General features: G+C 52.9%; 6 protein-coding genes and 1 non-coding gene across 19 annotated transcripts; 3 read left to right on the forward strand and 4 right to left on the reverse strand.

Annotated features, from left to right (window-relative positions):
- The first annotated feature begins 5,807 nt into the window (after positions 1-5,807).
- ABCA3 (ATP binding cassette subfamily A member 3) lies at positions 5,808-38,961 on the forward strand. Its single transcript, XM_041404316.1, has 31 exons — positions 5,808-5,876; positions 10,684-10,782; positions 13,570-13,834; positions 14,455-14,582; positions 14,675-14,840; positions 16,818-17,077; positions 17,753-17,869; positions 18,390-18,510; positions 19,342-19,515; positions 20,120-20,301; positions 21,446-21,592; positions 21,918-22,047; positions 22,792-22,946; positions 23,700-23,855; positions 24,146-24,356; positions 24,645-24,795; positions 25,763-25,861; positions 26,022-26,214; positions 27,049-27,352; positions 27,847-28,120; positions 28,997-29,201; positions 29,656-29,875; positions 30,116-30,274; positions 30,731-30,903; positions 31,182-31,316; positions 31,434-31,628; positions 33,857-34,044; positions 34,210-34,380; positions 34,774-34,961; positions 35,068-35,141; positions 36,306-38,961. Exons 2-31 carry the CDS (start codon positions 10,729-10,731, stop codon positions 36,435-36,437), a joined length of 5,127 nt encoding a protein of 1,708 aa, XP_041260250.1. The 5' UTR covers positions 5,808-5,876; positions 10,684-10,728; the 3' UTR covers positions 36,438-38,961.
- A 637-nt stretch (positions 38,962-39,598) lies between these two features.
- Positions 39,599-43,203, reverse strand: MCRIP2 (MAPK regulated corepressor interacting protein 2). The gene is made up of 5 exons (XM_041404305.1): positions 43,044-43,203; positions 42,884-42,965; positions 41,159-41,286; positions 40,841-40,942; positions 39,599-40,044 (listed from the first exon to the last, which is right to left on the reverse strand). Exons 1-5 carry the CDS (start codon positions 43,093-43,095, stop codon positions 39,974-39,976), a joined length of 435 nt encoding a protein of 144 aa, XP_041260239.1. The 5' UTR covers positions 43,096-43,203; the 3' UTR covers positions 39,599-39,973.
- A 1,113-nt stretch (positions 43,204-44,316) lies between these two features.
- METTL26 (methyltransferase like 26) lies at positions 44,317-47,743 on the forward strand. Of its 7 annotated transcripts, none has more exons than XM_041406105.1 (7): positions 44,323-44,570; positions 44,750-45,043; positions 46,193-46,355; positions 46,444-46,483; positions 46,832-46,967; positions 47,153-47,231; positions 47,296-47,743. In XM_041406105.1, the coding sequence occupies exons 2-7, from the start codon at positions 44,853-44,855 to the stop codon at positions 47,341-47,343; spliced, it is 657 nt and encodes a 218-aa protein (XP_041262039.1). In that variant the 5' UTR covers positions 44,323-44,570; positions 44,750-44,852; the 3' UTR covers positions 47,344-47,743. The 7 variants fall into 7 exon arrangements, with proteins under 7 accessions (XP_041262021.1, XP_041262035.1, XP_041262039.1 ...); XM_041406112.1 differs by having other exon boundaries at positions 44,327-44,570; positions 46,900-46,967; XM_041406087.1 differs by having other exon boundaries at positions 44,317-44,570; positions 47,153-47,743.
- On the forward strand, positions 44,678-44,748 carry TRNAG-CCC. The gene has a single exon. It is a non-coding gene; the product is annotated as a tRNA-Gly (tRNA).
- A 186-nt stretch (positions 47,744-47,929) lies between the features above and the next one.
- Positions 47,930-50,714, reverse strand: WFIKKN1 (WAP, follistatin/kazal, immunoglobulin, kunitz and netrin domain containing 1). The gene is made up of 2 exons (XM_041407981.1): positions 50,490-50,714; positions 47,930-49,665 (listed from the first exon to the last, which is right to left on the reverse strand). Exons 1-2 carry the CDS (start codon positions 50,712-50,714, stop codon positions 48,175-48,177), a joined length of 1,716 nt encoding a protein of 571 aa, XP_041263915.1. The 3' UTR covers positions 47,930-48,174.
- Positions 50,715-53,814: 3,100 nt separating this feature from the next.
- On the reverse strand, positions 53,815-90,766 carry RAB40C (RAB40C, member RAS oncogene family). The gene is made up of 6 exons (XM_041407393.1): positions 90,267-90,766; positions 72,134-72,194; positions 69,418-69,478; positions 59,159-59,236; positions 58,539-58,761; positions 53,815-56,735 (listed from the first exon to the last, which is right to left on the reverse strand). The coding sequence occupies exons 1-6, from the start codon at positions 90,418-90,420 to the stop codon at positions 56,455-56,457; spliced, it is 858 nt and encodes a 285-aa protein (XP_041263327.1). The 5' UTR covers positions 90,421-90,766; the 3' UTR covers positions 53,815-56,454.
- A 4,010-nt stretch (positions 90,767-94,776) lies between these two features.
- On the reverse strand, positions 94,777-132,560 carry PIGQ (phosphatidylinositol glycan anchor biosynthesis class Q). 7 transcript variants are annotated; one of them, XM_041406048.1, is made up of 12 exons: positions 132,381-132,560; positions 128,632-129,322; positions 122,924-123,055; positions 121,234-121,354; positions 114,730-114,856; positions 113,436-113,589; positions 110,750-110,861; positions 108,638-108,718; positions 107,561-107,675; positions 103,481-103,542; positions 100,059-100,227; positions 99,091-99,222 (listed from the first exon to the last, which is right to left on the reverse strand). In XM_041406048.1, exons 2-11 carry the CDS (start codon positions 129,294-129,296, stop codon positions 100,087-100,089), a joined length of 1,710 nt encoding a protein of 569 aa, XP_041261982.1. In that variant the 5' UTR covers positions 129,297-129,322; positions 132,381-132,560; the 3' UTR covers positions 99,091-99,222; positions 100,059-100,086. The 7 variants fall into 7 exon arrangements, 6 of the variants coding, with proteins under 6 accessions (XP_041261973.1, XP_041261982.1, XP_041261966.1 ...); XM_041406032.1 differs by having other exon boundaries at positions 100,059-100,246; XR_005952804.1 differs by lacking the exons at positions 99,091-99,222; positions 100,059-100,227 and adding exons at positions 100,256-100,363; positions 102,980-103,178.
- Between the last annotated feature and the right edge of the window lie 5,958 nt (positions 132,561-138,518).

A 138,518-nucleotide genomic window follows, 5' to 3' on the forward strand; every position in this document is an offset into this window, starting at 1 on the left:
GGAAAGGCAGACAGAAAATAGTGGGAAAAGGCAATTCTTTAAGATGTATTTCAAGAGCCACCAAGCCAGCATCAGAGAAGAGAAACTTCCATCCTACTTAGTGCGGTATTGAAAGTAATAATTAGCAATAAAAAAGAAACCCATAATAAATAGATGAAAAGGGAAATAATTAACAAATTTCTCCATTTCATAACTGATAATTTGCATCAACAGGGCAATGTGGGTGCCTGCAGTCACTCCGTAGGGGATTGTGTCTGCAGCACTGCACCTTTTGCCTGGTCTCAGCAGGAATTTGCTCTCTCTTTCCTACCTCGAGCATTGAAAACCAATCTGGATTTTGGGCTGCAGAGGGCTCTGGCTCCTGGAGAGCCTCTGGAGAGCAGGACAGAGCAGATATCGAGGTCACCTTTGGTTCTTTGAATCTTCCAGCTCTCAAGTCCTTGGGTGAGGTGCCAGGGCCTCACCACCCTTACAGGGAAGGATTTACCTCTGGATAATTCCCTGTTGCACTGCCCGCCCATCTCACCCATTAGCCATTATTTAAAACCCCTCCCAGGGTTTCATTCCAAGGGTTTGCACCCCAGTTTTGTTCTCCTTTAACCAGAGCTCATCTGTCATGGAGATGCTACCTCTATCCCCCAAGTTTCTCTTGAAAACTGAAATTTCTCTTGTAAGCTGAAATTTACCCCCATACTCAGCAACCTGCAGCACTGCCTGCCCTATTCCAGCTTCCTCGAAAGCAGTGGGTTAGGTGAATTTTTAACTCTCCCTTGTTCTCAGAAGAGGGAAAAGTATAAATTTTTAGGAAAAAACCTGTCTTCCTGTGGCTTTTGCGTGTTGAGGATGGCCTGACAGAGTCACAGAATATCTGAGTTGAAAGGGACCCACAAGGATCATTGAGTCCAACTGCAAGTCTGTGCTGCTGTGCCCTCTGGGAAAGTGCAGACAGCTGGGGTGGCAACAGAAAGATCCTTGTCTCCCCCCTGCAGGAGTTTCCTTTGTGCCAGCTCAGTTATGTCTCCCTTATCTCACCCTTGGCTTCCCAGCACACTGCCAGCAGCCCAAACACATGACTTATCGGATTTAGGTGCTGGCAGAGATCTTTGAGCTTGACAGAATGCCCAAAGCTGCCAGTTCTTCAACCTCTTAATGAAATGAGGCTGTTCCTTTTCATTTACACACCTCTTGGATCCTGAAGTGATGCCTCTTGAGAAGCCATGCTAGAGTCCTGGGAGAGGCCTTGGAACCCTTTCAGCTCCAAATTGTCAGGTCCAATCCAGCAGCTTTAAGAGGTCTTGGCTGTTGGCACACCCATGGGAATTGGCCCTGGGGACAGCAGCTGCCTCTCTGGGCTGAAGGGACAACCAGGCTGCCTTAGGGCAGTGCAGGCAGAGCCTGCCCATGTGTCCATGGCCTCTCCATGCTGCCTCTTCAGCTCCCACCTCAGCGGGAGGCTCACCCAGGCACAGAGGAGCAATGGTTGCTGAAATTCCCAGCCATGTCTCCTCCAATGCTGGTGGTGCTCCGGGGTCTGTCAAGGGCCTGGAGCTCTGTAACCCCCAGCAGGGACACAGGGACACCCTGGGGACACTTTGCTGGAGACTGGTGTGGATAGAGACTGTGCCAGCTCCCTGCAGAGAACTGCCAGGGAAATCACACTTGAGGAGAAGAGGGATTGGGAAGAGCAGCAGGTATTCTGGAAAGCCTCCTCCTGTGTCATCCTTCCCAGCCCATGGAGATTTTCCTGTGTCTGAGCACTCCGAGGGGAGTCTGTTTCGCTGTGCATCTTCTCAGCACTTAAAGCGCAAAGCGATACACCAAGAGACTCCAACCTGGCAGCCAAGACTGGGGGGCTGCAAGCTGGCATGCCTTGGGGTGAAAGGGAATAGGGGCCCCACCCTTGGGGAAAAGAAGCCCAAGACATCTGGTCCTTGGCAAGTGTGGGGGCACCAAGAGAAAGTATTAGATCCACTCATCCTCTTTAATCGGAACCACCATCCTGGCATTTTACTCCTGGGCAATGACACTCCAGGGTAAAAGTGCCAGTCTCAGGGCTGCACCATGCAGCACTGCAGCAAAGTTAAGGATGGGAAGAAATGAGGACAAGATGGAAAACGCTCTCAACAGAAGTGGGTGTGTCTTTCCTTGCACCACAACTCCTGGGATATGTCCAGGGAAGGCCTTGCTGCATGTCCCTGAGCCACCAGCTGCTCTGGAGGAAGGTGCCACTGGGCATCATGGGGTGTGTGCCCTGCTCATGCTCCTTCCTCCCACACAGGGAGCAGCAGGATGCTGGGATGGAGGACAAGGAGCAATGCAGATGTGGTCACACAAGGACAGTGGTAGTGAATCCCTTGCCTGGATACTGCCCAGGATGGCAGGGCCATGAGGGTAGCAGAGGAACTGAAAGAGGAATTACTTAACCAAGTTCTTCTTCCCAACATCTGCATTTGGCTGCTGGCTGAGAGATGAGGAGCCAGAGCACCCTGTGCCAGGCCCACGCTGGCATGGCTGCCCTGGGCACTCACTGACACACACCCCCCCAACCTGTCCTGCATTTTGGGTGTTGTTTGGACAGGGAAGGGAAGGTCCTTGATGGACAGAGATAAAATTATTTCATAAGCCAGCCAGCGCCTTTAACACAGGTTAAACCCTGAAACCATCTATGGGGTGAGCAGGGCTGGGGTTTCCGAACCCAGGTGGTCTGAAACAGCAGGATGGACCTCCCCACTGCTCCTGACAGGATGGCCCCTCTGGCTGCCCCTTGGGAATAACACCATGGGAAATGGGGGTGACAACAGCCAACAAGGAAAGGTGGCGGAGAACAGCTTGAGCTGTGATCTCAGGGTCACAGGTGCCAGCAGCAGGAGCAGGGTTGACAAGTTTGGCACAGGGGCTGGTTCTTCCTTCCAAGGGCTCATGTGAGAGGTCAGACAGGGACATTCACCAGGGAAGTGCTTCCCCACTGCCTAATCCCTGCTGTCCCTGCTGCCTGATCCTGTATTTTTTTGGGTTTCTCCCATGTTCCTGCTGACTCTCCTGCACACTCCCAGCCCTGGGTGTGAGCTGAGTCACTGCAATGCCACTGCACCTTATTGCAACATCTCCTGTCTTCTGTTCTAGGCGCCATGAGGAGCCTGTAAATACTTTCTTTGGCAAGATTTTTGTTTTGATCTAATGGCTCTGCTTCCTTCAAAGGCAGGCACGGAGAGGCACTGCGTGAGGCAACAGAGAAGGTCACGGGGAGAACTGAGGCAGCTGTAATTGGGGAGGATCAAACCCAGGCTTGAGTAGGGGTGTGGACAGGTGGCTCAGCCCAGGCTGGCATCAGGCTCTGGCGTGTCACTGCAGGCAATGACTGTCCCAGATCCTCCCCAGGCCCACAGTTACCTGTGACTACTCAGCTGGCTGCTGGCATCACCTGAGACAGGGCCAGTGGCCCCGTAATGATGAAGATGCTGGGCAAGACCACACCATTCCTGAGGTGGCCACAGCAGGATGCCATGCAGAAGGGTGACACACAATGGGGGAAAGCAAACAGGGAGAGGACGAGCCCTCAGGCAGGCCATGCTTGGAGGGAAGGCACATACCATCCCCATGCCTGGCCAGCCTGCATCATCTCAAAACACCCGTGTGGCCCCGCTGAGGGATAACAACTCTGAGCCAGGCAGCTCCTTCCTGCCTCTGAGCACTGTAATGAGCTTTGCTGTGTGCTGCTAAGGGCGTCAGTGTGAGCAGGGAAGCTTTGCTGTGGTCTGGTGGCTGCTCAGTCACCCATGGAGACAGCTTCAGTTCCTCTGGTGTCTGTGTAACCAGCTGGGGGAGGGCAGGAGCAGGGCTCCCAGCTGCAGCTCTCAAGATGGGCACTGGGTCCAGGCCTCTCCCAGTGCAGCCCAGCAGGAGATGGGATCTGGGCACACGCCAGACAGTCAGAACTTCAACTGTAAGCACCCCATCTGGGGCCAGACCACAGCTTTAACTTGCTCCAGGTGCCTTGGGGAGCCGAAATTCAGCTCTGGCCATCACCAGGATCAAAGGCACCAAGGTGGAGAGTGGGGTCTCCCAGCTCAGGGGGTCCCAGCAGTGCAGTCACGAGTGCCACTCTCTGTTTGGCCTCATCTTAACACCAATACTGCTGAATCCTGCTCCCATACCCAGACACCTTTACCCTTGCCCTGGTTCTCAGTTCATTTCCTCCTCTCCCAAGGCCAGGCACGGTCCAGAAAGTGGCTACAAATCCCCGAGATCAGAGAGGAACACAGTTTCCAAAGCAGTCATAGTCAAAGCCATCATTGTAGCAGTCAGCTACATGGAGACACCAAAAATTATAGAATCATAGAATTACAGAATCATTTAGGTTGAAAAAGTTCTTTAAGATCAAGTCCACCTGTTCCTCCAGCACTGCGAAGGCCACCACTAAAACATGTCCCCAAGTACCACATCTACATGATTTTTGAACACTTATAGGGACTCCACACTTCTCTCAGCAGCCTGTTCTGATAGCTGAATTCCTTCTCTTTATCATGTGGAAAAAGGCAGTGGCTGGGGGCTGCCCTGCTTCCTGCCTGTGATAGCCTGGGGCGGGTTGGGTTCACTGGGGCACCCCAAATCCGCCCCAGCAGTCACAGCACCCAAGCTACCCCATGTTCTTTGTTCAGTAGAGCTGCCTCAAGCCATGACTGTCCTTGTCCCCACCGCAGTCCCCTTTCCCCACCCTTCTCTTCCTCCTCCCTCTCCTCCCTCTGCCCACACTGTGCAAACTTTCCCCGCTTTGGTGTTCTCAGCAGCAGCACCTTCTCCTGCCAACTTGGCAGCCAGGGGGCAGGACGGGCAGGGCAGAGAGACACCAGCAAGCGTGACCACCGCCGGCACTTTCATCCTTATCTGGAGCATTCCACCTGACCCCTGGAGTGGCCCGGGAGTGTCGCATTCCCACGCACGGGAGTTGGCACCTGCTTCCAAAAACCAGGGCAGGGCCCGGTGCGGAGCGCTGCTGTTCGGGAGCGGGGTGGACGGACAGACGGACATGGCAGACTGACCGCATATGCCCATGCAGGGACGGACTGACCCCGCACCGGGAACCACCACGGCTGCTCACAGCCACTGCCCCCCACAGTGCCTGTGAGCTCCTATCACATACACACGGGACCCCTTGCACACACACAGAGATCCCCCCCACACACACAGCACCCTACACACACACAAACACACACACAGAGCCCCTACACACACACAAATACACGCACACAGAGCCCCTATACACATACACACACACAGCCCTATACACATGACACTTGGACACTCGGGCGTCCAAGTGGGCACATGTGAATTTGTGTTGTGTCCCACACCTGGCACGCGTGCAATGCCCAGTGCATGTGCACACGGCTGTGGAACACCCAGGTGTGCACTCACACTGGCATGGGTGCACACACAGTCACAGCCACACCCACCTGGCACGCGTGCAATGCCTGGGGCACGCACAGGTGCACAGTGCCCTGCGCGCACACACACCGGTGCATGTAATGCCCAGCGGGGTGTGGGCACACACTGAGAGTTCACACCCAGAGGGATGTGTACACACACACACACACACACACACACACACACACACACACACACACACACACACACACCTCACAGGTTCCCAGTACTACACACGGGCCACGCACACACAGGATGGCACACACATAAATGACCGCAAACAGTGGCACACGTGTGTGTGCGCGTGTGTACGTACACACACTCTCCCTTCCTCACCTTCTCCGGTCCCGCCCCTCTCCGGTCCCGCCTCTGGCGCGTGCGCGGTGCCGCGGTCCCGCGGTGGGCGCGGGCGGGGCCGGACGGAACCGGAGCCGCAGCCGGAGCCGCCCGGCCCGGTGAGTGAGCGCGGGGGCGATGGGTGCAGGAACCGGCGCCAGCATGGCGTGGCTGACGAGCATCGGGGGGTGATGGTAGCAGTAGCGGGGGGTCGGGCCGGACGGGGGATGCGTGGAGCCGCGGCCTCATGTCCACTCGGCGGGGCGGCCCCGCCCGGAGCTGCGGCAGCGCCGGGGCCCTTGGCCGGCTCCTTCCGCTGCCGCCTCCGCGCTCCGGCGCGGCTCGGGCTCGTTGCCGGCGGTGGCTCCTGCGCGGGTCGCGTCCCCCGTAGGCTGCGGCGGATGGAGGCGGCTCCGCCGGGGATGCTCGGCCGCGCTCGGGGGGCTGCGCCTGGCTGGGAACCGCCGGCATCCCGGGGGAGCTCCGGCCACCCCTCCCTGCCGGGGAACGCACACGGCGCTGCGGGGACCGAGGGGGCATCTGCCGGCCCCTCTCCGCTCCGTGGCCCTCGCTCGGTATGAGAAAGTCTCTTACGCCAAGACAGATCTTGATGGGCTGGAGCGTGTCGAGGAAAGGGAACGGATCTGGGGAAGGGTCTGGAGCACAACTCTAATGAGGAGCAGCTGGGGGGGCTCAGCCTGAAGAAAAGGAGGTTCAGGAGAGATCTTCTTAGTCCACAACTTCCTGGCAGGAGGGTGCAGCCGGGTGGGGGTCGGACTCTGCTCCATGGGAACAAGTGATGGAACAAGAGAAAACAGCTTCAGGTTGTGCCATGGCAAGTTTTGGTTAGATATTGGGAAAATTTCTCCATGGAAAGGGTGGTCAGACACTGGAACAGGCTGCCCAGGACGATGGTGGCATCCCTATCCCTGGAAATATTTATAACCAAGTAGAAGCAGAAGGGATCTCCCTGTCCTCTGCTCGCAGCTGCCCGGGTGGCCTATCCTGCCCAGCCACTGAGAACTGTGGGGCAGGACCAGGGTCTATGAGAAACCCATGTGTTGGGCTCCAGACCTTGTTCTTGCTAAATTCATGAGGCCAGTGAGTTTGCAGAGTTTGTCATTTTATGAGCAATGGCAAACCAGCGATGTTTTTAAGGCAAAGGGGTTGACCAGCTCTTGCAGCAGTTTTATCCCCCTTCTCCTGCTGCTGCCCCAGCACAAAGGCAGTTATAGATGCAACCATGGAGCCTGTCAGACTCCCTATGCCCACCAACCCACTCCCACTGCAGGGTAGCAGCTGGGCACAAGCCAACCCCTCATTCTGCAAACAGGATCCAGCCTCAGATTTCTTCTTTATTTCAAGGCCTGAAGTTCCTGTCTGGGTCAAACCCATACTCACATATCTGTCAGAGACTGGGTGTTGGGTTTGTAGAGGGCTGTGAGGTCACTGGTCCCTGCAGCACCCAGCACCCCACCGGCCTTACAGCCTCTTAGAAAGTTTTATTACTGTTTGCACAACCAAGGTGAGGTTTTTATGGTCTCGCTCTATTGTGACTCTCAGATCTCTGTGAACACTGAGAAGGTGAAAACACCCCAGCAACGAGAGCTGTGTGTCACTGAACACTCATGGCTGGTCTGGTGGCTGCTGGCCCTGGTTGCCCTTTGCAGGACCTGGGGCTTTCTGGACGCACCCGCCTCGGAAATCACTCGCTCTTCCTGTAAACAGTGGCCATAAAAAGTCCTTGCCCTGCTATGGCTGATTAATTTCCAGCACAGACAGTGTGGGGAGCAAAGAGGAATTTCCTGCTCACTGACAGTGTGGAAAGTACCCAGCGACTGACAGCCCTTGCCAGGTGTGTGATGCCACCACCCCGGCACAGCCGCGGAGGTGCGGGCACCTGGCAGCTCATCCTGTAGGGGTGACACGGTGTCTCTGTCAACCAGCAGGAAGAAACGCCGGATTTATATTAAAAAAGGCAACGTCTGCCATTTGCAGGGCTGGTTTCTATGGGAACGGGACATCAGAAGAGCAGAAATGCGCTGTGTGCTCTAAAATAACTGCAAGCTCCCGGGAGCACGTGGCCTTTGCTCGGCCCTTTCCGCTGAGGCAGTGGCCGGGCACAGCCACCTCCCGGCGACGAGGCGGTGTGGAAGTGGGTCAGGAAGTGGGATGCTGTGGCCTTGATCCCTGCCGATCTGCAGCCTGTCCTCATCTAAATCCACTGGCAGAGCAGCTCTGGTCCAGGCTGGCAGCTGGTGCCACCACGTTATCTGGCACAGCTTGACTGCGGCGGGGGCTGGTGGGGACCAGGTGGTGAGGACCAGTCTCATATCCACTCATGCAGGCTGCTGGCAGGCAGGAGTGTCTCCTTCCTCACTGACCTCCCTGAGGATGGCCAGGGTGTGTCCACACTCATGGATTCAGGAGACCCTTCCTCCTGCTGTGGTCAGATGCAGAGAGCAGGGAGAGGAACTGGGTTGCTCTCCCAGAAGTTGATGGTGGTCACCTCTCTCTCCTCCCATATCTTTGGCCCTGCCTCTTGGTGGGAAATTCAGTCTTATCTTGTAGTGCTTGAGGTCAGGTGGAAGCATCTCTGGAGGGGACAACCCAGTGTGCTGCCCCGCAAGGCACCTTGTTGCCTCCAAGGTCATCATCCACCTGTGGCACTCAGCTCTCCCTTACTGCCAAAGATGGGCCCAGACATGGACCTGGGCCCTGCCTGAGATGCCTCTGATCATGGACATCTCAGGGCTGATCCAGGAAAACAGGTTTTCTCTCCTGGGTAGGAAAGAAAATCGTGCTTTGGATACCAGAGCCTGGAAAACCATTTTTGCTCTCAAATCCACTAAGAACTTTTGTAACTTAGCTTCTTCCTCCTCTCATCTCCAGCAAGCGAAAGGTCCAGAACGAGTTTTCTTGGAACACTTAAAAACTTGGAAAATATTTGCTGGCAATAATGGAGTTTTCAGTCTTTGTATAGTGTTTGTGTTACCCAAGAGCTGCTTGACATTTTCCCAGCAGCGGCTGTAAGACCCGTGAGGGCGGTCGGGGGGGCAGCTTGAGTTCGAGGGTGCGGCAGGGAGAGCGGGATTTGGGATCTCTGTGAGGGCAGCAGCTGCTCCTGCCTGGCCTGCAGCATTCATCCTCTTCAAAGTGAGCCACAACTTTGATTCCCTTGGTTTGCTCTACATTCGTTCAAGGGGGCGTATGACAAAGGTTTCTGCTTGGGAGTGGGGGTCTTATTTGGGGGTGCTTCAGATGCTGCTGTGTGGTGTGTGTGGGGGCCTGGGGGCTTGCTGAGCGATCCTGTGGCACAGCCTGGACTGTTCTGCTTGGCCGCATGTGGACCAGAGGTCAGCTGGAGACATGGCACTTCGTGAGGCGCTTGAAGGTGCCTTTGCCAAGTCCCCATTGCTATTCCTTTCCTGCTTGCTCTGGATGGGGGCTCTGATGGACTTTTTGGGGCTGAAGCTAAGATCTCTTCTGTTTTTTCCTGCCTGGAGAAAGATCCTTGAACACAGGTGTCCCTGCTGTTGTGGGAATCTGTCTTCTGTGCATGGAGTGGCAAAGAGCTGGTGGGTTTTTTGTGCTCTGAGAACACATCTGAGTTTAGCATTGGGGTTGGGAAGGTGTTTGCAAAGCCAGGAGAAGGCTCCTGGTTTAGGGTTGGGGCTGGAAGGTGTGTGCCAGGGCAGGAGAAGGCTCCTGGGTTTAGCGTTGGGGCTGGAAGGTGTGTGCCAAGGCTCCTGGAGAGCTCGAGGAGCTGGTGGCAGAGAGCAGGTGAGGCAGGTGGGTGTTGTTGCCGTGCCCTGTGTGTGTCTCAGGTTGCTGTTGCTGCAGCTCTGTTGCCACTGGAGCTGTGCTCGCTGTGTGCATTCACCAGCCCGGGAGCCGAGGTTGGCAGGCTGGGTCAGCAACCTCCTCTCCTCTCACTGGGGCACCCTGAAACCCCTGCTGAGCTTGCTGGGTGCCAGCTGCGTCCACAGAGCTGATACCATCCCAACCGGGGCTGGAGAACGTGCTGTGGGGCATCTGCCAGGACATTGCTCATGGGTTGTGTGCCCATCCGTGTCCCCGTGGCAGCTTTCACTGCTGCCAGGCTTTGGAGCACAGGCTTGGAGCTGGCCCTGCAGCTGCCCACTGTGATCCTGTCAGGATTTGCCATGCTCGGAGGCTGGCACTGCTTGGTGGGGGCTGCCCAGAGACCGGCAGTGCGGGCAGAAGCCTCTGCTGGTGCCAGGGCTGTCCCTTCCTTCTCTGTGCTGCTCTGCAAGCCCAAAATCCCAGCCAGTGTCCTGGTGGGATAGCAGTGCTCCATCAGGAAATGCCACTGCAAATGGAGACACAAACAACGTGAAGGGATGGCGGATGCTTCCCGAGAGGGGGAGGAGGCAGCGGGGGATCATTCTCAAGCACCGACCTTCCCTTGTTCTTCCCTTGCCCTTTTCTCATCTTTGCCTCTCCCAGCAGAGTTTCTGCTGGGAAAGCACCCAGTGTTGCAGAACCAACCCTTCACACGGCAGGAGGTGGAGGCACAACTTGGAATCTCCACCCATCCCAAAATAATAGGTTGCCAGGAGTTTGACAGCCTTCCTGGGGCGGGTGTTTGTGGTTCTGTAACCCTGTGCTCCTGCAGCTTGAGGAAAGCTGTTGCTGCCTGCTGCTGGGAAGGACCCGGGTACTGAAACAGCAGCTTCCATCTCTGGGAGCAGCCATGCCAGGAATCAGGGGCTCTTGCTCTTAGGAGAGGGAGCACAATGGTTATTTTTGGGGTCAAGCCAGCTGCTGTGGCTCCAGGCTGGGAGCAGAGAGCTGCCCTGGGCTGTGTGAGCTGCCCTGGCCTGTGTGGCCTGTGGGATGCTCCCCTCCTGCTGCCCGCCTCCACCAGCTGGCACTCACGGCTCTCTCCTCTCTCTCCTCCAGGGTCCTGTGGAGCATTGGTGGTGTTGGGCCCCTTCTGATGGGAGGATGGTTGTGCTCAGGCAGTTTAGGCTGCTGCTCTGGAAGAACTACATCCTGCAGGTAGGCTGGCACTGCACCCGGGGATTGCTTCTGGCACTGCTAAATGGGGGTACATCAGAGATTGCCCAGCCTCTGGCTTCATCAGGAAACCTCCCACGTGGACACAGGGCATCTCCAGGAGGAAAACTGGGTTATTTGTGCACATGGTGTCTTTTGTGCTGCACTGTGTGGCCTTATGGGCTGTGCTCTGTACTCAGTTTCTTTGTCCCCAGCCTCTCCAGCCTGCCCTCTGGCAGTGAGCTCAGCTCTCTCCTCCTGGGACCGGGTAACCCACACCCCATCCATGTGACAGTGGGGGTTTTTGAGCTGTCTCATTGCATAGCCTCCTCTGGAAGTCCCGGTGCCTTCACAACCCACTGGAGCCCTGGGGTTCTTTTCCTCAATTGTTTTCTACCACTCTCAGGAGCAGCTTTTAGGGGTCTTAAAAATATTAAACCACTGCCAGCCCACCTCCCATCATGGTAGCTGGATCGTACTGAGGGATTTGGGGACCTCAGGGCCAGCAGGTCCCACCTGGTGCTGGCCCAGACCACAGCCCCTTTAAGTGTTCCTGGGTGGATTCTGTGGCTCTGCTGGGACCTGGAGCCAGCCCTGGCAGTGTCTGGGAAGAGGAGGGAGTAGGGATGGCTGCAGCCTGGCTTTACGCTTTCAGTTACCCGCCTGCAGCTCAGCACAGTGTTGCTGTAAAAATAAACCAGAGGAAGAGGGAAGTGCTGGCTGCACCCGGCCTTCCTGCAGGCACAGAACAGGGAACTGGGCTCGAGGGGACTAAAGGGACTGGCAGCAGGGCTGATTTGCAGCCAGGAGCATCCCCCATCCCTTCTGCAGGGGAAGAGTGTTGTTTTCTGGGTGTGCTCCAGGCTGGGGACACATCCCAGTGTGTTTTCCAAGGCCACAAGCTGACTCAGGTCTACTGTGCCGGGATACAGCCAGAAGTCCTGTTCCTGATAAGAAACAGAGCTCCCAAGTCACCCCCAGCCCGCTGAGAGGACAGATGCTGGCACATGTGGCTCTCCAGAGCTGCTTGGGCCAGGCAGAGGTGGTGATTGTGGATGAGTTATCCCTTGTCACCTCTGGAATACAGTGCTTGAATGACTTCTGCTGCAGAGCTGGTGAATGTGTGTGAGCCTGTGAGTTCAGGGAGGCAGAGCTGTTCTGAAGGCAGCCCAGGAGACAAGGGAGAGCTTTAGTGTAATAGTAAATCAGTGGGAGGCAGCTGGGCTGCCAGGGCTGCATTATAAATCCATCAGCCATCTGCAGCATTCACTTTTATGAGCGTGGCATTGGGAAAGCTCCTTTTTCCCTGCCTGCCCAAAGCTTCTGCCTCCTGCCTATGCTGCTGGGGCTGGTTGTGGCTGGAGCAGACTGTTCCTCCCAACAAGAGGTGTTTTGGGCTTTGACAGTGGGTGCTGAGAGCCAGGGTAATGATAGTCCCCTTACAAACTGTCCAAGATCCCATTCACCCTGGCTCCTGCAGGGCTTCTCCCTTCCCAGGATGTCCAGGCTGCACTCAGGGCTCCCTACCTGCCCCACTGGAGACTCTGCCCACCTGAGCCTTTGCAGTTGCAGTTGCTAAGACAGTAGTTGCTAAGACAGCAAAGTTGTGAGACTTAAGCACTTGGTGCTCCTCTTTCCAGCCTGGCAAAGGGAGAGGGTGCAAAATCCCCATGTCTTGTGAAGCCCAAATTAGCCAGACGCCTCAGAAAAGGTTAATGCTGCTGCTTCTCCTCCAGGCACATGCTCTGAGCAGCCATTAACCCCTGTGGCCAGGGACATCTCTGAGCTGTCACTGCTGTGGCTGAGGCTGAGTGTGCTGTGTTGCTCTTGAGCCTGGCCTGGGGTGAAGGCAGCTGTAGGAGAAAATCATAGAATTCCAAAATGGTTTGGATAGGAAGGGACCATCCATCCCACTGCCCTGCCATGGGCAGAGACATCTTCCACTAGACCAGGTTGCTCAGATGACCACAGTTCCCCCTGGACACCAGTTTGAAATGCTGATTGATCGGGTTGGATGCTAATGAACCTGTGTTGATGGGGGTGTTACTAGCTAGGAGGCATTGTGCAGGAGAGATAGCCCTGGGGGAATTGATGGATGAAGGTCCAGAGTGCAGGGCTTGAGTTCATACTCCAGCTTCTTGAATATCAATTAAAAAAAAAAAAGAGCCACTGTGGGTAGTGCAGTAGTGGCTTGGGTATGCCCATGGGTGTGCTTGCCATGCTGTAGTCCTGTAGCCAGAGGCTCTGCTGGGCCCCATCCTGGGATGCAGATCCTATGTCCAGCTGCCTGAAGCAACTCAGCTCCAGGAGGAAAAGTTGCTGGTTCAGGCAGTGTTGCTGCACGTGGCAGAGCCCCAGGGCACAGGGAAGGAGCAAACCACAAGCCACGGTCATTCAACGCAGGTGGTGAGGAAGGCTCTGATGGAGGCTGGTTTGAGCTGGAGCAGTGCTTAGGATAGGGGACTCCTTGGCTGGAGCGTCCTGAAGGATGTGGGAACCAGCACAGTGTCATTCCTGGCCTCTGGAAAAACCCAGGTTGTGAAACCTTGTGGAATGCAAGAATGCTATTGCTCCTTGGTGTTCTCATGCCCTGAACCTTGTGACTGTGCTCATCTACCTTCAGTGTTTGCATCTTCTTTTTTATCTCTTGAGAGAGTGTACTATATATTGATAAGTATCTGTGTACAGGTACATACTTCTGGCAGATATCTAGATGTCTGTGCAATATACAGGTACATAATGTATTTTATATCCTTACCCCCTGTTTGTAATTGTCCCCCTGGCGTGCAGAAGCGGCAGATCCTGGTGACGCTGATCGAGGTGTGCCTGCCGCTGCTCTTCGCCGCCATCCTGATCGCTCTGCGGCACCGCGTGCACTCCGTCAGCCACCCCAACGCCACCCTGTACCCCACCCAGTCTGTGGATGACCTGCCCAGCTTCTTCTCCTCCCAGCACGCCAGCAACCCCTGGGAGCTGGCCTATGTCCCTTCCAACAGCAGCGCTGTCCGGAGCATCGCCGAGGCGGTGGAGAGAGCTCTGCCCATCAACATCAGAGGTGAGCAGGGCTGGGGTGAGCAGGCTCTTCCACCCCAGAAATGGGTGGGATCTTTACTCTGGGCAGCCTAGTCCAGTGGAAGGTGTCCCTGACCATGGCAGGGTCTTGGAACTGGATGGTCTTTCATGTCCCTTCCAGCCCAAGCCATTCTGTAACTGATTCTGAATCCTCATGCTCCTGGAACACCATTTTTTTCTGAACTTCAAGGCTACAGTTTGATGGGTTTTGGGTTTTTTCAGTAAAATGACAGGATATGGGATTGCTTTTTGGTCTCTTTTTATTGCAGTTTCCATCTAGAAAAATATCACCCTAAAACAGTTAAATAAGGTGGCAGCGCTTCCCTGTGAAAGAGTATTTTTGGAAATCTTTCGGCACAGAAAATTTTAGCACTTGGTGTTCAAAGCTGTTAGGATTTTCTGTGGGAAAGCTGACTCCTGCTCTCAAGGAGGAGGAATGTCTGCATGCCCAGGATACGGGGCAGCATCCTGTGTAATTCCCCCGTGTCTGACAGCAGGCACGCCGCATCCCTCCTGTCCTGGGCCCAGCGATGCTCCTGGGGATGGCCGAGCAGCAGTGCATGCTGTGCCCTATCCCTGCATCTCCCTGTTTCTCCTCCACAGCCCAGGGCTTCCCCTCGGAGCGGGACTTCGAGGAGTACGTCAGGCTGGACAACCGCTCGGGCGGCGTCCTGGCCGCCGTCGTGTTCCGGCACCGCTTCCCGCACAGCTCGGCCCCGCTGCCCCTCCAGGTGAGCCGGGGGAAGGTGGGACAGCATCCCCCACCCAGGTGTCACCCTGCTGTCACCGCCATCTGTCCCACCCCGCTCTGAACTCCCTGCAGGTGGAGTATGAGCTGCGCTTCAAGTACAGCCCGAGGAATGCCCCGCGGAGCGAGCAGACGGGGCTGAACCCCAACCTGGACCGGGACTGGCACACCAGTTACCTCTTCCCGCTCTTCCAGCTGCCCGGGCCCCGCGAGGCCAAGTTTGCTGATGGGGGCACACCAGGTGAGCACGGCCCAGGACGTGGGGTCACCTTCCTACAGCACCTGGCAGGCTCTCAGCTCTTTAAGAAATAGGTTCATTTAAAAGAAATTATTAAATTCAGTTAATTATAATGAAGTATTGGTTTTTATTTATATCAGCATTAAATTTATATCTGTGTGAACAATTAAGTATTTGTTTGTTATAAGTATATATTTATTTTCTATAAATACAAGCAATTAAATATATATATTAACATGTTAAAATTTACATATAAATCTTTATGAATATATAAATAGTTAAATGGTTATGCTTTTCTATAGATGTTTATATTCAGTTTTGTGCGTATATAAACAATTTAAAAAATAATGACACATTTTAAAATTAATGTTAAAATACAAATTAATTATTTAATATAGAGCTTCTTAATATTTGTTAATGTATTAATTATAGATAGTCAGTTATTATTTGTATCTTAATATGTCTTTATTTTGTTGAGTTATTATTTATTGCTTAGATTTAATTAAACTATATTTGCAATTTTGTTATATTCATTATAGCTATCCTTTATTTAAATTTTATCCTGTGACTTCATGGGCACTGCTTGGCCTCTGGGCACCTCTGCTGAGCAGGGTTGGATAAGAATAAATTTTAATGTGCATGAATCATTTTAAAATTTAATTTTTTTCCCATTTCAATGTTTAATGGAAATTTTATATCGCTATCCAAACTGCCCCGTGTTTATTGTACTGCTTAAGTACTTGAAAAGTAAATAGAGCAGTTCTATGGTTTGTGGTGTTTAAGAGCAGCCAAACCACTGGCAGAGCATGAGCCAGCAGGGACATTATTGGAGCTGGTGCTGGCTTAGGACTGGATTTTTGGGAGCTCCTCCTGTGGTGGCAAAGGGAATATTTCCCTCATTGGGATTTCTCCCTGTGTATTTGATTGCAGTGTCCAGGGAGAGTGAGGGCAAGGAAGTGGGCAAACAGGTTTTGCTCAGAATGTGTAAATAAAGCAGAGCCCCAGAGTGTTTGCTCAGTACATAAGTTAATATCAAACAAAGTTCCCAATCTCATAATTCCTCTGTTATCTTCTCTCTCTGTGGATCATTTTAGCTGACTGACTTTCAAAATGTTAATTTGGGGTTTTGTAAGAGAATTTAAGTTCCTGTTCAGGTAACATTTGGCAGCAATTCTACTTAAAAATAAACTATTTTAAGTTTATTTTGTTATCTAAAGCTGTGTCAAGAGAGGTTTACATTGGATATTAGGAAAAAGCTCTTCCCCCAGAGGGTGCTGGGCACTGCCCAGGCTCCCCAGGGAATGGGCACAGCCCCGAGGCTGCCAGAGCTCCAGGAGTGTTTGGACAGTGCTGCCAGGGATGCCCAGGGTGGGATTGTTGGGGTGTCTGTGTAGGGCCAGGAGTTGGACTCATGATCCTTGTGTGTCCCTTCCCACTTGGGAGATGCTGTTGGGAAATTAAAGTATTTGCAGTGTTTTCTAATGCACAAAAGTTTAAGCCAGACGTGTGAGTCACAGGATATACTTTTCCTCACTGCAACCTGTGTAGTATTGTTTATTCTTCTGTTTTAAAAAGAAAAAGGGGAGAAACACAAGCTCAGTGACTTGTGGTGGTTGATGATGACAGAGAATCTCCCCATTACAAAGTCACAGGCATACTGCAAGACAGGAACCATGAACAGAGTTTTCCTGGCAGCTCCTTCCAAATGATGGTTATGCAAGATCCTGGTTTGGTCTAGTGGAAGGTTACTCTGACCATGGCAAGATGTGGAGCAAGATAAGCTTTAAGGTCCTTTCCGAGCCAAACCAGCAATTCCATGAATTTGCTGTGGTATTGATCCTTCCCCAGTCCCCTGTGTCACAGTGATGGTTATATTGCTTTTCCTCTGCACTCCAGTTTTAGTCCCTGTTCCTCTTCCCATGCAATCCTTCCCTCCAAACCCCAGCCCCCTCTATTCCCAGTGTGGTTCTTGCTGTGCAGGTTATCTCCGGGAAGGATTCCTGGCGGTGCAGCATGCAGTGGACAGGGCCATCATGCAGTACCACGCCGGTGCCAGCTCTGCCAGCCTGCTGGAGAACATCACCGTGGTGGTGCAGCGCTTCCCCTTCCCGGCCTACGTCAACGACCTCTTCCTCCTGGCCATCCAGAACCAGCTGCCCCTGCTGCTCATGCTCAGCTTCACCTACACCTCGCTCAACATCGTCCGTGCCGTTGTTCACGAGAAAGAGAAGAAGCTGAAGGTGAGAGATGGGATGTGCTCCCCTCCCTCTGCAGCTTTTCCCAATGGATGATGTCTTTAGATTAGGAACAAAATCCCTGCTGGGTGTAGAGCCAGTGAGGGGGGGATGGCAGCGGATTAGCAAGCCCCAGGGAAGAATGTTGCTAATCCTGCTGCCATGGGGAGGCTGGGCTCTCCTTGCAGTGCAACCCAGGGTGCTGGACCACAGGGATGGTGTTTCTCCTGAGCTGGGAGAGAGGGCAACATGTCTGGGTTCCAGAGTTTGTGGATTCAAGAGTTCAGCCTGTTTGAAGGAAGGTTTTTGTCTTTGCATGTAGAGCCCCACTGTGTGTGTGCTGTGGGGGCGGCTGGAGCTCGGCCACATGGTTACAACAGCAGGGCTTGGCTTCCTCCAGGCGTTGGCTGTCGTGCCCTGTGCTGGGTGGCCCCGGTGGCACCACTGGCACTCTGCTCTGGGTTTGGGCTCAGCTCAGCTCTCTGGGAACTCCTGCAGTGGTGGCAGCCCTTGTTTGGGGAGGTGGAGCCATGCAATGCTGGTGGCTGTGCAGGACCACTCTGGTGGTACCGGGGCTGCCACCTCATTGCTTGTGCCACAAGGCAAAGCCACCTGTGCCTTGCCCTGGCTGTGCCCGGGGAGTGTGGGTGCAGCTGTGGGTCACACCGTGAACTCCCACAGGAGTACATGCACATGATGGGCCTCAGCAACTGGTTGCACTGGAGCGCCTGGTTCCTCATGTTCTTCCTCTTCCTCCTGGTGTCCGTGTTCTTCGTCACCGTGCTCTTCTGTGTCAAGGTGAGCGTCTGTCCCTAGGCCACGAACTCTGTGCTGGCAAGGGAGAGGGATAGCAGGGCCACTCTGCCATGGGACTGTCCTGGTGTCCCAGGGCTCCTCCAAAGACTGGAGTCTGGGTTTCCCAGACTGAAATGGGCAGTGCTGCCCCACAGTTGCATCCATGGCAGGGGTGACTCCCCGCAGAGGGAGGTGGGGATTGGAGCTCCAGGGACACTGCATGCAGAGCAGGACCACCCTGCTCCCCCAGCAGCTGGAGGGCCTTGAGCTCTCCCCTCCACATGTGCCCGCAGCAGGGGAAGCAGGAGGGGAATGTCTAGGTGTTGGCCAGGGTGTTCCCTGCCCCTTAGACCCTGCACCACACAAGGGCAATCTGTATTTCCTCCCTCTGGAGTGGTCTTAGAGTTTCTGGGTGTCCTCACCCATCTGAGTTTGTCTCCAGCACTTGGAGAACATCAGGTCTGTTCTGCTAAAGCTGCAGCTGGCTCCAGCAGCTCTGGGCTTCACAAGATTTTCTTGGCAGGTGAGCGAACAGGGAGCGGTGCTCACCAACAGTGACCCCACCCTGGTGTTCACCTTCCTCGCCATCTTCTCCATCTCCTCCATCTCCTTCAACTTCATGGTGAGCACCTTCTTCTCACGAGGTGAGTCCCCCTGTGCTGCCTCCTTTTGTTACTGACCACTTTGACTTGTGCAGGGGGCAATTCTTCCCTTTGGCTGCATTTTCCACACAGTGTGTGGAAAGGGATGTGGGTACTTTTGCTTCCCAAACCAGAGCAGGTCCAAGGGCTGGAGCCCCTCTGCTCTGGAGCCAGGCTGGCAGAGCTGGGGGTGCTCACCTGGAGAGGAGAAGGCTCCAGGGACACCTCAGAGCCTCTTCGAGGGCCTAAAGGGGCTCCAGGAGAGCTGGAGAGGGACTGGGGACAAGGCATGGAGGGACAGGACCCAGGGAATGGCTTCCCACTGCCAGAGAGCAGGGAAGGAAGGGATATTGGGGAGGAATTGTTCCCTGGCAGGGTGGGCAGGCCCTGGCACAGGGTGCCCAGAGAAGCTGTGGCTGCCCCTGGATCCCTGGCAGTGTTCAAGACCAAGTTGGATGGGGTTTGGAGCAAACTGGAATAGTGGAAGGTGTCCTTCCCATGGCAGGGGGTGGGACAGGGTGGTCTTTAATGTCCCTTCCAACTCAGACCATTCCCTGGTACTATGACCAGCTCCTGTCTTAGGGCCTCATCTGGCTGGCTTGACCCCAGATTCTGCTCTGGGGTAGGCAGAAGGCTTCTGCAGCTGCCCACTATGGGGTTGGGGTTGGGGTCAGGTTCCTGCCTTGCTGTGGGATGTGGGCATGTCCTTGTCCTGCCCCCATATAATCATGCTTTGTCCACAAATCTGGAACATCCCTGGATGGGAAGCTGGTGAGGAGTGCTGGGTGGCATCACCCTGACTTTTTCCCCTCCTGTTTTGCCCTGTGCTGACAGCAAATGTCGCAGCTGCTGCTGGAGGCTTCCTCTACTTCTTCTCCTACATCCCCTACTTCTTCATCTCGCCCCGCTATGACCTCATGTCCCACAGCCAGAAGCTGGCATCCTGCCTCATCTCCAACGTGGCCATGGCCATGGGGGCACAACTCATCGGCATGTTTGAAGGGAAAGGTGAGCAGGGCCATCTGCTCCTGGGGAGAGGAGCATTCCCTTCCTGTCAGCCTGATTTTGTGGTGGGGTGGGACTGGCTTGGTGGAGAGACATTGGAGAGAAGAAACAATTTCCTTCTTACTACAGCTGCTTACTCCCATACCAGGGCTCTCTGAAGTTGTGCCTGTGCCCCTGGGCTGTGCAAAGTGCCATCCTCACTTTAATTACCAAAGGAATTCTGTTCTAATGGATGGGAACCATTGCATTTCCTCCTTCACAATATATCTTTAATGTCTTTAATTTAAAAGAGTCTGTTGTTGCTTCCATGCAGAGCCATGCATTTACTAGGCATGGCAGTAGCTCAGTGGCTGTAGTGATTGGAGGGGTGATGCTGGAGAGTGGATCGTTTCTTCCCAGGCAGTGGCAGAGAATGCCATGGAAGGAGCATGGTGGGGTGGGCAGCCTCGAGGGGTGAGTGCCTCTTTTCCCTCCATCTGCAGAGGATTCATAGAGCGGTGCAGGTGCTCCTGGTTAGAGAGCTGGCAGAGGGGATGCTCTCTGCCAGTCCTAGAGAAGATGGTCCTCCTGGGGATGCAGAGGTAGCAGTGTCCCGTGTGCCTTGCAGGGACTGGCATCCAGTGGAAGGACCTCATGAAGCCTGTCAGCGTGGATGACAACTTCACCTTGGCCCAGGTGCTGGGGATGCTGCTCCTGGACTCGGTGCTGTATGGCGTGGTGGCCTGGTACGTGGAGGCCGTGTTCCCCGGGGAGTACGGTGTGCCACAGCCCTGGTACTTCTTCCTCACGGTGAGCACTGCTTACACCCCTCCCTGGGCTCGAGGTGCATCACCTGGGACAGTCACCACTTCTGTGCTGTGCAGTAGGCCAGTCTGATGGACGAGGGTGGCACCATCTGGCCTCCAAAATCACAGGGCCTGCAGCATGTCCTCACTAAAGGCTGATGCACCTGTAGATGAAGGTTGTCTTGGCTTTAAAGCTCTCTCCCAGCACTTCCTGGCATGCAGGGTGTTGCTGTCTCCAGGCCCAAGCAAAGGCATTGGAGAGAAACCCCAGGTGGGAGCAACCAGATCCAGCTATTTGACACCCCTGAGCGTTCCCATGCAGGTGGGCATGGGTGACCTGTGTCCCGCTGCCAGCCGCCGTGTGCCAGGGATGGGTGACAACTGTCGCCACATCAGCTGAGCCACCCTCACTCTGCCAAGCCAAACACTTGGCATCACCCTCAGCAGCTGCAGCTGCGGAGGGCACTGCGGCTGCATGGCTGCAGAGAGAATATGTTGTGTTTGGGTACTGGAGATGGATCCTTTGTTATTTGATAGAGAGGCTTTTCCTTCTCCTGTCCAAATTCCTCATCCCAGAGTGGTTTCACTCCAGCATCTCACTCCCTCTTGCAGTCAGACCAAGGAAACAGAGATGCCGCCATTGACAAAAGCTGATTTTGCATCCAGGAGTTATTGAGTTGTTATTCCCCCCGGGATTTAAGGTCCCAAACATTCAGTTTCATTCCTAGAGAGCCATGTCAAAGGGGCTGTAACTGCAGCAGCTGGACCCTAGGCTGTATTTAGTGTTTCTCAGGGGTTTTGGAGGGGGTGATCATCCGTGGGCTCTCCTGGGCAGGATGATTCTGCCTGAGTGATTTTACTTCTCAGTGGAATTTTTCCCATGGAGATGAAGATGGGGAAAAGCTGCTGTGTAATCACAGGCAGTCCTGCTGTAAGGGAGAGATGGGGGAAGGCAGGAGGGCAGGAGGATCTGTTTCATTGTGTCAGCCCTGCCTGCTGAAGATGTTCTGGTTGGTAATTCCCAGGCCAAGGAGAGCGGTCTGGGAGATCCTGGGGAGGTGTCTGTGGGAGGAGGAGGGTGGCCAAGGCTGGGATGAAGAGATGGGCTCTGCCTGTGCCTGATTTCTGTCTCTCCCTTCCTCCTTCAGCCCTCGTACTGGTGCGGGCGGCCCAGGACTGTTGTGGGGAAAGAGAAAGAGGAGGAGGAGGACCCCGAGAAAGCCCTGAAGAGTCAGTACATTGAGGAGGAACCAGCCGACCTCGTGTCAGGCATCAAAATAAAGCACCTGTCCAAGGTACTGACTGCCCAGCAGGGCACAAACACACCACAATGTTGGTTTTGTACAGTCTGCTGCCTGCAGGCAGCTTCTGTATCCTAGTGCTGCCCTGGGGCTGGATATGGCTCTTCCCCAGAGCTGGTTGCATTTGTGGTGGGATGAAGTGCTGCGTCCTTAGAGGTGCAGTGACATTTGTATTTAACTTGTTGACGTCTGAGTTTAACCTGAATTAGACCTGTTGTCTCCTGGTAACACCCTGTGAGCATCCCAGGCTTTGCCTGCTGGGTGGGGCTGAGGCACTTGCCTGTGGTGCAGCACCAACTCATGGACTTGATCTCTGCAGGTCTTCAAAGTGGGAAACAAGACAAAAGAGGCAGTGAAAGACTTGACAGTGAACATGTATGAAGGGCAGATCACTGTCCTGTTGGGACACAACGGTGCTGGGAAGACCACCACTCTGTCCATGCTCACAGGTAGGAGTCTCCTGCTGCAGGAACTGATGGCTTTACCCTCAAAGAAGAGCCAGACCCCGTCTCTGAGGGCGTGGAGGGGTTTTTGATCTTCCTTGGAGCACCTTCAGTTTCCTGAGCCATTGGCTAGGAGTGCCATGTTAGTGAGAGGGAGATGGAAGGAGCATGGGGGATCCCTGCTCAACCCTCCACAGGAGTGGGATCAGCCAGTGGGTGAAATGACAGACAGGTTTTGTGCTGGAGAGCTGTGAGAAGAGACTACACCTGCTGTAGGATTGCTCTCTGTAGGCTTTGCCATGATAACGCAGATAGGGTGGAACTGGTGTTTGTCATTCTTGATCTGCTGGGCTCCAGGATGCCTATTTTGGCACGATGGACACAGTGACCTTTGGTGGTCCTCTTCTGTTCTCTATTGCTCTGAGCTGCTCCTGGCAACTCAGGGGGCTCACAGAACCTTCCTGGACCTCTGCCCTGGCCCTGCCTGGCTCTCTGTACAGCTCAGAACCATGTTTGACCTGCCTTTTCCTCTCCTTTCTGCACTGTTGGCCCAGTTCCCACCTGTGGGTGCCCTGCAGCCCGTCCTGCGGGCAGGAGGAAGCTGTTGTACCCCAGCCTGAGCATGAGACAGGCTTGCTCTGTTTTTTGGAGAAAGCTGGCAGGGGGGGGATGCTCATCAGGACTCTCCACATTTCCACTGGCTCTTTGCCACTGGGGTCACCCTGAGCATCTGTGTTCCCCTCCCCACAGGTCTGCACTCCCCGACGGGCGGGCAGGCCTACATCAATGGCTACGAGATCTCCCAGGACATGGTCCTGATCCGCCGCAGCCTGGGGCTGTGTCCCCAGCACGACGTCCTCTTCGACAACATGACAGTGGAAGAGCACCTCCACTTCTATGCAGGGGTGAGCCTGGCACCGAGCAAGGGGACAGCCTGGGGGAGGCACCTGGGCTCCTGGAGGTGGGGAAGTGTGGTGAGATATATCAAGTGGGTCCAAAAATGGTCAGAGGGTGGTACACCTCTGCTCTGTAGCCAGGCTGGGAGAGCTGGGGGTGTTCACCTAGGGAAGAGAAGGCTCCAGGGTGACCTTGGAGCCTCTTGCAGTGACTATAGGGGTTCCAGGGGAGGGATTTTGGACAAGGGCCTGGAATGACAAGACAACGGGGAATGGTTTCACATTGAGAGAGAGCAGGGTTAAATGGGATATACAGAAGAAATTCTTCCCTGTGAGGGTGCTGAGGCCCTGGCACAGGTTACCCAGAGAAGCTGTGGCTGCCGCTGGATCCCTGGAAGTGTCCAAGGCCAGGCTGGACAGGGCTTGGAGCACCCTGGGCTAGTGGAAGGTGTCCCTGCTCATGGCAGGGCAGTTGGCCTAAATGATCTTAAAGGACCCTTCCAACCCGAACTATTCTGTGATTCCATAAGCAGAACAGCCCTTGCATCCTCTTCCCACCTCATCTGCAGGCTGGTGGAGGAGTGGAGGGTCTCAGGCAGCACAGCTCCATGGAACACCCCCGCCAGCTGTGCCAGCTCTTGCAGGCGTGGGCAGGAGTCCATCCCTGCTTCCCCACTTTCCTGTCTGTGTGTGGAGCAGGGAGTGTGGTGGGGTTTGGCAGCCCTGCAGGTGGGCTCATCCCTCCCTTCCCCTGTCTGGCAGCTGAAGGGATACCCAGCCTCCAAGTGTCCTGAGGAGATCAACCACATCCTGAGGATCCTCAGCCTGGAGGACAAGCGCCGCTCCCTGACCAAGGCTCTCTCTGGGGGCATGAAGCGCAAGCTGTCCATCGGCATCGCCCTCATCGGGGACTCCAAGGCAGGTGGTTTTGCTGGCTCACCTCTCACCTGGGGCCAATGCTGGTCCTTGGGGTGGCTCTGAGGCTGTTCCTCATCTGCAGTGAGCCAATGGGAGAAGCAAGGACAGTGGGGAGTGGGCAGGAGCGCTCCCACTCTGAGGGTCACGCCCTGAGGCTCTGCTGTCTCATAGGTGCTCCCTAAGGTCATTGCTGTGAGGCCAAGGCTCCTCCTGGGCCCTGAGGTTGTCCCCTCCTGTGCTGCTGGGCCTCCCCCAACCCTTTCTGACCTGCTCCCCTCTCCTGAGTGCAGGTGGTGATGCTGGATGAGCCGACGTCGGGGATGGACCCAGCGTCCCGCAGAGCCACGTGGGATCTTCTGCAGCAGCAGAGGAGCAACAGAACCATCCTGCTGACCACTCACTTCATGGACGAGGCAGACCTGCTGGGGGACCGCATAGCCATCATGGCCAAGGGCGAGCTGCAGTGCTGCGGCTCCTCGCTCTTCCTCAAGCGCAAATACGGTACGGGAGCAGAGCAGGCTGTGCTCTGTGTCTTCTCCTTGCCAGGGAGGAGCAGGAGGGGTAGAGAGAGCAGGGAGGGGATCCATTGCTCCTTGCCTGATGGCTGGTTGCTCCCCATCCTGCTATTCAGCCTCTCCTGGGGCCCATCCCCACATTTGCTCTTGCATCGTGTCCAGTGCAAAGCGGTGCCTGTGCATCCCTCTCTGTTCCAGGCCCCTGCGCAGGCTGGACTGGGCTGGGCTGGGCTGGGATTGACCCTCCTCTCCCTTCTCTGGTGGCTCCCCGCAGGGGCAGGATATCACATGGTGATGGTGAAGGAGCCCTACTGCAACCTGGGGGAGATCTCCCGCCTCATCTGCCAGTACGTGCCCAATGCCACTATGGAGAGCAATGCTGGGGCAGAGCTGTCCTTCATCCTGCCCAAGGAGAGCACACACAGGTAATGGCATTGTCCTCTGCTGTCCCTCCCTGGGGGGGTCCCCTTGTCTTCACACACTGTCTCACAGGCTTGCTGGAAAGGGGAGCTGCTCCCTGCATCAGCATTGCTCATGGAAAATGGGATTCAGTTCCTCCTGTAGTGCTGAGGGTGGCACACACGAGGCAGGATGTTCTGGCTCTGAAATCAGATCTATGGACCCAGGAGGTCAGGGGAGCTGATTGTCTCCTTCTGCCCTGTTCTCGTGAGACCCCTCCTGCAGTGCTCCCTCCTGGTCTGGAGGTACCAGCAGGAGGATGTGGAGCTCCTGGAACAAGTACAGGGAGGCCACAGAGGCACTCCAAGGACTGGAGCCTCTTTGTTTTGGAGCCAGGCTGGGAGAGCTGGGGGTGCTCACCTGGAGAAGAGAAGGCTCCAGAGAGAGCTCAGAGCCCCTTCCAGAGCCTAAAGGGGCTCCAGGAGAGCTGGAGAGGGACTGGGGACAAGGCATGGAGGGACAGGACAAGGGGAATGACTTCCCACTGGCAGAGAGCAGGGATGGAAGGGATATTGGGAAGGAATTGTTCTCTGGCAGGGTGGGCAGGCCCTGGCACAGGGTGCCTAGAGCAGCTGTGGCTGCCCCTGGATCCCTGGCAGTGTCCAAGGCCCAGCTGGATGGGGCTTGGAGCAGCCTGGGGCAGTGGAAGGTGTCCCTGCCCATGGTAGGGGGTGGAATGAGATGGTCAGTAAGGTCCATTCCAAACTCAAACCCCTTTGTGTTTCCATGATTCTGTGATAGCTGAGGCAAGAACAAACAGCCAGTGGAGCCCAAAATCTGCCCTTGTGGACAGGGGTGTACTCAATGCCACAGGTCGCCCTGGGGTTGGATGCAAGACTCCAGCCAGCTGCAGGACTGATGCCCAAAGGGTCTTTACCCCTGAGTGCCCCCTCCCACGAGTGTCGGTGTCTGACGTCTCTCTTCTCCGCTCAGGTTTGAGGCCCTGTTCACGGAGCTGGAGCAGAGGCGGGAGGAGCTGGGCATCGCCAGCTACGGCGCCTCGGTCACCACCATGGAGGAGGTGTTCCTCAGGTAGGTGGAGGGGTGACCAGTGCCCGTGTGCTTTGGTGATGTCCAGCACAGCCCTCTGGGACACTTGTTGGCTTTGGTCTCTTGGCTTTGGCTTCCCCAGCTCAGAAGAGCTGTATCCTGCCTGGATCTGTTTCATCACCCGCTTTTCCTCCTGGCACAGGGTTGGGAAGCTTGTGGACTCCAGCATGGATATCCAGGCCATCCAGCTGCCTGCTCTGCAGTACCAGCATGAGAGACGCTCCAACGACTGGGCCATGGATGACTCCAGCAGCTTGAGTGGCATGACGGACATGACAGATGACAGCGGGGCGCTCATTACCGAAGACTGCTCCAGCATCAAGCTCAACACCGGGGTGAGTGCTGGGGGGTCGGCGCAGCAGGAGCAGGGAGAGGACATGTGAAGGGAGGGGCTTGAAGTAGGGTTACCAGGTGGAGCCTCCCCCAGGATTGCTCTTGTTGCATGTGGTTTGGAACATCGAATTGAAAGTTCAAGTTGGAATCTGCATTGTTAGGACAAATGATTTTTAGGGTTGGTAGGGTTACTCTTCATGTTAATCTTGGGATCTGAGTTGCTCTTCAAGGTGATCTACTGTGGTTTTCCACCTGCTGTTTTTCCATCATTGGGGTTTTGCAGAAGGAAGATGAGAAAATCCATCTTCCTTTCCTCACTGGGCTTGTGTTCCAGTTCCCTGGCAGCCCTTCATGCCCCGCTGCTCAGTGCCTGTGATCAATATCGCTTGTCTTCTCAAGGGCACGTCTCAAAGGCAGAGGGGGAGGAGGATGTTGTTGGGTTTGAAAAGCACAGAAGGTGTTTGCAGGGGCTGGGCTGGGCACTTGCAGGTGCTCACCCGGTTGCTCTGGCTGACACCTGACACTACAGTAATCCTGTTTGGGAGCCTCAGCTGCTGGGAGGTGGAGGAAGGTAAAGGTCATGGCTAAAGCTGCTTTTAACACCTGAGATCTCAAAGTGACTGTGACTTGTTCAGAAGCCATGGAGTTGGATGAGCTGGAGCTGGGCAGCTGCCCTGCTAATCCCTTTATAGGCTGAGCTGGAGAGCAGGCTCTGCTGCGGGCTGGCAGGTGCATAAAGGATGGCGGTGGTTTGGGGTCATCTTCCACATCAGCTGCGTGGGGTGACGTGTCCACAGCTGGCAGGGCTCTCCATGACCCAGCCTCTCCCCTCGCAGTTCTACCTGTGCTGCCAGCAGTTCTACGCCATGTTCATGAAGCGGGCCATGTACAGCTGGCGCAACTGGAAGATGGTGGCAGCGCAGTTCCTCGTGCCTCTGATCTTCACTGCCTTTGCCCTCATCGTGGCCAAGACCTTCCCGGGCCCGCGGGACTCGTCCCAGCTGCGGCTGACGCTGGAGCCCTACGGCCAGACCATCGTGCCTTTCTCGGTGTCGGGCGCCGCGGGGCTGCCGCAGAGGCTGGCGGAGCAGTACACAGAGCTGCTGGATGCCCAGCATCAGTCGCCACTGGAGGTGCTGGGTGAGGGCTCAGGGAGCACTCCTGGAGCAGGTGGTACCTGGTGGGATGTCCAAAGGTCCACTGGTGTGGGTGGTTTAGGTCCCAGCTGCGGCGTATCTGATGCTTTTCTTTCCTACGTGGGAGTGTCACATCATTGGCAGGACCTCTCCTCACCTGAGCAGAGCTGTCTTCTCCATAACCCCATGTTTGTGGCCACTGGAACAGGCTCCCCAGGGAATGGTCACAGCCCCAGTGCTCCCAGAGCTCAAGGAGCTTTGGACAACGCTCTCAGGCACATGGTGGCATTGTTGCCACCATGCCCTATGCAGGGCCAGAAGTTGGACTCGATGATCTTTGTGGGTCCTTTCCAACTCAGGAGATTCTATGGATCTGTGTTTCTGTGATCAGGACTAGGGTGGGCCACCAGGGCTGAGTCTGCTTGGGGTCTTTTCCAGTTGGCCTCAGTTAGCAGTGGTGTGATGGAGCCCGCCCGTAACAGCGGTGGTGTTTGGCAGGTGGGCTGGAGGAGTACCTCATCTCCCGAGCCTCCGAGGAAGGAGGAGCCTTCAACGAGCACTACATTGCAGCTGCCTCCTTCGAGGGCGCGGGGAACCGCACGCTGGTCACGGCGCTCTTCAACAACCAGGCCTACCACTCCCCGGCCACCGCCCTCATGCTGGCTGACAACGCCGTCCTCAGGGTGCTGGCAGGCCCCAACGCCTCCATCACCATCACCAACTACCCCCAGCCCCGCAACATCACCGAGAAGGCCAAGGACCAGCTCATGGAGTACGTGTGGTGATGGCACAGGACTCGCTTTCCTGCTAGGGCTCCCGTGGGTGCAGGTTGGCTTGGTTGTGCTGGGGTCAGTGGAGAAGCCAGGCTGGAGCTTCTCCAACTCAAATGTAGCTGTGATTGCACTCAGGGGAGCAAAGCTGTGGAGCTGAGCCTGGCAGCCACATCACCTCAGGCACATCTCAGGGGCTGGCTCTTCCCATCAAGATACTGGCTGGGGTTAGTTTTTCTCAGGTGCTCATAGTAGGGGAGGCCGTGTGGCCATGCTATTCACAAAACCCCACATCCGGGGCCTCTGAACCTCACCTAGAACCACCCCCTAGGGGGGCCATGTCTGGGACCTCACCAAGGCAGCATGGAGGTCTGTGGTGTGCAGGGTGGGCTGTGCCTGGGATATGATTGTCTCCCTTGAGTGTTTCTTCAGCATGTTGGCAAAGCGTAGCCTCTTAAGGAAGCCCAGTGTGGGTGTACTGGCCACAGCTTTCTCAGGAGTGGCAGCAGAGGGGCAGGTGCTGATCTCTGCTCTCGGTGACCAGAGACAGGACCTGAAGGAATGGCTGAAGCTGTGTCAGGGGAGGGTTAGGCTGGAAATTAAGAAAAGGTTCTTCCCCCAGAGGGTGCTGGGCACTGCCCAGGCTCCCCAGGGAATGGGCATGGCCCCAAGGCTGCCAGAGCTCCAGAAGTATTTGTACAACACTCTCAGGGATGCCCAGAGATGTTGGGGTGTCGGTGCAGAGCCAGGAGCTGGACTGGGTGATCCCTGTGGGTCCCATCTAACAGACTGTTCTATGATTCTATGCTGTCCCTGTGTAGCCTCAACATTGGTTTGCTGAGGTGTTTGTGCCCTAACGTGTCCCCCTGTCCCCACAGAGGCCAGACTGGGTTTGCCATTGCTATCAACCTGCTCTATGGGATGGCCTCGCTCGCCAGCACCTTCGCGCTGCTGCTGGTCAGCGAACGCGCCATCAAGGCCAAGCACGTCCAGTTCGTCAGCGGCGTTTACGTGGTCAACTTCTGGCTTTCTGCCCTGCTCTGGGACATCATCAACTTCCTCATCCCTTGTGCTCTCATGTTGGTGAGTCACCCCTGGCACCTCAGTGCCTCAGTGTTGGTGGGAGTGCTGAGTGCTGCTCCTCTGGAGTGTGTTTGGGTGCAGGGAGAAGGACAAGGCCACTGTCAATGTCTGTGTAGAAAGGACCAGCAAGAAAGCTGTCCCTTGGTCCTGCTGGGAGCTGGACCGTGGCCAGCCAGCTGGGCCAGTGTCCTCTGGCAGCTGACCACTTAGCTGTTGGGACTAGAAAATGTTAAATCCATGGGATCTCAGAGAGGAATTCCCCACATCTGCCCTTCTGCATCCCAGTCTGCAGAAAGAGCCTCCCCTGGGGACAGCCATGGGCTGCTGGTAGGACCCATCCATGAGGGGCTGTCTGGGTCAGTGAAGTGCTGATATTACCCTGGGCCACTGGGACAAGGAGACATTGCCTGAGGTCAAGCCAAATGTGCCTTCTCCCCACACTGCTGTGCCCCAGGTGATATTCCAAGCCTTCAACGTGCAAGCCTTCACCCAAGACAGCCATCTTGTTGATGTGATGCTGATCTTCCTCCTTTATGGCTGGGCCATCATCCCCCTCATGTACCTCCTCAGCTTCTTCTTCTCGGTGGCAGCCACAGCCTACACCCGTCTGACCATCTTCAACATCCTCTCCGGCACCGCCACCTTCCTCGCCGTCACCATCATGAGCATCCCAGGTAGGTCCCTGCCCTTTGTACCTTCCCAGCCGTCACCAACAAGGTCCAGCCCCCAGGAGGCTCTCTGACCCCAGGGCTGGTCCCACAATAGCCATAAAACACTACAACGGTCCATTCTCACCCATTAAATGCGACAAAATATGTTTGGTTTCCCTCTAAACTTCAGGGTTTTTCAGGTGTCGGGGTATTTTCTCGCAAACCAGCACTCTCTAATTCATTGATCCATCTGTTCTCTTTCAGAGCTGGGACTGGTGGACCTCTCCAAAACCCTGGATAAAGTTTTTCTCGTCTTACCCAATTACTGCTTGGGCCAGTGCATCAGTGACTTCTACCAGAACTACGAGTTCATTCAGTTCTGCACCTCCTCTGTTGAAGCCATCTTCATCTGCAAGGCCTTCAGTGAGTCTCTGCGTCCTCACCTGGCCACCCCCCACAGCATCACTGGGGGGTTGTGTGGGGTGGATGGTGGAACTGGGCAGTGTCATGGGCAGTAGCTGCAGGTACCATTTTAGAGCAAAAACTGGGCAGCATTTTAGGACATACATAGGAAAAAGTTCCTTAACTGGATCACCTTACTCATGATTTGGAGCTAGGGGAAGTTTCACAGATGAGTAAAGAAGTGCCAATCCCAAGACTGGAGTCCTCTGACTTCCTCCACTGGGCATCTTCTGCCAGATCCCCTCCAGACCCAAATCCTCCTGTGGGGAGCATTGGAAAGAGCTGTGGGCAGGGAGCTAGTGTGGGGTGAAGATAAGCCTGGCAAAGCTTTGGGTTCACAGCTTCCTCTGGAGTTTATCTGCCCCTCCCCAAAATGTGGATTGATCCTGGAGTTGATTTTGTTCCATCTTTCCTCAGATATCAGTTATCAGATGAACTACTTTTCCTGGGAGACCCCTGGGATTGGGCGGTACCTGACCTCCTTGGCCATCCAGGGTTTCTCCTTCCTCTTCCTCCTCTTCCTGATTGAGACAAACCTTCTCTGGAGACTGAGAACTCTGGTCTGTGGCATCTGCAGGCGGCGGAAATGGGTGAGTGAAGCACGTGGGAGGGAGCTGTGCCCTCCAAGCCCAGCCCAGGAGTCCCTGTGAGCTGGAGACGCCCTCATCACCTAAATCATCTTCCCACGGAGCATCCCTGGAGCTTGGAGGAGCCAATCCTGTTAAGTGTATGGATTGGCAAAGGGAGTGAGGCATCTCCAGAGATAGTTGATGGAAGGGATGGATCCTGTTAGGGTTGGGGACACTGGGGGAACCCATTCATCCCCCAGCAGCCAGGTGACACAGCGTATGTCTCCCCCTGTGTTCAGGTGGCCCTGCTGAACAGGGTGTCTGTGCTGCCAGAGGACAGGGACGTGGCAGATGAGAGGAAGAAGGTTTTGGAGTCACCACCAGAACTGCTGTCATCTCTCAGCAGCCCTCTGGTCATCAAGGAGCTCACCAAGGTGAGGCTGAGCATCCTGCTGCCATCTGAGCCGTGTCCGCTCGGGGCCGGCAAAGCCACCGCCTGCCTTGCCGTGCCATCGGGCAGTGACGTGTGGCTCGTGTGTGGTCTCCTCCAGGTCTACGACAGCCGGGAGTCCCTGCTGGCAGTGGACAGGATCTCCTTGGCCGTCAGCAAAGGGGAATGCTTTGGTCTCCTTGGCTTCAACGGAGCAGGCAAAACCACCACCTTCAAGATGCTGACGGGTGATGAGAGCATCACATCGGGGGACGCCTTTGTGGATGGCCACAGCATTCTGGCCAACATCAAGAAGGTACCCAAGGCTGCGGGTTGAGGGTGGTGTTGCAGACCATCCTGTGTTTGGCTGGGCTGAGCCACCTTGCAGGTGCCCCCAGGAGGACATGGCTGCAGTTCCAGAGGCATAGACAATATCCCAGGGACATTGTGTCCTTGGCTGGGTCAGCTCTCCGTTTTCTGGCCATGTGGAAGCAGTCTCCTCTCCACTGAGATTACAGATGTGATACAAAATGGAGGCCAAACCTGGTGAGGGTAGCAAACCCTTCATCAAAGGGTTTTACCTCCATAGTTGGAAATGTGGAAAATATTTAAGAGGACGGTCTCTAAAATGAGTGTATCAAACCTTTGCAGACCTCTGCTAGGGGTCTCCTTGCTGGGAATTGCCCACTCCCTTTGGAAGAGGAAGAGATGAGCAGGGGTTAGGCTTTTCGTCCAGTCCTTCCTCTACCACTGTCCCAGATTTCACAGAATATTCTGATTTGGAAGGGACTCACAAGGACCATCAAGTCCAACTTTTAAGTGAATGGGGATCCCAGACAAGGTCAGACATGAAGAACATTCCTTGAGAGCATGCCCCAGGGTGAGTGAAGCACGTGGGAGGGAGCTGTGCCCTCCAAGCCCAGCCCAGGAGTCCCTGTGAGCTGGAGACGCCCTCATCACCTAAATCATCTTCCCAGGGAGCATCCCTGGAGCTTGGAGGAGCCAATCCTGTTAAGTGTATGGATTGGCAAAGGGAGTGAGGCATCTCCAGAGATAGTTGATGGAAGGGATGGATCCTGTTAGGGTTGGGGACACTGGGGGAACCCATTCATCCCCCAGCAGCCAGGTGACACAGCGTATGTCTCCCCCTGTGTTCAGGTGGCCCTGCTGAACAGGGTGTCTGTGCTGCCAGAGGACAGGGACGTGGCAGATGAGAGGAAGAAGGTTTTGGAGTCACCACCAGAACTGCTGTCATCTCTCAGCAGCCCTCTGGTCATCAAGGAGCTCACCAAGGTGAGGCTGAGCATCCTGCTGCCATCTGAGCCGTGTCCGCTCGGGGCCGGCAAAGCCACCGCCTGCCTTGCCGTGCCATCGGGCAGTGACGTGTGGCTCGTGTGTGGTCTCCTCCAGGTCTACGACAGCCGGGAGTCCCTGCTGGCAGTGGACAGGATCTCCTTGGCCGTCAGCAAAGGGGAATGCTTTGGTCTCCTTGGCTTCAACGGAGCAGGCAAAACCACCACCTTCAAGATGCTGACGGGTGATGAGAGCATCACATCGGGGGACGCCTTTGTGGATGGCCACAGCATTCTGGCCAACATCAAGAAGGTACCCAAGGCTGCGGGTTGAGGGTGGTGTTGCAGACCATCCTGTGTTTGGCTGGGCTGAGCCACCTTGCAGGTGCCCCCAGGAGGACATGGCTGCAGTTCCAGAGGCATAGACAATATCCCAGGGACATTGTGTCCTTGGCTGGGTCAGCTCTCCGTTTTCTGGCCATGTGGAAGCAGTCTCCTCTCCACTGAGATTACAGATGTGATACAAAATGGAGGCCAAACCTGGTGAGGGTAGCAAACCCTTCATCAAAGGGTTTTACCTCCATAGTTGGAAATGTGGAAAATATTTAAGAGGACGGTCTCTAAAATGAGTGTATCAAACCTTTGCAGACCTCTGCTAGGGGTCTCCTTGCTGGGAATTGCCCACTCCCTTTGGAAGAGGAAGAGATGAGCAGGGGTTAGGCTTTTCGTCCAGTCCTTCCTCTACCACTGTCCCAGATTTCACAGAATATTCTGATTTGGAAGGGACTCACAAGGACCATCAAGTCCAACTTTTAAGTGAATGGGGATCCCAGACAAGGTCAGACATGAAGAACATTCCTTGAGAGCATGCCCCAAAATTGCTTCCTTCCCTGAAACTGCCTTCTCTCATGCTCTTGTCCCTGGAAGTGAGCAGGACATGGGGGAGGTACAAGCCCTCCAGCTCTTTCCTTCTCCTGAGAGCCTGGGAACCCCAAAACAGTCCCTCACAGTGAGGAACCAGCTTGGCAGAGGCATTGTGAGCCCACCCAGCTGCCGTGCAGAGACACATCTGTCCGTTCCTGTCAGCCCAGCTGCTCCAGGGTGCATTGCCCTCTGATTCCACCCGTGGTTTCAGAGCTGCCATCACTGAGCAAAACCTCAGAGAGGAGCAGCAGGGCCTGTGGGTGCGCAGGCACCTCCGGCTCAGAGACCTGCCCGTGGGCTGATTGCCGTGCGCTCCTCTCGGCCCAAGGTGCAGCAGCGGATCGGGTACTGCCCGCAGTTCGACGCCCTCCTGGAGCACATGACGGGCCGCGAGACGCTGAGCATGTACGCGCGGCTGCGCGGCATCCCCGAGCGCTACATCGGCAGCTGCGTGGAGAACATGCTGCGGGGGCTGCTCCTGGAGCCGCACGCCGACAAGCTCGTCAGGACCTACAGGTGAGAGCAGACGTGGGCAAAGCGCTGCCTCTCCTCTCGCGCGGTGCTCTCTGCGCTCGTATTGGCTCTCCGGCCCCGTTCCTCGCTCCCGTTTTCAGCTGAAGGTGGAACTTGATGATCTCGCTGGTCGTTTCCAACATTGATGATTCTGTGATTCCTCTGCAGCGGTGGGAACAAGCGGAAGCTGAGTGCTGGCATTGCCCTCATTGGTGGCCCCCCAGTGATCTTCCTGGACGAGCCCTCCACCGGCATGGACCCCGTGGCCCGACGCTTGCTGTGGGACGCAGTGACACGGACACGAGAGTGTGGCAAATCCATCATCTTCACCTCCCACAGGTGACACTTGGCTGGGCAGGGTTTGGCATGAGAGATCAGGGAGAGTGGTGGGATCCAAGGGATGGGACACACCTCCAGGGCCTGGTGGGTGGGCATGCACCACCTGCAGCCAGTGGCTGGCTTTACCCAAATCTCCCTCCTCAAAGAGTCCAGAGAGAAGGGAACACACCTCCAGCTGCTTCCCAGAAGCTTCTGCTTGTGTCCTGGTGCTTACATGCCCAGAGAAGCTGTGGCTGCCCCATCTCTGGGGGCGTGCTGGACTGGGTTTGGAGCACCCTGTTCTAGTGGAAGGTGTCCCTGCCCATGGCAGGGGGTGGAACGAGATGAGCTTTAAGGTTCCTTCGAACCCAAACCATCCTGGGATTTTCTGAATGAGTCCTCTCCTTCCTGCAGCATGGAGGAGTGCGAGGCGTTGTGCACACGACTAGCCATCATGGTGAACGGGCAGTTCAAGTGCTTGGGCAGCCCCCAGCACCTCAAAAGCAAGTTTGGTAGTGGATACACCTTGCTGGCCAAAACCCGGAGTGAGGAGGAGGGTGAGCTGCAGGCCTTCAAGGCCTTCGTGGAGAAGACTTTCCCAGGTACCGTGAGCTGCTGGAGTGGTTGCCCCCAGAGCAGGGGCAGGGTGCTGGGTGTGAACTTCAGCACCTTCCCTAACACAGAGCCTCTCCCTGCTCGATTCCCCAGGCAGTGTCCTGAAGCACGAGCACCAGGGCATGGTGCATTACCACTTAACCAACAAGAACCTCAGCTGGGCACAGGTAGGGGGGCACTGGGAACCCTTCTCCTGCCCCTTCCCGTGTTCCTGGTGCTTTGCTTTCGGTGGTGCATCCTCCCTGCGCTGCGTTGCGCTGTGGGAACGTGGCATGGGTGGGCAGGACTTCCCCGTGCTGACACCTCCCTGCTCCTGCCCCTCAGCCCCAGGAACCCCCTGGCAGTGCTTCAGTGTGGTCCCCCCGGGGTCCTGAGGGCTCCTAGCCCAGGGACACTGATAAAAACCCACAGTACAGATACAGTATGTAACCCTCTGCATACAGTATACAGAGTTATGTATAGAGTGTACCTTGTATTTCTCTCTGTATATACTGTCTATATGTACATTATCTGTATATAAATACATGTATACTATAGAGATTTTCAAAGTATACAGATAGTTTTCATATGCAGTATCTAAGTATATATATACATATATATATGTATATCTGTATATTGCATGCACTGGATGTAGTGTCTATCATATACTGTGTATTATATATATACAATATGTATACTCAATAGGGTATTGGTAATACTCTATACGTATATAGTCTGGAGTATATACTCTATACCAAGTATGCAGTTTAGTCTGTAGAGTATATATAGAGAGAGTACACAGTATACAAATTATATTAGAACTATGTATAGGATTATGTAAAAACTAGAAGAGAGTGAGTTTATAAATATGTATATTATATGTAGCTCAATATAAAAATGATGTGTATAATCATATACACATCATAGTTACGTATAGTGTATATAGTATCCTCAGTGTTATTTCTATATTATATAAATATTTTTATGTATAAAGTGTTAGGAGAAACCTTGGGCAGGAATGCAAACCCAGATGTGTATATATATATATAAATACATATATAGACATATATATATGTATGTATTTATATATATGTATGCATTTATCACTTACAGATGTGTAAAACAATCATATCCATAGCATATGTTTTTAAATGGTGTCAGATACTCCTGGCTTCCTCCCGCTCTCCTGCCAGGGAAGGTGTCATTTTCCTGGGTCTCCCCAGAGAAAAAAGCTTTCTCTGCTTTCCCTGTCACGGCGGGGTGTTCTCTGTCACAGCCCGGGGCTCCCCTGCGGTCCCAGGAGTCTCCCCATGCCGAGCCACGCTGCCTCATGTCCCTGCCCTCCCTTGCAGGTCTTTGGGGCCCTGGAGAAAGCCAAAGAGAAGTATCGCTTGGAGGACTACTCGGTGAGCCAGATCTCCCTGGAGCAGGTCTTCATGAGCTTCACTCGCTTCCAGCACTACACAGAGGACAGAGGGAAATGAGCCCCCCAGCGCCCTTGGTCACGGACTGGCCCTCAGCCTATACATAGTATATATAGAGACAGTAATTTATATATCGGAGTGTCTTAAATACTGTATCAATGTAAACCTTTCCAGAGGGGTGAGAGGATGGCAGCACTCCTGCCGCTGGCGTGCGTGGGTGTGCGTGTGTGTGTGCATGTGACACTGCCACTCTCCAGCCTTCTTCCATCCATACAGCAAAAAAAAATCCACCCAAAAAGCCGGGAGAGCCTGGATGGGTGGAGAGGGGCGTTGCACTCGGGCTGGCAGAGGAGGGGCAGGATCCCCTCTGCTCCCCTCTTCCCTGCCCGTCGCTCACACCCAGTGGGACGCTGCCCGTGCTCCTCACCCGCATGTCCCTGTCTTGTTTGGTGGTTGCTCATGGTTTAGCAGGAGGCTGTCACATAGCTCAGATCCAAACCTTCCTTGGGGCAGCAGGATGTGCTGGGATAGCCCCTGGGAGCACTTTGTGTCTAGCCACGGGGGCACAGCTCAGCTCCTGTCTGGCACCTGCCTGGCATGGGAAAGAGGAGGCTCTGTCTCCTTTAAGTGCTAGAGAAAACTGTCTCCTCCTGCCTGCTTGCCAAGCCTGGCCCGAGGAGCTGGCTCTGGCCCCAGCTGTGCAAGGGAAACTGTGGTGCCAGGAGCTGGCACTGGGTGAGAGGTAGCAATGGAGCAATGCCCAGAGCTCGGCCCCAGGAACAGCACGTGATGGGCACGGCTGGGGAGCCAGAGCTGGAGGCAGTGAGGGGCGCCCAGGGACGCTGCAGGGACGGGTGAGAGGTGCCACAAGGTCCCTGGGGACGCTGTGGGTTGAGTGAGAGGTGCTGCAGGGTCTCAGCTGTGCTCTGTAGGACGGGTATGAAGTGTCACAGGGTGCCCAGGGATGCTGCTGGCCTCAGTGTTGTGCCCACGCAGGCGTTCTGCCAGCAGCACGGCCCCGCACTGTGCAGTGCAGCCACAGGACCCGTTCGAAGCCAGCGATGCCCTCGCTGTGCCCGTGTCCTGCTGAGCTCACCTCTTTACACCCCACACAGCTCCAACCTGACCGTATCTGTCCTGCATTCCCCTCCTCATGCCCTCTGCCCCTCACCAGGCTGTGCCAGCAGCAGGCAGGGAGCAAAAGCCCTGTCCTGCCCCTGCCTGGCTCCAGGATGCTGCTGGGCACCAGCATTGCCCAGTCTTGCCTGGGCCCAGTTGGGGGAGGCAACTCCTTTTGGGAGTTTCCCAGTGACTGGGTTGGGGTTTTTTTTTTGTTTGTTTGTTGGAAATCTGTGTTGATTCTTGTCTGTCCTTAACTAGTCCCTGTGTCACCTGGGGCAGCCCCTTGGGAGCTGCCCCATGATCAATGCAGAGCTATTTGCACTATAGTACTACACACAATTGCACATAATTAATATTTATGGCAAGGGGGGGCTGATTCCCTCCCAGTGATTGCATTGTCAGGGGTTGGGTTGTATTTTTGGGTTGGGTTTTCATTTTTTTCCTTGTGACTGACTCATTTATTCCTGTTCCATTTCTCCCTTTGCCTAATGTTGTTGTTCAGAACAATGGTGCATCATGTTACTAAGAATTTCCCTGGATCTTAAAGATGTGTGTTTTTCTTAGTCAGCAGCCAGCAGGTGAATGGCCTGCTTAGACACCCTGGAGTCCTTCGGAGTTGCTGGCAGGGAGGGATTGCGCCCTGGGAGCATCCTGGCGGGCAGCAGAACCAGCCACTGCCAGGGCACCGTGCAGGGGGGAATCACAGCAGCAGTGACTTTCCCAGGGAGGGAAGAAAAAGGGAGGATGCTTTTTTCTGGGAGGGTAGCTGAAGTGCTGAAACTCCCAGTAACTGTTTTCTGGAAAGGGAAGTACAGCAGGAGGTAGTAGATCCTCACAGGCTTTTCCTGGGAGGGGGAACAGTGGGAATGTGGAGGTTTCAGGGGGTGAGATGCAAAATTGCCACAGGCTTTCCCAAAATCTCACTTCCTGGTCAAACCACGACACAGTGGCCTGAGCACAGCAGCAACAGTCCATGTCCTGTTGCCTCTGGTGCCCCTGCAAGGCTTGGTGCTGGGTGGGGACATGGAGGCAGCGTAACCCACACTGCCCGTGATGCCATGGCAGAGCTGCTGCGAGAGCCCATGGCAAGAATGGCAGCCCCTGGCCCCAGCCCTCCATCACTCTGGGGCCACCCTGGCCTAAGTGAAGGAAGTGTTATGGAAGCAGCATTTCCCTGTCCCAGGGGGCTGTAACACCCTGCCTGTCAGCAAGGCAGGCACTGTGGGCTGTGCATGGTGCTGCTCCTGATTTCAGTCACAGCCACAGTGCCAGGTGTGCCCGCTGGGCAGGGAGCAGGGCCAGGAGTGCTCCGTGGGCAGGTGCCAGGGGCACAGCTGTGCTGGCACTGCTCAGGCCTCCCAGGTGGGAGAAGCAACACAGCTCCTGGGCAGCTTCTACTCCCCCCTGGCTGCAGTGTGGTTGTTCCCACCATAGGAATAATAAAGATGATTTTTTTTTCCAGTGGGTGTTTCCTGGCCTCCTTTGGATTCAGACTATTCACCCTGTGCTGGCCTCCTGCTCTCTGCTTGGGGAGAAGGACATGGGGGTAGAGGGGTGTCCTACAAAACCAGAACTAGAAAAGGTCAGTCTGGCTTGGAAAAGCCCATCAGCTGAGGAGTTTTTTTTGTAAAAGCAGAAGTTGGGGTCCCTATTCTTTTTACCTCAGGCAGCCACAACTATCATCTCTCAGCTCTCCCAAACAACCACAGCTGAGGGGGAGACCTCGAGCCTTTTGGCCTCCATGGCAGTGGGCAGCTGGCCCTGGCACTCCCATCCCTGCAGCTTTGCCCACCTACATGCTGCAGCCCAGCTCTGGAGCACAGCCAGGGTGCTCAGCCCCCCTTGCAGATGCCCATATGCCCCACCCCCCCAATCCCAAACATCACCTAAGACAGCACCAGCCCCTGGCTGATCCCCGGGAGATGAGGCAGCATTGGAGCAAGGATGCAGCTGCAAGGAAGAGGAGCTCCAAGCCCTTGAATCCACAGAAACCAGGTTCCCACTGAGCCACGAGTCAGCTGGGAGCATCCCCTCTCCAGGGGACATGATGCTGCAGCCCCTGCTTCCCCTCTTCCCTGTCCCACAAGCGCATCTCCACGGGCAGTTTCAGCGCTTTATTGTCTGGCGGTCCTGCTACAGCACCCCCCTGTCCTCCCGTGGCTGCGGGGGGAGCCGCTCCCTCGTCCCCAGCGTGGCACCGCAGTGTCCCTGGAGCTGGAGGCTGCAGGAGCTGCAGCAGTCCGAGAACTGGCACTTAAGGAATCCTGGCTGGGGCTGCACGCTGCTCCTCGGCCGGGCACGGGGAGGGCGCGTGGCCGGGCATGGCTGTGGTCCGGTGCCTCTGGGCTGGCTCGCTCCACTTTGGGCCTCTTTTAAAAACGTGGTTCAAAAACGCCACCGACGCTGGGCTGCCACCAGGTGCTCGCAGCTTCGTTTTTCTTACAAAGAAACCAAACGCAACCTTTTCTTCCCTTTTATGAGCCGTTCTCGATTTTGGCCAGAAATTGCTGTGCCCACCACTCCTCCAGGTCGATAGGAACAAAGTCTGTACAAGAAGGGAGGGAGAGAAGGGACCGGCTGGAGCAGGAGCAGAGCTCTGGGTGCTCCCTTCCAAACCCCAGAAAAAATAACCATGGAATCACAGAATATCCTGAGCTAGAAGAGACCCACAGAGATCATCCAGTCCAGCTCCTGGCTGTGCACAGACACCCCAACAATCCCACCCTGGGTCTGACAGCTTTGTCCAAACGCTCCTGGAGCTCTGGCAGCCTCGGGCCATGCCCATTCCCTGGGGTGCCTGTTCAGTGCCCCAGCGCCCTCTGGGGGGAAGAACCTTTCCCTGGTCTCCAATCTAATGACACCCCCAAGTCTCCTCCATCCTTGTGCCATGTCCTCAAAAGGCCAGACTGGGTCTACGGGGACATTCTCTTCCTTGACATTCTCTTCCTGCAGGCTGCTGACTCCAGGTGCCACCAGACAAGTGTTGTCCCCAAGCCCAATCTGTCCTGCTGGCCCCAGGAGAAGCGGGTTCCCACGGGCGGCTCCTCTCTCTCCAGCATGATGCTGAATCCCCTGATGGCAGGAGAAGGCCTGAATCCCAGAGGAGTCAGCAGCACAGTGGGCCATCCAAGGGATGCAGTGGGACATCCTCTCCCCCCAGCACCCCCAGAGTGACCTCAGCACCAGGACAGACCCAACCAGCCCCTCTGGCACATCCAGCACTGGAATCCTCCTCCTCCTCCTTCCACCACAGCCCTGTTCAGGTGCAGGCCGAGCCCACAGCCACTCACTGCACCCCGAGCCTGATGCACCCCGAAGTGTCACAACCACTGCCCACTTACTTTTGAGTCCGGGGTTGGGGGTTTTCTCCACGTACTGCACGGGGCCGCAGGCGCTCTCCCCGCTCCGGCTGCCGTCCAGCTGCTGCTCTACCTGCTGCCAGGCTGGGGAGGGGGAACGAGCGCTGGGTGGGTTTGGGACGGGGTTTCCAGGGTGGGGGGCTGCTGGACAGGAGCAGGAAGCGGAGCAAAGGAGGGCAAGTCCCCAGGCTGAGGATTCCTTGCCTGCCACCGATGTCCCCAGCATGGTGTAGGTGCTGGGGAGGGGCTCCATCTGCTCCAGCTCCCCTGGGTGCTGTCCCAGGGACCCTCTGCCCTCACCTTCATAGACAAAGCGGACGTTCTCCTCGTGGGCCAGGGTGTAACATTCTTCAGGGGATGAGACCTGCTGCAGCAGCAGTGGGGGCCTCTTGCCATTCACTCTGTTGAAGACGAGTTTCTGCGCTGGGCTGTGGAGGGAGGGAAACAAGGGGCGGGGGGGTGAGGGCACAGGCAGCTCTGCTCACCCCAGCAAGAACTGGGGCAGTTCAGGTGTCCTGGGCTGCCCCACGGTGCACACGCTTGCCCACAGCTGCAGTCACCCAGCCCCGTCCCCAAGGAACTGGGATGGAAAGGGACCCAGCCCCCAGGGACAGGGGATTCTGACACAGGAGGGGTGCAAGGGGAGCTCCCTGGGGAAAAGCACCAGCTGCCCATCTCCTACCCATCCTCCAATCTAGCACCAAGTGCAGTCCCCAAGATAAAAAATCTGCCATCAAAATTGCAGGAATATCAGGAAATGGAAGTGAAATCCAGTAAGGTACTGGACAGGGGATGTGCCATCCTCTGCACATCAAGCACCCAGGTTCACTGGAACAGCTCTGGCCCCAGCATGGGGCACACAAGGTGCCCCGGGACTGGGATGTTATGCTCTGAAAAGTGGGAGGCTTCCTCAGAGCTGGGATCCCCTCCAGGGAAGGGCACTTCAACCACTCCCTGCCTGGATGCAGCAACATCCACCAGAGCTAAAGGCAAGACTTAGGACGAGATCTGGGAGCATGTTCAATGCAAACTCCAGTATTTCGGCTTTTCTACCCAGCTCTAGGGCAGGACACGTTTGCAACAGCCACGTTCCTCACGGGGCAAAGTCTAAGGGGCCCTAGGAGTGGGTTTGGAGGGCAGGAAAGACTGGGAGCAGGCAGCTCCTGCAGATCTGCAGGCAGGGGCTGGGGAGGGCAGTGACCCTCCAGACCCCACAGCCAGGGGCACTGGGCAGGCAGGAGGAGGGCAAGTGTGGCAGAAGCCACTCCAGTGAATTCCAGGGATCCTGGGAAGGAGAGAAACTGGGTGGCTAGGGGGGAGCTCATCCCTTTCTTGGAGCTGGAGAGGACGTGCAGAACCAGTGGGGTCCCACTACCCTGCCTTGGGTAGCAGCCCTCCAGTCGAGAAAGGGTCTCCCTAGGGATCCCATCACCACCTCCCAGCCCCTGGAATACTCCACAGCACCCCGCCAACAGCTCCAGGTATTGCTGCGGGACACTGGAATTCACCAGGAAGTGTCACCCCGGCTTCTGGGGCAGAGGGGAACAGCAGCTCCGCGTGGGCTCCGCGGCCCCCGCGGGTGCGCGGCGCGGCCAAGGCGGGCGGGACCGGCGCTGGCCCCGCCGCCCGGTTCGTGCAATCGGGGCCGTCCGCGGAGGGGCTGGGCAAGCCCGGCCCCGGCTCTGGCCCGCACCGGGACCCCCCCCGCACTCCCTCCTTGGCGTGACCCCACCGCTCCCACTCCCCACGGTTTTTGGGGATGTCCCGTGGGAAGGAGGAGGGGCAGCCACTCCGGCGTGTCCCCGAGCCGGGGCGGCCCACGGCACGCGTGCACAGAGCTCCGCGGGACGCGTGCGGGCACAAGCACCGCTGAGACCCCCGGGGCGAGCGGCACCGAGCGGAGACCCCGGCTCCCCCTCCCGCGTCCCGCCAGGCGGCCCAGCCGTCCCGTTCCCCTTCCCAAGGTCACGCCCGGCCGCCCCAGGGCCGGTCCCCTTCCCAAGGTCACGGCGGCGCGAGGCTCACCTGGCGGGGGGCCACTGCCCGGGCTGGGGTCGCCCCCGCAGCTCGCCCAGTTTGCTGCTCTCCACCGCCTGCTGCGTGGGACCTGCGGGGAGCGCGGGGCGTCAGGGGGCGGCGAGGGCGGCACGGAGCCCCGCGCCCCCGGCCCCGCGCCCCCCGATACCTGTGCGGCGCTGCGTGGCGAGCTTGCTGGGGCCGCGCGTCAGCGTGTACATCCTGCGGGCCCCGGCCCACGGCCCCGCCGCCCCTCTCGAGTGCCGCAAGTGCCCCTCGCCGGGGCCTTAGGCGGGCAGGGCCGGGCGGCCCCCCCAGCTCCGACACGCCCCCGCGCTTAAAGGGAACGCGCGGACGGCGGGGGGGACGCGCGGAGACAGCGCCCAGCCGCTCGGGGGGCGCGGGGGACACGAGCGGGACAGGTCGGGGGGACACGTGGGAGGCCTGCCGGGACACATGCGACACATATGTGCTGTGCGAACAGACATGTCTGGGTTGTGGGGACACATAGGGGACACGCACGGGATACATCGGGGGCGCGCCTGGGGATTAATGGGGACACTCGGAATGCAGGAACACACGCTGGAGACAAGCAGGGCACATGCTGGGAGCACATGTGGGACTTTCATGGGACACAGAGCGGACATGTGGGACGTGGGAGACACGGGACTCGCACAGTACACACAGAATGCACAGAAGGGACATTGGACCGTGCGGGGCTGAAGTAGGGGAGAGGGCACAGCAGGCACGTGGGACACAAGATGTCACAGGCGCGCAGGGGACACGGCAGTCACGGGAAACTTAGAGGCGACCTGCACGGGGACATTCAGGAGACAGGACACTGGAGCCACGGCACACACAGGGGACAGATAGGGGTCATTCCTGGGACACAGAGGACCCAGGCAGGGGAAAATGAAGGGGTGCAGAGGCAGGGGCTGAGGTGCCACCCCCACGGGGACAGCGCTGTGAACAGCCCTGAGCTGCACATTCCATGGGCCAGCGCAGGGAGCCGGGGTGGACAGCCGCGTCCCGGCCAGCACGGTGACCTTCGGAGTGGGAGGTCCCGCTGAGGTGTCCCCACGTGGCAGGAGGTGCAGACCCAGGACACGACCCCGAGCCGGTCCCCGGCTACCCCCCTGTGTCCACCGGCCGCCCCTGCGGCTGGCGACAGCACCCAGAGTTTTGGGGAGAGATCCAGTGACAAACGCACTGAGGTCTTTGGGAGGCTCCAGGGGCTGCAAAGCCACCCCACGAGGGTGACCTTTGCCTTTCCGCCACGTTGCCCCGGTAGTGGCTAAGGAGGGAGGGCTGTAGGAGGGTACCTCCCATAAAAGCCCAGCAGCGCCTGACTGCAATGGGTGGACCTTTTGCGGGTGTGCATCCACTGCTGTCACCCCCACCCCTGTTACTGTGCCTAAATACAACCCAGAGCCACGGGATGTCACCACTGGTTGTCACCCGCCCTGTAACGTGCTGGAGGCTGTGCCTCAGTTTCCCCCGGACTTGCCAGGGGTTTCTAAGCGCCTGTTGGCGCATCCCTGAGCTTTTCCATGCTCGGAAGGGTTGAACCCCTAATCCTCGTGCTCCAGATGGATTCCTCCGGACCTCCATCACCAGCGACAGCTGTCGAGGAAAGGGCCCCCGTTTTCCTGAGGTGTCCGCGCAAAGCTTCATGTGCCCCTTTTAGGGGGTGCCGGTGCGTGGCGGGGGAGCGGCAGCACTGGGACCGGGGGTGGGTGGCGGGGGGGGTCGGTCCCCGCGGGCGGTAGGTGTGAGGGGTGCCGGGGATGCGGCCTACCAGGCGCGCCGCTGGTGTAGTGGTATCATGCAAGATTCCCATTCTTGCGACCCGGGTTCGATTCCCGGGCGGCGCAGTTTCTTTTTTTCCCTCCCCTCCGCTTTTTCGCTCCGCGCCGTGCCGAGCTCCACCCGCGGCGCGGGGCGGTCCCGGCGGTGCTGGGAGCTGTAGTTCCCCGCCATGGAGGTCCCGGCGGCCGCGGAGCGGAACAAGGGCCCGATCCTGGCGGTGCTGCGGGAGTACGCGGCGCCGGGCGCGCTGCGGGTGCTGGAGGTGGGCGCGGGCGCGGGGCTCCACGCAGCGCACTTCGCGCGGGCGCTGCCGCAGGCGCGCTGGCAGCCCTCGGACATCGACCCCCGGGCGCTGCGCAGGTGAGCGGGGCCGGGGGTCCCGGGGGGACGGGGGACTCCGGTGGACCCCGGGGGCACGGCCTGCAGCCCCCTCCCACGGGCCCATGGACACGCAGCCCCGGTTCCCTGCTCCCCGTTTTATTTTTTTCTTCATTTAGATTATTTCCTTTGGGGATTTTGGGAAAACCGCAGTATCCAACTCTCCTGCAGCCCTGCAGTGCTTTGCTCCCTCCAAGAAAGCCCCAATATCCACCTTCTGGATGAACTGGATATGTATTTTTTCCCAGAAAAGACCCACTCAACAGTGGGCCCATGCTCCACAATTTTTTTCTTTTTTCAGGAAAAAACCCAATAGCCAAGTCTCCAGCAGTCCAGGCTTCCCCAGTCAGTACTGTATTCTTTCCAGGAAAACCCCAATATCCTTCTCTCAGATGAGCTTAATGTGTATTTTTTCCCAGCAAAACCCCCCTTGGGACAGCCCAGGCTCTCTGGCTTGATGTTTTATTTTTTCCAGGCAAACCACAATATTCAAATCTTGCCCAGCCCAGGCTCCCCAGGCCAATACTCACTATATTTTTTTTCAATAAATCCCCAATATCCAACTCCCAAATAACCATGCTCCCCAGCTCAGGACTTTATTTTTCCCAGAAAACTCCCAAAATCCAGCTTTCCACCACAGAAAAAAAAAAAATAATAAGCCTGGTGGGGATGTGCTGAAAGCAGCCCCTGTCCAGGAGGAGTTTTGTGCTGCCCACCCAGCAGCACCCACCATCTTGGGTAAAAATAATCTCCAGGCTGGCAGGCTGCAGGAGCTGAGACCTAGGTGGTGAATGTGCCAAAAAGGGTGTAAATAACACAAAAATCAGGAGGTGCTGGTGCAATGGTGCCAGTGGGGTTCCCCACAAGGGGAGAGTGCTCCAAAACTGGGGAGGTTTGGCCCTGAGGCCTCTGCATCCACATGCTGCTGGTTGTCCAGGTGCTTCCAGTTCTGCATCTGGCAGCTGGAAGCAAAGGGCTGGGCAAGGAGCCCCCAGGCTGTGCTGCACCACATCCCTTTGTGGGTGTTTTTCCACTTCTGGGAGTCCACGCAGGGCTTTGTCCCTGCCTGCCGCAGCTGCTGGGGGTGCAGGGGGACCCGTCTGGGCTTGAGCTGGGGTTTGGTGCCCACAGCATCGCTGCCTTCGTGGAGGCCACGGGGGTGCCCAACCTGCTGCCCCCCATCCTGCTGGACGTGTCACAGGGCTGGGAGAGCTGGGGGGACACCCAGCCCGCCACCCTGGACCTCCTCGTCAGCATCAACATGATGCACATCGCAGAGCTGCGGTGCACCCAGGTGAGCAGCCTCGACAGCCCCTGTCCCCTGCCAGGGCCGAGGGGGGCTCTGGCCCCGTGACCCGCTCCCCTCCTCTCTCGTTCCTCAGGGCCTCTTCAAGGGTGCCGGGGTGCTGCTCAAGCCTGGAGGTGTGCTCTTCACCTATGGGGTGGGTCACCTGTCCTGCTGCAGGAGCATCCTGGGGGGTGCAGGGTGTCAGAGCAGATACTGGGGGCAGTGGGAGGGCAGCTCCAGCCATGGCTTAGGGAGGGAGCTGGGAAATGCAGGGGCTTGGCTTTTGGGGGGTCTCTGCCTTTTGGGGCACACGCTGAGCCCTGAAAGGGGCGGTTTTGGAGGAGACAGATCCTGTCCTCCCTCACCTTATCCAAAGCAGGGTCTGGGGGTGCCTGCAGAGGGTGACAGGACTCACAGTGGGTGACAGGACTCCTTGGGGGCCGTGTCTCTTCCCACTTGGCTTCTCTGCTTCGTGGGGACAGCAGCCCGTGGAAAGGGGGCTGGGGTGCACAGGGTGGCTCCTGCCTGCAGCTCCAGCTGTGTCCCACAGCCCTACGCCGTGGATGGCCAGATCAGCCCCCAGAGCAACGTGGACTTCGACCGCAGCCTGAGGCAGAGGTAGGAGGGGGCTGGGGCGCTCAGGCTCCTGGGGGCCCATCCTGTCCTCTCTGTCCCGCCCCTGCAGCTGCAGGAAGCTCCCTCCCAGCGTGGTCCTTCAAGATAAGCCAGGCCTGAGGGCAGCCCCCCGGGGACGGGGCTGCTTTGGGTGTCCCCGTGGGTGACCCACGCCTCCCTCCCCGCAGAAATCCCGCCTGGGGGCTGCGGGACACGGCGCTGCTGCGGGAGCTGGCCGAGGCCAACGGGCTGTGCCTGGAGAGGATGGTAGGTGATGGGCCCGGGGGGCTGCCCGTGCCCGCCTGCACCCTGAGCCCGGCTCTGCTTCCAGGTGGACATGCCGGCCAACAACAAGAGCCTGATCTTCCGCAAGCTGTAACCTGCCCTGACAGCACTTCCAGCGCCTCCCACCACTGCTGTCCCCACTGATGCCTCCTGCAGGGTGTCACTGTCCCACCGTGGCTGCCACTGGGGCTGGGGACAGCGCTGATGGGACAGAGCCCCACTCACACAGCTGGGGCTGACTTGGCTGGGCAGGATCCATCTCCCCTTGTGCCTTTGGGGTTCCCTTTGCAGTGAGGTGCCCCAGCCTGGACCACAAGAGCCAGCACAGCTGCCATGGGGGGCACAGCTGTAGTGGGGGGACACAACACCCCTGGGCATGGGGGAGACTCCCTGCTCCATTTCCTCAGAGGATGCTGTGCTGATGGTGTCCCCCTTCCCCCCCTCCTCAGGACTGTGCTGCTGCCCCCCTAATAAACTCTGTGGCTTTTCCCCCCCACACCCCAGCAGCTCCCTGATGTTTTCAGCACAAACACTGGGGTTAAGGGTGTCCCCAGTTCCACCTCCAGCACCAATGAAAGGGTCAGGTCCAGCACCCAGGGGTGTTACATTGGGCCCAGAGGCTTTGGTGAAGTGGGAAGATTTTATGAGTGGGGTGGTCCCGGCAGATCTCCCACCCTTCTGCAACCCAACCCAGTTCTCTATTGCTCCTGGACAGTCTTGGGGTGGGGGGATCACACGGTGGGGGGAACATGTGGCAGATAAATTACAGTGGAGGTGGGAGCTGGTATGGGGCTCAGTATAGGAGTGGGGAGAACTACATGACAGTGGTAACCTCTAGACACAGGCGCTGGTGCAGGGGCTCCCTCAGGCTGTCCCCTCCGGGCTGTGTCTGCAGCTTCCTCCGTTGGCACATCCTGACTCTCCCCTAGTCCTGGAAACGGTTCAGGAGGTCGCAGGTTTTCTTCTCCATCAGCTCATAGATCTTCTTCACCCGTTTGTCGTTGGCTGCCCGGACATAGCTGCTGGGGTCCAGCGTGGCCATTCCATCGTGCACCTCGCCCATGATGATCAGGGGCCCGTCCTCCGCCGTCATGTTGGGGCAGGGGCAGCTCCAGTCCATGTCGGTCAAGGTTACTTCCAGGTACTTGATGTTGAAGAACTTGAGGCCCATCTTCTCATCCTTGAGGACGTCCTCGAGAGCGAAGCGGGCTATGCCGGAGTCCTGGTCCTCCACGATCTCCATGAGCCGCCCCACGATGGCGAAGTCGCTGCGGCAGAGGCTCAGCACCATCTTGCTCTTCAGGCGGCAGGCCTTGCACTGCAGGCTCTTGGGGAAGGGGCACACGTCCTCGCAGGTCTCCTTGCTCTCAAAGTTGTTGGTGTTGCCCTCGCAGCCGCCGTAGACGAAGGAGTGGCACTGCTTCAGCAGGTGGTTGTAGGCCCAGCGCGGTTCCCAGTTCTGGCAGGGCCCCTGCACCATGGGCAGGAGGCAGGTGGGGCGGGCGCTGCCCAGGCAGGCGGCTCGGCACTCCTCGTACGTCTCGAAGTGGTTCCTGTTGGCCCCGCAGCCGCCGTAGCGGAAGGTCAGGCAGGAGCCCTGCTTGGCATCAAAATGCCAGCGCACCTCCGTGGCCTCGCACCGCCGCCGGTCCGGCTCCTTCAGGCACTCGGAGCTGGGGAAGGGCTGGGGGCTGCCGGTCCGCGGGGTCCCCCCCGGCTCCCGCCTGAGCACCGACAGCGGGAAGTCGGCGCGGAGCAGCCCGGCGGCGTTCCGTGCCGTGCAGGTGTAGATGCCGGCGTCCTCGTGGCGGGCGTTGTAGATGACCAGCTGGCCGATATTGGTGACCACCACGTTGCCGTACATCTGGTCCGGCCGCATGATGAAGTTCTCCTCCCGCTCGCTCTGCTTCTCCCAGGTGATGTCGGGCTGCGGGCGCCCGCTCACGTCGCAGCGGAAGCTGACGGTGCCGCCGGCGCGCACGGACTGGTGGAAGGGGTTGGTGTAGAGGGCGGGGGGCACCGGCACCTCGGGGCCGGCGCCCGGCGTGGGTCGCGCCGTGGTCTCCTGCGGCACGGGGCTGGTGTCGGGCCAGGTGAAGATGTGCTTGCAGGGCACGGTGGTGAGGCGGGTGCCGCGCAGACACGCCTCGGCGTCCATGTAGCACTTGTTGTAGTAGGTGAGGCCGTCGGAGGCGCAAGTGAAGTTGGGCTCCTTCTCGCAGCGGTCCTTGCACTTGCAGACGGGCTGCCCGTCCCAGATGTCGCAGTCGGAGCCCTGCTGCGCGCACACGAAGCTCTCGCAGGAGGCGGCGGGCGCCAGCGCCAGCGCCGGAACGCTGCCGTCGGCAAAGCGCGCGGCCACGCAGCTCCGCAGCCCACACACGTTGGTGCAGCATTTCTCAAAGTCTTCGCAGTCCTGGTCGGGGAGGGAGAACAGATTGCGGGGGGGACGCTGGGGCTGTGGGTGCTGTTCCCACCCCTGTGGGACTTTAGGGTGGGCAGGTGTCCCCCGCTCAGCCCTGTGCACCTTCAGCGTCGCTGGGCTGCGGGTAAGAGCCACACCTCCCCGGCACAGCTGCACCAGCCCCAGCCCACCCTCAGCACCCCCAGGATGTTTGGGGGTACACCGCAGGGATGACGGTCCCTTCTCCCCACGGTACAGAGCAACGTGCCCTTCTCAGCTTTTGCTGGCCGAGGGGAGGCGGAATGCATACAGATGAATTGTGAAGGAGTCTCCCCTCGGGGTTCAGACAGCCCTAACCGGGGTGGGGTTGCCCCTGCTCAGCCTGGTGGAGCTCAGATCCAGGGCTCTCTGGGATGGACAGCCCGGTCCGTGGGTGGGCTCCGGCCCTCAAGGCAAAGTTGGGAGACGATTCTGTCCTCGGCCTGATAGGGTCCGTGTCCCAGCACACTCATTCCCTTCATCCCAGCCAGCCTTTTGACAGGATGGAAGCATCCTGGGGGTGCACAAGGAGGGCGTTCTGACCATGGGACAAGGTCTGAGGGGGTGACATGAGGGGGCAACAAGCCGTTTCTTTGCCTTTGGTTGAATGGAGAGCCCAGCAGACAGGAGGGGCTTAGGGGGCAAAGCTGCAGCAGGGCTGACCCCGTTGCTCTGAAACAACTGAACCGGCTGTGCCGCCCAGCACAGGACCCACACCCCGAAGCGTCTCCTTAGGGGACCTGGGGATGCCCCCCAAACCCTGTTACCGCCCGCCGCCCCCGCAGCCCCCCGCTCACCTGGTCGGCCTGGCACTCCCGCTCGCAGGTGCTCTGGGCGTCCACCCACAGGTTGGGGTTCAGCTGGTTGGGGCAGACGCCCAGGTGCCGCATCCTGCCCGGCTGCAGGCTCAGCCCGGCCGCCGCCGCCAGCACGGGCAGGAGCAGCGCGATGCCCACGGGGACCCGCTGCCGGCCCGCACGCTGGCCCCGGGCCCCGCGCCCGCCTCTCCCACGAGGAGCCATCGGGCCACCCCGCGCCGCCGGCCTGGCTCGCTGGCGAGGGCTCAGGATAAATCACATTCAGGACGGACGGGATGAGGGAGAAGGCGGGCGGGCGGGGGGACAAAGAGTAGGAGGAGAGGACCAAACCTCTGTCCTTCAGCACACCCGGCGCCCGCCGGACCACCGACGATGCCGCCCACCGCCTCCATCCATCTCCGCCGCTCGGCTCTCGGGGCGCCGGGGACACGGCGGCAGTGGCGGGTGGCTCTCGGGGCTCAGTCCATCCCCGGCACGGCCAGCGGGGCGAGTGGGGTGGAAGGGGAGGACGGGAAGGTTGTAATCTGAATCCCCTCCCTTCCCACTGATGTTTCTGGGTGTTTGGAATGGGAAAGGCGCTGACCTCAGCCTCTAACCCCGGCGAGCCCGGCGATCCCTGGGCAAACACGGGGGGAGATCAAAGGCAGAATGCAGAAAGTCTCCAAAGAGGGAGAGTGAAAGGGGGGGCGGGGGTGAAAGGGGGGTGTGGGGTGGGGGTGATCTGTGGCTCCTTGGGGAAGCCCTTTTGCCCCAGTCCAGGTCGGGGGACCCTCAACACCCCCATGCTGGTGTGAGCAGGGTGCAGCCACAATGCTCTGGCACGATGATGTCCAGCCAGTAGCACCAACACAGTGCTGTGACCGGCCACCCCTGCCCCTTCCCTGCCCGCCAGCACACGGCTGCACTGCTGCTGGCTCTGGGCTGCCCACGGTGATTCTGGGGCTCCCCAGGGCCCAAAACCCCAAAGCACAGCCAGGTCTGTCACCAACTGGCCATGACCATGCATGGAGGGCTGGAGTGTGTCCCATGGCTGTGCCCTGAATCCCATTCCTCAGCCAAGCAGGCACCCAAGGGTCCATCCAGCTGCAGATGCTGAGGGAAGGTCATGCTGCCCTGCGACACTCACGGGGAGGCTGATGTTCTACAAACAGGGAATTGCATCAGGCTAGCTCAGCCAGGAGCTGCCAGGGCCTGTACCTGGCAGCCTGAAAGCCCCAGACCGACCCAGCCGGCCCCAGGCACTCGCTGCCTGGAGATCCCCGATCCACAAACCCACGAACTCCAGCTGGGAAGCAACGTGGCAGATGCATGGCACCTTGGTCCCCAGGGCTGCAGCCCAGAAGCACACGGCCACTTTGGGGTGTCCCAGGGTCCTTCCAGGGGGGTGGTGCAGGAGGGAAGGGCAAACAAGACCTGGAGCCCAACTTCTGCCCATACCCATGTCTGAGCTCTGTGTGGTCACAGCATGAAGCCAGTGCCAGGCTCTGGGTTGGTTCTTGCCCCACTGCCCTTTTCCACACCCAGAGGAGCAGCGCCAGAGGGTGGCAGGTGTCTCACACCGGAGCCTGAGGTGCCTCATGCCTGTGCTCTTAAGATCAGCAGCTGCAAGGACAAGCCAGGAACCTTCATCACAGTGGTGCAAGGCTGGATGGAGAAATGGCAGCTGCTGCATGGCTAGAAAAGCAGCTCCCAACAACTGGAAATCCTCACCCACACCTTGGGACCCCCACCCAGCCTCTTTTAGTGCTTCTTCAGCTGAAGGTGAACGACAAAGCAACTCTTCCCACACTGACCAAGCCCACAGAAATTCCACCATCTCAATAGTTCTCAGCTGTTCACCTCCATGTGTCCAGGCATCAACTGCACACTAGAACAGGGATTTTTGGGTCACTTTCAAAGATCCCGGACATAGATGAGGGTTTTATGGTTCATCTTCTCTCTCCAAGACAAGGAATTGGCTCAGCACTGTGTCCTGGAGGAAAGGGTGCTGTGCCCTGCTCCCAGAACCTGCGGCACCCAGCAGGCTCCTGCCCCTCCAAGGCACCCATGGGCAGCTGCACCCTCATTTCCAAAAATCTTGCAAGTTGTATGAAGGTCACCACCTCTTCGAAGCCTATGTGGGACAGTGGGACCAACCCAAGAAACCTCACATCAGAAAGATGAGTGCAGAGAAACACACTCAGTGACCAAAGACCTGAATCATCCCAGAGCAACCTGCTCCCTCCTTTCTTGGAGGAGCAGAGAGCCTTGAAGCCCTCGCAGCCTTCCCACCCCGCTCAGGCTGTGCAGTGTTTTCCTGCCCAGCTCTTCCCAGGCAGACAGCTGCGGCCCCGCAGCCCCCGCTGCTCCGCCGTAATGGGCTCCGGCTGTCCCGACCCCACCTGAAACCACACACAGCCTTTGTTTCGGCCCTGGGAGAGGGAACAGACACTTCCAGAACCCCCTGAAGAAAAAGAGGAAAAAAAAGGGCTGTGTGACTCTTCCCTGACCAGGCTTTCACCTTAGCTCCAGGGTTTTCCAGGCTGCAGACACGATCTCATTTCCCTTGCCCCCTCCCAGCCCCAGCAATTACTACTTAAGCTGTTAAAACAAGCGTGGCCAGTCTGGTACGAAGTGGAAAATCTGATCCTAGGGAAGTGAGAAGGCAGGGGAAAAGGGAGGTCAAGGGGAGGTGGGCTGGGAGAAGGGGATCAGACAAGAAGTCTCCCTCCAGCCCAGGATCAAATGCCCCTTCTCTGGGGCTCCTGGTACCTCCAAAGGCCACTCTGGTGTGACACTGGTGCTCCGAGCTCCCTGCAGCATCCTCTCCCTTTCAGTCCCATTTGTCCCAGGACGGCTTTCAGCTTGCTCCAGTCTGGTCTGCCACAGCACTGGCTACTCCCACAGGATCATCCAGATCCAAAGAAGGGATTTAGGGTTTGACTGTACTTGTCCTGCCCTGTGGAGCAGGGACTGGGCACAATTCCTGGTGAACTGTTGGAGAGCGTGGCTTCCTCCAGCCACCTACAGGACCAGCCCTGCTAGAGATGAGTTTGTGTTTTCTTAGGGCTCCATTACCCCAAATCAGTGATTCTGTGAGAATCAAGAACAGATTTATCCTCTGCATCTACAGAACAGGAATCATGGCTCCCCAGAAAATAATTCAAGTTATTTTGTGGGTGACCTAGAAACGGGAATATACACCTGTAACACAAACAGTCCCAAATCCCCAGGCATGGGCAAAACCACCAGCTTTTTCCCTTCAACCTCTTCTGAGCCCACACAAAAACGGATACAACTTCTCCTCTTTTCAATTGGTAGTTCAAAACAAACAAAAAGACTTTAATTTATACAAAACAAAACCATGTAGAATCAGTTAAACAACACTGACTGTACAAAGGAATAAAAAAATAAAAGGATAGTCCAAAAAACCAACTCAGGAATGGTACAAGTGTTGGAGAGCAGCTACAGACTAGTGTTGACACCAGATGCAAGAATCTTTTCCTTTTAAATTAAAAAATAAAAAAAGTTTGTTGCTGGGCAATCACTCCAGGGAAATCCTCCATCCCCACTCCAGACAGGAGCTGTGAGACTTTACAGGGTGACAAAACCTAAACCAACCACAGGGAAACAGCATGGGGAGGTGGCACATGTGGCACAGCCAAACCAAAGCAGAGGTACAGCGAGTTTTGAGACATGCAGCAGCTTGGTGATTCCAGGAAGGATCCCTTTCTCCCTCTCTGTCCCACACACCGGCGCCGGGCCCGGGGTGATTCCTGCCCTTGGCGGTGCCGGTCACCTGTTGGCCGTATATCCCTGTGCTGCTGAGCCAGCGATTGTCTTCTGCTGCGTGTTAAGTGATGGGAAACAGGTGCCAGCCATCCAGACAGGTTCTCCAAATCCCCTGGCCTTCGTGCCACCAGGACAGCCCGGCTGCGGCTTTGCTCTTGAGCCAAAGCACCCCTTCAAAGGATTCCTCTCCCCCTCCACCTGCCTGGGGTTTAATTCTGTCCTCGCTCACTTGAGCTGGGTGATAAAGCACGAGAGAACCGAGCCAAGAGACCTGCCTGCGCTGTGCTCTGCAGGGAGGGGAGGGGGAAGCCTCCGGCACCCCCCAGGTCGGCTTGGGAGCAAGGGACGTGGTGTCCCCACAGGGGGACGCGTCCCTCCTGTCCCTGCTGCCTGGACACAGCGGGTCCGTCGGCCACTGCAGCGGCTTCATTCTGCCTACGCGGTGCCCCAGGCTGCCTGGAAAGGGGGAGCAGAGCAAGCGATCCCAGGAGGAGATGGCAGCACTGTACACTTCACTTGCTACCACGCTATCACAGTCTACACACCCTGGCCACCTATGAGAACCTGCCACCATAGCCCAGCCCCACTGCCAGGCTCCCTTAGCTTTTGGGATAAGGGCTGGGTGCTATTTCTCAGCTTGCAGGTGAATTTCCAGCACAGATCAGCTGTGGAACAAAGCCAGAGAGGCAGGTGCACTTGCTTGACAGAAGATCCATCCCAAGCTATTGCCCCTCCAAGATCCAGGAGCCATGCCATGGAGCAAAGCAGTTTGCTCTTCCAATCTGGGATTGCTCCAAGAGCCAAGTGATTTTGCCACTGAGGGACCTGGAGATCGCCATTTCCTCACCCCAACCTTCCACCTTCCTAGTCCCTGCTCCTTCATGCTCCAGTGGGAAAAGCCACTTCTGTCCTTGCCCACTTTCATCCAGGAGGAGCCACAGCAGCGTGAGCTCAGGCAGCATCTTTGGGAAAGCAAAGCTGGAAGCAGCCAGGATCCAGGAGCTGTCACATGTGGTGCTGTCATGGATGGAGGGCACTAGAAGCAATGGATGAGACTTTGCAACAATAAGGGACAAAATTCAGCATTTTTCCTCTGCTTTAGGCACAATGCTTCCACCGCCTGCTCCCAAATCCCCAATGAGAAAGCACAAAGTGAGCAAGGCCTCAGTCTGACCCCAGAGCTGCCTCTTCCTCCTGCCTGCCAAAACACTCCGACCCCCTAGGACCCTGGCCTCACTGCTCTGCTTCTCCATGCACTGCCATCCCACCCTGCCTTCAGCATTCACAGGTTCTAGTGAATGGTAGGAATAGAGCAGCTTGGGGCATGTTCCACACCAATCGTCCTTTTTTTCTGCACATGTAGTATTTAAAAGCACCAGCATGAGTCCAGAGGTGAGGGAAAGTCTCTTAAAGCATTTATGTGTTTTCATTGGAAAATCCTCCACTTGTCCCCTTTGCTGACACTGGGAAAGTCAATCCAGTGCTTGTATTTACATGGCTGCATAAAATTTTCCCTGACTGCTTCTTAAAAAAACCCTTAAAAAACAAGAGATATTTATATATATGTATAATATTTACATAAATAAGTGAAGGCAGCGAACGGAGCGCTGCCTTCCCCTTTCCAATCGGCCAACTCTTGCCTTGTTTTCTGGTTTTTTTTGGCAACAGAAGGTTAACATCCTGGTGAAAACTGTCATTAGTCCCCTGTCCCTTTTTGTCTACATCCAAGGATCACTATTGCACCAGCAATCTGTTCAGGAGGCCAAGAGTTAAAGTTGCAGCACAGACTCTCCTTGCCTACTCCCTTAAGCCTCTCAAATCTTCCATTAAATCCATTGCTCCATTGAGACTGGATGAGCTTTTTTTCCCCTTCCCCCCTCCCTAACCCGGCAGCTGCTGAATTTTCCACCCCAGGCCAAGAGGCAAAGCCCAAAGCATTCTTGGAGGGTCACTTGGCAGATCCTCTCCCCGCCAGCGCTGCGGGATCCAGCCGGCACCACGCTTCTTCCTATGCCAAGCCAAAACGTGAGCACATTCCTAACGCTTGTGCGTGCCATTGGAAAAGCAACCGTGGCCCATCTGAAAGGATCCAGTGGAAAAGGGTTCAGTGTGCAAACAGCTGTACATCGGCGGGTGGGCACGGATCCGACAGAAGCTCAGGGTGCCCGTCCTGCTAAGAGATCTTGCAGTTGTTGCGTGAGCAGTTCTGTGGGGGGCTCTGGGGCGGCCGGATGGATTTGGATCTCTTCAAGCTGTTCCCTTTGCTGCTGCTCCCGCCCCCGCTGCTGGCCAGGGAATAGGAGCGGCCGTGCATCATCACGGCATTCATCCCGTTGGCCATGGAGAAGGATTTCAGGTGGCTCTTGATGGTGACGGGCAAGGGAAGCTTGTCGATGAGGTGCACCGGGGTGCAGGACACGATGGCTCGGCAGCACAGGTCCTGTAAGCTGAACACTGCGGGGAGAAAGCACCACACAGTCAAGGGCCAGGAGATCTCCTGGGCTGCTCTTCCCCCACAACTACTCCTTACACTGCACAGCTCCAGCTCCTCAGGGAGATATGTCAATAATGATTGCACAGGAGCTGGGAGTAGGGAGCGGGATATTTAGGACAGAACCTTGGAAAATCAAGGTGAGCTTTGCTGTCGGAGGTTTGTGCTTTGCCAGACCTCAGCTTTGGTGTGAACACAGGGTTAGGCACTGCCAGCCCTGTTCTGCTCAGCACCCGGGGCTGGCAGAGCCTGGCTCACGTTCCTGACAGACATTTGGCTTCTCAGCCCATCCTCTGGCAACCAGGACATGCCTGGGAAAGAGGCAACAGGGTCAGCAAGTCCTGAAACAGGACAAGGTCAGCTGGGATCTGCTCAGGGGGCGGGCAGCTCTCTGCAGAACCCCCAGGCCACAGAGACCCCAACAAGCCAGAACACTCAGAACACCACTCTGCCCGTTCCAGTTTCCCAGCGTCCTCCCAGCTCAGCCTGCACCATGTGAGCCTGCCTTGGGAAGTCCCTCTCCTTGCCGGGGAATTCCCAGCCAGGGGCCACACGAGGGCACTCGTTATCCTCCTGCCTGCCAAAGCCACGCTGCCATTTCCGAGCAGGCAGATCCCCACTCCCTGCTAGGGAGCCCCCGTTCGTGGAATCACAGAACCATTTCGGTTAGAGAGGCCTTCTAAGACCATTGAGTCCAACCATTCCCCCAGCACTGCCAATGCCTCCACTAAACCATGTCCCCAAGTGCCACATCTGCATTTTTAGTGAACACTTCCAGGGATGGTGACTCCACTGCTGCCCTGGCACTGTTTAAGTGCCTGACCACCCTTTTTGTGAGGAAATTTCCCATAATGTTTAATCTAAACCTCCTCTGGCACAATTTGAGGCTGTTTCCTTTTGCCCTTTCCCTTCCCAAGCAGGCAGTCTGCAGTCACAAATCCTCTGGAAAAGATTCAGGAAAGGTCTGTGCATTCAGCCCAGTCCCTGCCCACCATCCCTCTGTGACCTGCAGACCATGGCACAGCAGCCAGGTTGGGGATAGGAGCCCAGGCAGAAAATCTGGTGACTGGGGCTGGCAAACAGGATTTTCTCACCCCAGTGAGCAGGGGTTGAAGGTCCATATGAGAGCAGGTCACTCCAGGAACACAGATCTGCTGCTGCTCAGACTGCAGTGGGACACACTGCCTCCAGCCAGGAATAATGTGGGAAGTGAGATTATTCTGCTTCAATTTCAACAGGCTGAGACATAACATGGAATCTGCTTGTGGTTTCCCTCCCTGTGGCATACATGCCTGGATATATGGAATAACCCAGCCCACTGCTACATGCTGACAGCAGGGATGAGATTTAGTCCCTTTCAGCTCTTTGGGCACACTCTGCTTCCCTCCAAAATGAAGAAGACAGGCTCAGGCAAGGGCAAGGAGTGAGGTGCTTACACTTGGATTTATCCTACACAACTGTTTGATTGAAGTACTTTCAATGTGGGAGCTTACTGCCCTCAGCCTCATTCAGACTAAGTGGAAAGGCAGAGGATGTCCCAGAGCACTTCTGGTCCCAGACATGCTGAACTGCCCTCTGGAGCTGCCCATCCCCACTCCAGCACGGGCAGCTCCTGGCTCAGCTTCAGCTTGTCTGGCCCGAGGCATTTCTCCACGTCTGGTGGATGCAGCTCCCACAGTTCCACAGCTCCCACCTGGGCAGCCACAGCCCCAGGGCTCCACGTGATCCCAAACTTTCCCCCCCGGAGCACCCTCCTGCCCACTGACCTCGGTTGGGCCTCCAGATCTTCTCCATGCCGTGCCGCATGAGGACGATGCGGGACAGCTCCGTGAAGGACTCGATGACGTTGAAGTTGCACAGGGGGCTCACCTCGAAGAAGGTCATGCAGTTCTTCTCGGCGTAGGCGCGCGCCTGCTCCGTCGGCACCTGCCGCTTGAAGGCCAGGTGCAGCCTGTTTCCCACCAGGATCCGAGGGACACCTGGGGCGTGCTGCAACAAGGAAAGAAGTGAAGCAATCATGGTTACACCCAGCATTCTGCTGAGCTGCAACAGCAGTAAGGGAAAAGAAGCAGATGCTGCTCTGCGGCCAAGGGACTGCCCAGCAGCACCTCTGTGTGGTGGGGACAACTAATTTGTCACCTCTCAGTCCATTAATTTCTGAGGGAACTTTCCTGTCTTTCTTGACCATTCCTGAGCCATTTCCTATTACTCCAGATTTACACAGAGGTGGAGGGCAGACATTTATTGCTTTTCCACTTATGACTGCACTGCCATCATGTCCCCTCCACAGCAGAGCCATTCCTGTCCCCGTGTCAGGTAACACCTTGGGTGACACCTCCCTATGTCTCTGCTACAGATCGTTGTGTATGTTCCTCCATCCACTTACCTCATCTATTTCCTTTATCCATCGGTCTATCCCATCAAAGGACCAGCGATTAGTGATGTCGTACACCAAGAGAATTCCCTGGTAGAAGACAATCAGAAGCAATCAGGAAGTTTCATAGTAGGCAACGTAAAAGGGGCAGGACACCCCTGACAGACCCCCACATGCAGAAACCAAGAAGCAAAGGGACAGAACATTGCTCCAGCTGCACTGTTTGTGTGCTGATAGGGCAAAAATTGAGACATCAGGGCTGTGCTAATGCAGTCCCAGGTCATTAGGGAATGTTTTACTCCTGTTTTGGCTCTGGTATCCACCAAATAATTTCCAAAGCTGCAGTCTCTACACAGGAGGAGGAACTGCCTTGGTGGCTCTATCTGGAGGAGCAAAACACACCTTTCTCCTGTCACAGCTCTTGATACAAACTTGCTGAGGCACAAACACACCTTCTTCTCTATCCCCTTACACAGAACAGCTGCAGTCAGTGGTGAGGTGGCAGCAGGACAGGAAGGAATTTTCAAGCACACCCCTCTTCTCCAGAACCTGTGTGACTGTGAGCCCTTTGCTGACACAGAAGAAGATGAATAATGCTGATAAGCACCACAGTATCTCCACAGACTGAGCTCTCAGGACTAGGATCCATCCAGACTTCACTGAAGGTGTTTCTCATTGTCACTGCCACACTGGCAGAGGACGCTTTCTTCACGCCAGAGGTACCTACAGCATCCTCAGGTTGACATCCACTGTCCCTGAACACCACCCACATCCATGACTTGCTTCCCAGTCACCTCCTCAGGCGCAGCACACGGTGCCGGCAGCAGCACGGGCATGACTCAAGGAGCAGCTTGGCAAGGAAAGACAAGGAGCAGCTCTGAAGAGTCTCCATCTACCCCAAGCCAGGCTGGCAGGACCCAGGAGCATGGCCAGACTGTTGGCCACCACTCAGGTCCACAGCATCTCCCAGCAAATGAGCTTTTCTTGAATCTGAGTATTTCTGAGGACAGACACAAGGAAAGTAGTCTGTGCCTGGCCCTTCTGGCACACGAGTCAGGAGCTGCCTCTCTTGGTACCAGTTGGGCACAGACAGCATTTATAGAATTGTCCTCAGCAGAGCCTCTCTGCAACCCTCCCAATATTTTTCTGACTTCCTGTCACTCTTCTTTACAATAAAGGACATTCCGAGTGACAACAGGCACTCCAAGCTGACTTGGCAAAATCTCAGTACAAGATGCCTGGAATGGGAACTAGGGAGGAGGAGATGATGCTGTGCTGAGAGAGGAGGAACCCAGCTGGGAAGGCAGCGCTGGATGAAAGGGAACCCAGCAGCAGCAAGACTAAAGGCAAACCAAACTAGCACCAGATTCTGCAGAATCAGCCTTCCCTGAATCAGTGGTATCCTCCAGGAACAGCCATCCCTTACAGCAAAGCCCCAGCACTAGCAGAGATCTTAAATTGGCAAAGGAAGGTCTCAGCTTTCAGCCCAGTCCTCTCTATGAGAGGCCTGGATTGAGCACAGGGAAGGAGAGAGCTCAGACACTCCCAGCATCTGCCCTGGTACGAGTCAGGGGCCATGGAGCACTCTCATGTACCAGTGGAGCTGCTCCTTTGCCCACTGAAATGGAAGGTGTGCTACACAGATGGGAAACACAAGCTGCCCAGTCCTCCCAAACCCCAGCTTTACAGTCTTGCTGCTGCCAGCCCCCGTGGTGAACAGAGAGGAGCCTGTGCAGAAGCTCTGTGTACGATATACCTCAAATTTACAATAAAAAATCATTAACAAGAAATGTGGAGCACACAGGAATGATAAACTGGCATATGGGCCACAAAGGCACCTGAATCCTCATAATAAAGTCACATCTGCAGCTGGCACTAGCACTGCTCCCCTCTCATGGAACAGTAGCAGTTCCTGGAATGCACTGGGTGTGCCTCGACCTTGTCTGCCTCCCTCTCAGCTCTTCTGGAATAAGCAGCTCTCAAAGCATGACCAATTCTATAATTTTATAACAATTCCGATTCTTCCTTGTAGAACAATTCTGATTACTGAGCTGTACCCCCAGCCTCACTGCCCACTGCTTCCACGCCAGGCAGTCACTCTTCAGGTGAAGTTTGTTTTTTCTGTCCTCGCTGGTCCTCCAGCATCTCCACATCTGCATTTGTACCCCCACAGAAAGGCTCAAATGCACAAAAATAGAAGGGCAGAGGGCACAAAGGGCAAGCCAGATGGGTTGGCTTCATGTTTGACAGTCCAACACAAAGAGAAAGCCCCTCAAAGTCTGGGTTTGATGCTGTTCTGTAGGATCTGAAGGTGAGTTTACATAATGGCAGCAGCATCTGTGGGGTGGGGGAAACATCTTCAGTTTCCTTGAAGGAAAGTCTGGAGCTCCTACTTAGTTTGTAATTTTTTGTAGTTTCATTTTTAGGACAGTCCAAAAACTTCATAATCAAAAGAAATTGAGGTTGTTTTTGTTTTGGAGGAGAAAAGGATCAGTTTCTCCTAATTAAGAGAGGAAAAATAAGAAGGAAGTAATGATTTTCCATAATTAAAAAATCCCAAAACACAAATCCCAAAAAAACAAAGATACTGCTTCTCAAGGACCCAATCTGGAATACCTACTAGCAGGATACATCATATTTTAATTGCATATTAAAAAAAAACAAGAAGACTCTGAGTTTTACTTTTTCCTCTATTTGTTTTGATTTCTAGCTTCCAAGGCTGTGTGTGAGAATTAATGAGAGTCAGTAAATAACGAAGCAAAGGGTTTGATGAGCCCCTTCCAACACAAATGGCCAGCAAGATAAATAAAGTCTACTTGCTTCTTTTCTGGATTGACAAGTTCCTTCAGCCAAGAAAAACAGACCCAAGACCTAGTTTGTGACGATTATTTCTGCCAGGAATATGCCTCAGGAGGAGACAGTTCTTAAGCTTGCTGGCAGTCTCTGCCTGGATCTTCTTTGAATAGGAATAAGGATAAAACTTCAGCAAAACCACACACCCCTAATGTTCTCAGCAGGGTAGAAGGTCAAGACCATGATTTCTAAATGCAAAACACGACCCTTTGTCTGCCAGCTGAGCCTCCAAGCCACACCATGGCTCCAGCACACACGTTTAGATTGTCCAGGAAAGCTTCTCAAAGGTCAGAAGACACGAAGGCCAAGTTGCCCTTGCCTTGCTCCATCCCGGGTTGTCCTGCCCAGCTGGGTATGGAGCCCAGCTGTGCTGCAGCTCAGCAGGGGCAGGAAGAAGGCTGCTCAACCCCTGGCCAGCTCCTGGTGCTTCAGATAACCTCACACTGCTTCCAAGTAGCACTGGCATGCTGCAGACACCACGTTTCCAGAGCACGCGTCCCAAATCCACTTTGTCATTGCCACTTCTGCCCCAGAGAGAACAGCACTCAGCCGTGCACAAGGAGGGGGCTGGCTCCATCTCTGCAGATAGTTCCAAGTAAGACCTGTCAGGCTTTTTTAAAGTCTCCTTCGGAATAACAGGCACAGAATTTTAATTTCCTCAACTCAACAAATGAACAGTTTCCCATTTGCAGCCTAATTTGTTCTCTAAGTGCTTAGATGGCTGTCAACACCCTATTGTCTCCACAGCTTTCAATTTTCAGTTTCACAAAGCCCTTTTGTACCATTATGTATCCCAGGTTCCCACAGTACAGAGTGAAAAGCTCCACATTCAGCTTCTCAGACCAAGGAGACCTGGACCCCTCACAACCCTCCAAGAGCCTTCCTTCTTTTCCTCCTCAGTCTGCCTACAGCTTCTGTGTAGAAGCTAACTGGACTCATCCCCAGATCCATCTGAGGTCTTTTCACAGTTGGATTTTCAGAGTTCATTCCCACTCTGGTTTTGTTCCACACTACTGGGAATGGCACAACTCTCAGCAGCCAGTGACAGAAATTTCCACATGAGTGCTTCCCACAGTGAACAAGGAACACAGAGAGACCACCAGTTATTGTATCCAGCAGCACATATGGACACTTACTCTGCCAAAACCCAAATTTGCTTCCAGCAGGAGCTTACACAGAGATCTGTCCATGTAACTGAGGTGGTGGTGGGGAAATATCATCTCTGCCTGCTTGCAGCAGGTTTGGACCAGGTTTATAAGCAAAAAGCTTTTAAAGGTAAGAGAAAATCAGCTTGCACACTGTCAGTGCAAAGCAGGCTTGTCTAAAAAGGCTTCCCAGGTGCTTTAGGGGCTTCCAGCATACAAGAAGCTGCTAGGAACACTTGCACAACTGCCAAGGACCTCAGCCCAATGCAGGCAGGTGATGGGGTGGCCAAGAAAGTGTCACTTACTGATATTCTCCACTGATGGAAAAAAGCTGTTGCTGAAGAAGGCTGAAGAGCCCCTCAGAGTGAATTTTCTGTCCCACAGGATGAAATAAACCTTAAACAGAAGGTCCAGTGCTGACAGGAACCAGAACACTCTGTCTCCTGCCTGCTCTTTCACATCTCCATTTGATCGTGGCTTTCCAGCTGGCACCTTGGACATCGGCTCACGGGCAGTGACATCCTGCTGCCAAACCTCTTCCCAACAGTGGGGGGCATTTATCACTGAGCTTTTGATAAGTACTTCACAGGCAGGGCAGGCTCCTCCAGCAGCTGGACAATCCTGTCCAAATGACCCATGGCAGGTGAGGTATTTGTAGTAACCAAAAAAAAGCCATAAGGGAGGGCTTAATCTACACCCGAGTCTGCTGAGCTGCCAAAAATCCACCACCTTTCTGCATACTAAGAAGCCCTGAAGAGGATAAACAGCAGCTCCTCAAACCACCTGCCTAAGCAGAACTCAACAATATTCATCTTTTCTTTAGGGCTGCAGCTTTGCTGCAAGATGGGAGCATTTTATCACACTGTCTGGGAAGAGTTTGGCAAAGTCACATTTTCAGAAACAGTTTAAATCGCTGGCATATGAGGACATCAGGAAGGATCCTAACACTGCTTCTTCCTGGCTAGACCAGGAAGCACCACCACAGCTCTTTCTCCCCTCTGTGATCACTCTTGGAACAGTTTGCATTTGCTCACAGCAGCCAGAACAGTCACAGCTGCTCAAACAGCCGAGATCAGCGAGCCAGCTCTGATGGAATGACTGAGACCTAGAAGCCAAGCAGAAAAGGAACAGGAGTCCAAAAACAAAAAAGATTTCTGCACCACCTTTAAGCACACTAAATACTTTCCACTGTACCCCATGCTGTGACAATTAACATAAAATCCTTCTGCAACACAGCAAGGTCCAGACTGCCCAAGTTGGCTTTGCAGGGTGCAACATTACTTGGTTTCCATCTCTCCCTCCTCCCTGGCCCTGCTGTCACCATGCCTGACTGCACACTCCCCTGCCCCATCAGTGCCTGGAGGCCAGTGCTATCCCAGACACAAATGCTCCTCTTTTGCCTCAAAAGGGGACCCTGAAGTGATGTGCTCAGGACCTGCTGGCCCATTAGACCCCAAGAGAGAAGGCAATGAAGTGGAAACTCAACACCTAGGGAAGCAAGAGAAAAGAAGAAGGGCCCTAGGCACACGAGCACCACAAGCTGGAGCCCAGAGCTCCTTGTGTCCCTGACGAGATCAGATCTGCTAATGCAGGGCAGGGAGAAAGGCAAGAGACCTGTGATCCTCATAGCAAACCCTGAGGCAATCATTCTGGAAGAAGAGGCTGGTTCTTGCTCAAAGCCAGCTCATCAGGGGCAGCAGGGATGTTTTACTGCAGATAATTTCAAGAGGAAGAAGTTCCTGCTGAATGTGAAAGCCACATGGCTTGGGACCCAGGCCAGTGGTGTGGAGGTGAAACTGGGGAAGGTATCAACGAGTCCTTTCCCTGGGGAGGGACCAACCAGAAGTTCAGCCTGAGCACTGCACCAGGCTGTGCCATGAGGGAAAAAAGAACTCCCAAAAAGGTCTGCTTGCTGTCCAGAGACTGTTTTTCCGTGTTGCAACCTCTCCAGGGTCTGCTTCAGAAAATTCAATTTTATCACTACACTTGAGAAACAATAGAGTGTGTGGGAAAGTCAGGTATGCTTCCCTGGCTAGTATTCTCTAGTATTCTCTTAAGCACTGGCTATTCAGACAAGTATTCTCTTAAGCACTGGCTATTCAGACCCGGGTAAGGGCTGCCAGGCTGCTGAGCCAGCCTCCTGCTCTCACAGCCAACCTGTACGAGTCCTCTCTGGAACCTCATTCTTCAAGCTCCCCTTGAGCTCTTTAGTCCTCCACTCAGTGAGAACCTTCCACAAGTTCTCAGCATGAAGGTGCTCAAGGCCAGTTTACACCAATCTGTTCTTGTACAAATATCACACTGAACTTCAAACAGAGCTTTTCCCATGCCGGCACCTCTTTTCTCTGCTGGATTTGTTCTTCCTGAGCTGTTGGCTTTTAGTTTCAATAAGCTGTTTCTCCTGCCTCAAAGGGGATTTGTGTCAGCCTTCCTACAGCAGAAGTCTTGAAGTCTGATGATTCCAAGACAGTAGAAAGGAAAGCAAACAACAGCAGTTAAGAAGCCACTACAGCACACAGCCCTGAATACATCCTGGAGACCACACCTGGAGTACTACACCCAGCTCTGGGGCCTCCAACACCAGAGGGATGTGGACATCTTGTAACAGTTCAGAGGAGGCCATGAAGATGCTCCAAGGGCAGGAGCCCCTCTGCTCTGGAGCCAGGCTGGCAGAGCTGGGGGTGCTCACCTGGAGAAGAGAAGGCTCCAGGGACACCTCAGAGCCCCTTCAAGAGCCTAAAGGGGCTCCAAAAGAACTGCAAAAGAACTTGGATAAGGGCATAAAATGACAAGACACAGGGAATGGCTTCCCACTCCCAGCGGGCAGGCCTGGATGGGATACTGGGAAGGAATTGCTCTCTGGCAGGGTGGGCAGGCCCTGGCACAGGGTGCCCAGAGAAGCTGTGGCTGCCCCTGGATCCCTGGCAGTGTCCATGGCCAGGTTGGACAGGGATTGGAACAGCCTGGGACAGTGGGAGGTGTCCCTGGACATGGCAGGAGGTGGAATGGGATGGGCTTTAAGGTCCCTTCCAACCCAAACCATTCTGTAATTCTAAATCAGAGAACTCAGAAGCATCTCCATGTTTCTCTGCCAAGACCACATAGGTTATGCTGTATTTTTGCTAAGGCCATGCCAGAAGTCAGTTTCTGCATACTGAAAATAACTGGAGGTGTTGGAAGTCCATCCTTGCAGTCACACAGGCATTTGTTATTCAAAACAAACAGTCCTCTTGCTTTGGTTAACCACTCAGAGTATAAATTTAGATACTTTCTTCTTCCACTGCAAGTTGTGGTGAGTTAGAGACACGGTATCTGGATTCCTGTTAATACAGGAATAACACTGGAACATCACACGGGATCCAACCACTTGTTGCTGAAAACAAGGTGAGTTTTACTCCAAGCCACCTGAAGAAGATGTACAAGGACTCCAGTCATTTTCAAGAGGCACCTTCCCTGTGCTCATCTCCTGGGCACTTTCAGAGGGCCTGGAGAGATTTCCCTTGGGAATTACCTCTCCTCATCCAAGGCAGCCTTGCTCCTTAGGGCTGGTTTTCTGCTTTTAAGCATTGACTGTTTGGGCAGATCAGGATTAAGTCATCACAACAGCACTTTGGAAAAGGCATTTGTTGCACAAGCAGAGGGCAGTCTTGAGGCAAAGGTGTGAGCTACACCTCGCTGTGCAAGTGAGCTTCATTCCCCAGCATTCAGCAGTGAATTGCTCTCTACAACTTCCTGAAAGGAGGTGGGAGTCAGGTGGGGATTGGTCTCTTCTCCCAGGTAACAAGTGATAGGGTGAGAAGAAGCAACCTCAAGTTGTGCTAGGGGAAGTTTAGATTGCATTTTGGGGTAATTTCTTCACTGAAACGGTAGTCAGGCATTGGCACAGGCTGTCCAGTGCACTGGTGGAGTCACCATCCCTGGAGATGTTAAAAAAATCCACGTAGAATGTCATGCTGAGAGACATGGTTTAGCTGGGGCCTTGGCAGTGCCGAGTTCCTGGTTTGACTCGAGGATCTCAGAGGGCTTTTTCAACCTTAGTGATTCCACGATTCTATAAAGCATTCCCATTAGAGGTCCCCCTGCCTGGCTGATGAGGTTCACTGTCTCAGACTCACTCCTTGGGAGGGGTAAGCAGTGAGATGGATGAGGCAAACCTTGCTGAGGTTGAGGTAAGAGCTCCTCCAGCAATACTGATAAATACACCTGAAGAAGGTCAGGAGCTTCACTTTGTGGAAGGAAGAGAAAATCAATCCCTTTCAAGCCTGTGGGCAGCCAGGTACATGACACCTTGTGGCACCCAAATGTAGTGTCCAGGGAGAAGAGGCTGCAGGGATCACATGGAGGTGCTGCACCAGTGCCTTACAGCTCCATGCAGGTTCCAGACAGATGTGTGTCTCTCTCCCCATCCAACTGGAGTGTTCTCATCACTGCTCATTTCAGCTTTGCCCTGTGCCCCAGTTTGCTCTGTGGCAGCAGCAGGTACAAGGTCTGGCATATGGGCTCAGGCTCTGAGGGTGCAGCCCTGCCAAGTCACAGCACTTGCTCTGAGGAGCTCCCAGGTCACACCAAGGGGAGTAACCACTGTGCACAGTGGCTGCACACACGGCTAAAAGCTCCCAGGTGGCATTCCTGGACACAGTAGTTGCTGCTTTTCATTCCCAGTTTGATCTGAGCATCTGACACAGCCAGGTCTTAGAAAGAGCCTGACCAAAGCTGAGTTCTGTGGTCACCAGAAAACCACACTGACCAGTTCTGTTCACTTCTAACTGGTGAGGGAAGCAACATGGCCTCAAGCCCACAGGTTCCTTGAGGAGGTTGTGGATTCCTGATCCCTGGAAGTGCTCAAGGCCAGGCTGGATGGGGCTTGGAGGACACTGGGCTAGTGGAGGGTGTCCCTGCAGATGGGAGGGGGTTGGAATGACATGAGCCTTAAGGTCCCTTCCAATACCAACTGTGATTATGTGATTGGGGTTCCAGATTTTTCTGAAAAAGTAGTAAAGGCTGAAAGAAAATGAAATGTAGAGGCTGAAAGAAATGAAATGCAAAAGCTGAAAGAAACTCAGACACGGGGCTGAACGTGTGAACGGGAGATCCTGCACTCTCCCACTGCAGAACTCCAACTCTCCTTCCCTTGCACTTTTCTGCAAGCACCAGGAAATTGGCCTCTGCTTCAAAGGAGCTGCCTCAAAGCATCCAGACCACCAGAGATGTGCACTAACATGAATAAACAGGACACGGGGAGATCTCAACAGCACACTCCAGGTGAGGTGCTCCTATGTCTACAGCACAAGTGAATTTGCAGGAAGTCAGAGAGGGAGAACAACACGGATTTTGCCAGTTAGCAAAGCAAAGGTCTACAGATAGAAGGAGCAAAAAGCCAAGAGTGGTAAGAGCTTGAGTAGAAGTACAACATTTCCCAAAGGCTGGCAACCTCCCAGGATACTGGCCTGCTCAGGAGGCTGATACACAGCTTCTGACTCCTAGTGTCTAACAGAGGAGGAATTTTCTCCAAAGCTTCCAACTTAAAAACAATAAGGAAAATAAAGTAACTCACTTAACTTAGGTAAACTTTATCCTGGAGGGACCCTGCCATGTTACTAAAAGGACAACAGCAGGACTGTCAGAAAGCACTATTAAACAGCAATTTTCCAGACGACCGCAAGATTTTTGTGCTGTTGAGAATCTTGATGCTATTCTGGAGCGAGGCCCAAAGGAGAAACTCAAAATGTAACACTGTGCCTCATGTTTTGAGGAACACACATACTTTACGTTCCAATTGAGCTGCTCTAGTTTCAAGTCTGCCTCAAACATGCAAGTAGAAGCCACCCCTATTTTTGGAACTGACTCGAAAGCAACACAGACTGGAAGAACTCCACTGGGAAAGCCAGTGCCATATTTAAACAAATTTTAAAAACCTCAGAAAGTAGGAGCTCCCACATTAAAGCTGAGGCAGATCTAGAGCGAGAATTGTCTCATTTTCTCTAACGACCTCTCAGCCCTCCTCTAGAAATTGAGACTGAATATTGTCTGCACAGACCTTTTCTGTAGTTCAGCAAACTCTGCCATTCACTCCCTTCTCTCCCACCACTTCATAAGAACAGAATCCCAGGCAACACGACAACATTGAGTGTCTCTTATCATCTACAGAGATCCTTTTGGTGATCAGTGCATTCCTTTCAGAGCCCTCTACCATGGCAGGAAAGACTTACACAGCCTGAAGTTAAAGCAAATATTAAAGCAACGTTAAAGCAAAGCCCTGAGAGCAGCACTTACCTGGGCTCCCCTGGAGTAGGATCTGAAAATAGTGCAAAATCTTCCTTGCCCTGAGGTGTCCCTAAAACACAGAAAAGTTACAGCTATGACATGTGGAGAACTGACTCCCATACTGCATGCACATCTCCTACTGGCCATAAAGAAATAAAACAGAAATCAGGGTTGATCTTGTCAGATCTTTAGGATGTGCATGGTACCCAAAGCTGTCTGTGTGGTGGATTCTTCTGGGGAAGAACCGGTGGGTACACCTCTACCTTTGGGTACAGGTTGTCACTGTCATCGTGCTTCCCATGGAGAAGATACCCAAACCTTGGGCTGCAGCACTACCACATGATGTGTGAGGGTATAAGTCATTTTACTCCTCTGGGTAAAGAATTTTCTGCCTAGTTCCCTTCAGTCCACAGGAGTTCAAAGTCAGAGTGAGTCTGCAGAGGTCTCCCAGCCATGGAGAACAGCAAACTTAAGTATGACCACTCACAGGAGGAGAAATTGCCTTGCACTAGGCTTCACCTGTTTTTCCAGTACATTTTAACGAAAATAAAGGGACTTCTCTTTATACCCAGATCCCTGACAGACCTGGGCTATATACCCTACAGAAAGCTGAGGATCAGGAGTGGGGTACAGTGTTTCTAGACCACTGTGACAATAAGGGGCTTTTCAGTCACTAGAGTTTGTCCTGTATGGATAAGGTGCAACTAAGTTTGACAACACTGCCAGCACCTCTCAATGCCCTTCTGGAACAAGACACCGGAGTCCAGCACTCTGATTTAACCAGGATATACTGAAATGTGTCAGGCTAATCAGAGACACATTATGGTGTTTCTCAAATCTATTCCCTGGGCCAGGATAAAAGACACTTTAATGACCACTGAGTAGGCTGAGGAATCCCTCAGCCCCAGATTTGCAGCTCTAGGAAAAACATACTGACCTCATGTGCAGGACAGTCATTTTTTCAGATCTAAAGCTTTGTAGGATCCTGAACATCAATCTAACAGCCTGTGCTTACCTGTCCTTCTCCCTCGACAATCAAATACTGGGTAAGTAATGGTAAAAGATCACACTAAGGCATCATCAATCAGTGTTATCAGATTTTCAGTTTCTGTGCTGTTCTCCAGCTCAAGAATTACATTATAAAAAGATGGTTTCAAGAGGGAAGCACTAAGTTACTACACACTTGGGACTGAAATGTTAAAATAGGTATCTTACAAGAGAGACAAGAAAGCAAGTGGCACATAAAAACATGGAGGCTAGAAGAGATAAATTAGCTGCTTCTGTTCTTTTTTGTAAGAAAAATGAGGACATTCAGCTTCAAAGAGCAAGGGTGTAATTAAACCACCAAACTACACAATGCTAGAGTCAGTCACTGAGGCTTAGAACACGGACTTCATTCCTATTTAACAATTCACACATGCTACAAATATTCCTGTTACTTGACCCAAGCATTTGTAAGGGGATATTTAACTCCATGTTTTAGGACTTGTGTCATTCCCTAATTCCTGGACCTGTGTGAAAACCAGGGTAGGGATAGACTACCTTTCCTGTCCTTCCCTTCCTCTTTCATCTCCACAGACTGCTGTGTCAGCTCCTCAGTAAGTTAGACAAAGCTCAGCCAGAAGGACTCCAGCTGTCCCTCTGGTGCTGACAGATAAGACAGGGGTTACTCCTCCCATGCAGTGTTCTCCCATCTCTGTCCCAGGGTCTGGTCAGTCCAGTCAGTCCTGCTCTCCAGGGGTTCACCCTACCCTGATGTGGTGATGTCTGTTCACTGCTCGTTTCAATTTTCTACTCAAGGCATTGAGAAATATCCAGCTGCTGAGGCACCAAGAGTTTCACCTGTTTTTTTCTTCTACTTTCCTTCTCTTGTTTCTATTTCTCATCCTGGTATATCAGGAAAATCCAGTATTGCTTCCAAAAAATACTAGTCTCTCAGTGATCAAAAGCAGTATGGGAACATAGAATGATGTTATAGTTTGGTTGGAAGGGATGTTATACACCAACCAGTGCCACCCCTGCCATGGCAGGGACACCTTCTGCCATCCCAGGTTGCTCCAAACCCCATCCATCATGGTTTGGACACTGCCAGGGATCCAGGGGCAGCCACAGCTGCTCTGGGCATCCTGTGCCAGGGCCTGCCCACCCTGCCAGGGAACAATTCCTTCCCAATCTAACCCTGCCCACTGGGAGTGGAAAGCCATTCCCTGTGTCCTGTCCCTCCATGCCTTGTCCCCAGTCCCTCTCCAGCTCTCCTGGAGCCCCTTTAGGCCCTGCAAGGGGCTCTGAGGTGTCCCTGGAGCCTTCTCCTCTCCAGGTGAGCACCCCCAGCTCTGCCAGCCTGGCTCCAGAGCAGAGGGGCTCCATCCTTGGAGCATCTTCATGGCCTCCTCTGAACCTCTTCTAACATATCCATGTGCTTCTTGTGCCAGGAGTTCTGGACAACAGAACTACAGGTGGGGTCTCAAGTGCACAGTAACAGTGAAAATGGTCAGTTATGACAGACAATTACTGAATTCAGAGTATTCCAGAAAAGAGCAGCATGGTGTTTGTGCTACTTGACTGACAGAAAGGAATCTTGTTTGCCAGAGTAACTTTCTGGCAAGAATAGCCAGGAAGTCCCACCACACCCCCAGGGATAGTCCACACTCTCCACAGCCCTGTGTCCCTGCTCACCTGGCCTGAGCTCCCAGGGTTTGGGTTAGAAAGGCTCAGAAACACTCACCAGAGTTCCAGCTTGACCCTTCTGCCGTCCAACAGGATAGTAGTGGTCTTGTAGTCAATTCCTGAAAGAAAAGCAATGAAAAGCTGAGCAAACCCTGAAAACATCTTCAGAGATGCACAAGAACCTTGCTCTGCCCACATGGAGCTCTCATTTCATGTTTCCTAAAGGGATGTTTTCTCCTCTTTGCTCTGCTGCCTCTTTGAGGAGAGCTACAGAGACCTGACAGGAACAGACTTCTGCTCCATGGCAAAGACTGCTCTGTGGAGCTCTATCCCTCCTCCCTGAAAACACAGTTAACCCCCACATTGCTTCTGACTTCTTCATTGTGGTTTTAAACCTCTCAGAACTTGAGCTGTAGGAGAAGTTGGATGGGGCTTAGAGAAACCTAGGGAGGTGTTCTTGACCATGGCACAGGGGATGGAACAAGGTGAGCTTTAGGGTTCCTTCTAACCCAAGTCACTCCACGATTCAGTGATTTGTAGCATTATCCTATGGCAGTGATAAATTAGACTTCTGGGGGGTGAACAGGCAGAAACAATTTAGATACATCTCTGCTACATCAGCCTGCAGTCCCAGCATTTCTCAAACACCACTCCCTGCAGCCACAGGGCATTTTAGGAGAGGTCACAGGAAGGCTGTTGAAAGATTTGTCCCTTCTTCAGAGCAGCTCTGGGGTGTGGATAACAGGGGCCAGGTAAAGGCAGGACACACTCCCCCCTTGTGAAGGGCTGAGAGGCAGCACAGACATCTGCTTTTGCTTTTCATTGAGCCACAGCACTGGAGCAGCAGAAACCCCCCAAAACACAACACCCAGCTGTGCTGGCATGCAACTCATACCAGGGGTGTTCACTACCTTCAGATACGTAAGAAATTAGTTAAAAACTGGGAGCCTGTCTCACAGTCAGACTGAAAAGTTTGAAAAGAAACAACTCCCCTCGCAAGCAACAGGCCCAAAGCACAGGGAACACAGCATTCCCTGCAGCCCCAGGCACAGGGCAAGAGGCACAACTGCACCTCCCACCTCCTTCCAAAAGCCAAGGGGCACCAGGTGCCCAGGAAAAGCAGCTTCTCAGCAAGCTCTTGTTAATGAGCTTCAAGTGTAGTCAAGTTGCATAAACAAAGCACAGAGCACCATTACTGCACGCCCACTGAAGCATCAACTAATTTACAACCTTTTAATAAAGCAGTGTCACTTCACTCTAATTACATCAACTTTAGTTTTTCTTCTTGCCAACAGATATCAAACTTTGAATCTCTATTAAAACCCCACGCTGTTGTGTTATGACCTGCATTTCCCTTTTCCTGCAAGGAGAACAGTGCCCTGACAACCAAACAGACAAGTCTGTCAATAAAGCAAATGGATTTTTCTGAGTCATCCACAGGAGTTCCCTGTTAGTGAAAAACAAATTAGGTTTCAGCCTTCATAGGGTGCTATAAAAAGCAATAAAGATAATTATCTTAAATTCCAACTATTTCCAGTGCTGTATCACAGAAAATAGGCAGTTTACATTTTATCTTCCTCCAGAGACAAGTGAATGATCTGTATTTATTTCCAGGCAGACATAAATCTCCCTCATCCCCAGGGATGGCGAGGAGTAGTTGGGAGTAAGGCTGCTCTGCTACCAGAAGGGAGCATCCAGACATCTTCCCCTGCCAGTTCCTTTACCAGGATCTGATGGGCTGTAATGGAATGGGCTAATTAAGCCCATTGCTGTTTCAGATGCAAAATCCCCAGAGATTCTGGCCCCTCCTTAGGCACAAGAGCTCCCTGTCAGCAGTGAGTCCCCATCACGCCCAGTGCCAGCAGTGCACGGGTGGAGCAGTTGCATGAAGGCACCACAGGGTGGGAACAGGGACAGTTTTCAGGGCACGGAGGCCACGTGCTTCCAAAAATGCCACTGCTGAGCTGAAACAAATTGCTTGACTACAGCTTTTAAAAGTGAGAGAGGTTCAGCTTAACTGGGAAGAGAAGGAAACTTGTTAATGGAAATGTCAAATACGCAGATGTCTTCATTATGCTCCTCGCCCACTAACTGCCCAGCCTGCTTCCCCAGAGGAACATGGGTTCCCTGTCCTCAAAACTCATGACTTGGTCACCAGAGAAATGCTTTAAATAATCCATGTTCATCTGAAACTACACCACATATCTTAATCCAGAGGGACAGCAGTCTTTGGGTGTTACATACACTGGCCCAAGGAGGTCACACACAGTCCAGCTAAAAGCAAGCTGGTATCTGGTTATGGGCTAAAGAAAGTACTGCCCTTTTTAATGTGCAAACACCCAAACTGAGACTAGGACTGAATTTAGAAAAGGTTTATGGAGCAAACCCTGCCTACGAGCTCATTAATGAAAGACAAAAACCTGCACAACTGCAATGTTTTGGAGAAAATTTCAGCTTCCCTTTTCCATAAACACTCAGTGCATCAGAACAGCTCAAAGGCACACCCTGGCTTTGGTCTGTTATTTTAGCTGGTTAGCACTGAGCAGGCTGCAGTTCACAAGCACAGCTCTCCCATGGCTCACTGGTGAGATAAAATCTGCATCAATTTGGAAGTGGCATCCAAATCATGGGACTCACCACTGTGCTGAACACCAGTACTGGCCCCTTATATCTGAGTCCCAGTAACACACAACTGTGTCCTGAGCTGCAGCCCAAGGCACTCCCCCATTTACAGCTCACAGCGAAGCTGAGCAGCCAAGCTCCCTTTCCCAGGCCCAGCCTACAGCTGAAGCTCAGCCTCGGCTCCCTCCTTGTCCCAGGGATCTGGGGACAGAAGGTCACAGCAGCCACTAGATGCCACCTCTGCTCTGAGGCTGCTGGCAGTGCGACAGTGCATGGCCACAGCCATACCAGGGCTGCCCCTCCACCATTACATCTCAGGCAGCTCAGACACAAGTTAAGGGAAGTTTTTAGAACTTCCTTTCTGCAGGTGACAGGGTTTCCCCTACCTGAGCATCACCTCTGCTCACAGCCAAGCACAGCTTATTTCGGGATGGACGCTGCTTTGCCGGAGTGGCTCCGATCCCTCTCCCCTGACAGGGAGGGACCAACCCCACCACGGGGTGCTCCTGCGGCCAGCCCCACCACGGGGTGCTCCTGCGGCCAGCCCCACCACGGGGTGCTCCTGCAGCCAGCCCCACCACGGGGTGCTCCTGTAGCACACACAGCCCAGAGAAACGGCCCTGCCCGGCCCCGCAGCAGCAACGCTGGGGGAAAAGAAAACACTTTTGTTTAAAGCCTATTTTATATCAACTGATCTCTCTTTCTGGACTGATATTACCATGATGCAACAAAGGAAATGAGGCTCAGAGAACAAGTCTGGGCTGTTCTCTGGGATTTAGCATTCAGGCCGACTCCTGTGTTATTTTTCCAGCCCTGCTTTAGACTCCTGCTTACACTGATGTCATCCCAGCCCCATTCCTGCAGCAGAGAGCCGACCTGGCACAGAGGGATCTGCTGTACCAAGCCTGATGTCAGACACCTGATTCTCCTCCATGGAGCTGGGTTTCATGCTCCTGGGCAAGGTTCTGGGGAATCTCAAACCTTTCTTTCTTTCTTTTGCCAGTTGCTATAAGGAAAACCTAAGAAGGCAAGTAATTTTCCCATGGGAATCTATGGGATGTGTTACAGGAAACTCTGATCTCTTCCAAGTTACTCATGCTAAGCACAACACACTGCATCAGTATCACCTGGAAACTCCACACCCAACTTCAGCTTACTTAAAGCTTTCACCCAAAAGATGACACTTGATGTGAATAGGAAAAGTAAAACCCCTCCAAGAGAAATGGTAACTTTCCCCCAGCACTTGATACTACTTTATATCAGGCTGTTCCCTTTCCCCCAGGAATTCATGGCTCGGACACATGTGTATGTCCACTCTGCCAAGCTTCTGCTCTGCACCTGCATGACAGTAAAAAAAAGAGGAGGAGGCAGCAGCCCAAGCAGGTACATGGATCTTGAAGTCACATTGGAAAAGGGAGAAACACAAGGAAGATGTGCATTTCAGGCTTTCCCTTTAAAGAGGTTGATCTCTTAGGAAAATTGCTTTAAACGGCTCAAGTGAACAAAGCTCTATAAATATTTACTACTGAAACGTGGCGGCCTCTGGGTTTTGTGTGGGTCTTTGTTTCAGAGAAAAGGAGACAAGTTTGCAGTTGCAGACTCACCAGATGACTCTGCCCTAACACCTGGATGGAGGCCAGAAGGGCACCTCCCCTTAAAAAGGGCAGGTTTGAGCAAAACCTAAGAGCAGCATGTGCCTCTTTCCCCCTTTAGCTCTCCAAGGTGATCCCCGCTGCACTGGGGGAAGGGTGATTCCAGCTCCCAGGGTAATGCCAGAGCCAACACTGCTTCTTTGGTTATTGGTCCAAATGAAGCGTCCTCCTCCAGGGATGCTCTAATGATCCAAGGCCCACCTAACACAGACACCACAAAGGTATAACCAGGGATGAAGGGCTCATCCCACATTAACCAAGCCATCAGCAGGTTTTCCTGAGACCTTCCCCAAAAGCTGCTAGCACCATCTCCACTGTGTATCTGCAGTGTCTCCAAGAAGAACATAATTTATCCACAAATCTGGGCCAAAAGACATTCCAGATGATGCTCAAAAATCTCATTCCAAAGGAAAAAAATTAAAAAGTAGTAAAAATAAATCAATATACTCAAGTGAAACATTGATATAGTTTTAAGACTTAAAGCTTGCTTTCCTTCCGAGAGAGACTCCTTGTCACTTGCAGTCATTTCCAGTTTGTGTGAGTCAGATTGGCCAAAGATGCTTTTTCCACCTCATTCCTTACATGTTTCTTACAACTTTTCTGCTTGTGGGAGCTTGGAATCCACCTCGCTGTTAGTCCACCCACCAAAAAAACCCAGTGCACATTATTTTAACTTCATTAAAACTCAGTTCCCCCAGCTTGCAGACATGTGCTATATGATGCAACCTCAGCTTTTTTCCTCCTTTTAAAAATTAAATTTGGTTTAATTTATTTATAATTCAAAAGAAGATAACCAACCTGCTTGCAAAGAGATACATAAGGTCAACAGGCAAACCTGGAGGTGTGCAATGATGATGAACGAAGGCCAAACCTTTACTCAATGCATCATATAAATAAGAAACAAGATAAACTGACTGGACTTTTGTTACCTGACTAATGCTGCAATTCAGTGGATTGTTCCTTTATCTACAGACATAATTAAGTCAGAGTGGCTGCATTCTGCAACTCTTGATGGCATCTGAGCACTCAGAAGAGGGCTAAAGGTGAGCTGTGCCTGGCCTCTTACAGCCCTGCAGAAATGCTCTGCTCGACTGGGAAATCTTAAGACTGGCTCAGAAGCCACCAGAACGACTCACTGTGTCACCACAGTGCCTCACCCAGCCAGACTGGTGATGGACTTTGTTTTGTGATTGTCATTAGTGCAGCTGAAGCCACCACACCACAAATGTCTAACTGAAAAAGTTGCATTTTCCCCCAAAGACTCCCAGGCTCCTCTGTTTGCTCACAGGTCATCAGCTCTGCCGAGTGCACAAGGTCTGGGGCACTTAAAAGGCCTCGCTACAGGTTTGTAGGTTTAGTGCCACACTGACCACTGGCTGCTGGGAAGAGGGGAGAGCACAGGGCTGGAATGAGAACATAGAGAATACACATCAAATATTTAACTTGCTGAGGTTTCACAGTGAACTCGGGTAACCAGCTGTGAAGGGCTGGTCATGCTGCGTGGCACCAGAGAGGAGCCTCGGGAGAAAGGGATGCAGAGCTCTGAGAGCAAGGAGCTGACAGAGTCAAAGACATGCCATGATTACAAAACAGGCCAACACCAAGAGTATCCAGCCAGGAATTTGTAACCTGTGTTGTGACAATCCTTCCTTACTACACAGGGAGGAATCAAAGCCACAATCACTCAGTGTGCAGCTGGGCTTAAAGGCATGTTCTCACTGCCACAAAGGCAGATAAGCACCAAGGAACACTTCAGAGTGGGTCAACGGACTGCAAATCCTTTATTGTGCGTTTGCAAAAGGAAAATATCAAGGATGAATCTGTGGTGAAGCTTCTCAGCACCAAGGACTCCAGGAGCTGTGACTAAGCAGGGATGGGTAAATTTGCTTTTAAACCTTATCAACAGTTTTGTCAATGCTGTGGACGCCAAGAACACCACAGCAATTGTGAATTTTTGTGAGAACATAAACATGCGTGACTGCCCCGTCCCTTCCAGCCAGGGGTCCCATGAAGGGTCCGGTCAGGGTGTCCCCTTCTCTGAGCCCTCTTGAAGGGCTGGCAGAGCCTGGCTGGGAGTCACTCAGGCTCCTCCTGCCACAGTCCCCTGGCACACCTTTGGGGACATACCAGCATGTCTGCTGTCACATACACTAGCTGTCATCTTACTGGTGCATATGCAAGACACGAGCTGCTGAAAGGTCCCTCCCTCTCCCTCCAAAGGGCCTGTGCCAACTTTCCTGCTGGATTAAAAAATGAAAAAACAACCTGTGCTGCACATAGTGCAGAAGCTGCTCCTTCTCCAGTGCTGGAATTGGACCCCTTCTGTGCTCTGCTAAGTCCAGCCTAAGGCCATTAATGCAAAAATTCATTTATCCCAAATGCCAGTGATACCCGAGCAGTGTCCAAAGGCTCCTTGTTTATTCTGCCAAGTCCCTGGGTGTCACAGATGTTACCAGACCTTTTCAAGATGTTACTAGTCCTTCCTCAAGATGATCCATGCCTTTCCAAGTCACGACTGATATGCCTGGGGCATAGAAAGCCTTGCCCCTGTGTGTGCAGGCACCACCTGGGGCTGCCCAGATCCTCATGAAAGCCGGAACCACTGTGGGGGGAGAGCAGCCAGTGGCCAGGCAACCCCATCCTTTCCTGAGTATGAAGAAAAGGGAGAAGCAGCAACATGCAGCTAAGTTCCCTCCTCAACAAGTCCAAGAGAATAAAACAGGGAGGAGAAGTGCTGGGAGGTCACAAAATTGAGGCCCAAAGGTGAGCATAATAGCTCCGGATCACCTATGGACTAAGAACATCACCGCCACTTCCAGTCTTCAGCATGCAAAATCCTCACTCCAAAACCAAGGCAAGGCCTCCAGACCACCTCCACAAGCAAACCACACTCACACATGGAGCTCACAGCAGGAATCTGGACAGCACAGACATCAGCAGAGGAGCTCAGAGCAGCCCTGAACCGACACCCTCCCGGTGAGGTTGTTTCAGGGTGAAACAGTCCCCCAGCCACAGGGGCCAGGCAACCCACAGGCAGAGCTTCCAGCAGAGCCCCCCCAGTGCCCAGCTTTGGGGGTGTGCTGGGAGAATTACACAGGCTGGGGCCCAGAGTGACAGAGCTGCTCCAGAGCAGCTCCACAGCACATTCCTGCCACACAGCCAGGGCCATACAACCTCACCAGCTTCTCCACCGGCTCTCCCTCACACCAAAGTGGGACTGACCTCCTGGGACTCATTTTCTGGCAGAACCATATTCCACAAGAAAACAGTGGAACACCCCCCACACCATGTTCAGGTTCACTGCTCCCTCTCACCACACCCTGAACCTTTTTGTTTTAAGAACTGCTTATGGTGGGGATGGTCATGAAATGTCACCTACAGCAACCGAGGCCAGTGACCAAGCATCGTACAGCCAACCCAGGACATTGCTCCAAGAGCAAAATACAAAGCCAGGACACATTGTAAATGTGGATTAAAATGTCTTTACTTCAGGGTTTTGTTGTTTTGGTTTTTTTTACAAGCCCTCACCAGCCTGTGAGGGAAAAGGCAGAATTCACCTGTCAGAATTGGTTGTTTGTGGGCAAAAGCTGATAGAGGAGGACTTGTTGCATCACTTCTAGTCAAACAAGGCAGACTGGCATGGAAATCACAGGCGGCCAGGAGCTGCTGAAAGCATGTTCAGAGCAAACAGGTTTAACCAAGTGTACTAATCCAACACCAAACCCACTCCCAGGCAGAAGGCAGCTGCTGGGGCCAGCACCCAGGTTATGCATGCACCCACAGATGCAGGCTTGAGATCCTCTAATTTCACAAGCACTTTAAAAACATCTGTAAGAAGATGCCACAGGTGCATTATCTTTCACCCCAGCTTAGAGGAGTAGTTACTCTCTCTGTCATCTGTAAGCAATACTAAATTGTTCAGAAAAAATATGATATGAGGCACAACATAACAGATGTTGTAAATGTGGCATCAACATAACAGATGAAAAAAGAGAATTCAAGCTATTCAAATAGCAACTGATGAAGTCACCCAACCTTAAAAAGTGTGTACAGCAGCACATTAACAGCAGCAATTTAACTAGTCAGCTCAGAGCTGTGAGCCACGGGAAAAATCCCTTCCAAACAACACATGAGCTCATCCCTTTGAGTCATGCATTCAATTACCTACTCTTTAAAGAGAGAAAAATTATCATCACCAACAACAGGGGTCAACCAAACATAGGTGAATTCATCCCAGGTCTGTGCCTTTCAGTGTCACGGTTTACTTCACAGTGTCACTATTCTGTTTTGAGCAGGATGATAGAAGTCACCCACAGCACCACAGCAAAACAGCCCAGTTCCTGCCTGCAGAGCTGGGACTGAAGGTCAGCAAGCATGTGATTTTACCTCTGTCACCCTGTCCTGCACCGTAGCTGGGCTTTGCGAACAGGATCAGGAGGTCTCGCTTGCCACTGGGCGTGAAGGAGAGCAGCACCGTGGCCGCCCCCTGCTCTTGCCTTCGTCCCTGCTGCTCACGGCAGCTCACACACAATCCACCCTCGCTGCACCGCTCGCGGGAGGCAACAAGAGCTTCCCGTGATTTCGGTGTGCGGCAGATGAGCAGGAGCTGCTCTGGGCAGGAGGGGAGCCCCACGCAGAGCCCGGCTCCGCCAGCCCCGGGGAGCTGCCGCGGCGCTTGGCAGCTCTGTGAGAAACCCAACGAGCTGCCAAGCGCCTCGTACAGACACACGTGTTGAAACAGAGAGAAGAAACGCCTTTCAATTATCTGCAGTTACCCAGACTTGTAGATTTGCTCCTGAAAAACATACTCCATCTTCCATTCACAGACGCCTCATTTCAGCTGAGAGGGTTTTCCATTCAGCCTGGAAGCTTTTCACAGGAAGTCTGCTCACATCAGTTCCCAGGCATCTTCATCTCCAGCTGAGAGGGCTTGGAGTTTGGGATCTCCAGCAAATAATTGCTTTTTTGGTTTTGCAACCAGCCAAAAAGAAAACATTGATTTGGAGACCTCTAAGAAGGCCGGATTTGCAGATTTCACTTGTCCACTGCCTGCTGCAAGGCCAGCACCGTTTCAGCAGCTACATGGTTCTCACACAGAGGAACTCTGTTCTGGGCGCACTTAAGGGGGACAATTGCATCAGAAAATGGCATTTGAAGCCAGGAGCAAATCTGTTCCTAAAGCTCCAACAATTTCAGCAGACACCCGGGAAATCCCAGAAACAGTCCAAAGTCAGTCCAGAATCAGGGATGTGAAGTGGATTTGTGCTTTAGAAGAAAATCAAGAATGATTTTATGCACAGAAGCGACAACAAACAAAAGAGTTTCTTCATGCCTTGCAATTCAGATCTCCATAAAAACTACACAGCTGCACGCAGAAACAAAGGCAGCCTGTGTGGGAAATCAGAGGGCACCATAACAGTCTGCATTGTTGCCGGATGACCGTACAAACATCGAGATATGCTTGGAGACAAAAAAATCCCCAACACTCAAAAAACCCCAAGTATTTGTCCAAAATACTTTGAATATCCTATCCCTCCATAGTTATACTTCTGTGGACACCGTGCAGGGAAATGCTGCTCTGCAGCATCAGACCCTCGTGCCATCCCCACACCATGCCTGGGCAGCCTGCACGGCGCACGCCAGGCTCAGGTGCACACCTGCTTAGGGATCCTGCAGAGGCTGGCTCTCATCCCTGGGATCCCCATCCACACCCTGCTGCCATCTCCAGATTTTGCCAGCAAAACCCCAGCATTTCCAGACCCATGCTCCACACCCGAACAGCCAGAGACAGCTGCAGCCCTTAAGCTGGGTGTAGACAGGTTAAGCAGACGTTTGCAGAGTTCCCAGAACAGCTACAGAGATTCCACTCCCCAGGAATTTCTCAAGCTCCCAAGTTTGGTCTCGCTGCACCAACCACAGCCAGGAAAGGGCTGCTGCATGTTGGAAGCACCAGGATGGCTGCTAACATTGGAAACAGCACACAGAGAGGTGAAACCAATGACAACAAATCTCCAGAGACATGACTTACAGTGCACGGCAGGTGTGTTCAGCTCTCCCTCCCTGTCCTTGAAGGAGGGACTGGCCCTGCTGGCACAGCAAGCACCTCACTACACACCTGTACAAACTCTGCTGCCTCACAGCAGCTCTCACCAGCCTGAAACCAGGTTTTCCAAGCCCAAATTGGAGCCTTCCAGGTCCCCTCCTGACCTACAGGACAAAGATCTCACTCCAGCTACCCTGGCAGCCTCCCTGGAGCACTTTTGCCGCCACCAGGGAAAAGCCAGCATTTGACATTTTTAAAACAGAAGAAAGTATTGAATTTTAGCCTTTTAATACAGATGAGCCCTACAAGAACACAAGTGTGTCTCACCCACAGAGATGTTCCATGGCAAACACATTTGCTGGCAAGTGTGAGCAGCACAGGTAAGGTCCTCAGGTAAGATCTACCCTGCAGAGTTTCATCTCCTTGTGCCACAGCACAGGCCTGCAGTTTCCTGGACAAATTTTACCACCAAGTTACTCAGGCAGTTTTACAATGTAAGAAAAAGAACAACTCTTGGGACAAGAGAGGATTTAAGATTAAATAAACGATGGGCAAAATGGGGTGAGGGGGTGGGTTGCTGCATTTTCTTTGTTCATTGCTTGGTTGGGTTTTTTTCCATCTAGTTCTGTCTGCAGTCCACTTGGCCTCCACTCCAGAACCATGGGCAAAAGGCCTGTTACAGGTGCTGTTACAGCTGCTACCAAAGGAAACACGGCAGGGTAATTTCTGTGTCCAGGACTGAGCAGGGAGCAGGGCCAATCACTTGCACAGAGAGGCAAATGGCACAGTAAAACCCCCAAATGGGCCCAGGAACCCAGCAGCTGGGCTGGAAACAAGTTAAACCTCCCCCCCCAGCCCAGTTTTTTTTTTTAAAGTCTGCATTTTATTTAAAAGGTTACCCCAAAGATGCTCAGAACCTTTGTTAAACTGCCATTTAAATGCAGCCTTTCAGTGTCCCCTTTCTGCCTGTCTCCTTCTTAACCACTGGTGGTTTAAGCAGCAAATATTGTGTTTGAATTGCATGAGGACTTTTGTCCCAATTCAATGCCTGATCCTGCACAGAACATACAGGACATTAAGAATTTCAGGTGTTATATTTATAGGAGAACAGGTGTCAAAGTTTTAAAATGATCTAACAATAGGTAGAATGGGCCGATGGAAATTAAACAAAGATGAAGCAGAAAAGAGGAAGAAAATCTAAAAAGCTGTGGCTACGTAAAAATGCTTTCAGCAAATAGAAGCTCTATAGGAACAAACAATCTCCAAGCTATGTTGCAACCTTACTATTTACTACAACTTTTGCAGAAACAAACAGACTCTTTGATGGAGGTTTCTTGCCTTGAGCCACCACCCTCTGTGCCTCAGGGTAATTTTCTTTCAGGTGAGTCTCACCTTACAGAAAACCCTTCAGCAAAACAAAGCGGAAGGTTTTCACATTGGAGCTTCCTTCCTCCTCCAGTGCCTGCAGTCACACAGGAATTGATATGACATAATGCTCCTCTAGAGCTCGAGCTGGAGTGCCAGGGAACAGCGAGGGGCAAAGGGAAAGAAAACCAGATTTTAACCAGCAAGGTTATAAAACCACAGCTCAAAGCCTCAGTGCAGAGCATAGCTATTCTCAAGTGCAATGGAAAGATGCTCTGCTGTTCGAGAGAGCGAGGCTGCAGAGGAAAACACGTCAGGGAACAGCTGGAAACAAAAGCTGAAGGAGGAGGAGGAGACTCATTTCCATGGTCTTTCCTATGCAGCTTAAATACTGAATCACCCAAAAACCTCCACACCAGGAGAGGTGTCGACAATTTTGTTGTGGAATCTGGAGAGAGCAAAACCTGCCTGCTTTTTACAAACAAAAAACACAGCGAAACTTTTAATCCCAGTTATTAGAAGAACATTCCACCCATTTCAGCTTTGTAGTGCTCAGATCACATTACCTTTGTGCACTCAGGGCTCTGGAACACGTTAACAGCCATAAAAGCACAGCTTTTATAGCGGGATTAGAGGTGATGAGAACTCCTCAGTGCAATCCAGAACTTTGTAGAGTAGGTCCCCAGCTTTATAAAACCCCAACAAAAACACAACCCTCCTCAGAAGTTCTGCACACATAACAACCTACACTGCTGTGCACCTCTAATCCTGACTGGAGAGAGAAACCAAACCTACCAGACTCTCGGTTTGGGGGCTGGGTTTTGGCTTGATGGGGATTTTTTTGTTTGTTGGCTTTGTTTTGGAATTTAAGTTTAAATCACAGCTGGTTAGTCCCACAACAAGCAGAGCTGGAGGTTCAGCACTGTATCTTTGGAACTATTTTTCACATAAAGGTTATGTAGTAAACAATGGAGAAATAAGAGATGCTGGAGCTGTTTCTGAGTTGCCTGCTCTGATGAGATCAGCTCTGCATCTCTGATGACAGGGAAGTGAACATCCCTGAAGGACACTGATGCAAGTGCTGGCAGACAGCAGGAATTGCTGCAACAATACTCTGCACTCTGCAAGCCATCCAAAGAGGTTTCCAGCAGCACGACGAGCACAGTCCAGCTCAAACATTTCCTGCACATCACTTGTGCAGCCACTACAGGAACGTGATGGCTGGGCTGCACTTGGAACACTTTGCCTCAATCTTCCTTGCACCAGAGTGCTAAAGCCTCAAACTGAAACATTATTCCAAAGAATACAGTCCTGCCAGAAAACAAAGAGCAGTTTCCACGGGTGAGCAGCAGCTGAAGCAGTGGGGCAGCCAGCCCGTGTCTGCCATTGCCAGGGACAGTGCTGCTCCAGCAGAGCAGGACGCGTTGGGTGGGACCGGTCAGGTGAGGAGGAGGAGGCAGCAAAGCAGCACCAGAACCAAGGCTTCCCTCCCTGCTGATGCCAAAGAGAGCCCTGACAGTGCAGCAGCACCAGGATGAGCACTCAGCTGCCATCTGAAATCTGGGCTCAACACCTGTAGCTCTCATGCCTATACCCAGAAGGTGCCACTATATCAGTGCTGGCCGTGTCTGAGGTTTTACTGCACACGGGGTCACCCAGCAATTCTTGTCTGCTCAGGAGGGTGAGCCAGTATGAGGAGAGGTCCTGTGCTTACACAAGCTCAAGTTTAGAGCAGAGCTGCTCAGCTACACCCTTTTTAAGGCTGTGAAAAGTAAACCAGTACCGCAGGTCCTGCAGCCAAACGGCAGCAGCACAGAGGCTGCAGATCAGAAGCGAGAGACCATCTCCATGGTCCGTCTTGGAAGCTCAGCAGGCAAGGAGCAGAAGCACTGGGAAACATCCCTTCACATGCCCTCCACAGCAGCAAGGAGGAGGGCAAAAAGTGTCTCTTCTCTCCCCGCCTGTGCATGCTGCTGTGGGACAGGTTATATCCCCTGGTTGGCATGGAACTACCAGGGGAGTTTCTGGTTGTACACTGGTGCCTGAGGGGTCACAGGACATATCAGGAAAGGAATTGCTGTAAAGGAAGACTTGAAAGAAACATCTTAGGGATCTCCAGATTCAGACAGTTGCACAGAAACAAAAAGAGGGAAAAGACATCCAAAGTTGTGGATCACTCAAATAAACAATCTGGTAATTAACATCAGCCCCCAGGCAAACAGTGGTGGCTGAAAGGGACCGACCACCTCCAAGGGCTGGGCAGTGTCTTCAGCTGCCTCTCTCATTCCTCCTGGTCAGGGAAAGGGCAGGAAGCTGCACTGCCCCAGCCCTTGCTCCTGGCAGGGAACCCCCAGCCCTAGTGGGCTTGCTGCTGCTGCTGCTGCCCAGGAGCTGAATTCCTGCACTTCTGCTCTTGGGGAAGATCCAGTTTCCACCTAAACCACAAAACCCGTGGGCAGCTACTGCATTGAGCACTTCAGGTGCCTTTTCTCTGACATTGCCTTGGGCCTGGATAGCAGTGGGATACAGAGCACCTAAGGACGGTGCCTGAATAAAGGTACTAAAACCCAGCCAAGGGACAACGTTGAAAGGAGGTGCTGGGGCTCGGTGCATTGGGGCTGGTGTCAGCACCAACTCTGTGCAGGGCAGGGCTCTCATTTCAGCTTTTGTGTGCTCATTGCAAGATCAGAGTGAGGACATTGGCTGCATCCTCATCACTTTTTTAATACAAGCTGAGGACAGGGAAAATAAAAATAAAAATCCACCCCCTTTCCAGTCAAAGCCATCTGCTCCAAAACACACTCTACTCTCTCCCTAACACACATTTCTGCTTTCCTGGGGGAACAGCAGCAGGTGAGGAGGAAGGCAGCCACAGAAAAAGCCCTCCATCATGTGAGGAGGGAGCACATCACCCTCAGGTCTGTGTGGTGAGCCCAGCCCTGGCCCTGTTCCTGGGGCACCAGCACTGTCTCACAGGGCAGCGCCGGCCCGCTCAGAGCACAGAGAGCTGCCCTGACTCAGCCAGGGCTCAGCTCAGGGCTGGCTGCTCCTGCAAGCCAACAAACCTGCTGGGTGAGATCATTTCAGCACATGAATAACCAGCTGCTGGAGAGTGGATGGGTGACACGGTGGTGACAAAGCCACGGGTCCCTCAGGTGAGGAGCAGCCTTGTGCCTCTAACGCACGGCACGCACACCGCCCCTACTTTCACGTGCAGCTCCACCACATCCGTGTCCCAAACCACCCTGTGACCAACACATTTCTGTCCTGCTTCAGTACTTGGGGACAGATGAGGACAGTTGTTTAAAGACCAAAGTGATCTGTGCAGGGGACTCATCCACAAGTAAAGCACAGTTTCACTTGAGTCTGGTGTAACCCTGTGGCTCACGGCACAGAGCAGCTCCTCCCTGCACATGGGGAGAAGGAGCCAGCACTGACAGCACAGAGGGCATTCAGGGAAAATGCAGGATTTTTGCTTCCCAGGTGAGATCCTCCAGCTGTCCAGAGCAGCAGTGAGGCCCTAAGAACAGCATCCTGCCTCCACAACTACAGATTTGGGAAAGGGAGGGTGAAAGCTGGGAGGAAGGACAATGTTGGAAGCCCAGAAGAGCATAAATGTTCTCCCTGTCGAAACAATAGTAGGAAGGCTTAATTCAGGGTCTTCTGTGGATGGCCAAGAAAAAGCAAAAGCTAAGTCCAAATCAGTTACAATACCCAGCCACAGGACAAAAGCAACACTCCCTACTCTTCACGGGGAGCATGCTTGGCTGATGCTTCTGGAGATTGATAGCTCCAGCACAAACCTAGTAAGGAACACACAAGTGACAACTGGATGTCAATTTCCTCCTCAAAATGCCACCTTTTTGTCACTAGAAACTCATGCCCTCACAGTTTGGTGCAGCGACGGTCAGGGCATTGCTCACATCTTCTCCTGTACCAGGAGTAACAACCTCTGCTCCCACAGAGTGGGTTTATTTTGCCAGCAATTTAAAGAAAGGACATTGCTGAGGCCTTGCTATGCACCACAGGAACTGCAGGGGCTAATATAAGATGTGCCCGATTTAGAATGAGGTGCCAAGCTCCAACGCTGTGCTGAGAAGTGACACTGCTGTTCAGGGATCCTGAAAAAGGATGGACAGAAGCACCTATGGTGCTGTAGGACAGACACAGCTCCCACTGCATCCCAGGATCTCGGATACTGGACACAGGCAGGCAGAAGCTGCTTAAAGCACCTAAAATCCAACAGAAAAAGGGCTTTTCATCTCTCAGCTGTGTGCTGATCCAACACCCAGATGCCCACGGAGCAGAGAGGAAGCCCTCGATCTCTTTTCTAATAGGCTGGGTAAGAGCAGCTAAAATACAGAGCTGCATTTACAGAGCTTCACTTCTAAGGGCGTGCCTTCCCTGAGCTGGAAGGACAATCCATTCCACTCTGCATCACAAAACCTGGCTGCTTACAACTGTTTCCACACAACAGAGTAAAAGCAGCAGACCCCAAGCAGACAGAGAAGGCAAACACTCTCTCTCCCCTTCCTGCCAAGATCAGGGACCTGACCTGCACACGAGAGGTCCCTACCACAAGAGCAGCCCCAAGCACACACAAGTTGCGTTTTCTGCACTGACCACAATAGTGGAAGACGACACAACACTCATTTTAAAACTGGGATGTGGGATCTGTGAGGGGATGAGGACGAGGACAACGTGCTTACAAGTAGATTTACAAACAGAACCTCCACATAACATTCCATGTTATGGCATTAGGTATGCGTCAAAGAGGATGCCAGGCTTGAGCTGTTCCCAAAATCCAAGAGCCTTTGCTCAGGGGATGGTCTCTGTCAGGGCAGGGGAGCAGCATGCCCTGCCAGCACGTCCCAGCTGTGCCAGAGGCACAGGGAGTTCCACTGCCAAGGCTGTCAGCAGCATCAGCAGGATCAAATTCACTTGGATATCAAAGCCACTCCAGCTGATTATCCTAAAGGTGCGTCGCCTCAACAGAAGCAGAGACTATCAGAGCATATATTACTGTGAAACAATAGTATGTGACCTAATTCTCTAATTAGGAATGGGCTCAATTGCCCACAGAGGACAAGGGAAGGTTCTGAAATTATTCACTGAGGTTTCTTTTTCCAGCGAAAAGATGCTGGTATTTAGTTGCTACAAAACAGTGGGTTCTGAGATAAAAGGTCTATAGCCATAGCCAAAATCCCTGTTCTTTGGGTCTCATGTCTATACCAAAGACCCCACTCAACTCACTCCTTACTCCTATCTTTTCTGCTTCAAACCCACTTCAACCAGGAGACAATTCCAACTGTAACACTTCACTTAAAACAGCCACCCCATTACACTCTGCATAGTAAACACCAACTCCAGAGAGCAGTACCACAGCTCCCAGGTGAGGCAGGTTCTCCAGAAACACAAACTCTCTTCAGGGAAGCTCTGAAGCACCCAGCACCTCCTCAAAGGCAAACCACACCAGCCCAGCCAGACACCCGAGGAGATGAACGATAGCAAAGCCTTCTCCTTCCTGAAGCGCTGCTCTCATTTCACAGGCAGCTCCACATCTGAGTCACCACCTCCCCGTAAATCCCTGTGGAGCAGGTGTGCATTTGCATCAGCTCCCGGGGAGCTGGTGGTAGCTCCAAGGACCGAGTGTGGTCGGAGCCCCACCACTGTGCACACTCCAAATTTGGCCAGTGCAGAGCACCAAGGAGCTCCCGATTCCCTCAGGTTCCCGATACAGGCAAAACCCGGCACTACCTGCTCCTGCCCTAGGCTGCAGCGATGATGAGCCCTTGGGGATGTTACTGTGCACGGAGGAGGGGGAAGGATGACAGACTGACACCCACAGCAGGACCCGCACCCCGCCAGGCCGTGCTACACCGTAACTGCAGGAAATGCACAGCGCTACTCCTTGGCTCTTAATTACGGTCTTGTGATACCGTAGTTAATGGTCTGTCATGGGCTCCATTAGGAACCTCGGCGCTGGCAGGAGGTGGAGCAGCCAACCCGGCCGCTCCCGGTACAGCCACCGAGCCAGAGCGGCTCTGGGCTGGCAATCAGGCTCCAGTTCTTTTGTTACAGCCCCTGCTTCCTCTGGGAACGGCTCGGTCCTTGTGGCAGCCGGGGAGAGGGAGGGCAGCCCTGCCTTGCGAGCGGGACCGCTTGGGAAGGGTCCGGCTGTGCATCCAGGGATTACAGCAGACACCAGCCCCTCTGCCCACATTCTCCTCCAGATTTGGGGCATTTCAAGGAGCTCGGGAGGCCTCTGATCTGCCTGCCACGCGCTGCGCTCCCAGTTAATGAAAAAAAAAAAACAAAACCAAAAAAAAAAATAAAAACAAAGGAAAAAGCAAAACAACCCCTCCCTGCCCGCCAGCTCGGCGCTGGGGTGACGGCCCTCGGGAGTCCCCGCGGGATGCGGGTGACAGCAATGCCGGGGGGAGGTGACAGCGATAGGGGTGTGACAGCGATGGGGGTCCTGCGGCCCGGTTCCCCCCGGCCCCTCTTACCGTTGCTGTAGGCGTAGGGGGACTCGGAGGCGCCGTCCTGCAGGCTCTCCAGGATCTCCCCCTTCCCCACGTCGCTGTCGCCCACCAGCAGGAACTTGAGCAGGTAATCGTAGCTCTTCACCGGGCTGCCCTGGGTGCCCATCCTGCCTCTCATCGGCGGGGCGGCGCCGCCCGCGCCCCCCCCCCCCCCCCCCCCCGCCAGCCTCGGGCTGCGGCCTCTGCCCCGTCGCCGCTCACCGCCGGCCGCGCATCTTCCGCCGGGGCCGCGCTGGGACCTGCGGCGGAGGAGGAGGAGGAGGAGGAGAAGGCGGAGGAAGGGCCCGGCCCGGCCCGGCCCCGCAGCGCCCCCGCCGCTGACACGGCTCCGCTCCGCCCTCCCACTCGCACAAAGCGCCGCCGCCCCACCGGGCCCCGAGCCCGCTCCGCCCCGCCGGGCCGCAGCACCGCGCCAGGTCAGCCCCAGCTCCGGTCCCGCAACCCACCTCAGCCGGGCAGGGCCGCCCCCGCCTCACGGACGCGCCGCGTCCGCCCGAGCCCAGGCGGTGCCTCGACCCCGCTCTCGCCGCTCCCATAGGCTAAAGCCTGCGTCAATCAGAGGCGGCCCCGCCTCCCCCAAAAATCCGCCACTTCCACAGGCTTATTCACATGTCAATCAGAAGCCCTCCGCCCCGACGCGCCCCTGAGAGCTCAGGGGGCAGGACCAGCGGACGGCTGGGAGGCTGAGGAATACAACTCCCGGCGTGCCTTGCGGGGAGCGGGCATGATGGGATAGCGAGTCGGGCGGGGGAGCGCCCGACGTGGGGAGAGGCGCCCGGGATTGGGGAGCGGGATTGGGGAACCGGGATTGGGGAACCGGGATTGGGGAGCGGGATTGCAGAACCGGGATTGGGGAGCGGGATTGGGGAGCGGGATTGGGGATCGGGATTGGGGAACCGGGATTGGGGAGCGGCACTGGGGAACCGGGATTGGGGAGTGGGACTGGGGAACCGGGATTGGGAGCGGGACTGGGGAACCGGGATTGGGGAGCGGGATTGGAGAGCGGGACTGGGGAACCGGGATTGGGGAGCAGGATTGGGGATCGGGATTGCAGAACCGGGATTGGGGAGCAGGACTGGGGAACCGGGATTGGGGAGCGGGATTGCAGAACCGGGATTGGGGATCGGGATTGGGGATCGGGATTGGGGAGCGGGATTGGGGATCGGGATTGGGGAACCGGGATTGGGGAGCGGGACTGGGGAACCGGGATTGGGGAGTGGGACTGGGGAACCGGGATTGGGAGCGGGATTGCAGAACCGGGACTGGGGAACCGGGATTGGGGAATCGGGATTGGGGATCGGGACTGGGGAACCGGGATTGGGGAGCGGGATTGGGGAACCGGGATTGGGGAGCGGGACTGGGGAACCGGGATTGGGGAGTGGGACTGGGGAACCGGGATTGGGGAATCGGGATTGGGGATCGGGACTGGGGAACCGGGATTGGGGAGCGGGACTGGGGAACCGGGATTGGGGAGTGGGACTGGGGATCGGGATTGGGGAGCGGGATTGCAGAACCGGGATTGCAGAATCGGGATTGGGGATCGGGACTGGGGAACCGGGACTGCAGAATCGTGACTGGGGATCGGGACTGGGGAATATCCGTGTGTGCGGGGCGCCCAGGTGTCATCCAGGAAGGGGGGGCATCCAGATGTGGGCTGAGCATCCAGATGGGAGGGGCACATAGATGGGGGTGCATCCAGATGTGTGGGGCATCCAAGAAGAGGTGGCACCCAGGATTTGGGGACATCCAGGTGTGAGAGATGTCCAGGTGGGAGGGCATACAGGTGTCTTCCTCCAGATATGGGGTGGGCATCCAGAAAGAGAGGTGCCCACAATTTGGGGGCTTCCAGGTGGGTGAGCATCCATTTTATGGCAGGCAGTGGGTTCTTGGGGTGGGAGGTGTGTGCACCCCATTGTCGGTGGGGCAGGGGGCAGCCATGGTGACATCCAGCATGTCCCCAGGGAATGGGGATGGCAGTGGGGCTGTGGGTGCCAGGCTGAGCCTGTACCCAGGGCTCCTGGATGTTCTCCGCTGGAATCCCTTGGCACTGGCCTGACATCCCTGAGGAACCACTCCCAAACCCAATCCCAGGGGATTCCAAATGGGGAGGTGTGGAGGATCCTCTCCCTGCCATCATTGCTGACAAATCCCTGTGCTGAACAAAGCATCCTGCACATCTTTCCAGAGCTGGGCATTTCACCAGCCATGTTCCCAGCCTGCTGCCTCCAGTGAATCCCATTTCAATGACCCACGTGCCCCAGGCCTGCCAGCGCCACAGGCACCCTCAGCCTGCAAGGATCCTGCAGCTCCTCGGAGTTCTGGTGGCTGCTCGTGCCAGAGAGCCCTGGCAAGGACTGAAGGGCAGGGCAGGGTCACTCATGGATGGACAGGGAGAGGGAATGGTTTGAGGGGGATGTTTTCATAGAGTCACAGAATGGTTTGTGCTGGAGGGGATCTCAAAGAGCACCCAGTGCCACCCCTGCCATGGCAGGGACACCTTCCACTGCCCCAGGCTGCTCCAAGCCCCATCCAGCCTGGCCTTGGGCACTGCCAGGGATCCAGGGGCAGCCACAGCTGCTCTGGGCACCCTGTGCCAGGGCCTGCCCCCCCTGCCAGGGAACAATTCCTTCCCAATATCCCATCCAGCCCTGCCCTCTGGCAGTGGGAAGCCATTCCCTGTGTCCTGTCCCTCCATGCCTTGTCCCCAGTCCCTCTCCAGCTCTCCTGGAGCCCCTTTAGGCCCTGGCAGGGGCTCTGAGGTGTCCCTGGAGCCTTCTCTCCAGGTGAGCACCCCCAGCTCTGCCAGCCTGGCTCCAGAGCAGAGGGGCTCCATCCTTGGAGCATCTCTGTGGCCTCCCTGGACTCTCCAGAGTTGTTCCCTCCTCAGTCACAGGGAGGGGGGCTGCCCCCTCCTCGGTGGTTTCAGCCTGGTTCCCTCTCCTCTCCCACAGCCTGAGGGCTCGAGCTCCTGTGCTGCCCTGGAGCCACGAGCTGTGGATTCCTTTGTAGACCTGTTCTGGTGAGGGGTTTGTGTCCTGTGGGCCAAGGGGATCCTCACCCTCAGCTGCTCCGTTTGGCTTCTCCACTCTGTGCCCTCTCCCAGCTCCCAAGGCTGCTGCCAAGCACAGTGAGAGCACTGACAGAGGAAAACAAAAGAGCAGCTAAAGCAAATCCAAAGAGCAAATGTCCTCTTGTCCATTCCTGGCCACTGCATTCCCAGAGTAAAGGGGCTTGGAAGGTAAAGCCTGTGGAGAAACAACCACCCAGGGCACAGCCTGGGGAGCAGAGCAGGGGAAGGAGAGAGGGGGGACTGGGGATGTTGTTTTCACCAGGAGGTGAGAAAAGCTTCATTTCTGTCCAACAGTCCGCTGGTTCCAGAGCAGTGCAAGTGGACAGGAGGAGGATGTGCAGGAATCTCCTCAATTTTATCTCTCTTTTCTCAGCCTCTGGGTCTCGGTCCTGCCGTTCCACAGGGCCAGCCAAAAACTCCCAAATCATTCCAGGGATTTCTCTTGTCTTTGGTGGGATGGTGGAAACCAAACAGAGTCCAGACAGGTGGGAATTGTTGCAAGAAGTGGGAGGCAGAGAGGGGCAATCCTGGCAGAGGCTCCTGGCAGAGGGGTGACCTTGGCAGGGCTTGCTGCAATGTGGGGACTTTGTCACAGCCGTGCATTCAGCTGGGAGAGGGAAAAGGAGAACAGGATGGAATTCAAGGGAGTGACTGCTCTGCTGTGAGGAGGGAAGGAGTGGCCAGAAGGACCTGTCACTCCCAGGCCCAGCTTGGGCTGCTGCTTGGATTGTGCTGTGCTGCAGAGGACTGTCCCCTGTCCTGCCCCTGACACTGAATACACCACATGGACCAAGGAACCCCTCTCTGAATCACAGAACACCCAGAGCTGGAGGAGCATCACTTCAACCATCCCCCAGGCCTGAGGTGGCATTCATTGGATCCTCCTTGCACAAGCTTTGTGGTTTGGCCTTGGCAGAACGAGTATAGCTGGACAAATGCTGAAATACCCATGTGTGAGAGCAGAGGTTTGGGAGCTGCCCAGCCAGGCCCTGGGATGGGGATGAACAGCCTGCCTGGATGAGCTGAGCCACCCTGCCCGTCCCTGTGCTGCTGACAGCACTCCTGCCTGCAGAACTGGAGCTGTGATGAGCCTGAAGCCAGTGTGGTTCCTGAGCCAGGTCTTGTTCCTGCACTGGTGCACGGGACTGGCCTGTGTTTCACATCAGCAGGCTGCGTTTCACATCAGGGCTGCAGTGGGAAGGAAGTCGCCTTCAGCTGGGGTTAGTGGTGACATTTCAAACAAACACTCTGTCACTGCTGTGGGAGCACTTTGCTCCTGCTGAACGCCTGGTGGCTCACGTGAGGGAAGGAGAAATGCACAGTGGCTTTTAACTTCCTTGCCAAACCTCACTCACAAACACTCACACACTTTTAATGAAACTCTCAATGAGTCAGTGCTCTTTTATAATGCTTTACTCAAAACCAGAAAACATTGTGAGGAGGATTGATTACAAGAACTGTGAAGTTCTCATGAACTTCCCCAGTGACAGATGTTAAATAACAGTGGATGGCAGAGGAGCTGCAGCCTGTCCCTGCCCTGAGCTGGGCCTGGGTTCTGCAGCTTCTCCCTAACACCTCCACTGCTCCCAGCCCCAGTACCTGCCTGGGAATGCAGGGGGGTGTTCTGTCACCTGCAGCACTCATCAGTGCAGGGACACTCCTCATATTTAGCTTGCTGAGATGGTAAATGGGGAGTCTGAGCTTTCCTGGCTTGAGGCCCAGGCGTGGCTAAGGGCTGGAGGAAAAGGTGACAGACTCTTGCAGCAACCCCTAATGCAAAATGGTGAGCCAGAGGCAAAGGTGGTGGGCACTCAGTTCTAATGCAGGAAGGAAGATCAGCTACCCACATACGACTTGGATTACTCTGAACATGTTTATCCTGCACCCAAAACTCCCAATCCAGCTGGGAAGCCCTGTGGCCTCCTGTCATGTGGGAGATCAACTGAGATCCAGACCTGTCCCCTGTGTGTGCACAGCACACTCACTCTGCAGAGCCCCAGGGCTCCACACTTGGGCTGTTCCCTGACCCTGCAGACCTGGACTCTGCCAGGTTTGGGGTGCTGCTGCCCAAGCCCCCAGAGCTCCCACTGTGAGCTCAGCACAGGCAGGAGAGAAAGGGCTCTCTGTTACCAAGTCCAGAAAAGGACCAATGAGCAGGTAAGGGATGTGAGTCAATGCACAGGCAATCCCCCCTCACCAAGGCTTTATCCCCAAAAGGCAAAGGGGTTGCTGAGCAGTGCCTGAAGAGGGGGAACAGGAGCAGAGATGACACAGGACTGCTAATATTCACATTCACTGAGGCAATCTGAGTTCTGGTGTCGCTGAGCTCTGCACAACACAAGGACAAGGGTCATGAACTGAAACACATCAAACTCTGCCTGAGAGCAGAGAACACCTTTTCACTGTGGGGGTGATCAACCACTGGCACAGGTTGTCCAGGGAGGGGTTGGAGCTGCCATTCTTGGAGATATCCCAAAGCCATCTGGACGCGGTCCTGGGCAACCAACCTTGGGTGGCCCTGCATGAGCAGGGGCTGGACCAGAGGTTCACAACCTCCAGCAGCTTCCTGTGATGGTGTGACCAGCAGGTCTAAGCATAAAGGCTAAATCACTGAGGGACAGGGTTAAGCAAGAAAATGGTGTTGGAGCAGCAGGAAGAGGCAGCACAGGGCAGAAGGAAAGCAGCTCGTTCTCTGCAGGGTGAAATGCAGATTTTCCTTACACTGCTGGAAGTCAACGTATGGGTTGTATATTTTGCAACAGTCTTTGTGTGGGCCTGAACAGGGCACAGTCCAGCTGCAGCATCAGGGAAAACTCCCAAACCCATAAGCAGAGCTTTCAGTGCAGTGTAATTACTGAGGTTTCCTTTCAGCATCATCAGTCCTGGTTAGGGGAAGAAAGTATTTCTCCAAGGCAGAATTTCTCTTCAGGATAGAGTTTTTCACACAGTGAATCACATTTTCCTTCACAAACCCCCTGCCTAAGTAAAGAAGGGGTTTGTGGCAGCACTGGAACCAAAAGGTGGGAGAAATAATAATAAGAAAATGCAGTATTAAAAAAAGTCCTTAAGATTAGAGTCTTTGACTGTTGGCTGGCAAAGCCTGCTTGCTGCCTGCTATAAGGGGTGCGTGGCAGGAATGGGAGATCTGGAATTTTTAACTACCTCTCATCCAAGGGCTGCTCTGGATAATATGGATCTGAGGATAAATCAGAGCCAGAGCCTTACCAGCAGCCTCTTCCCTGAGGAAATGCCAGCACTGGGCCAGTCTGTGCTGCCGTGGAAGACGAGGCTGATCCTAACTTCTAATTAGAGAGATGACATAAGGTCAAGTGCTCTTGAGCAGGATGTCTGCTACACTGTTGTAATGTCTCTGCACAGAGTCGGAAAAGGGTGGGGGAAGACTCTTTCAGCAGGGACTGGAAAGGAAGAGGAGAGACGTGGCAAACATCCAGCAGAAGCAACTCAGATGCTCAGATACCACTGCAGGCAAGGAGAACACCCAGTGCAAGGAGCAGAGAGGCAGCTCAGGCACCAGCAGTGGGTGACACAGAACTGCAACCACAAGGAGCTGCCACTGCCCAGCTGGGCTGCTCAAGGTTCTCTGTTGCGGAAGAGTCAGGATCTCAGGTTTGAGGAGGAGGTTTTTCTTGGTTTGGTATTTCCCCACCCCAGAGTCAAGTATCAGCCTTTAGTAAACAAACCCGACACTGGAACATCTGATACATCTGGCAGGTTCCCAGTAGCAAGGTCACAGTTGCTGGTTGTCATGGCTCTGCGCTGTCACTGGGGCTATCATGGCATTTGAACCCTAAGGATGACTAGGACCATCATGAACTGTCCGGTCCCACAGAAAGATTTTAAAAGCCAGGATATTAGAAACATTACTTTCACAAGATCAAAAATAACAAAGTTTCTCACAGCAGTCAGCAAACTGAACTGTGCAGGCGTGGGAGGAACCAGGGGATACCATTTAGGAGCTCCACGGGAAAGATGAGGAGGTAAGGTGTAAACCTGCTCTGCTCAGTGCCAGGTGAGGATGGGGCTCATGACTCTGACTTCAGCTGAAGTGAAAATGTTATTTAGACCATTCATCCACTAAATGCATCACAGCCTGCAGTTATTCCCACCTGGAGTGCAGAGAATTCCTCAGGTAGTGATCATTCCAAGACAAGAAGATGCTGCACAGGAGTTTTAAGCACAGATCATCAAACAACAAGCTCTCTGCAGTTTCTGCAGGCAGGGGTGTTCCAGCCAGAGCCTGCAATGGCAGACGGTGAGGGGGGCTTTGCCACACTGTCTTTCCCCAGTGATTTGCCCTGGCTCAGGGTGAGCAGTGTAGTGCCCATGTAGTCCTGCCTCCCTCACATGTTCCTAAGAAACCTCAAAAGCCTTGGAGCTTTGCCTGCTAAGGAATGTCTGGACCATGCAGCTGCCTGCAGAGCTTCCTTTTCTCCTGCTCAGGCTATGTAGAGGCAGTGACTGCACCATGAGGGGCTTTCAGCAGCTCCAGACAACCCAAATAGATCTGGCCAGGGATGTCCTAAAGCAGCGAGGGGCATACCCCTTCTCTTCTGTGACAGCTGCCAGCACACGGATGAGACACAGGGCCGGGGTAGGAAACTCTGACCTCTTGCTGGCAGTGCTGACTGAAGGCTGCTAAAGCCTCAGGGCACCTTGCCCTGCCAATGCCCACTGGAGTACAGAGGCAGCCATCCAGAGAAGGGCTGGGCACTGCAGCCACTGCACTTTCTCCTCTTCTTCCTCCATCCTTGGTTCCTTGCCCAACCAGGGGAAAAGGGGCAGGATCCAGCACAGCCCTCACGTGCCAGTGCAAAAAGCAGGGTACAGTGACACTGACTCCTTGTTTGAGTTGGGGCAGAGGAATGAGCAGAGCTGGAGGAAGTGTAGTTTGGGTAAGGACTGTGTTTAAATTTGACAGTGGGACATCCTCCAGTGCACAGGCACCCTTTCCAAGAGAGAGAATAGGAGACACATCAAAATGAGACCAGAACATGGAAAGCCAAGCACTCATGCACCTCGGAAATGTATCTAAAGCAAACTACTCTCCTAAGAGAAATCACAAATCATGATAAAACAGATTGTGCTGCTGAGCCTCCAGCCTTGCCCTTCCAACACCTCTGGTACTGCAGCGAGGGTGAGTGCAAGCCTTCCTCAAAAGAAATTAATAAATATCCCATGAACTCAGACACCCAGCTGAATAGTTTTCAGTGCAGGACTCCATGACCTGATTCTCCACATGGTTCTGATCAGCTGGCTTGAGGGCTGAAGCATACAATATCCAAAACATGCTCTGGCTGAAGGCACCACAGCATTGTGGCTCTGAACCACCCGAGGTGCTGATTTGCTACGGCCCTGTGAGCTGACATGGAAGGAGAAATTCATCACCAAACCATTTGGGAGCTGCTCCCTCCACGACACTGAGTGATGGTTTCATGAGGCACTGATGGGTTTAACCTTTTGCTTCCAAAATAATCATTAGCATAATATACAAACACAGTGTAGGGAAAGAGAAAAATAATATTTAAAAATACTCGCCTTTAAAAATTCAGCCCTTCCTATGTTACCAAAATCTATTTAAAGGGATGGAGCAGTTGCTGGCTCTGAGCAGCCTTTGGTCCCAAAGCATTAGGAGTCAGTATGTTTTTCAGGTCAAGTTCCTAAGTTCTTCCACTGTCTTTAGTTCTGCTTGTCTCCTTTGTGTTTCCAAGGGTAGATGAGCTCTCCAAGGAACAGTTTCTTGCAGAGAGATGCCCAGGAGTCCCTGGGATAGCAGCTGTAGGTGGGCAGTCTGTACGTCTGGACCACACCTCCATAGGAGAGGGGGTTGATCTGTGTGGAGGAAGAGGGACAGCAGCAAGGGAAGCATCAGTCCTGCTCCTCACACAGCACAGAATCCCTCCCTGGCTTGCTAAGGCTGTTTATCCTTCTCCAACATCCCCCAGCATTAACAAATTGCTTGGCAAGGGGTGTTACTAGAATCATTCCCAAGCGGAGGGGCAGACAAGAACCAGCATGAGAGCTGGGGGAATGAGAGGGGAGTGTGTTACACACCAGAGTGCAGGGACAGTGGCTGGAGAGACAGCAGACAGCAACAGAATCACAGAGTCATGGAATTTTTTAGTTTGGAAAAGACCTTAAAGATCATTATGCCCAACCCTTAACCCAGCACTGCCAAAGCCCATGTCCCCAAATGCCACATCCACACTGCTCGTGAACATCTCCAGGGACGGTGATTCCGCCACTGCCCTGTGCCAGCGTCTCACCACCCTTCCCGTGAAGAAATGTTTCCTAATATCTAATTTAAATCTACATCTAGTACTGCACTGGGGATGCACTGGGACTCCAGGAACTCCTCTGGAATTTAGCTGTACCTGTTATGAGCCCTCAGCCACAGCTGTGTGTGAAGTTAAACCTGGTATCACCCGAAACCACCCAGTGGAACCAAGTTCCAGCACAACAGGATCACACCACAGAGCTCCTCATTATCATTTTCAATTAAGTCTTCTTGGCTGAGTTAATCTTTTTTAATTTGACTTCAATCACCACCCCAAGTCTGTGCCTACAAAAGTTCTGTCCATGGTCCCCAGCTGCTGCATGGACCTTTTGAAGATAGGGATATGAACAGACACATTTTCTGTACAAGGGGTGACAGAAGCATGTCAGACCTTTGAAATGCTCATCCCAGTGAAGCACTCAGGGTAGGAAGACAGGTGAAGTCCACAAGATGGATCCAGTGTGGCATGAAAAGGATGCACAGCACAGCCTCCAAAGGACCAAAAAAGATGGCACAGAAGTGATGGGGCTCAGACCATGAGAGATGCCCAGGGGTGGGGGCTTCCAGAGGCAGGGAAAGCTTGGTCAGTGGAGAGAAATGGAAGGACATCCTTCTCTAGCAAAAGGGTTCAGCTCTGCTGGAACCAACCGAGCAGCTCTGGGAAAGGAGACTGCAATTCACAGCACAGAATCCAGCCTCAAAAGGAAAGAGAGACAGCAAACCCATGCACAGAGTCACTACTTGGTCAAAGCTGAATATTTTTTTTGCCCACTAAAAAGCATCGGGGTTTCTGGGAGTCTGCCTGTGCCAACAGCTGCTTGGAGCTCATGGAGTGGTGAGGGATGAACCCCCAGTGCCTACAGAGGTGGGGCTCTTGGAAAGTTGGATTGAGCTAAGAGTTCATTAGAAGTAATCCTGGAGATCTTTGTCAAATTAGTTTCAAAGTACAGGAGTGCTCAAGCAGAAGGGGGAAATGCCTGTACACAGAAGCATCTATAGCAAGTTTAGGAAAAAGGCCAGGGCAGCTGCTTGCAGGGAAAATTATAAAATAGAATAAACAAGGGGGAGGGGAGAAGGCCAAAGAAACCTGTCCCCAGCACTAACAGCTGTAAAACCCGAGTAACTATTTCTGCCCATTTCCTCAGCTGTAGGCAAAGCAGTGTGTCTGAAGTGCAAACATGCTGGGGAGGAGGACAGGAGCTGCTGCTCTACAAGGGAGAGCCACAGCGTGTGCTGCTTTGGCTATCAGCTGTGTGGGCTGCAAGGTCTGCACACAACATTTCTTGTTGAGAAGCATCTCTGGGTGGAGTGGTGGCACCCAGGGGTACCACTGGCCACTGTAATAACCATGGCTTCTTACACCCAAAGCAATTCAGGTCTTCAGGTCCCTGCCTCTACTGGTACAAATGGAGGCAAACAGGAAAAACTCAAGATTAGTGAAGAGGCCATATTTGTTCTCCTTATGAACGTTCTGTAGGTCAAAGCTATAATAAACCCTGCTAGAATATCCATCCTAATGGAGCTGTTCCCTTTTCCCTTTCTCTGCTGTTTAACCCTTTCCAAAGCAATTGCTGGAGAAGATGAGACTTTCAGCAGAAGGTACATGAATGGATCAAACTCATGGTGATCTAGAATCCCAGAATCTCAGACTGTTTGGGTTGGAAAGAACCTTAAAGCCCATCTTGTTGCACCTCTGCCATGGGCAAGGACACCTCCCACTAGCCCGGGCTGCTCCAGGCCTCAGTGTCCAACCTGGGCTTGGACACTTCCAGAGATCCAGGGGCTGCCACAGCTTCTCTGGGCACCCTGTGCCAGGGCCTCCCCACTCTCACAGGGAAGAATTTTTTCCTATTATCTACTCCAGACCTGCCCTCCTTCAGCTTAAAGCCAGTTTTCTCCCTGGGCTATCAGTTCAGTTGTGCCACACTGCCAGAAATATTTCTTCTTGTGCACCAAAAGAAATTACTTTAAACACTAATGAAAATACTGACCTATGTAAGACTTCCTGAAGAATACTGAGTAGCATGTGAAATGGAAATATCATCCCCCACCCTCTGCTCCCCTCCAGGGTCTGGACTTTGCATTCCAGAGGCACTACCTTAAAAATAAAAAATAATCCCTTGGCTGAACCAGGAGCTGGTTGGGAATGCTCAAAGCCAGCATTATTGATTTCTAATCCATTCCCAGTGCCCCACAGGACAGCTCAGACTATCACCTATAGCTGCAATTATTATGGCTGTAGAACCATGCATCCAGCCTGACTTCCACCAGGCACTGCTCCAAGAGGGCTTCCACACAGAGATGGGGCAAAGCCACTGCAGATTCTCAAGAGAGGCACATCACTGTGTACAATAAAGAAGAATTTCACTTAAAAATAGGTTTTTTTAGATTACCCTCTCCAAAGGCCTATCAAAAAGTGGGATATTCAGCAGGATTTCTGACACAAGCCCATTTTTCATTTCCACCAGCACAAAGAGAGCAAAAAAAGTGCCTTTTTCTGACTGTCTGCTCATTACTATTGGAACTGAAGGCTGGGACAGACATCTACAGCAGCACTTCCACCTCTTGAGGTGATGACTTGTGCTATATTCCAGATAGCAAATGGATCTTCCTGCAGTGGTCCAAGGAAAATTCATCACAGTCATATGACTCACTGCCTTTGCTCTTTAAGTCATGGTCTTTTCTCTCTGGAGACTCCATCCACCTCATCTCTCACACACACTGATGCCAAAGCCTCTGCTTAGCAGCTCCTATGCTTCATCTCTGGTGCCTGGTTTCCTTTTTCTGGAATCTCCTGGCCACAGAGGATGGCAGATTTTGGTTCTTACTCCACTATCCTACTGAAAGGCAGGAGCTGGGAGGACAGCTTGCTTAGAGAATGCTAGTTTTGCCTTAGAAGACATCTGTAAAAGGGATTCCCTCTGGAATTGCTACTAGCTGGTTTGCTGGTTCCCTGCTAGCCTGACCTTTGCTGAAATAGGGTGGGACTGGTGATGGAAAAAGCAAAAGGACTGGCAAGCTGCAGTTAAATCCTTCCCACACAGTCCCCCAGTGTCCAAGTGCTTTTATAAGTGTTATACACTACTGGCAGCCTCCCTTCTTCAGGATGCAGAGAGCAAGAAAAGCCTCCCTGGAACATGGCTGTGTTCCTGCTGGGTCAGGAGATGGAAATTTCACTCCTGAAAGTGTAAGGAGACCTTTCCTGCTGCCAACACTTCCTTTCTTTTCAGAAGATCATTTCCTTGAGTATCTTTTGATGCCAGAGCATGGGAATGGGGGGGTTACAAAAGCACAGGTAAGCTTTGCCCATACCCCTCACCAGGGCAGCCCTGGAGAAAAGCAGGAGGCCCTTTCCTTTCTCATCTTGCCCAGGCTCTCGTCCTGATGGCCTCATGGAGCAGCCAAGGCTTTCCAGCACCACTGGAGGGGAAGAGCTTTTCTTACTGCTTCATTCTGGAGGGTTAACTGCCTTCTTTGCTTCTCCCAGTGTTCAGCAATTTACCACATGAAGCTGCACAGAGCCAGGAGGTGATAATGGCATGAGCTCTTAATCCCAGAAGTAACACAGCTCTGTGTTTCTCCTACTCCCCTTCTTTTACATTTCTCTTCACACCATCCAGGGCACTGCATTTCCTCCAAACACAGGACACAAGCAGGGCATCAAAAAGCACAGAAAGCAGCAGTCAGCCACAGCAACACAAGGTTATTTCCCTTGTTTCAGCATTTTACAGCTGATAATGTTGAAGTGGAGCCTTTCAGTGGGAGCAGCACAGATGGACTGGGGTCACGCTGGGGGAAGGATGGGGGCCTTACCTGCATAAGGAGCCGCAGAGGTTTTCCATCCTGCTGCTCAAGGACTCTGAACTTCACTCCAGCTGCAAAGACACAAAACAAAGAAAGCAAAACCATGGTGGGATTGTTGGAGTGTCCTGTGCAGGGCCAGGAGTTAGACTTGATGATCCCTGTGGTCCTCTCCCACTCAGGACATTCCATGGTTCAATGCCTGGAGCACAGACCATGAATTTGCTGCCCAGTGCTGTTGGCTGAGCACTGATTCCCTCGAAACTGTCTTCAACCTTTCTGGATTTGGGAACATTCCCCATTTTCAACAGGAAGCATGGATTGTCTCTACAATGCTTTAAGCCTAATGACACAGCTCCATCAAAAGTAACCTCTCTCAACTCCAGCTTGAAAACTCAGTCTAGGGCAAGCACAAAGCCTAAAAATCAGCCAGCCAGACATGAGGATGATAGAGGGACTGGAAAAGCCTTCCAATTTTCCCAAACTTCCATCAGAATGGGAACTCCATGCTAGCAGCAGGCAGAGAGCCTGTATTAATTTGTGCTCATGTGGACAGAGCACATGTGCTGATATGTCCCTCTTTCAGGCTGAGGGAGGGAAGTGGCCGACCTGGAGGCATTACAACATTTCAAAGCAATCCCTGCCCATTAATCCCAGCATCCACATGTTTTTAAGAGGCTAACCCCATCAAACCTGCCACTTTCCTATTTCCTCTTGGATTTGCCTCATTTCCAATACTGTAAAGATAAATAGGAAAGATTTTGGATTCCAAGGGTGACACAGTGCACACACAGATTTAATACAATGTTTCAAAGGTAACAGCTTGGACCAGAGAGGCATTTTTCTTACAAAGATGTCAAATTACTTCACAGAAATAAAATCACCAATCCATCTCTGCAAACCTGTTCCAGCCAAGCATGCCCTGTTATTCTTTCCTGCAGGTAAGAAGATGAGAGAAGACTAAGGCACAGATCAAACACTGACAGGAGCACAAACAGAATAAAACTCCTCACCACTGTAAGTGCCACTGCTGCAGTATCTCTATGACTCTTGAACACTGAAAAATCAAAATGTCTTCTCTTTTTCCTCAAGCTTTGAATTAATTAAAGTCATACAGTTCACTCCAGGGATGGAATGCTCTTCTCTAGCACACAGCTCTGGTTTAAACTCTCTCCCCAAATCATAAAATTTTTCTGTCCAGGACAGGAGAGATTTATCTGCATTTTGCTGGATTATATTGATAGAAGGGCTTCCTCAGTGGCTTGAAATAGATGTTTGAGTACCCTGGGCCTCAACAAGCAAATGTGCTGGATGACCAAAGTGCTCAATGTGATTCACAGAGCTTTGGCTATGAGGAAGTGTCTAAGCCATTCCAGGAACTACTTTTCTAGCAGACTTTGTCAGAGAGAGACAGAAACAAGCAGGCACTGAAGGTTCAGACATGTGGTAAGACTGTGCAGTCTTACCCCAGGAACAGTAATCCATTATCCCAGCAAATGCTGGTTCTGTAGGTCCTGGCCACACATCTCCCTTCTAAAGCTTCAAGCCAACACTTTCTTAATTACATTATTTAATTGCTCAAGAGTCTTACACTTCTAAGAAAATACAAGCACAAAAAGGCTATAAATTCATTTTAGAATGGCCTGCAGGTGACTGCAGAGCTCAGGACTCTGAGCAGTTCCCTTCTCATGGGAAGAGCAGGAGGGCTCAGGCTGGCTCCTGCAGATCACGCCAGCACAAAAGAATCCTGAACTATTCCCTGACTTCCAGCCAGCTCCAGAGCCCAGGGGTCTGCTTTTCCTGTGCAAAGGCATCAGCAATGGCACAGAAGAAGTGAATTCATTTGCTTTGTTTCACATGACAGCACACTCAAGTGAGGGTTTGTACTACAGCAATTGTGGCAGGTGCTACAGGACCATGACAAAACCTGTCCCAACAATTCCACTGTGAATGCTGGGAAAGGGAAGTACAGGAAAAACGAGCTGGTCTGTTCACAATCAAACAATGCTGGTACCCTGTGAGTGGGCAGTTTGAGAGCCCTGGAACCCCTGCTGTTCCTTTCTTCATGCTGTGAATCCACATCCCAACCAAGGTGGCACCCCTTGAGCTGGCACTGGGTGCACAGAACTCTTGCACAGAGGACATCAGCTGTGATCTAGATAAGAAAGGTTTTTGGAAGTCATAAATATTTCACTTTGGATGTGTGGAAAGAAAAAAATGCATTTAGTTTGTGGTGTGTGAATGGATCATTCACCTACCCCTGGCCTGGGCTTCATCAGTGGAGTATTTTGTCAATTCAGACACTGAATCAAAGAACTTGGAGGCCATATGCCACAACTGAACCGAGTTGAACTCAACCCCCTTTCTACCAGCAAAACCTATCCATTCATGTTGGTAGAACCATCTTGATGGTGCCTGTAAAACCAGCTGCCCTAGCACCTGCCAGAGGATGTCTTCTCCAAGTTCTGAGTCTGACAAGGGAGGCAGCACCTCAGCAGTGAGGACACTGTGTGATGTGCACTCTCTCAAGTCCTTTGAGTTGGGTTCAACTGCTCCTATCTGTTCCTGTTGCCATGCCACTGTATTGTGCTGGTGTAGGAACACAGCTTGCAGAAAGGCTCAGAGATGCCTCTTCCTCTCACAGACACCAGGGCACTGCAGTGCCAGTTAAGGAACACAGCTGAGAAGTCAATCCCCTGCTCGGGTGGGGGCTTGTTTCCTGCAGCAGAGACCTGGCTGAACAGGAATGAGGAGAAGTAACCCGTGGCATTACATAACCTAAAGGAATTCATGGTCTTAAACCTCTCAGTGGCACCAAGATTTCCTCCTGCCCTACATCCTGCCCATTACTGGGTCAGTTTTCTTCAGCAGCATCTCCTGTTTCCCCAAAACAGCCCTGAGGGGTTTAAGACGTTTCTGCCACGAAATTCACAGGAACCTGCTGAAGGCTTCCATGGAAAAGCAACAGAGTTGGTAACAGAGCCCAGCTCTACCTTCCCAAAACTGAGCTTGGCAGCGCTCCAGCAGACAAAGCTGCTGAGGTTGCCTCGAGCTTCCTCTGCCTTTGATGACTGGTCTTGGCTTACTGATGATCAAACTCTTTCTTCTATGCTAAATTCCTGCTGCATGCTCTTTAAAAGGATGGGAGATAATAATTTAGATGTGCTTGACTGTAACTAGATCAACCATAGCTGTGGACAGTCAAAGGCATTCCAAAATGAGTCCTTACTCTGGTGCCAGCCCTGGTTTATGGTTATCCAAAGTGAAAAAACAATGACTGGTTTCAAAATGGTGACAGATTAGTCTCAAAAAGGGAATGATTATCTGAACTCTGCCCAGAGTTTTGAAATTCATCCAAACACCAGGGCTTCAGTCAGTCAAAGTCAGCATAGAACTGAAAGAGCTCCATTGATTTGCCACTACTGCAGATCTAATCCTTTGGAACAGCTGATATTCCAAATATTTTTGTGATTTGCCTTGTTTCAGAGTCCAAACACCCAAAGTTTGTTTCACAGAATCATGGAATATCCTGATTTGGAAAGGACAAGGATCATCCAGTCCAGCTCCTGGCCCTGCACAGACACCCCAACAATCCCACCCTGGGCATCCTTAGAGTATTGTCCATACACTCCTGGAGCTCTGGCAGCCTCGGGGCTGTGCCCGTTCCCTGGGGAGCCTGGGCGGTGCCCAGCACCCTCTGGGGAAGAACCTTTCCTGATATCCAACCTAACCCTCCCCTGGCACAGCTCCACGCCATGTTTGACTCACATAAGTTTTACCTGACCTGGTAGTCTGGAACTGGAATAAAAGCAGACCTCGTTTATATGGTGCTTGTTTGGATGTAATTTTTAGTGGCAAAGGCCTTTCTAAAGGTGCTCCTGATTCTGCTTCAGGTTTAGATTTCTTTCCATTGACACACTCGTCCTGCTCCTTGCAGGAACTGGTTCACAGCAGGGACACCTGCACAACTCGAGCCTCAGGTTCCTTCCTACCCCCACTGCATCCTCAATTCAGGAGTGACCCAATGCACCACAATCAAGCACATAATGCATAATGCTTGAAGTGCTGCAGGGGCAGAGCTGAGGGACTCACCTGCGAGCCTGTAGGATCTGCAGAGGCGAAGGATGAGGGAATAAAGTGGCAGGGAGTCAATCAGGTCCACCAGCAAGTGTATGAGGCCCTGCACAATCACCACCAGCAACCGGAGCTACAAAAACCAGTTTAACAGAACATCTCAGGAAACAGGAGATGAAACACTTGTAAATTCCTGAGCTGAGCTGGGATCTAACACTGCTCTGTGCTAAGCTAAGGCCTCCCAAAGTGGGTGTGATGTCCGGAAGTGCTGAGCATCCAGACCCTGCGTGAGGGTTCTCAGCAATCTGGGTTTAAGAGGTAACTGGAATGAAGCTCCTACAGTGGGAGAAGCTGTGACCAGCAAGGACACGAGAACTATTCCATTTTCAACAGCCACAGTTGAAAAGGAAGCCCAAAATCTCCAACTTTGAGTCAATTCCCTGTGTACCAGTGAATGTAAATTTTCCTCTCTCCAACAGTGAGCTGCAACAGCTCATTTCAGCCTGAAGAAACCCCACGTGGAGTTTAAGCAAGGGCAGAGCAGGCAGAAATGAGCTTCCTGCTCTGTGTTTTCTGTCCCTGACTAAAGCACCTCCTTTTGTCACACTGCAGCTATTTTCTGCTGCCAAGCTCCTCTGAAAAGAGAGGGCTCAAAAAAGATGCTGAAAGCATGTGATGGCCACTGTCTGTGGAAAATTTGGCTCCAGGCAGGCCGCAGAGAGGACTGGTCATATTGGGGGAAGAAAAGAAAAATAAAGAAGTTCAAACCTCTGAGGAAAGCTTGGATGAAAACATTTAATACAGCAAGTTAATTCCCTGGAAAAAAAAAGTTCTGAATCAGACTAGAGAGGCCATCACCACAGATGTGGACAGAAACATATCAACTTCTGAGAGAAAGAGAGGGGAACAGTTTGTCCTGCTGGCCACGATTTGCTGAGAATCCCCTTTGGAAAAACACTAACATGAACTGTGTGAGAATCCTTCCTAAGACACCCACATTTTTATTTTCCTTATGGATGACCATAAATGTCTAGGAAACCGTTTTTTACTACCTCAGAAGAGAGTGTTTGACTTGTTTCAAGGGTTAAATCTTACCAGGGTAAACACCAAATAATACAGTGCAGTTGTAGGCAGAAGGAACAGCAGGATTGTGAACAGCAAAGTGCCAATAAATAACTAGGGAAAAAGGAAACACAATCATGAGCAGAGTGATGGTAAAATAAAATACATTACAAATAAAAAATAGGAGACTCTGAGGCAATGGAAGTTTGCAGAACTCCATCATGTGTTTTTATCTTGCCTATATGAATAATGCTGTTACCTTGGATATTTTCAGTATTTCTCCTCTCACTGGGCTTTCTTCAAAACTCCTTATTATGGGAGTACATTTGGAAAGATAAAAGCTGGATCCTGACAGCACTTTTCCTTTACAGACAACATTCAAGATTTCCCATTTCAGGCCAGCTTCCTTAGGAAACTAGACTTAAGTGATCTTGCAATTTTTCCATTCTCTGTCTTCAAAAGTTTTAGAGCCACTGATCAGATTTTACCAGAAAAATGTGGAAAATAACAAAGAAGTGGTAATTTGAATGGGAATTCTGGAAAGAATTGAGTACTTTTGTTCCTCCTTGTTTTAGCAGTGCAGGCACCTGGCGCAAACCTGACAGAATTATTTGTGATAAACATTCCCAGCAGCAACTGGCTGAGCTTCCAGCCACAGGAATTCTGCCTCTTGCTCAGTGGGAAGGTGGGAGAGACAAAGAAGCAGGAGCCGGGGAGCAATATTTAGAGGATGAAGGAGAAAAATCCCTAGGGAAGTAGGTGTCATTAGCTCCACTGCCCACAGAAAAAGTTATTTTTATTCTGGGCCAGCGTAGGTTGGAGTAGGTCTAAATAATTCCAAGTGGGAGAATTCCAATTTATACCGAACAGGTACCTGACTCTTCTATTTCCAGTCACCACTTCCAGATCAGAGAGCCACAGGAGCACAGGGCACTGCAACCTCTGCAAAAAGGGACCAGAGCTGCGGGATATAACGAAAGCCACAGTGCGCAGGTGGATCAGCAGCACGGCTTTAGGGATGTAACCAGGAATAGATCACAACCCAATCTATTCTCCTCACAGCAGTTGTTTCTCCCTTCTCCTGTCACTCCACTGCAGTTGTTTAAACCTCCAGAAGTCTTTTAAGGTCTGCTTTGAATGTCTCTTCCTACCCGTCCAGCGACACAATTCTCACTGGTCTCCAGAGCAGCAGGATGAAGCCTCAAGTGCCAAACCAATTCTCCCCAAAGTACACAGGGAATGAGCCCTGATGCAAACCTGGCACGGAGGCTTTTAATCACCAAAGAAACAAAACCAGCTCTCAGCTGTGGTGCAAGAAGCTCAAGGTTATCTGTTGTAATAGAGAGAGGTGCTGACCCTGCAAGTTTCCAAGTATTACTGTATTATTTCAGTGATGTTTGCAGCTGCTGGCCTGCAGCCGTTCAGGCTCTGCTGGACTTTTGCATGGCATTTCAGAAATTAAAAAGAGCTTACAGCACTTCACAAAGAACTGCCTCTGCCTGAGTGAGAGTGTGTGGGCCAGGCTCCAGCACAACGTGAATGAAACGGGGCCTTTTAATAGAAACGCTGCCACGGCTGTTACTGTGGCAACACTGCTGGGCACCACATTTCCAACTGCCTCCATCCCTCCCCCATTCCTACTCCAGGCTCGGGAGCTCCCGGCATCTGCAGCATCCACAGCATCCACCACAGCTTGCCGGGTGCCTGGCACGTGCTCAGGGCAGCTCGGCACTTGCCACAGCTTGGCCCTCGGGAAGGGAAGGGAAGGGATGCTGGAGAGCAGAGATGGAGTGCAGGGTAGGGAAGGGGTGCAAGGAAGGGGTGCAGGGCAGGGAAGAGGCACTGCAGGGAAGGAGAGGGGTGCAGGGAATGTAAGTAGTATAGGGAAGGGAAGGACTGCTGCAGGTAAGGAAGGGGTGTTGCAGAGCAGGGAAGGAGTCTAAGGCAATGAAGGGGTGCTGCAGGGCAGTCAAGAAGTGCTGTAAGGCAGCAGAGGAGCCATAGGCTCAGAGTGTTGGGGTGTGTCCTTGTTCTGGGCACCAGAAAGGCTCCTGTGTCTGTGTCCCAGTATCTGTCAGAGCAGGAGGGAGGGTGTCCCCAGGGCTGTGGCACTGCCCTGGGGTGTCCCCAGGGCTGTGGCACTACCTGGTCGAGGTCATAGGAGCAGGAATCCACCCGCTGCCGCAGCACGTTCCACTTCTTGCCCCGGAACAGGCGCCACAGAGAGGACAGGCCGTAGATCTTCAGGCAGTAGAGCCTGAGCAAAGAGAAGACTCTGCAGCACAGCTGGCAGCTCCCAGCTCCAGTATCACCCAGCTGTCACCAGCACACCCCACGCCCACTCACCCACCTGCAGAGCCAGGGGTGGCAAAAGAAATACACTGGGAATGATGCAGATAAATCCTCACGGCTCAGTCAACCCTATCTGGGCTGGTCCCTGGCACGGGGGCTACTGCAGCCAGCTCTGGGTCACTGGAGGGCAATGGCCAGGCCATGCCCCAGAGCTGCAGCAGTCACCAGCCCCATGGCAACACCTTCCCTGCAGCAAAAGGGTGCTGAGGCCGTGGCACAAGGGTGCCCAGAGAAGCTGTGGCTGCCCCCGGATCCCCAGAAGTGGCCAAGGCCAGGATGGATGGGACTGGGAGCAACCTGAGGTAGTGAAAGATGTCCCTGTCACGGCAGGAGATGAGCTGTAAGGCCCCTTCCAATCCAAACCATTCCATGATTCTGTGAGAAGAACCAGCAATCCTATTTCCCCTAGCTCACCTGTGTCTCCCCTGCCTTCAGACGTCCCTTCCCCTGCCTTCAGACCTTCCAGACAGGGCTGGCCAAGGTCTTACTCCCACACCTGAGTCAATGCAATGCAATTGTGCCTCTGCACCAGAGATACCAGGGAGAGGAGTGGAGCCCCTGGAGCTTCTCTAGTAACCCACAGCTCTAAATATCCTTAAGAGTGGGAAGAGACCAGTGAAATGCCTGGTGGCCCCTACTGCTCTCCTTCCTTAGGCTTTCAGAACTTGGTGATATGAGACTTGGAGCTATTTCCCTCACAGAAAAATGACAACGTGAGGGAAACTTGGGGTGACAAGGGAGACGCCTCTTTACGGAACAACATCAAGGAAGGAAGAGCCCTTGGGATGGAGAGGAGGCAAAAAGTGCCCTGGGCAGCAGTGCCAACATACAGGGATGTAAAGAAAGGGTACATGGCCAATGTATGGGGCAGAACAGAGTCTGACAAAGCCTGAGCTACAAAAGCCAGACTGGCAAACCAGGCTAGCAAAGGTGTGGAGGCTGCTCAGATTTCACAGCAGCAATCTGAAAGCAGAGGCCAGGAGTCTCATCCAAGAGAAGAATCTGGTTTGAGGAACACCAACTGCTTCAAGGAATTGGCAGGGTGCCTTCAGACTGGCAGGCACAGCTTGGTGCACTAATCCCTAGGCAGGAGGGAGCCCAGGACAACTCCTCCAGGTTCTGGCATACACCTACCCATGGCTCTGACTAAGGCCACGCTCTCCCTGCATCCCCTGACACGACAGCCAGTGGGTGTTGCTGCTGTGGCACCTGCCCCACCTGCCCTGCTGCCTGCATACACATGCCTGCCCTCGTTTCACTCTGTGGTTTGCTCCACAAGGGGATATCAGGCTTCACCAGCACCTGAACCAGCAAATTCTTCTTCCTGCCAGCTGCAGGAGTGCAAGGGGCTGTGGTGGCTGTGAGTGACTGCTGACTCTTCCTGACTCTCTATGGGGACAGCACCCAGCTGTACACTCTGTACTTCTGACAAACACAAGACAGGTAAGCTGGCTCCCTGGAGCTCCAGGGAAGAGCAATAGCTAACAAAATGCTTTTCCTACTTCCTACTACCACTCCTCACAACGAAGATGAGCAAGGCAATTCCTCCCAGACCAAGAGAGAAATTCCAGTAATTAGAGGTGTTGGGAAGAGACCTCCCACTCCTGACATTACTGATTCTGGCTGTAAGACCTATGCTCACAACAGACCCAGCTCACAAATAAGGTCTCAGTATTTCCAACCATTCCCTAAACTACCCATACCTAAAGATTTACTATTTCTTGTGCTATTTCCTATGTAAAGTCTGAGGAGGGATGATGGCCATTCTGTACTTTATAAGGCAATATGTCCTTTATCTCTTGTATCCTATCTCCCTGGCAAGCACATCCTGTGGCCCGTGGGACTCCTTGGTGCAGCACAAATTAGAGGAAAGCAGGAATAGAGCACAGTAATGGGCACCTCTTGCACAGAAAACCCAACATGCCCTAGATGTGCCCCAAAGTCCCCCTAATCATTCAGAGCCTCTGCCCAGCTTTCAGGCCATGGGACCCTCCAAACAATGACACCAGGATAGTGTCACAGACCTCCCGTAACCCCAAACCTGCCACCTGTGCTCCACAGTGCAGGCAAGGACCTCTGAAGCATGGCAGAGACAGGGATTTTGGGGTTTCTCCAAAACTGCAGGGGTTCTCCTCTCCTCCTCCTCTTCTCCAGTTCCCTTCCAAATCTCTAGCAGGGAGCAATGGAGGACAGTACTAAGAGGCTTGATCAAAGGGATGGGGTGAGCTGCTTTCTTGCCCTCTCCTGTCATGTAGTTTCACTTTCCCAGGTCACTTCCATAACAGATAAATATCTAAATGGAGGAGAAACGAAAGATGGTTTGCTCGTACTACTGTGGCCATCATTTCTACAGGCTTAAAAGACTGCAAGAAATGACTGTGGGTTAAACTGTGAATTCAGGAGAACTACATCAGGACTAAACGCTTCACCACAGCCTGAGGGGTTTCCAAACAAAGCCCACAGAGGGAGGGGGACTCACCTGGCCCCATAGACGTAGAAGCAGTAGATGTGAAAGGTCAGGAGTGCAATGATGTCGGAGAGGATGCAGAGAGCCACGGTCAGGCCCAGACAAGCCGACAGCCCCACGTACCACAGGATCATCTCAATGAAGGGGGACAGCAGGTGGATGTAGCCTGGGGACATGGCAGAGGGTCAGTGTTCAACAGGGTCATCTGCCTCTTGACCCTCTCAAAAGGCTGATTCCCCTCACCCTAGAACACTGCTCCAGAAATCAGAGCCACGAAAACATGGAAGTGGAGATGGAAAACTCCTTTAGATGCCACCTTCTCTTCAGGAGGGCCAACAAAAACTCTCCTTCTGCCCAAGTTTCGCCCCAAGGTGGGGCAGCACTGGGAGGACGGGGAGGAGTGTACACAGCTTGAACACAGCAGTCACCTTTCTCCACATGAGATTCATGGAATTAACACGGCATGGTTTGGGTTGCAAGGCACCTTAAAGGTAATTTAGTGCCACCCCCTTGCCATGGGCAGGGACACCTTCCACCAGACCAGGTTGTTTCTGGTGAAATCGCTACCTGCCTTGAATACTTCCAGGGATGTAATATTTGATTTTCTACATTTGTGTCCAGGTTCTTAAGTACATTTTTAACTGCACACATCAACCTTTATTACAACCATTCCTGTTTTTCTGCTCTTCCCACAAAAGCCACCTCATATGGCTTTTGCAAAATAAAGTAGTATGGACAGTCTCTTTCATCACCAAAGTGGGGCAAAGTCACAGAAACAAGACCATACTTGACTGATGAGCAAAGTAAATCAGTAAAATAACTATGGAGTTCATGTCCATCATGCCTGTACTCCTCCATCAAGGATAACAAGAGTGTATTATTTCAAGGGGGAAACTGAAATAATAAAATTGCACTAAGCTGAAGTTGGTGATAGCATTAGCGCCCTTGCACATTTCTCATCCCTATCCCAAGAGCTGCCTCTCACATGGCAAAAACCATGAAACCCAACAAAAGCCGTCACAGCAGTGCCTTCCCTTGGACACTCATCACCAGTGACACCAAGGAACTAAGCCCCAGCAGCATCCACACTGCTTGCAGAGCATCAATACCAGCACTTTATTTAATATGCATTAATTCCTTGTGTGGGAATCCAACTTTGGCTTCAGTTCCCACAGCAGGAAGACTCCTAGACAAGTCTGTACTTGCAGAAGTGCATTTTGATTCATTACTCACCTCTAGGCAAACATTAAACACTGAGAGGGAAGAGATTAAAAGGGAGGCTGGAAAGTTAAACAATTTCACTTACTGATCCAAAGATGGATGTGATAAAGGAAGAAGCGGCCCAAAACTTGATCCAAGGCTCGGTTCATTTTCAGTCCAGCTGGTGCTCCCATCAGCCACTGCAGCAGGTCCTGCAGCTCCTCAGCCACGTGCTGCAAACACAAGAAAGCCAGGCCATGGAGAGAAAAGACTGCAATCACACTGACCAGGGCCAGTGCACTGTAACTGCTGCCCCCTCAAGTATTCCACCACAACCTTCAAACCAGTGTGAAAAAATCCAAACAACTGCTTTACAGACAACTACCTAAATCAGAAATGCACTTTTATTAATTCCTTACTGAGTCAAACACAACAGCTGAGAGGAACCTGAATTGCTTCAGTGGTCTCTGTGCTAGGACCATGGAACTATGTCACCTCTGGCCACCACTGGAAGGCTTGCACAGTGGGATTTCTTGGGTATTGAGGGTTCTGGAAATAGATGGCAAATGCTGGTGCACATATCCACTTCTGGGGACAGTCAGGTGAAAAGTCAGAGCTGAGTTTGGGGAAGGCTGTTAGGATTTTAAAAGGGGGGAAGATGGCAGTGCACTAACAGGCAAAAGAGAGTTCATTTTTACGAACAATCTGTGTTTGTTTAGAGAAGGGTAGAAAACACAATTACATAAATGTATTTCATGCACAACTCTCTTGATACTTTGCGGTGTACTAGACAATATCCCTGATCTTGCCTATCACTCTCTGCAGGCTTCATGGATACTCATGGCATCCCAGCAACAAAGCAGCCTTGGAATCACTGATGAAAAACACTCATGGAGGTCCTCCCCACATCACTAAATCAGAAAATCATTACGGTTGGAAAAGCCCTCTAACATCAAGTCCTATGAACCTAATACTGCCAGGTGCACCACCAACCTACATCCCCAAGTGCCACACCCACACGGCTTTTTGAACACTTCCAGTGACTCCACCACTGTCCTTGGCAACCTGTGCCAGTGCCTGACCACCCTCTTCACAAAGGAATTTTCCCAGTATCAAACTAAAACCTCCCCTGATGCAACTTGCAGTGGTTTCCTCTTGTCCTGTCCCTTGTTTCCTGGCTGCCCTCTCCTGTCAGGAGTTGTGCAGAGCCACAAGGTCCCCCCAAGCCTCCTTTTCTCCAGGCTGAGCCCCTTTCCCACCTCCCCCAGCCTCTCCTGGTGCTCCAGTCCCTTCCCCAGCTCCATTCTCTTCCCTGGACCTGCTCCAGGCCCATGTGCTGTCACTTCACTGCTGCAGAACAAACCAAACCACAGCTCTGGGCTTGCTCTTCCCTACCTCCCCTCACTGAGGGCTGCCCCTCACTGAGGGCTCTTATTCACTATTTCTGGTGATTTCAGCCCAGGCTGGTGTTATTTATTGATTTTCTCTCTCCACTCCACTACTCCACAGTCCCCTTGCATTAGGTGATTTTTCTCCTCAGAACTTCACACCTGCCCTGCTCCCCTGAGCTGAAACCATTGCTGAGCTCCAGTTACCAAGCTCTGAGCTGAGGGAGCTGATAACCTTCAGCAAACAGGTGGAGAAAATATCTGGAAGAACTGACCTCTTACACTGTCCCACATGGACAGAGATTGTGAGGAAAAGCCCTCTTTCTCCAAAAATTGCACTTACAGCCCACACAAGTGAAGGGCACTGAAAACTGCCCACGTGCAGAACCACCAAGCTGTGCCCCCTAAAGCTGATGCACTGTAGCCTACTTTCCTCATCATTCACATGTATCACTTCCCTATGGAAAAAATATTTCCAAGGAATGGTTCTGTTTTCTTTATTAACCAAGAGATCCTGGCAAAATGAGTTTGTAAACATTTACTTTTAGTGCAGTGGCAAAATTAATGGCTCCATTTTCAACTTCTCCAAAAGGCTTGTCCTGCTATTCCCTTCCTTTTCTGTCTGTCTCGCTGCAAGTCAGGACTGATTGGATCCCATGGAGCTCACCTCTGTGGCTGAGAAGCATTTGCTGCTTTATAAATAGACTGGTTTTAATATTTAAAGTGTTGGATTGGTAACTTAGAAAAAGCATTTGGGGATTTTAATGAAATATTTAAATGCTTGAAAGCAGTCCTTCAGCAAGGCTGAGTTTTAGCAGGCAGTATTTCTGGAGGCTGCCAGTCCCAGAGGTGCTGCTAAACCCTGACAGGGGCACGGAGCCCTGGGAAGGTGCCCTACCTTGCTGTTATTTAGCTGGGCAAGGCATCTCAAAACAGAGTCCTGAAGCATAACCTTGCAGGTTGTTTTCCAGACAGATATTTTAGGACTGATCAATAGCAAGCAGAATCAGGAAAGGTGACGCTGAGTCCGATTCCCCTCCTGCAGTCATGAATACTGAATGTGGGCATATTAATAAATCAGATACAGTGTTTGGAAGTGTTTCATAACAGGGTACTGGGACATGACCAAACTGGAGAGAGACTGGTAGTAATGAGGGTTAGATGAGCTCACTGTGGAAATATTCTCTTTCCTGTCATGCTCTTCTTCCTAGTTCCCATGTGCAGAGGATGAATGCTGATGTGACATGGCTGGAGAAGGACACACAGGGCACTGTGATGCTCCAGGGAGTGGAGCTGGGGAAGGGGCTGAAGCATCAGAAGCAGCTGAAAGAGCTGGGAAAGAGGCTCAGCCTGGAGAAAAGGAGGCTCAGGAGGGACTTTCTGGCTCTGCACAACTCCTGACAGGAGGGGACAGATGGGGGAGTCGGGCCGTGCTCCCAGGGAACAGGGACAGGACAAGGGGAAATGGCCTCAAGTTGCACTAGCAGAGGTTTACATTGGATATTGAGAAAATGTCTTCACTAAAAGGGTGGTCAGGCACTGACACAGCTGCCTGGGGTAGTGGTGGAGCCCCCATCCCTGGGGGCCCTTGTGGACAGGGGTTAGTGGTGAACACAGTGGTGCTGGGCTGATGGTTGGGCTTGGTGATCCTAAAGGTCTTTTCCACCTTTAAGGGCTCTATCTGGTGCAAGTCAGAGCACACAGAGCCAAAGCTGCCCCTGTCAGACACACATGCCCTGTGTCTGTTGCAGGTGGCTGGGGCTCTAAGATACACTACTTTATAAATTAACATCTAAAAATATTTTTCAGGAAGCGCTCTCTCTGCTTGCTTTGTTTATGGATCAGTGGAACAAGACTGACTAGGAGCATACATCCAATTATCTCCAAGCCCCAGTAAAGCTTTTGCAGGCACAATCTATGATAAATATGTAACTGTTTCAAACAGATCGCAACTTAGGAAAAAGAGACATCAGCAAGGATAAAAGCGATAAAGGAAAAAAAAAGGAGATGGTTTATAAGCAGTTGTGTTTAAAACCAGTGCAGAGCTTTGAGCCAGGTATTTCTGAAAAAGGCTGTCTTGTGGAAGGCAAAAGCAAGGACAACCATTGGGAAGCCTGGTGAGATCAAGAGAAGGAGGAAGGTAGGAGTTGTGAGGACACCTACGGAGAGAAGATCATTGAAGTTTTCCATTTTTGGATTTGAAAGCCTCCTTCAAAAATCAGTCTTTCCTAACAGTTCCTTGCCAGTTACTCCCTGGGTGACTCTGAATCACATCTGCCTCACTGAGTGACAAAAGCAGCTTGTTATTACAACCAGCACAGTACAGCTCACCACGCTGGGAAAGTGGGAGCTGCACTCAGTGATGTCTTGTGCAGCATCAATAATTGCCACCCAAGTGCTGATGTGAAATCCATTTTATCAGAGGATGACAAAGGATGGCCAGGGAACACATCTTGAACTCCTGGCAGCAGGCTGAGCTTGCGACCCTGGCAGTGCTGAGTCAAAATCAACCACCTGCACTGCTGCCTTCCAGAGAGATGTTGGCTGGAAAAACCCAAGCACTGTATCCAGGGCCCACAGAGCTGGGATTTTGTCAAAGTTAAAGTCAATCAATCAAACCAATAAGGTTATGTGTTATATAAGGGTAGTCTGTCAATACTAAAATCAATAATGTTAAAGTGAGGTTATGTATATAGCCTTATTATACATAACAACCTTATTATAATAGCAACATAGAATATCCTGAGTGGGAAGGGACCCATCAGGATCATCCAGCCCAGCTCCTGGCCCTGCACAGACACCCCAACAATCCCACCCTGGGCATCCCTGAGATAATTTTCCCAGCACTCCTGGAGCTCTGGCAGCCTCGGGGCTGTGACTATTCCCTGGGGAGCCTGGGCAGTGCCCAGCACCCTCTGGGGCAAATGAGATATCCAATGTTCTATTTATCAACAGACACAGAGGTGTAGGGCCAATGCTATCAGCATTATCTGGGCACAGCTCAAAGCAGAAGAGTGTTAGGGAAGGAACAGGGGCTCTCTGCACACAGGGAATGCTGAGTTACTGAACTTGGCAACACACAAGCACTTGAGAAAGCCCAGTGATGGGAATAATGCAGACCAGATGGACACTCAGCAGCAGAGAGGAAACCTACTGCTGAATGGCTGAGGGGAGATTTTGCTGTCATACTGGAAAAGAAGTGGTGCTGGCTTGTACACCGCATGCTGAAGTCATTGGTGTATTTTGGGATCACTCAGATCTGCATTTTTTAAGGCCTGCACATAATGCATATAAATCAATGCCCAGCAAAGGGAGTAAAAAGACTCCAAACTATTTCATGTCCACAATCTCGTATGCCTGGAAGAAGAAAGTAAGGCTGGAAAAAAGAAGAGTTCTGAATGGCCTGAACTGATAAGCCTGGAAAAACAGGGAAGAAAGGCACTGACTGGCTATCAGCCCCCCCAGACATGGAGGAGTCAGCACTTCCAGGAATGAAAGCAAACAGCTCCTGGTGATAGCCAGGTAACAGAGTCCACACACGGAGGAGACTTGGTGAAGATAGCTGTCACTGTGATGCAAAAGTTGAGTGACAGATGAGCTAAATTACTGAAAGAGGAACAAACAAGCAACCCTCACAAGACAGCCTGTCCAGGACAGGTGCTGGGGCTGGACACACCTTGAGCACGGAGAGCGTCCATCTGCCAAAGACACTGGGCAGATGGAATCCCTCCCGGAGCCACCTGTGCAACCAGGAATGCAGCCAAAGCCACTTCCCTGCAGACTTGTTAAGAAATCAGATTTCTGAGAGTTGGGCACTTCCAGTAATCCCAAAGGGAAAGCTCTAGAGAACTTAAACTTCTCCAGCTGAAATATCTGTAAGGGAAAAGATGTAGGAATAAGGCTTAGAAGAATATTTGCAGTGTATGGCTCAAACACAAGACCAAGAGTCCTGCAACACATGTGGTTCTCCCTAGACACCATTGCTGCTGAGTAGTGTCTACAGCACACATACTGTCCTCAAAAGTTTGACTATGAAAGATAAGAAAACCAGCAACAGTCCTGATCCACAGCTATGCTGGACAATCCATATAGGTCTTCTGAAAGTCCAGCATGTACAAGAATGATCAGAGACCTTGCAATAATTAAGGAGTTAGACATGGACCAAAAAGATCATCGTCAAGGGAAATGTGAGGTCTTCCCAGGAAATGCAGCATAAGTAGGAAAAATAAACCGCTGCTGGAATTCTCTGACCAAAATCAAATTCTTCCCAACCAAGAAGCTGGAGAAAGAGCAGAGAGAAGACATTTTCCAGCTGGTAGAAAGAAACCAATGGAAAGACTCATGCAGAAATGAAAGAAAAGTGGGCAGAGAAAGGATTAGGCTGTGCAGCTGCATGGCAGGGCTCAATTTTGGCTGCACATGTAATCCCAAGACATAGAAGCTCTTAAAAGAGAGCTGACCTCAGATTAGTAGTCTGGTCTCCAGCCTCTGAAGTACATTATATGTTCCTTACTGCCACTAAACAGATACACTGAGCTCTGTACCTAAAATGAACCACCAGAAGAGCAGGACAGTGTGAGTCATACTGGCTATCCATGAATTTCTGCTGATGTTGAGGGATCTCAGTGGGCAAGAGGAGTTATGTTTAAGAAAATCACAACACACGGCAGGTTTTCCTAGTTTAGCCATATCCCAGAGCTCTTAGGCAGGATTTCAGGTGTTTGTACCCTGACCAGAAAAGCCTTTGGACTTCCCCAAGAAACTCCTTCCACAAGCACAGCTGCACTGCTTATCATATTTGACTTTCCAACAGTTTATCAGGCTCAACCCAGGTTACAGCTTTTTTTTCACCATGAACAACCCATATAGCAACAACCTGAGGACCCTTTCTGTTGACTCCAGAAAAAAAAAAAAAAATAAAGCACTATGGCTCCATAACCACCCAACCTGCAGCTGCAGAGCTCTGTCCAAGCCATAATTGTTCCTTTAGAAGCTCGAGGAACCCTCCCATAAACATCTAATTACTATTCACAGCATATGCAAAGCAGAGCTGAGTTTCTTTTGAGCAGCCCCAACAGGCTTGATTTGAAGATTTCACTGCTCTTGAGGAGACCTAATTTGCATGACTTCAGACAGGTCACCGAAAGCTTCTGTGTGAGGCACTGCCTCCTTAACAACCAACCCAGAGCAGGTGAAAGGGGATCAGATTTGGCCAGACTTACGTCAGCCACAGGGATGAGAGTGTCAGCAAGGTGACCAATGCGGTTCTTCCTGTACAGCCACGACATCAGCAGTATCCCCAGGGCCATATCAATCAGCAGAGACACAAAGATGTTGGCTTTCCTGCAGGCAGGGTAGAGAGAAACACATTTAGAGAAAAAGGAAGGACAGTGTGTAATGTTTCAATGACAGTTGTTGGCTTCGCTTATGTAGCACCTTAAACGTCCCAGGGACACCAGGACAACTCACTGAAGAGGAACAATTTCAGAATCTTTTCATTTCCATTGGTGTGCTGCTCCTTCTGTAGCCAAGCACAGGAGAGGTTTGCTCAGCCTGGAGAAGGGAAGACTGAGGAGAGACCTCACAGCTGTTTACAGCTCTCTCCTGAGGAGCAGCTCCATTCTGTGACAAGGGACAGGACCCAAAGCAATGGCTGGAGCTGTGCCAGGGGAGGTTTAGGTTGGATATCAGAAAAGGTTCATCCCCAGGAGGGTGCAGGGCACTGCCCAGGCTCTCCAGAAAATGGGCACAGCCCTGAGGCTGCCAGAGATCCAGGAGTATTTGGACAACACTCTCAGGGATGCCCAGGGTGGGATTGTTGGGGTGTCCATGCAGGGCCAGGAGCTGGACTGGATGATCCCTGTGGCTCCCTTCCCACTCAGGATATTCTGCATCTGTGATACCATGTTTCTAAACTCAGAGCCACTCAGAGCCTGCCACACCACAAAACCTTCCTTAGTAGGGAGCAAAGAGGGGATTGAAGCTACAAAAAGGAATGCTAGACAGAAAGCTATATACACACTCAGGGGGGATTTACCAATTACCAGCAGAAAGGGCAGCAGCACTTGGCACATCCACACTGAGATCAGATGGCTTTCCCAGACAAGGCAATAAATAGTGGTTTTGGGTTCATACACAAACACAGAAGGGCTGCTGAGCTGCCCCTTCCTCACTAGAGCTTCTCAATGGAATTCCATGATGTGAGTTATTCAGGAATCAGACTGAACAATCACAGTTACTTTTGGCCTTCAAATCTCTTAATCTATTTTAAGTGTTCCCTGGGAGTCCATTACTGCAGGATCAGAGAACCACACAGAACAAGACTGGCTGTGGAAGAGCTGTAGGGCATCCAATATCTGTCTCAGATCTCTGCTCTGTTCCTCTCACTGTGCTGCGTGTTTGCTTTTTCTCTTACACTTTGTTACTGTTCCAAGAGTGTAAGTGGAGTCTCTGGTCTGCAGTTTCTGCACAAAAAGCTTTCCCAAAAGAGTAGATGAAAAAGGGGAGCATTTAAACCTTTCTGCTCTTATGGAAAGTGCCACTGAACACTGATGGATGGCTGTGGTTGACAGCAGAACATGCAAAAACAATGAGCCTGCGGGAGTAGTGACACCAAAGCACTTACACATGGGTGCAGTACAAGCTTTTGGGGTGCAATATCCCAGTTGCCTTTCCTGAGCTAGGGAAAAAGGCAGCTATCTGGCAAAAGGCATGATTAACACATAAAAATACAAACATATATGCATATGAACACAGTGCAGAGTAAAGATATGCAAACTAGCAGGGAATAGAGCAACATGATAGGGTGCAGTGAGGACCTAGTACTGTCCAGGCATGGGATTCATGGTTTGGGTTCCCCACAGGAGACAGGAATAGAGCCAAGACACACCTAACTTTACATGTACTCCATACCTCATCAGCTGATTTTGGTTTTGAGCCTTCTTGTTGCTGCTGATGATCTGGAGGTGCTGCAGGCGATGCCCCAGCTGCTCACAAGTTGAGAGTTTGCTCCACAAGAAAGACAAAGGCCAAAACTTCAGCATCCTGCAGAAACACATGGGAATGTCTCCTCCTGCCTTTGCCATGTAGCAGACAGGCCAGCATCCAACATCCATGCAAAACAGTCAGTGTGAAGTTAAGGCTGTGCAACCTGAGCTGGTGATTAGATGTTAATGACTCTCTGAAAAGTTAACAGAATTAAGGCAGCCCTGCCAGACCAAGACATGCAGACAACCCAAGCTCTCATTTGCACTCTGTCAAACCACGTCTCACTCTTCCAAGGAAGCCACAAAGCAATCCTCATTCCAAACTCTGCTTTTGGATACATCACTGGGCTTGCACAATGCTCCAGTCTCCAGGAGAGCAGAGACAAGTTGTGTTCAGTGCCACAATACAACACAGTGTAACTGCTGCACAAACCCCAGTGTTACTCATCATGGATCATGGAATGGGTTGGGTTGGAAGGGACCTTAAGGCTCATCTCATTGCACCCCCCTGCCATGGCAGGGAAACCTCCCACTAGCCCAGGTAGCTGCAAGCCCCATCCAGCCTGGACTTGGGCACTGCCAGGGATCCAGGGGCAGCCACAGCTGCTCTGGGCACCCTGTGCCAGGGCCTGCCCACCCTCACAGGGAACAATTCCTTCCCAGTATCTCATCCAGCCCTGCCCTCTGGCAGTGGGAAGCCAGTCCCCCTTGTCCTTTTCCTCTATCTCTTGTTCAAAGTCCCTTTGCAGTTCTTTTGGAGCCCCTTTAGGCATTGGAAGGGACTCCAAAGTCCCCCCAGTGCCTTCAGCTCTCCAGGTGAACCTCTCCAGCTCTCCCAGCCTGGCTCCAGAGCAGAGGTGATCACAAGTCTCTGTGTGGTATGAGCTTGGTATAACAAAGGGCTGTGCCCTACATGCAGTTTATGTCCCTTCCCCTCCCTTTTCTTTTTTCTTCCACTTGATCCTTCTCTTCTTTTTTTTTTTTCTTTATTACTTCCAAATTCTTTTTCCAGGGTCTTCACTTCTACCTTCTCTCCACTGCCTTGCAGTGACCAGCATTATGTAGATAACATTTAGCATTTAATTAGGTTTCAAAGTTAACATCCACATTAGGCCTGTAGGGGAGGAAACAGTCACAAGGTTCTTTTCTTATGACTCAGAAGAAAAGTACAAAATGATGCTCAATTATTTTGGGGAGTTACTTTTATTACCACACCACTTATAAAGGAAGGACGGTTGGTGATTTGTGCAGGCTGAAGTGACACAGTACTGGGAGCAGGCTGGTCACAGAAACCACAGCAACACATGGCACTAGGTTTGGTTTGGGGGATAAATTCTGATGTGGACGTAATTTGGGTCACTTCTGTCCTGTACACAGGACCAGCCAGTGCAGTTGTTACACAATTTTCACAGTGTTTTACTGTTTTTTGTTACATCTCCAGGAATCCATGGTCACTTTTAGTCACTTCATCTACTCTCCTGTGCTGCTTTGGCACGGTTTTTCAGGTTACATTAATTTCACACAATACCATTATTCCTTGTATCCTGCTTCACTCTAGAAATTGCACAGCTGCTTGGATCATTACTGAGCATGACCTGGAGATGGATGTCCCTGCAAACTGTGCGTGCCTTCCACAGATTTCACCTGGAGCATGCCAGCCCATGCCCAGCAGCAGATGCCTCCATGACTGGCCAGGATGGGCACACTGGGGTGCTCACTGCTATTTATACAATTCACACAAATCACAAGGGTACAGTTCCCCCAAACCCTGCTCAGTTCCCTGGGGCTGCTGTCCCTTTCCTCCCCGCACCCTCCTGAGCCCTTTGAACCCCACTTTGTGCATTGTTTGTCAGCTGAAGGAGCCGAGTGTTGAAGTCCCCCTCCCTCCCCATTCAAATTTCAGACACATTGGGTTTGAAACACACGCAGTGTACTGTGAATCATTCTTAATTTGAGGTCTCCAAGTTACTCAGCTCTGCGCTACAGCCTCCCACCTTGGAGACAAATGAATGCACTGTTCCTCAGCTGACTTGTCAGGAGGAGGGAGCTGAGGCGGTGGAGAAAAGAGCACCGTGCAGGGGAGGGAGAGGGGGTGACTGATCTGGCCACTGATCACACACACCTGGGCTCACAGATTCACCAAGACACGAGAGCAGATGAGTTTTCCCTTCCAATTATGCCCCAGCTCAGTGGTTACAAACTCTGGTGTGGCAAAACTTGACTAGAGCAGAGAATTGCACTTGAAATGTAAAGAAGGGGAAGGAGGAACGCTCTACCTGTGGGATTATGTACAGATGGCTGAAGGTGAAGAATTATGGGTCAAACACCAGCTGCCAGACCCTGTCAGCTCAGGCAGAAAGCAGCAGCTCTGGGGCCTGTGCTGCACTACACACTCAGTGGGTGATAGTCCCATCCTCTCTCAGCAGTGGGTGTCTCTCACCATCCATGGCTGCCCCTCAAGCTGGAGGCAGCCAGCCCCTGGGTCACCCCCAGTCTGACACCCCCAGCCAAGAGAAAGGACAGGCTGCTGTTGTCTACCTAAGAAATGCCTTGCACAAGTGGGAATGATTCCCAAAGCAGCCTTATCCCCAGAGCACCAAAACACTGTGCAGCCTGCAATGGCTCAGTTCCTCAAGTGGACACCATGGGGCCAAAAACACATCAGAGGGATGTCCTTGTCTGTGCTACAACTGACCCCTTTTCACCCACCACCGCAAGCACAACCTCTATTCCACTCACACACCTTCTTTGGAAAGGAAAGACATACAAGTACTTTTTGAAATAAAAATACAAACATACTGCAAAAAGCTCAACAGAGCAGCTGCAAGATGTGCTATGGGAACTCTCCTCTCTGTGAGGACTGAGGAAGAAGGCAAAAAAATATTCCTTGCGTGGTCTCCTACCCCTTTGCACATCGACTGTGCACTGCCAGAAATACTCCCACTTGTTTACAACACAGTATATAGAACCATTTTGAGAACTTCAATGGAAAACCAACCAGATAAAGAAACCCAACAAAAATCCAGTGATGTTGTGTCACTGCATTATTTAAGCAGCAGGAGATCTTTGGGGTATTTCCAAATATATGGAATTTTTGCAATAAATTAACATAGCCTCCATGAGTAAGTCTTGATTTTCCAATTCAGTTTTTTCCCAAGAGTGAGAGGGGAATTTTCAGATATCAGATGAAAAGCAATCTTCCCGAATCTGGATCACATGCAAATATTAAGCTCCATTAACCAGAACTCGTGAGTGCTTTCTTGCTCCTTGCTAGAAACTGCAGGAGCAGTGCCTCCCTTTGAATGAGGAACTGGGGAGCTTATAAACAGACTTTTTTTTAAAACGAGCACATGGAATTTACTGCCTTAAGACTAAAACATCCTAATGTCCCCAAGAGCAGAGACCTTCAGGGATAATGGGAATGCTGCCCCCAAGTTCCACTGAAGCAGAATCGCAATGCCCACCCCTTAGCACACGGTGGTGCTGAAAAAATGCCTGAATTCAGGATGTGCAGGACTTGGGAACACGGGGTGAGCTTGGAGGGATGGCAGCGACTCACTCCCTGAGATTTCCAACACTGGTGCCCTGTTTCTCCTGTGCAAATACACAACAGGGGCATATCCAAATATCCCCAAGCCTCCCCAGCCTGAGAGGACATTGCTGATCTCTTTCTTTAGCCTTTCAAAGCTGACTATCCCTTAACATCACAAAAAACGGAAAGAAAGAAGTCCTGTGACCTGAAGGAGAAAAAACCCAATAAATCTTATTTTATGGGATGTCCTGTCCCAGCATGGGGAGGAGGGAACTGGAAGGACACCTGCATGTGACATCTTGAACCCTCCCTGCCTCGAGTATGTTGGCATGAAGGAAATTGTACCACACATTATGTGGTACAAAATGGAACCAAACTCCTTGAAATGACTTAGAAGGTCAAGCAGGAGACTTGTTATAAAGCCAGGTACTAATCTCTGCTCTCCAAGACTGAAGTGTTAAAACACATAAGAGATAAGTAAATATAAAGTTGATACTGTGGGTGAATAAAACAAAGAAGAGAGAAAGCTCTGCCACCCAAGGCTAAGGACAGGCTCAGTGTAGGTTTATGCCCAGCAAGCTTTGCATTCTGCCTGCTGCCAGGTACAGCTGGCTGCTGCTCTACCTCAAAACATCCATCCTGGCCCTAGGAAAAGATGAAGTCAGAATTCCTGAGATGCTGGGTAGCAGCTATCTGGGCCCAACCTGCCAACTGAGCTTGAGCTCCCAACTATGTTTAGACTGCAGACTGCAACTGGATGCCAGCAAGGCTTGAGCTTAACCTGACTCCATGCCTGGCCTGAATCTTGGCACCAGTTGAGGTGGGACCAAGTGAGACCAAGTGCCAGTGCAGAAAAGAAGAATCATCCTGTCTGGTGGTGGTGGCACACAGACCAAAAAAAGGACCTTTGGAGCTGACTCCAAATCTTCTAACCAGCCACAAAGCTGCGACAATCACCATTAAGAACCAGTAAGACACAGTATCTACAGAGCAGTCCAGGACACAGGGGTCCTTGACGATATCAGGTTTCAATCTCAATCTCTTCCAATAATCCAAAACTGGACAGTTTTTCCTTTGTGTACCAGACTGTGTAAGCCAACCACTCAGAAAATCTTTGCATGGGAAGAGTTTCACTGTAATTCTTTTACAACTGTATCACACAATTGGAAGCCTGTTAAATACCTCAATTCCTTTAGGCTGTACTTAAAAAGATTTATCAATGAATACAGTAGTAGCTGTTATCAAAATTTCATCAATTACAGTGTCTTCTTGCAGCTTAGAACCAGAACTCCACTCTCCTCTCTGTCACAACCTCTCCAGGCAGCTGCAGTGGTGAAATCACCCTCCCTGCAAGTATTCAAAGAACATGTGGCACTTGGAAACATGGGTTAGTGGTAGCCTTGGCAGTGCTGGATTAATGGCTGGACTCGATGATCTTAGAGGGTCTTTCCCAGGTAAATGATTCCATGATTCTAAGTTTCTTCCCTGCAAATCTGCTCAGAATTAGCTTTCAGTCCAAGCACTTGCCACGTGTTACATTTGGAGCATCCTATTCAGGCTCACAGTCGTGAGAACAGGATTTCACCAAGGATTCAGGCTGAGCAGCAATCCCTCTAAACTTCTATGAAGTGCCAAGGTTGCAGCACTACAGTCTCTTGGAGAGAGGATGGGTTTAGAAACAGTATTTGCTGATGTTTCACAGCTGCAGAGGGACTCACAGCAAACAGGGAGGAGGGAGTCCCCAGCTATGGAGACTAAGGAAAGCCTCACATCATTCTGTCAACGATAGAATAGCTGGAAATCTACTGTTTTGTTTCAGCTGTGATGAAACTGAAGCAGGGCTGAGCTATCCCTGCTGCAAATGGGGAGGACATGAATGCCTCCCCAGAAAACCTCTCAGCTCCACAAAGAACTCTGAGGGAGTGTTTGGCCTTGTGCTTTCCTGTTGGAGCTCCACTCCAACAGGATCTCTTGCAGCAGCCTATTTCCAACAGAACAATTCTGTATCACATTTCTCAGTGGGGCTGAGCAGTAGTCCTGCAATGCCTAAACACGAATTACATTTCCAGGCAAAACAAGCTGGGTGAAGTCACATCACCTACCTGCTCCTGCAGATCCCAGAGACCAGTGAGAGCAGGAATGTCAGCAGCATGCAGGCAGGCACAGAGGCCTGCTTCAGCAGCTCCACGATGATACTGGCCTCCACCCCATCCGACTGCCAGTGGGTCAGCTTGATGGGCCCCTCGTCGTACCTGTCCGTCATGAACAGGACCTGGCTCCTGGCCACTGTGTCAAAGATGGCCGAGAGCTTTGAGGCATCCTCTGCCCTCTGGCCAGCTGTGTCCAAAGGGGGGTGCAGATGGGAAAGCATAACCTTGCGCTGGTCATAGTACACCAAGATGATTTCTTCCTCCTGAGGGTTCTTAGAGTGTTTCTGAAGGATAGAACAGCTCCAGAATTTGCTGTCGCCTTCTTTGCTTATCTGGATCCATGGCTCATGGCAGAATATGGTCCCAAGGTCTTCCAAGAACTCACTGAGACTCTCTTCTTTCCCCTGTTTGCTATTGCTCCATGAGCCAAGCACAGAAACACTGACTTTAGTCACGCGCTGAACTTCCCCAAGGTACCGCTTCACCTGGACAGGGATAAAGGGGAAGTGTACCACAGCAAGGATGACAGCAGAGTTCTGCTCGGAGATCCAGCGGCCGATCAAAATGCCGCTGTCCGCTGAGGAGCAGCACACTGGAAAGAACACCTTCAGTACCATGGCAGCGACCCTGCAGGGACGTAAACCTGTCAATAAACACAAAAATTAAACTTGAGGATGCTGATTGAACGCAAGGAAAATCTGAGCTGGCCGAAGCCACCAGAGAGGAGAACTAAGCATGTTCGAAAACACTAAGCCTAACTACATGAATAATGACATTAGTGACAGCCAACAGCCATGCACACATGCAGGAGGTTCCTGATGATCTGCAGTCTTTGAAGTGAGGGAAGGTGAGCCTGGCGTTTCCCAGTAAAGCCCTTCTCCCAGTTCTGGAAAGGTCTTTCATGGTGGTACACAGATAAGCACAGCCCACCAGACCAGCCAAGATCTGGCATTCACCCAGCCTTAGATCTTGGATCCCGCACTGGGTGTGCTGGAGCACCTCCTAGAGAAGGGACTACATCATAGCTCACCGTGGTGCCTCTGGGGAGTATTTCCTGCTGCTACCAACACTCAAACACTGGTTCATGCTATTCAGTCTCCTTTACCACCCTACAACCCAGAGCTCTGCAGCAAACTCACAGAGCAACCTTGATCCCATCACTCAGCTCCTCCTGCCTCTCCTCTCATCTGGAAACTGAGATGATAATTTTGACAGAAGGGACTACAGTGATTAATTGAAGTAGTTTTAATTCATTAGATTCAACAGCCTAAAATATTACAAGCACCGCTACTTTATCAGTGCTCTTTATCTTTAGTGCTTTTCTTCCCATTATTAAGAACACATCTCACTGGCCTTAGGAGACTTTTCCAGAAAGGAGCTTTGAGGCAGTTGACAGTGTCTCTTTAAATAAGGTGGAGGTTTCTAACAGGAATATAATTGCAGTAAGGAGGGCGCTGGCGCAGAACAGGCAGCATCCGGCTCCCGCTGTCCTTTCCTGTCCTTCAGTGCTTTGTTAGGGATGTGGAACTCCGCAGGCCCCCGAGGCTGCTCCTCTGCAAGGGACCAGTCAGTTGGAAAGGGAACACAGAGGGTATTTACAGCATGCAGAGGATGCGCAGCGGGAAGGGCCTGGTGGCTTTTTCCTCTCCCTTAGAGAGCTGAGCCAGTAAAGCTCAGCACCTGGGAATTTCCTACAGCATGGAGGGATGGAGGAGCAGTTATGGGGAGCGATTAACCACTGGGGTTAATCACTCACAGTGGGGTAATCTGGGGAATTGTGGACTCCCCATCCCTGGAAGTGTCCAAGGCCAGGTTGGATGGGGCTTGGAGCAACCTGGGACAGTGGAAGGTGTCCCTGCCCGTGGCAGGGGGTGGAACGAGATGGTCTGTAAGGTCCTTTTCACGTCAAACCATTCCATGATCTATGATTCTTCTAAGATCCTGCTTCCTCACAGACTCCAGGTCTCTGAGGTTATCCCTCTGGTCAAAGAAGGAGAATTGAAGTCCCTCTGTGGCCTCCAGATCTTGCTGGGAGTTGGAGGATCTCTGGAGCAGTGAGGGCCAGTGCTGGGTGTGTTCAGGACCTGCAAACACTGTGCTTCCAGCACCACACTGCCAACAAAATCCCTCGGGAGAGGGAAGCCTTGGGATGTACTTTGCAGTTTTGCAGTAAAAGGGAAAACTCAGTCCAAGGAAAAACATCAAAGACAACCCCATGATGTTTTTCCCATTGAAAAAAGGAGAGTTGTTGTGAGTATTGCTACAAGACATTCTCAGTGTCCATGCACAGCTGTCCCTAAAGGTCTGTCCATCCACTGGACATTTCAGAGAGGAATTGTCAACTGACTCTTCATACACACAATTATTTTTCACTGTGATTGTTTTTAAAGATAGCCACAATCCTCTGGGAAAACTTCTCATGGAGTAGAAATACTTGTCATCCTTTATCTTCTCTAGTTTGTGAGTTTTTCCTCTGACACCTTCCCCAACTTTTTAAACTGACATAGTTTCATGCACCCATCTCCTCTGGCTATAGCTCAGGTCAAGTGATCTACCCTTTGGCTGCTTGAGACATGGCAGAGAAGATTCTGATAAGATTTTCAGGCTGTACAAAATATCTTGATAGTTGAAAACCCGGCTGATCAACCATTGTCATGTTAATGTTCTCATATTCCCAAATCCATGACTTGTCATGCATCCCCCTTATTCATTTCAACAGACTGAAATATCAAATGTCATCACAGTCAACTGCTTCACTGCTGCTAATTTTAACACAAAAATCTTACCATTGCTCATGCAGTCTCTGTTCATCAAGTGCCTAAAATCACCTATTTCTGCTGAAAACATCCACCTTTCCCTGAGAGCACCAATGCAATGATCTCAGGTCACCAAAATGAACAAAATAAATACCACCTAAAATGTGTTAATGAAACCAACAAATGAATACAGGACCCCAGGGCTGATTAATTCCAGAATTTTTGCTAGAAAAGCAAAGGTGAATGGTGGGATGTGGCCATGGTCTCACACCAGAGGCTGTCCTGTGGCACCAGGGTGCCAAGGTGGACTGATCCCATAGCAGACCCACACCTGAGCATCCTACAATCCTTGCAGGGGGTTAGGGCCAGGATCTAAAGAATCACAGAATTGTGGAATTGTAAAGGTTGGAAAAGTCCTCTAAAACCACCAAGTCCAGTCATTCCCCCAGCACCACCACCACCACTAAACCGTGCCCTCAAGTGCCACATTCACGCAGCTTTTTGAACACTTCCAGAGCTGGCATTCCACCACTGCCCCGAGCAGCCTGTGACAGTGCCTGACCATGCTTTGTGTGAAGAAATTTCCCCATCTATCCTATCTATATACAAATTAAACCTCTCCTGGCACAGCTTGAGGCCGTTTCCCCTTGTCCTGTCCCTGTTCCCTGGGAGCAGAGCCCGACCCCCCCGGCTGTCCCCTCCTGTCAGGAGCTGTGCAGAGCCACAAGGTCCCCCCCGAGCCTCCTTTTCTCCAGGCTGAGCCCCTTTCCAGCCCCCTCAGCCCCTCCTGGTGCTCCAGCCTCTTCCCAGCTCTGTTCCCATCCCTGGACACGTTCCAGCCCCTCAGGGTCGCGAGGGGCCCGGCGCTGCCCCCGGCCCGGCGAGGGCTCCCCGGTCCCTGCGCAGGCCCCGCGCCCGGCCCGGCCCGGCCCGCCCCGCGCCTACCGCCCGCTCCGCTCCGCCGCTTCCGCCCGCGGTTGCTCGGAGACGCCGCCGGGCCGTGCAGCGGGACGGGCCCGGCCGGCGCCGCCACCCGCCGCCCGCGTTCCGCGGTGCTCCGGCTGCCCGCTCCCGGTCTGTCGGGCCCCGCCGGCCCCGCTCCCGGCAGCGCCGCTCCCCAGGCTCGTCCCGGCGCCTTCCCGCGGGCCCCGAGAGCGGCGGGGCCGCCTGAGCCGCGCGATAAGGAGCGGCAGTGCCCCCCGCCTGCCCTGCCACCGCCCGCCTGGAGCGGGGCCAGGGTCTCGGCTGTGCTCACGGGACGCTGTTGGCTGCATCCCCACAGGCAGGGGCTCACCTGTCCTCACAGGACCCCGCTGTCCTCTGTTCCCAAAATCGAGGGGCCCCGCTGTTCTCACAGGACCCTGCTGTCACTCATCCCACAGGCCAGGCACCTTTCCATGTGGGACCCCACTGCCCTCATCCCCAAAGTCCAAGGACCCACTATTCCTCAGGGAACCCTCTTGTTCCCCATCCCACTGGTGAGGGACTAGGCTGTGCTGATGGCACCCTCTTGACCCGCATCTTGAGCACCTCAGTGGATGCCTGGCCCAGCAGAGGCCCACGGGTGCCCAGGAACTTTGTCCCTTGATCCGGCAGTGGGCTTGGGCCAGTGAGCTTGGGAAGATGCTGGGCGGCATGAGAAGGTCCCACATGGAAAGGGAGAGCAGGTGCAAAGTGGGGGTGGGCTAGATAAAAGGTTTGGGGTTTTCGTTTAGTTGTTGGATGCCACAGAATTGGAAATAACATGGGGGAGATTATTTCTTGTGGGAGGGAGCTCAGCTTCCTGGGGTGGGACAGGCTGATCCTGCAGACCATGCAGCTCCAGTCCCTGCCTTCCTCACTCTGCACGGAGAGGGGTCCTGGAGAGCCCTACAGGGTGTCTGCTGTGTTCAGTGCCTGTTCCAGGGCCAGGAGGGAGCAAGGCCCTCTCCAGGATCATTTGGGATGAGAGGCGGTGACTTGGGTCTAGGACATCAGGAGAGACCGATGAGTCGTTAAGCTCCGTGCCCACACCGAGCGCTGGAGCGGGGAGAGGAAAACGCCCGTTCCTGTGCCGGCACACCCTGCCCGCCTTCCCTGGCCCCTGCCGATAAAGGCAGAGGACGTGGCGCTGAGCCCTTCTCTCCAAAGGACAACAGGGCAGCTTCCACCGCAGGACGTGGGGCAGTGTGAGGAGTTCCACAATTCCATATGGAATTTACTCCATGTAGTGGTTGTTGCTTCCCTGTAGAGGTCAGGAATGCAGCACAGAACATCTTACCCTTTTCCTGAAGTCTGCTGCAGACTCAATGTGCTGTTCTCTGATTGCAAAACGCTCCCTAATAGCCTGGGAATGAATTAGGACAGACCAGTTGGCTCAATCATGCCAGGCTGGACAGAGCTTGGAGCAACCTGATCTAGTGGAAGGTGTCCCTAGTTATGGCAGGGTATAGGTCTAGGTGATCTTTAAGGACCCAATCCAAACCATTATGTGATTCTATGATTCTGTGATAGAGCATGGACTTCTAGCATGCCCTTACCCCTCTGGTCATGCTCTGGCATCAGGAAGATGGGACCATGGCACATCAAAATCACATGGAGAGAGGAGAAATATTTATATCAGCTTTGGAAAACACACAAGGAATCAAGGGTGTCGTGATAACAAGTTTGCCGAGGCACCAGTGCAAGGCCAATTCTGAGTAGCTAGGTGATCCTTTACATACTGTGGTGGGTCCAGAGCTGATCTAGTTCTGGAGAAGCTGGGGGCCATCAAGCAGTCAGGTCTGGGGCAATGTCACATCCCTGGAAATGTCCAAGGCCAGGCTGGGCAGGGCTTGAAGGAGCCTGGGATAGTGGAAGGTGTCTCTGAAATGGTCTTTACAGTCCCTCCCAACCCAAACCATTCCATGATTCCATTACAGGAATCTGTGAGAGCAGTGGAGTTCTCAGCACACCAACAGATGCACAGCTCAGCGGGGCTGCAGGGGAACCACCCCTCCTCCCCACCTGTGTGTTCGGTTGGGGTCAGCACGTGATGTCCCAGCCTTGGTGGGTCTGTACGGGGGCCTCACACAGTACTTAAAGACTTTGACGCAGTTCTCCACTGTGTCTGCCACAAAGAGGTGCCCAGAGGAGGTGCAAGCCATGCCAGCAGGCCTCCGCAGCCCTGTGGACACCAGGCAGATGGGAGCTCCATGCTCTGGGAACAAGTGGACTGTACGGCGTTGCTCATCTGCCACCAGGATGCTGCCATCCGTGTCCACACAGACCCCAGCAGGGTTGCCAAACTGGTGTCCATATTTGCTGCTGAGGGAGCAGAGGAGCTTACAGCTGCTCATGAAGACCTTGACGTCTCCACACTCCTCACTCACCACAAAGCCTCCACTGGGCACCGGACTGACATAGCGAGGTCCCTGCAGATTTGGGACACTGTGGACATTGAGTGTCCTGAAGGCATGGTCCAGAGCAAAGCTGTGCACTTGGCCTTGTGCATAGTCTGCTACCAGGATTTTGCCCATGGAGTCTACTCCAATGCCCCTGGGGGAACCAACCTTCCTGATCTTTATCCATTCCCCCTTGGAGAGGCTGGTGTGAGGGTTGAAGACCCAGATGGCTTCATTCACCATGTCAGCTACAGCCACCATTCCCATCCTAGTCACAGTCACATCTTCGGGCAAGAAAATGCTGCCTCCCTTGCCTGTTTGCTGGCAGGGCAGGGTCTGCAGTGTGTGGCCTGTGCTGCTGAGCACGTGGACCCAGGGAGCACTCTCAGCTGTCACGTAGATGGAGCCATCCAGGGAGCAATGGATTCCACTGACACCCCCATAGCGGCTGCCAGTGGGGTTGGGAATCCGCCGCACCAAGTCATCCTGGCAATAGTGGAGGAGGTTCTTGATGTTGTCCAGATCTCCACACAGGCTTTTGGCCTTATCTGCCAGCTGGTGGACCTGGTGCTGGGTCACCATGCCCATGCCACGATGGCTGTGCAGCAGTGGGCTGGCTGATTGCAGTGTGGTAAATGACTTCACCTGGAGGCTATAGATGGTTTTCAGAAGCTTCTGCTTTAGCTGGCTGGTCTCCAGTGTGTAGTCCATGACAAATCTCTTGTCCCTGTTTGGGGGAAGCAGTTAGGACCATGACTGTCCCTGCCTGCTGCCATCTCTGGGGCTGTGCTATGTGCTTGCTATCTACCCAGGGTCAAGGTATTGGTGCTAGTCTGGATTCACTTCATGCCAGAGAGACCACGTCACTTTATTGCCAGCTAATTATGAAATAAAGACAAACAAGGACCATGACATAGAAATGAAAGGGTCAGCAAACTGGACATGCAGCTGGAGGAACAAGCCAAAAAAAAAAAAAAGTCCAACAGCTACAACAGCTCAACTGGTGTCAGACATGGCCTGAAGATTTATGTGTAAAGGTGAGCCCAGTGTGTGAACTTATTGAAGGGGACCTCATTCTCCCCAGTTCCTGAGACAGTGACTTCTTTCAGGTCTTTAACACTTGTTACCCCTATTTTTGTGAGCCTCATCTCTCCAAACCAAGCTCAATCCATGATAACACTTGAGTCACTTAGGGTGACCATTCCTTGACTCTCACATGTCAGATGTCAAACGTGGCCAGTGCATGTCTTTGCTCAGGGCAGCCCCTTTCCCATCCAAATAGTTTCATAGCATCACAGAATATCCTGAGTGGGAAGGGACACATCAGGATCATCCAGTCCAGCTCCTGGCCCTGCACAGACACCACAACAATCCCACCCCGGGCATCCCTGACAGCACTGTCCAAAGGCTCCTGGAGCTCTGGCAGCCTCGGGGCTGTGCCCATTCCCTGAGGAGCCTGGACAGTGCCCAGCACCCTCTGGGGGATGAACCTTTTCTGATATCCAACCTGACCCCTCCCCTGGCACAGCTCCAGCTGTTCCCTGGTCCTGTCCCTGTCACAGGGAGCAGAGATTAGCACCTGCTGATCAAGTTATTTCTGAAGTAGCCAACAACTTGTCAGAAAGAAAAGTGGAGATTCTGCTCTGAAACATACATTCAATCTTCACCATTTTTTCAGAACAGAGAGCCATCATAAGAACCCAAATTTTAAAGCTAGGCAGCGTTGGGAGCCCAGTGTTACTATGTTTTCCCCAGGTCTGGTTGGAGCATGGTTTACAACACATAGCCAGGAACTGACAAGTGAAATGTTAAGAGAAAGATGACCTCATTAAAGCTCCTGGAGAGGCATAGCTTTACTTTGCTTTAAATGTGATTATAATTAAAATTATAATGGGCACACTTGACTGTTTTGAGTTGCTTGCAAGCCATCACTTCACTTTTATTGCCCCATGTCCCATGATTGCCTGGATCATGTGCCTTATGCTGCTCACAAAAGTGACCAGACCACAGCTGAAGGAAGCTAAGGCATACGGTGCCAAATGGTCCTTCTCATGTGCAAATACTGCAACTGTCTAAAAGCTATCCCGGAATAATTGCAGAGTTACCAAATGCAAATACGCAATGGTGGGGATTAAAGAATACAGATGGAAATCCAATTTCTTCTGTTTTGGGGCCTGTGAACAGCTTTTTCTTCCCCATGGTGGTTATGCCTTGTGTCTCCAGCAGGAGAGATCTGCTTGGTGGAAACAAGCCCTCCATATCCCAGGACTGCTTGTCAGGGTCCTCCTTCAGAGCTGGACAGAGTCCTCAAACCAAGAAGCTGGATTTTACAGATGGGGAAACTGAGTCACTGCCAGAGAGATGATGTGCCAGCTGCCACACACCCCTGATCAGGAGCATCCACCTCATTTCCTTGGCACTGGACACCCAAAGCTGCCATCAGACCCTTGATGGTGTGTCCTGAGCCTAGCTTGACCTGCTTGGGGTCCAAACCCAAGAAGAGGGCTCTGACACTGTCCCCCGCACAGCTCAGGCCAACCACCTGTGGGTACAAGCTGAGCACCACAGATCCTGTACCTCAGTCCTGCTGTCCTGGGGGCTGCCTGTCCTTCCCTGGCAGCGCTGGCCTCCCGCTGGCTCTGTCCTGCTCCCTCGCCGGGCTCAGGGCAGTGGGACCAAGGGGTGTTGTGTTGTTAGTGACGGGCGATTGCCCTGAAGTCTGGGTAAACACAAGAACTCCTTGTGCTGACAACCAGAAGCAGCAAGACAAGGGCTGTTCCATGTGGTTTTTACTCCCTGCTGGTCTCCTGCCCAGAGACAAGGTGCCTTTCTACCAGGATCAGTCTTGTGTCCCACCTGCCTGCTCCTGCCAGAGGGAGGTACCCAGCTGCCTGGGGGATTTGGGGCTTTTATGTAGAGGCAAAAAAGCTGATTTGCTGCTCCTCACCCTTGACAGCTGCAGGGGTGGGACAGGGATGCTCACACTGTGAATCAGGGCTCCTCATGGCTTCACCACTGCCTCCCTGTGTGCCCCAGCCTGGGCACAGTGCAGCTGTGTGCCTCAGTCTCCCCACTTAAAAAAAGGACACTGGTGAATTTTGCCATGTCAGGCTTTGAGGTGCAGTGATGAAGAAGCATTTCTAGAAGAGGCAGATCAGCCAGGACTGCTGGAACAGCCCCCCTTTCCATCTCCACACTACTCAACCCAGGCTCCTCACAACTACACAAAACCATGCTTGGAGTTGATGGTGGCATTTATTAGTTCTGCCCCAACAAAGAGGGTCAGGAGTAAAAGCAGAGTTAGCAAGGAGCAGCCTGCAAGGGGCTGCTCAGAACCTGCTCTCCCTCCCTGGCAGTGATTCCTGACAGCGCTTCCTGAGAGTGCCCTCCCCACCTTTGCCCGCAGTGAGATCCCACTTAAACCACCCACCTTAAACCTGGCCAAGTCATGAAGAAGTTTGTGTCTGTTCATTATTCAGATGGGCCAAATGTGAGTGAAGTTTTGGTCAGACTCAGCCATGTTTTGGGATGCTTGGAGGGGCTGCATGTGCCTCCCTTAGGACTAAGGAAGCAGATTGGGTCTGTCTGGCTGCAGGAGCTGTGGGTTGGGGATCTGCCTCCAAAGTCCCAGGGCTGTCTGCTCTTCTCAGCAGGTGTTTAGGGCCCTTCTGGTCCTGGATCAATGTATCCCTGAAGCTCACACTGCCTGCCTCAGACCTAT

Source organism: Onychostruthus taczanowskii, unplaced genomic scaffold, assembly GCF_017590055.1.
Source record: "Onychostruthus taczanowskii isolate IOZ18803 unplaced genomic scaffold, ASM1759005v1 scaffold10, whole genome shotgun sequence".
Classification (NCBI taxonomy): domain Eukaryota; kingdom Metazoa; phylum Chordata; class Aves; order Passeriformes; family Passeridae; genus Onychostruthus; species Onychostruthus taczanowskii.

Bases quoted from the DNA above. Each gene is read 5' to 3' on its own strand.
- ABCA3 (XM_041404316.1), top strand. From the start codon at position 10,729: ATGGTTGTGCTCAGGCAGTTTAGGCTGCTGCTCTGGAAGAACTACATC. The intron at 22,048-22,791 runs GTAGGAGTCTCC...CCCTCCCCACAG, and splicing joins CACTCTGTCCATGCTCACAG to GTCTGCACTCCCCGACGGGC. The intron at 30,275-30,730 runs GTGAGTCTCTGC...ATCTTTCCTCAG, and splicing joins CTTCATCTGCAAGGCCTTCA to ATATCAGTTATCAGATGAAC.
- MCRIP2 (XM_041404305.1), bottom strand. From the start codon at position 43,095: ATGTACACGCTGACGCGCGGCCCCAGCAAGCTCGCCACGCAGCGCCGC. The intron at 41,287-42,883 runs GTGAGCCTCGCG...CTCCCTCCACAG, and splicing joins GGGCAGTGGCCCCCCGCCAG to CCCAGCGCAGAAACTCGTCT. The intron at 40,943-41,158 runs GTGAGGGCAGAG...CCCCCTCCCCAG, and splicing joins CGTCCGCTTTGTCTATGAAG to CCTGGCAGCAGGTAGAGCAG.
- METTL26 (XM_041406087.1), top strand. From the start codon at position 44,853: ATGGAGGTCCCGGCGGCCGCGGAGCGGAACAAGGGCCCGATCCTGGCG. The intron at 46,356-46,443 runs GTGAGCAGCCTC...CTCGTTCCTCAG, and splicing joins CAGAGCTGCGGTGCACCCAG to GGCCTCTTCAAGGGTGCCGG. The intron at 46,484-46,831 runs GTGTGCTCTTCA...TCGTGGGGACAG, and splicing joins GGTGCTGCTCAAGCCTGGAG to CAGCCCGTGGAAAGGGGGCT.
- WFIKKN1 (XM_041407981.1), bottom strand. From the start codon at position 50,714: ATGGCTCCTCGTGGGAGAGGCGGGCGCGGGGCCCGGGGCCAGCGTGCG. The intron at 49,666-50,489 runs GTGAGCGGGGGG...CTCCCCGACCAG, and splicing joins GGGAGTGCCAGGCCGACCAG to GACTGCGAAGACTTTGAGAA.
- RAB40C (XM_041407393.1), bottom strand. From the start codon at position 90,420: ATGAGAGGCAGGATGGGCACCCAGGGCAGCCCGGTGAAGAGCTACGAT. The intron at 59,237-69,417 runs GTAAGTGCTGCT...GTCTTCTACCAG, and splicing joins CCTACTCCAGGGGAGCCCAG to GGAATTCTCTTGGTGTACGA. The intron at 58,762-59,158 runs GTAAGTGGATGG...TCCTTGTTGCAG, and splicing joins GGATAAAGGAAATAGATGAG to CACGCCCCAGGTGTCCCTCG.
- PIGQ (XM_041406032.1), bottom strand. From the start codon at position 129,296: ATGGTACTGAAGGTGTTCTTTCCAGTGTGCTGCTCCTCAGCGGACAGC. The intron at 110,862-113,435 runs GTGAGTCCCCCT...CTCTTTGCTCAG, and splicing joins TTCTACGTCTATGGGGCCAG to GCTCTACTGCCTGAAGATCT. The intron at 100,247-103,480 runs GTAAGGCCCCCA...CCACTGACCAAG, and splicing joins CTCTGCGGCTCCTTATGCAG to CTTTCCCTGCCTCTGGAAGC.